General features: G+C 50.5%; 5 protein-coding genes across 10 annotated transcripts; 1 reads left to right on the top strand and 4 right to left on the bottom strand.

Annotated features, from left to right (window-relative positions):
* Positions 1 to 5262: 5262 nt before the first annotated feature.
* SOAT2 (sterol O-acyltransferase 2) lies at positions 5263 to 14626 on the bottom strand. The gene is made up of 15 exons (XM_045800771.2): positions 14541 to 14626; positions 14020 to 14075; positions 13384 to 13520; positions 12974 to 13033; positions 12540 to 12647; positions 10778 to 11054; positions 10287 to 10356; positions 9567 to 9651; positions 9054 to 9099; positions 8717 to 8846; positions 7708 to 7805; positions 7188 to 7286; positions 6537 to 6672; positions 5908 to 6053; positions 5263 to 5711 (listed from the first exon to the last, which is right to left on the bottom strand). The coding sequence occupies exons 1-15, from the start codon at positions 14614 to 14616 to the stop codon at positions 5661 to 5663; spliced, it is 1575 nt and encodes a 524-aa protein (XP_045656727.1). The 5' UTR covers positions 14617 to 14626; the 3' UTR covers positions 5263 to 5660.
* Positions 14627 to 15812: 1186 nt separating this feature from the next.
* On the bottom strand, positions 15813 to 19569 carry IGFBP6 (insulin like growth factor binding protein 6). Its single transcript, XM_045800966.2, has 4 exons — positions 19159 to 19569; positions 16993 to 17132; positions 16674 to 16793; positions 15813 to 16146 (listed from the first exon to the last, which is right to left on the bottom strand). Exons 1-4 carry the CDS (start codon positions 19490 to 19492, stop codon positions 16024 to 16026), a joined length of 717 nt encoding a protein of 238 aa, XP_045656922.1. The 5' UTR covers positions 19493 to 19569; the 3' UTR covers positions 15813 to 16023.
* A 13877-nt stretch (positions 19570 to 33446) lies between these two features.
* On the top strand, positions 33447 to 48949 carry SPRYD3 (SPRY domain containing 3). Of its 2 annotated transcripts, none has more exons than XM_045800971.2 (11): positions 33447 to 33673; positions 35739 to 35885; positions 36874 to 36949; positions 37671 to 37795; positions 38116 to 38251; positions 39332 to 39517; positions 45611 to 45760; positions 46212 to 46269; positions 46926 to 47045; positions 47132 to 47304; positions 47597 to 48949. In XM_045800971.2, exons 1-11 carry the CDS (start codon positions 33612 to 33614, stop codon positions 47729 to 47731), a joined length of 1368 nt encoding a protein of 455 aa, XP_045656927.1. In that variant the 5' UTR covers positions 33447 to 33611; the 3' UTR covers positions 47732 to 48949. The 2 variants fall into 2 exon arrangements, with proteins under 2 accessions (XP_045656927.1, XP_045656928.1); XM_045800972.2 differs by lacking the exon at positions 33447 to 33673 and adding an exon at positions 33924 to 34050.
* A 235-nt stretch (positions 48950 to 49184) lies between these two features.
* Positions 49185 to 65219, bottom strand: TNS2 (tensin 2). 2 transcript variants are annotated; one of them, XM_087855862.1, is made up of 30 exons: positions 65039 to 65219; positions 62251 to 62442; positions 60507 to 60615; positions 60037 to 60074; positions 59125 to 59163; positions 58781 to 58819; positions 58583 to 58632; positions 58223 to 58394; positions 57908 to 57958; positions 57493 to 57615; positions 57343 to 57407; positions 56419 to 56502; positions 55844 to 55956; positions 55690 to 55750; positions 55369 to 55444; positions 54992 to 55121; positions 54845 to 54910; positions 54658 to 54771; positions 53275 to 54483; positions 52987 to 53137; positions 52270 to 52859; positions 52064 to 52153; positions 51606 to 51731; positions 51315 to 51407; positions 51116 to 51193; positions 50867 to 50944; positions 50290 to 50458; positions 50130 to 50198; positions 49961 to 49990; positions 49185 to 49828 (listed from the first exon to the last, which is right to left on the bottom strand). In XM_087855862.1, the coding sequence occupies exons 1-30, from the start codon at positions 65111 to 65113 to the stop codon at positions 49690 to 49692; spliced, it is 4419 nt and encodes a 1472-aa protein (XP_087711988.1). In that variant the 5' UTR covers positions 65114 to 65219; the 3' UTR covers positions 49185 to 49689. The 2 variants fall into 2 exon arrangements, with proteins under 2 accessions (XP_087711988.1, XP_045656924.2); XM_045800968.2 differs by lacking the exon at positions 62251 to 62442 and having other exon boundaries at positions 65039 to 65216.
* A 4475-nt stretch (positions 65220 to 69694) lies between these two features.
* EIF4B (eukaryotic translation initiation factor 4B) lies at positions 69695 to 101437 on the bottom strand. Of its 4 annotated transcripts, none has more exons than XM_045800973.2 (15): positions 101281 to 101437; positions 92349 to 92486; positions 91112 to 91320; positions 86877 to 86993; positions 84966 to 85020; positions 84328 to 84462; positions 79959 to 80096; positions 79704 to 79877; positions 76321 to 76549; positions 75292 to 75404; positions 73839 to 74052; positions 73226 to 73281; positions 72565 to 72673; positions 72205 to 72277; positions 69695 to 71845 (listed from the first exon to the last, which is right to left on the bottom strand). In XM_045800973.2, the coding sequence occupies exons 1-15, from the start codon at positions 101291 to 101293 to the stop codon at positions 71765 to 71767; spliced, it is 1854 nt and encodes a 617-aa protein (XP_045656929.2). In that variant the 5' UTR covers positions 101294 to 101437; the 3' UTR covers positions 69695 to 71764. The 4 variants fall into 4 exon arrangements, with proteins under 4 accessions (XP_045656929.2, XP_045656930.2, XP_045656932.2 ...); XM_045800974.2 differs by having other exon boundaries at positions 72565 to 72670; XM_045800976.2 differs by having other exon boundaries at positions 75307 to 75404; positions 101281 to 101436.
* Between the last annotated feature and the right edge of the window lie 20459 nt (positions 101438 to 121896).

The raw sequence follows: 121896 nt of genomic DNA, 5'->3' as shown, positions 1-121896 counted from the left end.
GAGCAAATAATACAAAGAGATGGAAATAACAAGGAAAATATGAGACTTGGAGAATAGTTCCAGTAGTCCTAACATTCAAATGTATTAGCTCCAAGAGAACGAAAAGGCATAGATGGAAGAGAGGCAATAATTTAAAAATAGAAGAAGACTTCAGTGACTTGAAAGAAAGATCTCAGCTTGCAGACCGAAAGAGCACAGGAAGACACAAAAAAGGAAAGAAAAGAAAGAAAAGAAAAGACAGACATCTAAGCACGAAACTCCTGAATTCCAAGATTAAAGAAAAACATTTTCAAGTTTCTAGACAGAAAGAGCAATTTCTGTACAAAGGGAAACGCATCAACTTGACCCGGGATTCTTCATCTGCAGTACTCGAAGCTAAACGTGGGGACAGTGAGAGAAAAGGACCAGCTGCCCAGGGACTTCATCCCCAGCTGGGAAAGCTTCCACCTGTCAGAGCAAAAGAAAGATATTTAGAGCTAGAAAGAGTATATTAATCTCCTATCGCACCTGAGGAAAATACTCAAAAAACTCAGGGAACAGAGAAGTCAAATTAGAGGAAGACGAGGGGAGGAAAAACCTGCAGTGAGCAGGACACTTGGCCAAATATCATGCTGTTAAATGTTCATGGAGCTGGACAGACACCTAATTATATCTAGGACCCTAAGTACTGTGCTCTCTCAGCCACACCTAGGGATGGGAAGCAGAGTAAGAGAGATCAGACAAAGTATTCTGAAGGTCTCTCTTGATGGGGTAGAAGTGGCAGGAAAATAGAACATCTTAATGGAAGAAATAATTGGTATATTTAAAAATGATGTTTAAGAAGTAAGTATTGGGGGGCGCCTGGGTGGCACAGCGGTTAAGCGTCTGCCTTCGGCTCAGGGCGTGATCCCGGCGTTATGGGATCGAGCCCCACATCAGGCTCCTCCGCTATGAGCCTGCTTCTTCCTCTCCCACTCCCCTGCTTGTGTTCCCTCTCTCGCTGGCTGTTTCTATCTCTGTCGAATAAATAAATAAAATCTTTAAAAAAAAAAGAAGTAAGTATTGGATTGTCAGTGCGGGGAAGGCAGGTAAGTATCAAGGGACTGGAAAAGTATATTTGAACCTCCAAAACAAGAAGGGAGCAGAGGAAATGGAATGAACAGCAGCAACCTGCTATGGAATGAAGAAAGAACATACGATACAATGTAAGATACGATACAGAACACGAGGAAATCAAATGTGCCATTCATTCCATTTTGGGGGTCGTAATTAATTCAAAACAAGACATAAATCAGTGGATTTGTATATACAAAGATCAGTTGATTTCAGTATGCTAGCAATGAACAGTCAGAAATTGAAATTAAGAAAACAATAGCATTAGGGGCGCCTGGGTGGCACAGCGGTTAAGCATCTGCCTTCGGCTCAGGGCGTGATCCCGGCGTTATGGGATCGAGCCCCACATCAGGCTCCTCCGCTATGAGCCTGCTTCTTCCTCTCCCACTCCCCCTGCTTGTGTTTCCTCTCTCGCTGGCTGTCTCTATCTCTGTCAAATAAATAAATAAAATCTTAAAAAAAAAAGAAAACAATAGCATTAAAACATATGAAATACTGAGAGACAAATCTGACATAAGATGCACAAATTCTGTGTGCTTAAAACTGTGAAATGTTGCTGCGATAAACCAGAGACTAAGACTTGAATACGAGAGAGATATACAGTGCTATTGGGCACAGAGACTCCATTTTAAGGTGCCAGTCCTATACAAATCCATGTATAGATGCAATGTGCAATCCCCAATCAGAATCCCAGCAGACTTTTCTCTCTCTCTCTCTCTCTCTCTCTCTTTTTTGGGACATTCACAAGCTCGTTCTAAAATTTATATGGCAATTCAAAAGACCTCAAATAGGCAAAACAACTTCGAAAAAGATCAAGGTTGGAAGACTTACACTGCATGTTTTCAAGACTTATTAAAAAGCTGCTGTAATCAAGACAGTATGGCGTTGGCATAAAGAAAGACCAAGACAAAAAATCAGTGGGACAGAATAGAAAGTTCAGAAATAGATCTACAGTTGCAAAGACAATTCAGTGGAGGAAGGGTAGCCTTTTCAACAGATGGTACTAGAACCATTGGACACACACACACACACAGATGAAACTTAACATATAGTTCACATGATATACAAAACTTAGCTCAAAAGAAATCACACTGCTGAATGTAAAACCAAAATCTATGAAACTTCTAGAACAAAACGTAGAAGAACATCTTTGGGACTTCAAGTTGGGCAAAGATTTTTTAGATACCACACCCAAACTATGCTCTAGAAAACGAAAAACACAAACAAACCCTGATAAATTGGATTTCATTAAAATTAAAATCTTCTGCTCTGTGGAAGAAACTGTTAAGGATACAAAAAGACAAGGCACAGACTGGCAGAAAATATTTGCAGATCACCTATCCGTTCAAGGACTTGTATCCAGAATATATAAAGAACTCTCAAAAGTAATAATAAAAACCCAACACCCAATTTAAGAAGGAGCAAAAGGTTTGAACAGACACTTTGCCAAAGAATATATGCTGGTGATGAATGAGCACATGGAAAGATGCTTAGCCTCTGTGGTCATTGTAGAAACAGAAAGGAAAACCAAAGTGAGATACTCCTGCCGACCTGTTAGAATGGCTAAAATGAAAAAGACTGACCATACCAAGTGTTGACAAGAATGTGGAACAACTGGAACTTTCATAAACCTCTGGTAGGCATGTGTATTACGGTTCAACCACCTTGAAAGACAATTTGGCAGTTTCTTCAAAAGTTAAAGATACACCTACCTTGTGATTCAGACATTCTACCCCTAGGTACTTAGCCCCCCAAAATGAAAGTGTATATTCACACAGACTTACGTAAGTGTTCCAGCAGCTTCGTTTGTAATGGCTTTATTTGAAAACAACACAAATGTTCATGGATGGCTAAATGGATAAACCAATGATGTCACAATGGACTACTCCTCAGTAAGAAAAAACAACGAATGGAATAACGTGAATAAATCTAAAAATAATTATGCTCAATGAAAGAAGCTGGAGAGAAAAGAGTACATACTCTATATTCCGTTTATGTAAAATTCTAGAAAATGCAAACGAATCTGACATGACAGAAAGTAGATCAGTGATGGCCGGGGGATGGTGGGATGGAGGTGGGGACGGACAACCGGTAACTCGCAGCGATGAGAGGAATGCGTTCTACGGACCTAATGCACAGCATGGTGACTATACTTACTACTGTGTTATACACTTGAAAGTTATTAAGAGAGAAGATCTTAAATGTTATCACCACACACACGTAATTCTGTGAGAGGATGGAGGTGTGAACTAACATTTTCGTGGTAATCATTTTGCAACATATACATATATCCACTCATCACATGGTACGCCTTAAACTACATATTTTATTTTATTTTTTAAAAGATTTTATTTATTTATTTGTCAGAGAGAGAGAGAGAGAGCACAAGCAGGGGGAGCAGCAGGCAGAGGGAGAAGCAGGCTCCCCACTGAGTAAGGAGCCCAATGCGGGACTCGATCCCAGGACCCCGGGATCATGACCCGAGCTGAAGGCAGCTGCCTTACTGACTGAGCCACCCAGGCGCCCCTTCAACTACATACTTTAATAATACCTCGCTAAAGCTAGAAAAAATCAGAAAAATAAAAATGATGAGTTTGTCCAAATCCATAGACTGTTCCACACCAGGAGGGAGCCCTAAATTACGGCCCGTGGGTGAGAATGATGTGTCAGTGCGGGTTCATTCGCTGTAACAAGCGTAGCACTCCGGTGGCCGATGCTGCGAATGGGAGAGGCTGTGCATGTGTGGGGGCGGGAGGTATATGGGGCATCTCTGTGTCTTTGATCAGTTTTGCTGTGAACCTGAAACTGTTCTTAAAAATCAAGCAATCAATCAAATAGTGAATAAAAATTGTTGGTACATACAGGAAAATAGATTCAATTTTTAAGGCACTGACCATAATGCGAAATGAAGATAACAGACATAGTTTTCTGCTTATCAGATTGGCAAAAATAAGTAAGTTGACAAAACCCTGTATCGGCAAGGGGGCTGGGCAATGGGCGATATCATACAACCTAAATTCACTTAAACCTTCCAGAGGGAAGTTGGGCAATGCATACAAAATTTAGAGTAATACCGCCCAATGTTCCAGTAACTCTGCTTCTAGAAAATTCCCGTAGGACAACGCACAAAGACGTGTGTATATACACGAGGAAGTTCATCCTAGAATTGTTTATAAGAGCAAAATACTGGAAACAATTGAAATGTATGTAATTACTTAAATAAATTCTAGTATATACATGCAATGCAATGCCACACGGTAATTAAAAGTGATGAAAGAGATCCATATTACTGACATGGAAAGATATCCGTACGTGCTGTCCACACGTTCAAAAAAAAAAAAAAAAAAGAAGTACGGGCGCCTGCGTGGCTCCGTCGGTTAAGCTTCTGTCGTTGGCTCAGGTCATGATCCCAGGATCCAGGATCCCTGCTCCACCGGGAGCCTGCTTCTCCCTCTGCCCCTCCCCCTGCTTGTGCACCGTCTCTCCCTCCCTCTCTCTCTCTCTCTCGCACAAATAAATAATTTTTTAAAAGATTCTTATAAAAAAAAAAAAAGAAGTACCAATCCCTCTCTTAGAGGCCCTGGTTTGTTTGGTCCTCTGTCGCCCGGGGCTAAGTTCCCCCAAAGTTTGCTGATCTGGATGTCTTCCCAGCACCAGGTGCGGTGGGGACCATGTACGGAGGACAGAAACGATCCTCTCCTCAGAGTGACTGCACAGTCTGATTTCTGGAATGGTGCTGAACACGAATATTTTGACCTCCTGAACCCGTACAGTCAGGACACTCTTCATTTTAAGGTCTACTTTAGAGCAGTGGAAACTGGGGCTCAGGAAGTTAAAATAATTACTTCAGGTCTGTACAGACACTTCCTCTCCTGGGTCTGCGGGGAAGTGGAGGCCTGCTGTGGGCCCTCCCCAAAATATGCCAGAGGTTGCTGGGAGCAAAAGGATGAAGGGGCGTGGAAATGCGAGTTGAAGAAGGAGTAGAGGTGGAAGGGAAGGTGAGGTTGGGTTTTGGGGAGCAGTTGGCATCAACAAGGCAATGAATGGCATCCAAGACTCTCAGCCCCTCCCACCACACAGCCTCGCCTCTGCAGACACAGCTCTTCAGGCATGCCTGTCAAAAGTGGGTCTTCAACGAATAAGGAATGAAGGAATAAACGAATGAATGAATAAAAAGAGACACAGTTTATTATCGTAGTGGAAGCAGTACAAAAAGCGAGCCAACCCCTTCTCAGACCTTGGCGGCCCCGGCTTCTCTAGCTCACCCTGCATTCACCAAATCTGTAAGATCCTCACGTCTCCCCAAGTCTGGACAGTCATGAGGGAGGAGGGGGCTCTGTGGTGATCTAGGGGGCTGGCGGCTCAGAGCCACCACATTCTGAGTCTGTGCTCGGCTGCCCTCCAGTTCCACAGATCTCAGCCCCTGGAGTCCCTGGTGGGGTCATGCCTGCCAGGCCCCCTGACTCAGAGCTAGATCTGGGAATGCAGGGAGAGGCCCCCTGGGCCCGGGCTTTGCAGGCAGAGGAGAACTTGGTGGTATCAGCTGGGCAGTGAGGGTGCTCTGACCTCTAGGAATGGCAGGACCAAGATCGAGGTGTCACCAGCCCCCAGAAGGTTGTCTATGCCAGAGAGAGGTGAATCGTGCATGAGTTCCCTCCTGTGCCCACCCTACACATCCAAGGCACGGAAGCCCCCAAACCAGGCCCTGGGCCCTGATCACGGCTGTTGAATTGGGCAACAAAAGGGGGCTGGCTATTGGGGAGGGGAGGTGTGTCCTTCTGGATGGGGAGCTGAGTGAGGGTCGTGGTCCCTTACCTGGGGTAGGGGGCAGTGTCGCCGAGCGTACCATTCCTGGCAGTACAGGCTGACCTGGATGCCCTGGCCCAGAAAGAGCATGGTCCACATCAGCACGTTCCATGCGGGGCCGGTGTGCCGGTCATGCATCATGAAGTTCATCAGCCCTGATGCCGGAGGAAAGTTGTTGCTCCGAGTCCAGATCCCTCGTCTCCCTGGCTGCCCTCCCATCCCAGGGCACCGGGGAGAGAAGGAACAGGAAGGCACCGTTGGGCAGGATCTTGAACCCAGCTCCAGAAACCCATAGAGGTCTCAGTAGCTCGTGCGAAAGCTGGACCCTCGGTTTATACATCGGATCCTGGATCTTCTACTAAACCTTCCAGCCTCATGCCAGTTCTCCCCTTTGTCTCCCTCTGTGTGTGCCCCGCTCAGACGCTCCTCTCCAGCCAGGAATCTTCTCCCACATCCCCCCCGGAGACCCCCTGCTCCCTCCCTCCCTGTTCCCAAGTTCTTTCCCACCCCAACTTTCATGCCTCCCCCCAGAACGGTATGTGGCCTCCCCTGTCAGTCTGGAATCTCCAGGAGCAGGACCCCAGGCCTCCTCCCTCTGGATGGCTCCCCCTCCCGTGGCACACAGAGGCCCAGCTCACCTCCAATGACGAAGAAGAGGATCAGCATGACGGGGTAGAAGAATCCCAGGACAAAGCAGAAGATGTACTCATGGACCACGGCAGACACCAGGAACACACCCAGCATGGCGGCCCCTCGAGCCCGGCCACCGAGGAGCTGGCAGGGGTGGGGGGAGGAGGGTGGAATGAGTCTCCCCAAGACTCCTCCACAAAGAGCCCCCTCCTTTAGGAAGCCGAGAGAGGGTATGGTACAATGGAAAGAATATGGGATTTGGAGTCTGAAGTCTCTTAAATGTCTCATTTAAGAGCATTTTACTGGCTCTTCGGGCCTTACGTACAATCTTTAAAAGGGGATATAATAATAACTACTTCTGAGGGGTGATGTGCAGACTACGTATGCGGAAAGTCTTGGTAACTGAGAGTCGCTATATTCATGTTCCTTAGAAGGCCAAGGAGGGGAGACATGCTCCATGGCGGGGTGGAGTTGAGGATAAGGAAGGAAGTTAGATTCTAGGAGGATTTTCTGCCCACTGGGTTGGGTAGAAGGGGGTAGATGGAAGTCAAGGGGACCCCTAGGTCTGGAAAAGGTGGATGGTGCAGACAGAGGGAAGGAGAATGTCCTGGAGAGGCCCCATTAACTGTGGGAGCTGAGGGGGTCTGCCAAGCCCATACCCAGAGCCCGTCTTGATAGACGTAGCTATACAGCCAGTCATGGACCACCACGTTCCACGTCCGGTAGTAGTTGGAGAAGGACGTCGAGTTCCACCAGTCCTGGGGAAGAGTGGGGTCAGGGTTGGGGGAAGGAGGTGAGCATCACGGTCCTGACTCTTCCCAGGCCCCAGCTGCTCCCCCTTGCTTCCTGCCCCCTGTCCCAGTGTTCCACGGGGGGCTGGCCCCGGCAGAAGAGAGACAGCAGGCACTCTCCCAGCTGCCTCTTCAGGACCAGCGACCCTGCACTCCCTCCTTTACCCCGTCTCAGGAGAGGATGATTCCAAAGTACCACGCACACGAAAGCAGTTAGCCCTGGCTGGTCAGGAGGCGGAGGGGTGGCATTGGAACCACAACCAGGAGCACTTTCTCATGTGGGAGATTGACAGCACCGCGGAGGTGACACCCCATGGAGCCACCCCCCCCAGATCACTCCCCAGCCCTCCCTGCATCCAGCGCCCAAGTGGCCAGGTCCAGGCCCCACCCGGTAGAACATTCTGTCTCCGAATCGTAGCATCTCTGCGAAGGCGTTGAGCCAGCAGTGGAGGAAGGCAAAGAAGATGAGTAGCAGCATGAAGATGCCTGGTGCGGGGGGACAAGGGCTGTAGGTCAGACGGGCCCACCCGGATCCCCTGGGAAGCTCTGAGGGGCCCTCCTCAGCAACCAGGGCCCCAACTCCTGCCAACCATTTATGAGTCACTCACTAATTCATGCATTCATTAATCCATCCAGCTGCTCATGAGCCTCGCCAGATGTTGGGGAGGCACAGATAAATCTCAGAGCCCCTGAGCATCAGGAGTTCACAGAGTGGTTGGAGAGAGAGACAGACAGACAGAGATAGGGACAGTGACATGTCCAACCACGCATCAAGGTCAAACGTGCCGGGAGTTAGGCATGATGGCCATTGATGTGCCCGGGAGTGCAGAGCAAGGGATGGGTCATGGGGATTGATGGATAAAACTGAAAGGCTTCCCGGAGGAGGAAGAATTGCAGTCATAGGGCTCCAAAAAGGGACTGGATTTCATGGCTGGAAAATGGGGAAAGGGTAGTCTAAGCTGAGGGACCAGTATGAGCAAAGGCCAGGAGTCACGAAAGTGCACGTCTTTCAAGGAACTTGCGGGGCTTGTGGCAGGATGAGAAGATAGGAGGGGCTGCCTGGGAAGGGACCTTGAATGCCAGGCCAAGGGGTCAAATCTTATCTGGAGAGGCCAGCAACGGGGAATCGCTGGAGTTTTTGAAGCAGGGTGGGGAAAGATTGACCTGGAGGAGGGACGTTCATTTGGGCAGCAGCTTCAGGGGCAGGCGGGAGAGGAAAGATTGAAGGGGTGAGGAGACAGATGAGGAGGCCAATGTGGAAAGAGAGAGTGGAGCGGTCATCTGAAGTGAGCAATGATGGGAGGGGCCACATGAGGGAGGGGAGGACGGGAGTCCCCTACTAGGAAGCCTTCCCCCCCGAGCGCAGCCCTCCCTGGCCCTGTCTTCGCTGGTTATACCTGGCAACGTGGCATGCATGATAGAAAGCACCAGAGCTCGGGTACTGAAGGGCTCCCGGCTCATGTTGGCAAAGACGGGAACGCAGAGGCGGCTCAGGATGAAACAGGCATACAGCACGCAGCCCAGCGCCTGGGGTGTGCGGGGGGGGGGGGGTCACATCACTTTGAGAGGGTCACGAGCAGCTGCCCCCTCGCTCTGGAATTGGATTCTGGCCCAGCACCTGCCTCCTCTTACCTTAGCACCACCCTCGGACCCCCTCCCCAGGCTCCCCCTTCCCCACTCCCAGAAATGCCCCCTCAGCCACCACGAGTCCACCCTTCTGCCCCATCTTCTGACCTGGGCAAAGTTCTTGGCCACATAATTCCACCTGACGCTGGGTGTCCTGCAGCAGCAATGGGGATAATATGTTTTGTTTTGTTCCCTGCCCGCTGGGGCACAGGCCCTCTCTCCGAAGCTCCCTCGGTTGCTCAGGCCTGGGAGGATTATCTGGGGAGGTAAGGGTCTCGAACACTTTGGACCTTCCATAATAGACATGGCAAATGAGTTTTTAGCTCGAATGTCAACTAAAGTGACTGACCATCAGGAGTTTGCTCCAGACTGATGTGCTTCCCAGGGTGGAGGATTGTCAGTACTAAAACTGGGGCAGTCCTTGGTCACTCTCGTGTCACCATGGCTGTGCAAAGGAGAAGGGGGAAGCTACCTGCCACTTATTTCCCATTTTAATTATGGGATGCTTCCTGAGAAAGTGGCCAGTGTCTGGGGTGCGGCTAAAGACCTCAGAGAAAGGAAAATAGAAGGGCAAGGTCCCTGATGGGCGTGGGCATTTGAGAAAGAGGTGCAGGGTCTTACCTGGGGTAAGTCTTCCTGTAGATTAGCGTGGGGCAGAAGAGGAAGTAGAGGTAACTGGAGAAACTGGGGGCCTGCGTGCCCTCACCTGGGGAGGAGTGAGAGGGCTCCATCAGTGAAGGGGGAAGGGAGCGGGGGTGAGGGGTGGGGGTTGGGGGTGGAGGGCCGGATAGGACAGGGGTTCAGGGGAGCCTGGGGAGGGGCTGGGACTAGGGGGTGGAGGGCCGGATAGGACAGGGGTTCAGGGGATGGGTGAGGGGCTGGATACTGGGTCTGGAGGTGTGGTGGGGAAAGTGAAACTAGGCAGGAGTGGAAACTGCTCTTTGACACCCTTCTTTTGCTCTCATTCCAGGCACCCTACTTTCTGGTACAGGACCTGCTTGGTCAGCGTTCCATTTGGCACGCACAAGTTCCACCACACATTCTTTCTCTCCTTCTGTTCTGACTTCCCAATATAAGGCTCTCATATCCTGGGTCTTTCCAGGCTAGGCCTGGAAATTGGAAAGTGTCAGAAGTCCTGGGTAACAGAGGTGCCATATCTCAGAGGCGGACCTGAGAATCCTAATGACTAAGGCCTGCAGAGTCCAGTTGGAGGCCAGAGTTCTGCCCTGGGGGCAACACAGGCTTAGGAAGCCACAGCTTTTATGAGAATCCTGCAACCGCTGACTTCACTCAACCGGCCAAAGGGACTGAATTCACAGCAGGGCCAGCCCAAGGCCTCACCTACTCTGGCACAAAGGGTTCCAGGCACAGCCTCTCTCAGGAAGGAGTAGCTCTTCATCAGGAACCTGACCTGAGATGGAAGGGAAGGGAGGTTACGTTGCTGTGTGGCTTTGAGCGAATCACTTAACATCTCTGTGGGCTCGGTTACGGAAGAGAGGCAGGCGGACTGCAAAATCTGCAAGGTCAAAGCCCATACTTTATCTTTCTGTCGGACAGTCTTACAGCCTAACAGGTAGCTGCTGGGATGAGTCAAGGGTAAAGGGGTACAGGAATGGGCAGGGCGGAGCCTCCAGCCAGCCAACCAGCCCCCGTGACTCCTTGCGAAGTCCGATGATATTTGCGAAGCCACAAATTTCCTCGGAGCCAGCTGGTGCGCTTAAATCCTTGGCGCCGGACTCCGCCCCTAGGAACTAGCTCCGCCCCTACCAGTGCCTTAGCCTCAAGCGCCCTCCCCCACAGGAGCCCCGCCCCAGCCTCGGCTCGCCCATCACCTGCTCGAAGACTAGGACACAGCGCGAGGCGGGCGGGAGCTGATACTTCAGGGCCACGTGGACCGGCAGGACGCAGAGCACGGCGGTGTGGGCGGCCAGCAGCGCGCAACCTAGGCCCACCCCCAGCGTCCAGGCCCCTGCAGCCCGGGGCCTCGCCCACAGCCGCAGGGCCTGGTAGGGCACCAGCAGAGTGGACAGGAACATGGGGACCCACGTCATCAGCGCCAAGGGCAGCTGTCCAAAGCTGAAGATCAGTAGGTCAAACTCCAGCATCAGCCTTGGAGTGGAGAGGGAAAAACAAAGGAGACACGTGTGTGGCCCATCTTTGTCCCCTCCCTCTGCAGTCAGAGCTCTTGGAATAAAATAGCTCAAACTGAGGTATTTTGTGGAAGTTACCAGGGCCTCATATGTGAGGGTGTTCCAGATGGCACCTCTGGGGTCCTGAACTCCTAGCACAGGATGTTGCAGGAAAAGACTCCATCAGGGGGTGGGTTTGCTTACAAATGACCTTTAGAACCCTCTGAATCCTACGGTGTTGCAGGAGGGCTCAGAACATTGTAGCCACAGGTTCTTAGAGTACGAGGTACTCAGAGCTTAGCCTTGATTTCCGTTAGCTGGTCCTTTTGGAGTGTGTGTCGCTGTGAGGGTAGTTAGTAGAAAGCAGGTCGCTGGGTGTTTTATTTGCTTATGTTTGGAGTGTATGCTTTGTAACGGGGAAAAACTGGAAACCACCTAAATGTCCAGGAGTAAAGGACCAAAAGCTGGGACCTCTAGGCTGCAGTTGTTAGGAACAGTGGGCTGACCTGGAAACATCTCTGAGCTAGGAAGATAAGTTGCTAAGGAGTAAAAACAGAGCAGTAAGTACCAGAAGTTTAAGTACGTGACGCCTCACAACAGATACCTTCTTGGTTCTTCCGTACTTGTGGAGGCGAACACATGGAGAATGTTCTGGAGGGAAACTCTCGAAACTGTGGAAAATGTTAGCTCTGACAGCGGTCTGGGGTTGGCGGAGTGGTCAGCAAGGACCGTCACTTTTACGTGTATTTGAACTTTTTCCTGAGATTTGATCCTTCTACTACTCATACGATTAACAACAATTTTACCAGAAGGAAATACAGTTGCTGAACCCACGGATCCTGGGTCCTCTTCTTTTCACTGCTTCCTAAACCGTACTTAGGGTGCGGTGGGGGCTGTGAAAATACAGAACCCCGCCCCCCGGGCTCTGCAGCCCTCTGGACTCATCCCCAGCGTGGGGGTGCTCTGTGGGGGGGATGCCTGTGGGCATATCTGGGCTCCCCACAAGGCTGGGAGTGCCTCACAGACAGGGACGGGGTCTGGCCCCCAGGGCGGGTACTTGGGAGGAGCTCAACGAAGGGTACTTGGATTGAACAGTGCTGACTTCGGAGGGAGTGTGGGCGAGCCGTGCGGTGTGACCGGTGCGGTGTGACGTGGGCCTGCGTGCTCACGTGCGTCTGCCTCAGGGCAAGGCTCCTACTGAGAAGTATTTGAGCGGGACACAGAATGTCCCCAGAGTGGCTGACCCGGGAGGTCAGACCAAGGGCCATCCAAGACTGTGGAAGGAAGAAGTCCGAGAGTGTGTTTTCGGTGGGAAGATTGTTGGAGGCAAAGTTCATGTGTGTCCAAGAATCAAAGGATCAAAGTGTGGGGGATGGAGGCTGTGCGCGCTCAGGCCAACGGCAAGTGGAACACTGGGGACCCAGGGGGTCTGATCTGTGGGCCTGCCCCAGGTGGGGGGACCTACCTGCCCTCGTCAATGAGGTCGATGGCCAGGGTGCTGATGATGAAGACGCACAGGCCGGCGATGAACATGTGGTAGATGGTGCGGAAATGCGGCACCTCCATCAGCTCGCTGCGGGGACAGGGCCGGTGTCGGGCTGGGGGGTCCGCAGGGTCGCGGGGCCAGCTCAGGCACAATACCCATGTGGGGTGGGGACTGGCGATTGGGAACTTGCAACTAAGGGCTGGGACGTGGCTGGGACGTGGCTGGGACTTCTCATCCTGGTGGCCTCGCTTCCACAATCACGCCCAGGGCAAAGGGGGAAAATGAACTTGAGAAACCCTCTCCAGGTCTTCCCTCCAAACACCTAGAACCCGAGGGTTAAAATTGAGGGGTCCTGGGCCCCCAGCCAAAGCTCTTTCTTTTCCTCCCGTCCCCCGTCCTTGCTGTGGGCTTACTCAAGCAGGGACTTTCGGATGACGAACATTTTCCGTTTCCCCAGGGATGGCTCCCGGGCCCTGAATGAAGATAGTTGTTCTGGGTCAGGACCCAATTAAGAAGGCCCTGAGCCGAGGGCAGAGCCTTGCAGAAAGATGAATACTTGGCAGCCAAGGGCAGGAGCAGAGGAAGGTCAGGGTGAGGGCCAGAGGGCAGGACCAGGTGGAAGGTCAGGGCCAGGGCAGAACAAGGCCTGGAGGTGGAGGTCAGGGTCAGGCAGGCAGAAGCAATAAGGGGAAAAGAGAGAAGGCTGAAGTTGGGGTCATGCCCGTGCTGGCAAAGAATGGGTGACACGATATTTAGGGCTCATAATCCTCCCAGTGGAGGAGGCCGCTACAGGAGCCCAGCCCCTGGATCCGCGGACGCGCACTTGCTTGAGGAGTCTGGAGGAACGGAGGGCAGAGGTCCCCCCTGTGGTGGGTAGGATTGCACGGCCTCCCACATGGCCCGGTCCAGCAGCTCCAGCAGCGGTCCCTGAGCTTGCTCCAAGAGCTGTGTCTTCACAGCCTGCAGGACAAAGCAGGGCAGGGCCGGCTGGCTCTCCGTCCAGTCAGCCATGTGTCATTCACCGTGGATTTCCTGAGCTCCTCTGTGTGTCAGGGACCTCGCTAAGTGCCAGGAACAGGCACGCCTCCGGCCCAGGGGTTCCCCCCAGATTTATTTCTCTCTGGCTGCCCAGAGCAGCAGTGAGGACCAAGGAAAGCCACTTCCAGTGCCAGGCTCTGGATGCCGACCACCTGGTCATCTGCGACCCTACTCTCTTCTTCCTCTCCCCCAGCCTTCCTCTCCTGACCCTTAGTCCCACCAATAGAAGACTGTTCACTGGCTGACTTTTGGCCCCTGCCTTGCTGACCTGTACTTCAAACCCCTCCATCTTATCCCTTAGCTCTCACCTGATCTGAGGGGTTTGAGCCCAAGAACAAACTGTCTTTATCACCAAGCTGGTCCTTGTCCCTGCTGCCCTCCACTCCAAGACCTGTCCATCTTGACCTCTAACCTCCCTCACCTCCATATGCCGGGTCCATTGCACCAAGTCCACGCCTCTGTCCTTCTCAGCGTTTCCTAGGAGGAAGGGTCAAAGGGCATACCCAAGGGGGAGAATTTAGGGTTCTGCCAACTCGGACAGACCCAGAAACATCCTCTGTTCAGGAAATGCTTTCTGTCTGCTCAGCAGCCTCCCCGCCCCCAACCAGTGGAGTATCTAAGATCATTGTGGGGCGATCAGAAGGGGAAGTTATTTTTGCAGGGGGTGAGGAGGCCACTGGGAGCCTAATGACATTACCTGGGAAAAAGGAAGCCACTCCATTCACCCTGGGGGGGTGGGGGGTGGTGGTGGTGAAAGAGTCCACGAGATAGGACAAGGCCCCAGCTCTGATCTCTTTTCACTTCCCTCTCTCGGCTGGGCAGTGAGGGGCAGAGGCAGCGGCTGCCTTCCCTAGCCTCCCAAGACAGCAGGAGCCCCCTCTCAACAGTGCATCCCCACCTCCAGCCCCGCTGAGCTCTCTGCACCCCCAGAGGGTAGTTCACCTTCTCCTGAGCGTCGGTCCTCTTGCTCTCCTCTCGGCCCTTCTCCCCGCCGCAATCGGGCCGCCTTTGGCTCCATGATGGGAGTCTGGACTGGGCAGCGGGTGGCTGTGAAGTGTTCCCTCCCTCCCTCCCCTGCAGCCTGCCGAGCTCTTATCTCACTCAGCTTCTCGGACAGCTCCAAAGACTAAAGTCCTTTCAGGGGGAGGGAACCTCCAGGAGCCCTGCAGGTTATCTGGTCCAGAGGGTAACGCTTCTCAGCTCCAGGCTCGGCTCTGCTGGCTGTCCCAGGGATGGTCGCCACCCCCCAAACGGCCCAACCCGCCACCCAGATGTCCAGCTGAGTGAGCCACCCCTCCCACAGGAAGAGTGGCTTGGCACCTGTGCACCTGCGTGTGTCGTGGGGAGGGGGACTTTGCTTCTCTGAGGCTTATCGCCTAGCGTGACTCGCCTGGCGATCTCCTTCCCAGCAGCCTGAAGGACCTCTGGGTATCGGAGCGCTTAGCTCCCTTAGATAAGGTGTGTCGTATGCATGTGATTCATGTCGCGATGAGGTTGGCACCTGTGACAAAGGTGGTGCTGCGGCCCCTCCAGGCAGTGCTGGGTGCCAGGGCCCCTGAACGCCAGCTCTTCCCTACACATGCTTGGGTTAGCGTGTGGGCAGAAAGAGGCAAAACGAACACTTATTCCTGGGATGGAAGAACAAGATTTAAATCCTCATTTACCAGCTCTGTAACTTCAGGCAAGTGACCCAAATGTTTTAAGCCACAGTTTCCTCCCCTGAAAAACAGGGGCAAAAGTCCCTACCTCACGAGGTTATTGTAAGCACAGAACGAGGTGGTCCACGGAGAAGCACCTGCTCCAGGGTCTGGCCCGTGGGAGGGGCTCAGTAAGTGAGAATTTCCTTCCCTTTTTAGTAGGATGTAACAGAAAGGTAAGTGCTTTGAGAGTTCCTCTTTATTGGGTTCCTGCTGGGGATTAACTATTAATCCTTCCTGTCCCCTCTCCTGTTGAATCTAAATATTAGTGTTAGAAACAAGGTCACAAACGGAGACAAAGGCCATGGCCTCCATGTCTCCCCTGCTCCCACTCCCTGGTGGGTAGTTGGGCGAGGCTGGAAACTTCTGCCAGTGGCTGTCTCCTGTGATCCCAGTGCAGGAAAGGAGAGTGGTGGGGTGGTGGGGGGTGGGGTGGGGTGGGGCGAGAGCTGAAGGTGCCAGAGAGAAGGGCCGGGGGCTCCATGAATGTGAGAGGTAGAGACACAGAGACGTAGGCCAGAGACCCCCAACATAGCTTTATTCACACCCCAAGCCCACACTAACAATCTTTCCATGTGTGGGGTTCCCAGGGGTGAGGGGGACAGTGGGGTAGGGCCTGAAGGTGGAGTGTGGGGCTCAGGGCTCCTGAGTTACTCATCACTCAACAAATGACCCAAGATGACAGCCCCATGCTCCTCTCAGTGGCCCTGAAGCACCCCCCACCAGCCTTAGCCACTGTTCCCAGGGGGGCAGGAGGAGCTTCCATCACCATCCGGGGACCCCGACAGGGGCTGGCCCATCCGATCCACACACCAGCAGGGACCTCGGCGCTGCCCCTGGGAGGAGCGGCACTGGGGAGAGAGGCACAAGGATCAGAGGTCCTGCCCGTGGGTGGGGGTGGGCTATGGGGTCTGCGTCTGAGTATGCAGGAACATGGAAGAGCTCTCAGGACTCGGAGGCTCTCTGGGCTCCCTCCTCTTGCTCCCCTCTTCCCCACCCACTAAATTGGGCTTGTTGTTCCGGGCTGGAACCATAGTTCTCAAAGTGTGGTTCCCAATCCAGCCGTGGCAGCGGCACTAGGGACTGCGTTAGAAATGCAAATTCTCAGACTCTGGGGCCAGGGCTCAGCCACCTGTGTGTTCACAGCCCCTAGGCGCCCCTGAGCCACCTCGCAAAGGTGAACCCCGGAGTTAGGCAGTCTGGCTCCCCTACTACAGCGTGCGGCTGTCCTCTGTGTTTGTGTGGGCCCTGAAACGGGGAGATCTGAAAGGCAGGGGCAGTGTCTTCTTTATGCCCTTTGTAAGCTCCCCTCACCCCATCCCTGGTAGGGGCTTTGTGCTGCTGGGCCAAGGGGAAGAGAGGAGAGGAGGGGCCTCACCTGCCGCTTCCGGTAGAAGCCCCGATGGTCACAATTAGGCACGTAGAGGGTGTGAACCCCGCGATAGACCTCGGTCTGCAGTTGCTGCAGCACTGAGTCCAGATGTCTGCGGCAGGGGCCCTGGGAGAAGGGAGAGCAGGCCGCTCAGGACTGTCCCAGCCTAGCTCCACTGTATAGCACCGCCCCCCCCCCCCCCCCCGGCCCAGCTAGGCTCCCAGGACACGCACGTGGGAGACCTCTCCAAGCCCAAGGGGACAGCCTCAGATGGGAGTTTCCAGGGCTCCCCACCCCTCCTGTCCTTTGCCAGTCGCAAACGCACCATCTCAGTGTCTTGGACACCCCCAGGACTGGGCCGGCCTGGAGTGGTAGAGGCCCCTGGATTCTTCTGTTGGTCTCTGCGGTTCGCGTCCTGTGGGCGAGTGGTCCCTGCTTGGGGTTTGCTCTCCTTAGGATTCTCTCCTACGGCCACAAGAGGAATGGGGGAGGAAGAGTCCAGAAATCAGAAGTCAAAGACCAGAACCAAATGGAAGAGAGCCTTGCTCACTCTGACTCCCCGGAGTGGGAGGAAGAGAAGAGCTTTCCAAGTAGTGGAAATGAGGGCGGTTAGAACTTGCCTCCAACCTTACCTTCTTCTGGTCTCAGTTTCTCTCTCTCTCTGACAAAGAGTGATACTACCTTTCCTGACAATATCTCCAGACTAGTCTTAAGTCTTACAAGGGAGAAGCACTTTGGAAAGCAAACATCGAGGACAAGTACAAATATATAGGGAGGCCTTGGGCTTGGGGTGAAAAGACCTGGCTGTTCCCCCCAGAAGCCAGCAGGGGGCGCACCAAGCCAGGAGGATGAGGCAGAAGAGCAAGGGATGTGGGAGGGGGTTAGCAGGGACCCAAGTGGAATGCGTGTCCCCGGTGTGACCCTGCTGTGACTCAGCCCATCCCTCCCAGGCTTTAGACATGGTTACTTTTGGGGCACTGCAGTGGGGGCCTCTCCCTTCTGGTCCCCCATAGCTCAGCCCAGCTCAACCCCAGTGGTCCCAGGAGCAGGTACGATTCAGCCCTTAACCGGGACAGGCAGAGGGCAGGTTGCAAAGATACAGGGCAGGAGGGGTTTCGAACCTGCAGGCTGTTCTTGGCTCTGGAGAAAGTGTCATACATGGTGTCTGGGGGGCCTGGGGAAAGCTCAGGATGGGAGGAGGTGAGGAAATAAATCAGGACCAGGATGTCAGGGTGAGGAAAATGCAGGGAGGGGAGTATGCACTGCTTGGAATTTGCCCCAGCTGTAAAATTAGATATTATGGCCCCAGAGGGATCGTCTCTTCCTTTTCATGCCCAAAGACAAGCTCTTCTCAAGTCCCCAATCCTCAAGCCTAGACAGGGGCTCTCAGCTGCCTACTACCCGCTACCCAAGAGCCATTCCCTCTGCGGTCCTGACTCTGATCCTTCCTCCACCCTTCTCAGACCTTGCCCCTCGTTCCCCGCATTTAGCACCCTACCACGACCATGCTCCCATTACCTTGTCTGACCCACCTACACAGCCCCTTCTACGAGGACCCCTAGCAGCGTGGACCCAGGCATTTGGACTGGAAAAAACAAAAAAACAAACCAAAAACCGTCCAAGCTAACTTCTCATCCCTTCCCAAGGAAGAAACCAGGAGCTCAGATGCCCCTGGGGTGGGGGGACTGCTTTCAGTTTCCTACCCTCCCTATGTCCTTGCTGCCCCCCATCTTTTGGATTCTGACTCACTTCTGTCCCTCCCACCTAATGACTCAGCCTTCTATTTCCCTCCCTGGGGTAGGGTGGGGTAGGGTGGGTGGAGGGTTCTGAGCAGCTTTAAATCATAACCCTGGTTTGACAGATTCCTTCCTTTCCCACCTCTATCCCCTTGTCTTGAGGCCCCCAGAGCCTGCCCTCTGACCCTAGTCTAGTCTGAAACCGTTCTGGGTTTGGGGCATCTTCTGTTCTAGACCCCATGTTCAGGTGCTTTGGATACCCTGATATTAAGGGGAGAAGAGGGGGGCTATTTCTCAGTGTGTGCAGGATTTGGGAGTCTGGGTTCCCTTCCCTCCTTCTCCCAATGGCAGCTGGGAACAACATCTGGGTCCTTTCTCCAGCTCCCGGTGGGTGGGTGGAGGGAAGGAGCTGGGATGCTGTGGTGTATGGCATGGCCCTAAACCCCTGCATGCTCACCTTTCCCTTCAAGAGAAAGTAAACAGAGGGGGGAGAAAAGGTTGAGAGCTCAGGCATTTCCCTGCTTTGTCCCCAGGGCCTGTAGCCGCACCCCAGCCTTCTAGCTGCTTCCCGCCCTTGCCCCTTCACCCCCAAAACGTGCCCTCCCCCCGGAGTTAGGAAGAAGAAGCATCACTGACAGAACCCAGAGGCTTGCAGGGCTGCCCGCGCCCTGCTGTCCAGGACCCTTCTGTCCGGGACCCTGCCCGCGGCTTTGCGGGGCTCACGTGGGCGGGGCGGGGGCGGGGCGCCGACTCACCCGGGGGCCCGCGCGCCCGGCGGCAGCGGCCGCGGCCCAGCAGCAGCGCCCGCAGGGGCGCCTCGTCTTCCTCGGGCGGGTGGCACTGCAGTCCTGGGACGCAGTTTGGGGTGTAGACCCCGCACGGCTGCCCCTCCCTCCTGAGACAGCCCCCGGCTTCCGTACAGCCCTCCGCCGCCGGCGGGCCCCCATCCTCCTCCTCCACGCAGGCCCCTGGGCAACCCGCCTGCACCCCCTGCCCGCAGCCTGGGCACCGTGCCAAGGCGGCTCCTGAGCGGGCAGCGAGCAGCAGAGTTAGCAGCAGCAGGGGCGGCAGCAGCCTGGGGGGGGTCATGGTCAGGATTTTTTGTCCCGTCCACTCCTCCCAGAGCAGTCGTAGCGCAGCTGCTGCCCGCCGCCGCCGCCCCTCTGCCTTAAGTAGCCGGCGGTCAGGGGCCGGGCCCTTTAAGAGCCAGGTGAAGGGGGGTGGGGGAGAAGGCAGGGGCATCCCCTAAACTGGGTGGGACTGGAGAGGCCCCCCCCCACCTGGGTCCTCCCCACTTTTCTCTCCCCCCTCCCTTCCCAGTTTCTGTTTACTTCCCAAATTACTCTGATTTTTCTTGCTTTGTTCCCGGGACTCTCGGCCGGAATTTGGGAGCCGGACAGCTGGCTGGAGGCACTAGAGGGTGGGGAGGGGTGAAGAAGGGGAGGACGGGAATGGGATGAAGCGAAAAACCTGGACTCCAGTTCATGTGTATGTGTGGGGGATGAAGGGGAGCAGGGACTCTGGCGGGGCGTGAGGGGCCTGCTGTCTGAAAGGGAGGGGGAAGGGATGGTGTGTGGGAGTCACAGGAGAGAAGTGAGCAACGGGAAAGAGAAACAGCCGGAGTTGATGGATAATGCGGGCTTGGGAAAACCCACTGCTGATGGGAGAAAGTAGCCCAAGGCAGAGGAGAGGAAGAGCTACGTTTGAGATGTTGCTGTGGGAAAACGGGGATCAGGGGGTCAAATGGGTGAAGGTGGTAGAAGGGATTGGGGGGAGCAAGGAGAGAGGTGGGGAGAGGGTGGGGAGGCAGACCGTGAATGTACAGGCTTTAACCCTGTTATTGTGGTGGGGCCCCCGGAGTACCCCAGAGGGCCCCGTGTGCAAGGGTGAGAATAGCTGAACACCTGGGTAGTGGTGAGGGATTGGCCCGTTGAAATTATGGAGGTGGAGGAGGGTGGGGCAAAAGTTAGAAGAACCCATACTCCGGGTGCTCTTGGGAACAGTGGACAGAGAACAGACATCCCCCCCCACACACCCAGTTCTGTCATTCATCCAGGTTAGCCTCCATTCCTTTCTTTTCTTAGAATCTGTCCCTTCGCCCCCAGTATCACCCATTGGGTTGTCTGGATTCATCAGGTTTTGCTTTGCCCAGAGGGCCCTGGACCAGGACCAGTCTGGGTATTTCTGCCTGCTGGGCAGCCTTCACTGCACTGGTCCGTCCGCCCTCCCCACCCCCTCTCCTCTCCAGGGCAGTGCCCCACCCATCCCCAGCCCTCCTAGCTGAGCCTGCCTTCCTAGAGGCAAGAAGCAGGAAGAAGGACCGCTTCTCCTGCCCCCCCCCCACGCCCGTGTCCTGCTCAGGATTACGCAACAAGAGCCATCTCATTCTTTCCTAAAACAAGGCTCTGGGCAGTGACTAAGTTTAAATTCTGGGCCCCCAAGCAATAATGTCAGCAAGGGCTTCCTGAACTTTTAGGTAAATACAAAACAAGAAATTCACTCCCAGCGCCACTCCACCCCCTGTCCTGGCTACCCTGGGACCCTAGAACATGAATTTGGGGAGCACTGTCTTGCTGTAAGTAGCTCTGACGCACAGAGGCAGATTGGACCGGCTGGGAGGAAGGGAGTTGGGGGACTGGGAGAGGGCAACGCTCCTCTACTCTCTGGAGACTCTGTGAGCTCCTGCCCCAAGCTCTGGCCCTAAGGTGAAGAGCTCTGGCCTGTCTGAAAAGCCGCACCACTACTTCTTTTTTTTTTTTTTTTTTTTTAAAGATTTTTTTTTTATTTATTTATGTGACAGAGAGACAGCCAGCGAGAGAGGGAACACAGGCAGGGGGAGTGGGAGAGGAAGAAGCAGGCTCATAGCGGAGGAGCCTGATGTGGGACTCGATCCCGGAACTCCGGGATCATGCCCTGAGCCGAAGGCAGACGCTTAACGACTGCGCTACCCAGGCGCCCCGTACCACTACTTCTTTTACCCTGTGCGTGGGCTTCAGCTCGTTGCCCCTGCATCAAACAGGAAGGCCTTGGGAAGTCTGGGATGAGGAAGGGATGGACACGCTCCCTGCACGGTCCCCGTGTGGCTTTTTAAATGTTCATGCCTCTTCTTTGTGGGTTATGTTGTAGAAAAGCCCAGTACTTGGGTGGCCTCTCACATCCACCACTGCTTCTCAGTACTCCCTTCTCAAACTCCCCGTCCCCCCTCCCGCACCACCCCCCCCTTACAACAGATTTGCCCTGTTTACTGCTCCCACCTGCCCAGCTTCTCCCTCCCTGAAGCGTGAGCTGGGCCGCCCCGTCCAGTACCACCAGCACCCCGGTGCCACGCTGCCCTTTCCCCCACCCCTCCAGCGGGGGTGTCCAGAGCTGTGCTCTGTGGGTGTTGGAGTGGGACCAGTCTCTTCCTCGCAGACGGAGACTCTTGAGCTCCGCTTTTCCTCCCTTTGGGATGCCCTTTACCACAGCCCCGGAAACAGCGGGAACAGCCACACGCGGAGTGCTCGGCTGGAGTGCGGCCAAGGTGCGGAGCTTGGGGACTCTGGGCTCCTTGTGAGAGAAGAGTTCACTGAAAGCTTTGCCGGGGCTGTGAAAACAGGCTTTTCCAGAAGGAAACTCTGCTGGGCCTCCTCCTTCTCTTGCATGGGACGCTCTCTTCTCTGGAGCCCTTATGCTGTCTGTGTCTCTCACACGCACAGCCTGTCTGTCCAAATCCCTGACCCCCCAGGTACCGACTTCCTTTTGAGAACAAGGGGTGAAGGAAAGGGCCTGCCTAGACCCTTTGAGCTTTGAGTCTGAGGAAAGACAAGTACCGGCCCATTTCACAGACAGACCCGGGGCTGTGGATCAGTGACCACGTCACGACATGGCCGAAGTCTGGTGTGGGCTGGATGGGAACTGTTGGGATAACCTCAGCTGGCCTCTGGCCCTTGGTCCCTGCAGTCTGTCTCCCACACAGCTTTCCAGTTGGTCCTGTGGCTCACAGTCCTGCTCATGTGACTCTCTCCTCAAAACGCCTCCACTGGTATGCCGTGTCCCCTCCCTCCCACCCGCATAAGACCTGTGCTCCCATCTACCATCCATGGCCCTGTGGACAGTGAACCCGAAAGCACAGGCTGGTTCAGCAAGCTGGTTGGATCACCTTCCCCAAAAGCCCCTGGCGCTCTCCCATCTCTGGCCTGAAGGAGATGAGGGGAAGTAGAGGTGTGGCCTAATTGTTGCTCGGAGATGATTTCTTCCTCTGGACTCCAAGCTTTCCGCTCAGAGGGATAGAACCCTCATTCCCTTCAATACACACTAAATTCCATCACCCCTTCCTCCGCTGCGCTGCTCGGCCAACTCTCTGCCTTCCTTTGAATTCATCCACATTGTCATGTTGCTGTCTTAAATTTTTGTTTATCTTTTCGTGGGTCTTACTTTTCCGGTTAGATTGGGAGTACTTTGAGAACAGGGGCCCCACACCCTCTTCATCTCTGGGCCCCCAGCTCCCATATAAGGAGTTTGGAATCAATACAAGTAAAGGTTGGTGGTTTTGGTGGGAGCAAAGGGCATGGAGAGGTGAAGGGGGCACATTGTACCTCTTCCGGACGGTCCACCATTGCTTCTGGACTTCCGGGCTAGCCCAGCCCACCCCAGGCGGTCTCCTGGCCCTCCCACGCCTTCAGCCCTCCTCTCTCTTTTCTTCTTCTTCCCCTTCCTCTTAGAGTAAAGGCCAAAGGGTGTAAAAGGCCCAGAGGGTGGTCAGGGCCCAATAGGAGAGGGAAACCTAGCCCCAGAATAAATTAAAGAGGCTTCCTAGAGAATATGACTTTATACTAGAGTTTGGAAGAAGAGATAGGAAGACAGCAGGGCATTTTTCTAGACTGGGCTGGAGTCAGCCAGACAGTTCGGGAACTAGGAATCATTCGTAGACAAAAAATAAAGTTATGTAAGTCCGCACCTTTTTGGCCCTCACCCTCTTCCGCGTGTTTACGTCACAGATCAACACAGTTAGATTCGTTTGTGACAGTATACGTTCTATGCTGGAATACCGTAGCTTCCTTGTTGTGTTTTTAAGTGTTTATGAAGGGTGTGTGCGTGGACAGATATAAAGTCTAAGCTCTCTTGAGAGCACAATTTCTCCCCATTTATATCCACGTAATCTATTTACACCCACATAAATAGATGCTCTATGAATCTATTGAACATATTTTTATTCATTTAATCACAAAGAAGCAAATCTCAGATCCCCAGTTGGTGCCCCCCCAAGTAACTTTAGAAAACCAGTGTTTTGGGGACCCCTGGGTGGCTCAGTCGGTTAAGTGTCTGACTTCAGCTCAGTTCATGAGCTTGGGGTCCTGGGAACAGGACCTGCTCCCTGCTCCCTGTCGGGCTCCCTGCTCAGCTCGGAGTCTGCTTCACTCTCTCCTCCATCTGTGCTCTCTCTCTCACTCTTGTGCTCTCTCTCAAGTAAATACATAAAATCTCAAAAAAAAAGTGTTTTTTTAAAAAAAGATTTTATTTATTTATTCGACAGAGAGAGAGACAGCCAACGAGAGAGACAACACAAGCAGGGGGAGTGGGAGAGGAAGAAGCAGGCTCCCAGCGGAGGAGCCCGATGTGGGGCTCGATCCCAGGACTCTGGGGTCATGCCCCGAGCCGAAGGCAGATGCTTAACGACTGCACCACCCAGGCACCCCAGAAAACAGTGTTTTGACTGGAAACTCTAAGGCTAAAGGTAAAAGGCATGGCATAATCTACATAAACACTGTGCTCTGGCTGATAAATTTTCTCATGGGCTTATAGGTTACACCTTTTTGAAATTGCTTTACATGTATACTGGGGTTGAACAAGTAGGTTATGGATATTGGGAGCCAGGTTCCTCATTGTTGGTGGGAAAAGTCACAGATACGTAAGGGGGAAAGGCTAGAATGTATTCTGTGGTGCTTGGTTAGGAATCAAGAGACCTCAGTATGGACTCATGTTTATCCTAGTCTACATACAGATGGGTAAACACAGAAACAACTCCGGATACATGTATATACATGGGTTAGCATACCTCTTAGCTAACTCTGTTCACTGAGAGGGCCTGGGAGCAAGGGCACCCCGAGAGCAGTGAGGACGGTTAGCACCCAGATCTTGGTTTCTAAGTACCATTCTCCAATAGAAGGTAGCACAACTCCTTCCAGAAATAGCTGATTCTAGGCCTGGTGCAGGAAATACAAGATGAGCTAGAAGACCTTGTAATACCAGGAAGTAAGGAAGTGCTCAAAAACCAAAAGGATGGGAGCATATCAAAGAGACATAAGAATCTACCTGAAGGGACTCTCAAAGGTCAAAGCTGAAAAAATTTTGGGCAACAAATAAATAATATAATTTTGGATTAAATTATGTAGAGGGGCACCTGGGTGGCTCAGTTGTTAAGCGTCTGCCTTCGGCTCAGGTCATGATCCCAGGGTCCTGGGATCGAGCCCTGCATTGGGCTCCCTGCTCGGCGGGAAACCTGCTTCTTCCCCCCCCCCCCACCCGCTTGTGTTCCCTCTCTCGCTGTCTCTCTCTGTCAAATAAATAAATAAAATCTTAAAAAGTAATAATACAAATAATGTAGAAAATTAATATACAAGTGCGTACTGGTTATATTCATTTGCTAGGGCTGCTGTAGCAAAGCGCTTAGACTGGGTGATTCAGAACAACAGGAATCTATTGGTTCATGGTTCTGGATGCTAGAAGTTCAAAGTCAAAGTGCTGGCAGGGCCATGCTCTTTCTGAGACTCTTGGTAGAACCCTTTCTTGCCTTCTCCTAGCTTCTAGTGGTAACCGTCAATCCTTGGCATCCCTTGGCTTGCAGATGCTTCCGGCTAATCTCTGCTTCTGTAATCACATGGCCATCTTCACGTTGGCTTTGCTCTGTATGTACCTGTCCACATTTCCCCTTTTTATAAAAATACCTGTCATATTGGATTGGGATCCACCCGAATGATCTTAACTTGGTTAAATCTGCAAAGGCCTTATTTCCAAATAAGGTCACACTCTGAAGTACTGGGGGTTAGGACTTGAACATTTCTTCTTCTAAGGGACACAAATCAGTCCGTAACACTGATATAAATAAGTGGTTGAATGAATTAATGGATGAATGAATGAATGAATGAATGAATAAATAAATAAATAAATAAATAAATAAATAAATAAAGAAGGAAGGAAGAGGAGACAAATCTTCCTTCCAGGAGACATCCAATGTATGTAGATAGTCTGCCCTATGGAAGGCAGAGCTAATACTTCTCCCGCCTTGGCTAGACTTGGTGACCATGCTTCTAAAGAATAGAGTACAGGATGTAGTTTTTCCAAGAGAAGGGGGTGGGGAAGAATACAATACAGGAAGGAAAAATAGTAACTTCATAGGGAAGACATCTGACAAACACTACCTTAACCATGTGATCAAGGTTAACCTCACCAGAGATGTCGAGTGGGTATTCATGTGCCCCCTGATATGATGACACAGGAAGCACTTCCCCTCCAGCAGTTTCTTTCCACAAATCCATAACCCAATCCAACCATGAGAAAAACATCAGACAAATCCAGATTGCAGGACAGTTTACAGGATACCTGGCCTGTTTTCCTCAAGACTGTCAAGGTTATGAAAAACAAAGAAAGACTGAGAAACTGCCTCAGACCAGGGGACACTGGGGAGAGATGACAACGAAAGCAGTGTGGTACCCTGGATCGAACCTCAGAACAGAAAGAGGACATCAGTGGAAAAATGATCAAATCCAAATAAGCTTTTTAAAAGGGGGGAGGGGTTGCCTGGCTGGCTCAGTTGGTAGATCATGCAACTCTTGATCTTGGAGTCGTGAGTTCAAGCCCCATGTTGAGGGTAGAGATTACTTAAAAATAGAGAATTTTTTTATTATTTATTTATTTATTTATTTATTTATTTTTTAAAGATTTTATTTATTTATTTGACAGAGATAGAGACAGCCAGCGAGAGAGGGAACACAAGCAGGGGGAGTGGGAGAGGAAGAAGCAGGCTCATAGCAGAGGAGCCTGATGTGGGACTCGATCCCAGAACGCCGGGATCACGCCCTGAGCCGAAGGCAGACGCTTAACCGCTGTGCCACCCAGGCGCCCCTAAAAATCCAAATAAAGTCTGAAATTTAGTTAATAGTGATATACCAACGTTGGTTTCTTAGTTTTGGCAAATATACTATAGACATGTAAAATATTATCGGTGGGAGGAACTGGGTAAGAGGTATTGGGGAACTCTCCGTATTATTTTTGTGACTGTGTTATAAATCTAAAATAATTGCAAAATAAAGGGGTTATTAAAAATATATATCATGGGGTGCCTGGGTGGCTCAGTTGTTAAGCGTCTGCCTTTGGCTCAGGGCGTGATCCCAGAGTCCTGGGATCGAGCCCCACATCGGGCTCCTCCGCTGGGAGCCTGCTTCTTCCTCTCCCACTCGCCCTGCTTGTGTTCCCTCTCTCGCTGGCTATCTCTCTCTCTGTCAAATAAATAAATAAAATCTTAAAAAAAAAAAGCATATTTGTCAAAGAGAGGGAAGGAGAGAGAGCATGAGTAGGGGGGAGGGTCAGAGGGAGAAGCAGACTCCCCGCTAAGCAGGGAGCCCGATGTGGGGCTCCATTCCAGGACCCTGGGACCATGACCTGAGCTGAAGGCAGACGCTTAACTGACTGAGCCACACAGGCACCCCTAATCTCAGTTTCTAAACAAATAAACAAAAATTTTGTATGTCCCACTCCCTGAGCTGAGGATACAGAAATAAGTAAGATGGCCGCTGCTTCCAAGGAGATCACAGTCCACAGAGGATGGCCACATGAACTACCGACAATGACAATGATAATGATTAATAATAATATTATGTGCTAATGATAGCTTATGTTACCCAATACCTTCTATATGCTTAGAACAGTGCTAGCAGTGTTACGTTTAATGCTTACTGTAGGTTTATAAGGTGGGCGATGTTATTATTCCCATTGCTCTTCCTATAGGAAAACACCGAATCTTCAAAGGGAGAAGTGATGGAGTGTGGTTTGAATCCAGATCTCGCTCAAGCCCTCTGTGACCTGCCTCATTGTTGCCAGGCTCCTACTTACCTTCAACAGTGTTGCTGGAGGTCTTTGCTTAGGACCATCTCCTGGGCAGATCCATCTCCAAAAGGCCTCTTTAAACATGGTTCCTTGGACTGGGAAAAGGGCCATTCCCCAGAGCATCTGTGGTTAAATTCTGAGCCTTTAATATGTTTCCATGGTCAACACGGCTATCAGGACATCAGGCATCAGAAGAAGGAACGTGGGAAATAAACCAGAACACATTACCTAGGATCCTAGTAGAATTTTCCACCTGTCCCTGTTTCAAGCCCCACATCTAAAGCCACATGTATTCTCTCCTCCCCTGAACCATTCCTCAGCTTTCCTATTTTACCAGTGGTCTCCTCACTCTCCCAATTTCCCAGTCATCCTCCACTCTTTTTTCTTCTGAAATTACCTATTCCTGTTGGTTCTCCTATCTGGTCTTTTTTTCCCCCCCACATTTTTTTTTTTTAAGTAGGCTTCATGGAGCTCAATGTTGGGCTTGGACTCATGACCCTGAGATCAAGACCTGAGCTGAGGTCAAGAGTCAGATGCTTAACTGATTGAGCCACCCAGGTACCACCCCCTTCCCCAACCTGGTCTTAAAGTGTTTTCATTTCTATGGGCATCCTGATGGTTTGGGGTTCTCATTGTCTTTCACCTGGACCATGCCAGTATTTTCCCATGGACCACCCTGTTTTCAGACACTACCTACTCTGTACCCAGACTATTCTTTCTGAAATGAAAATAAAGCGTATAATCCCTCTGCTCAGAAACCTTCAATGAATCCCTAATAACTCCAGGATTAAGTCCAAATCCTTGGTTCTTAATCCACTGTTCTATAACCCCTATTATTACCTTACAAGAACCACCTACCTCCTTGACCAAATACAGTCTTTAAATTCATACCTCTGAGCATTTTGGTTTTTTTTTAAAGATTTTATTTATTTATTTATTTGACACAGAGAGAGAGAGAGAGAGAGAGAGAGAGCGAGCGCACAAGCAGGGGAAGTGGCAGGCAGCGGGAGAAGCAGGCTCCCAGGTGAGCACGGAGCCCGATGCAGGACTGGATCCTAGGACTCTGGGATCATGACCTGAGCTGAAGGCAGACGCTTAACCAGCTGAGCCACCCAGGCGTCCCATACTTCTGAGCTTTTATTCATAATCACACCCTAACTTTTCCCTTCTTCTCTAACCTTGTGTTCTCTAATTTTTCTTATCAAGTTCTGGATGAATTTAAGTTCACCCGGAAGCTCGTGGTCTCTGCGGAAAACAGAAAAGCAAAGCAACAATGACGCTGTGTAAGGATAGGAGGGACCAAGGACTAAGCGACACAGAGGGAGAAGAACTTAAGTTTGCCTGGGAGGATCAGAGAAGGCTTCACAGGGGAGGTGATGCTTTGGTTGATTCTCGAAGGAGTAGAAATTTCTCAGGGAAGGACTGGGGGAAGGCTTCTAGGCAGTGGGAGCAGCACCTGTCTTTACCAATCGCTGGCTGTTCATCAGTGTCTTCTCTTCACATCTCTTATAGTTTGTCTTGTATTTCTAGCAGCTTTTCATATACCGTATCTTATCTTCCTCTCACTGGCTTATGAATGCCTTTAGGATAGGGGCCGCATCCTCTATTTTCCCTCTGCAAAATGTGGGTTGCAACACCTACTTCACAGAATTGGTGTGAGTGTGTTAGGGGAAATTCATGTGAAGTACTTGGTAGGTACTCGGTGTTTTTGTTTTTGTTTTCCTGTAATGAATAAAGTGTCTGAGTTCCCGGCCCACGCTAACGTACTCAGCATGGAATGAATGAATGAGCCTCCCCTGGTTCAAAATCACATGCCCATCTGAACTCTGTGCTTTGGGAGGCCTCGTTGGATGGGAAAAGATCCAGATCTTTCAGCAGTATTTCAGCAGGGCGAGAATACTAGCCTTCAAGGGCTAACGAAACAGGAGGGCCGCTCAATCTGGGGAGGGGGCAGAGATATTCAGATGCAACTCAAGTTCTCTGAATGCTTATTTATATTTGACATAATTCTCACAGCGTTCCATTACCATCTCCACTTTGCAAATTATTTAGAAGACATATTTAGAGATCTTAAATACCTCACCAAAGGCCACACAGCTAGATGATGGGATCCACTGGATTCCAAGTTCAATGCTCTTTTCACTTCAACATAAAAACTTTCATGATGTAGAAAAACATTAAGACTTTGGATAACTTAAATACAGACTTCTTTGCTAAATTACCTAAATAGTCAAACCACATGTAATTTCTAGAGCTAGAGAGAGGTTGTTTTAAGGCAAATAAAAGGAAGGGTAGCCTTGTGTTGGGGGTAGGGTGGGAATAAACGCAAGAAATGTATTATTATGATAAACAGCACAGACTGAAAAAGGAAAGAAATTAGAAAAGAATTAATAAGATCATAGGTAAAAGATCCCTGACAAGTCATGAAAGACTAGACCTCTTCTTTTTCTTTTTCTTGAGCTATGAGAATACCCCCAGCCTAAGTCTGGGCTCTTTCCAAAGGCGACCTGGGGCTGTTTGAGGTCTGGTTGTTTGGGCAGGCCAGCTGTGCCCTCTTTATAACCTGTCTCTGGCAAAGCTGTTGAAGAAAGTATCCTAGGCTGTAACAAAACTTTGGTCATAGTAAAGATTTCTTTTTTCTTCCCTAAAATTTTGGCCTGAGAGACTAGAATTTGATATTAAACAACCAGAGTAATTTTAGGGAGATAGCAATGAGGTCTTATACATCACAATCAAATACAATTGACCCTGGAGCAACGCAGGTTTGAACTGCACTGGCCCACTTATAAGTGGATTTTTTCGATAAATACAATAGAGCACTGTAAATGTATTTTCTCTTCCTTGTGATTTTCTTAGTAGCATTCTTTCCTTTAGCTTACTTTGCTGTAAGAATCCAGTGTATAATATATATAACATACAAAATATGTGTTAATTGACTGTTTATGTCATTGGTAAGCCTTCTGGTCAACAGTGGGTTATTAGCAGTTAAGTTTTGGGAGAGTCAAAAGTTCTATGCAGATGTACTCTACTTATCAGGTTAAAACCCACGTATAAGTGGGTCTGCACAGTGCCAACCTGTGCTGTGTTGTTCACGGGTCAGCTGTACTCTTTAGGAAAGACTGAATAACTGTCTCAGATTGAGGAGACTAAGGAGACACGACAAGTGAATGTAACGTGGGACCCTGGACTGGATCTCGTACAAGGAAAAGGACATTAGTGGAACAATAGGCGATGTCTGGATGAGGTCTGCAATCACTTCACAGTAGTATACCAATGTTAATATCCTGGTCTCAGTGATTATACTACGGTTCTGTAAGACGGTAACATTAGGAGAAGCTGGGCGAAAGGCATATGGAATTCCACGCACTAGTTGTGCAAGTTTAAATTATTTCAAAATTTAAAAAACTATAAAACTTCTAGAAAAAAACACAGGAGAACATCTTTGTGACCTCGGGTTAGACAGAAATTCCTTTCTTTCTTTCTTTCTTTCTTTCTTTCTTTCTTTCTTTCTTTCTTTCTTTCTTTCTGTCTTTCTTTCAAGATTTTATTTATTTATTTGAGAGAGAGAGACAGAGATAGTGAGAGAGCACGGGAGCTGGGAGGAGAGGGAGAAGCAGGCTCCACACCGAGCAGGGAGTCAGACATAGGGCTCCATCCCAGGACCCTAAGATCATGACCTGAGCTGAAGGCAGATGCTTAACTGACTGAACCACCCAGGTGTCCCAGGCAAAAATTTCTTAAACAGAACACCAAAAGTATGATTCATAAATTAAAAACTTGATAAATTGTACATCTTCATGGTTAAGAACTTCTGCTCCTTGAAGGACACTGTTAAATGATGAGAAGACAAGACACAGACTAGAAGAAATGTGAATCACATATCTGCTGAAGGATTTGAATTCAGAATATATAAAGAGCTCTCAAAATGCAATATTAAGTGAAGCCACTCAATTTTTAAAACTGAGCAAATGACTGGCACAGACATGTTCACTCTCTTGATTGTGGCCCTATTAGGATTAGTGATGGAGGCCAGACTCAGGATCTTCACCTATAAAAAGGAGATATTATGATAATAAGATTTGCCAAGGAAGATATATGGATGACAAATAGACATGTGAAAAGATTTTCAGTATCATTAGTCATTATGGAAACGCGAATCAAAACCACAATGAAATACCACTACATACGTATTAGAATGGCTACAGTTAAAAAGAATGAGAACACCAGTGTTAGAGAGGACGTGGAACAACTGGAACATTCATACGCTGCTGATAGGAATTTAAAATGATACAACCATTCTGGAAAACAGTTTGGCAATTTCTCAAAAAGTTAAGCATATATCCACCATGTGGCCCAGCCATTCACTCCTAGGGGTTTACCCAAGAGAAGATGAAATGTATGTCCATACAAAGATTTGGCACGAATGTTCACAGCAGCTTCATTTGTAACAGCCAAAAATCGGAAACCATCCAATGTCCATCCATCAACAGGTGGATCGTAAACAAATTGTGGTCTATCCACACAGAAGCATGCTACTCAGCAATAAAACAGAATGACCTACTGATACGTGACACAACATGGGTGAACCTCAAAGTAATTAGGCTAAATGAAAGAAGCCAGATACTCCTCCCCCACAAAGGCGTACACTCTGTGATTTCATTTATGTAAACTTTTAGAAAATGCAAACTACACTCGTGACAAAAAGCAGATTAGTTGTGTCCCGGGGATGAGAGGGTAAGAGGGAGGGATTACAAAAAGAGCACAAAGATGCTTCTGGAAGTGATGGTGTGTTCACTATTTTGACCGTGGTGATACTTTTCGTAAGTGTTTACGTGACTTAGAAAATCGTACACCTTAAATATGTTGGGTTTATTGTATGTCCATTCTATCTCAATAAAGTTCTTTAATCAAATATATTTAGATATCAAGCACAAATTACCACTTGAATCCTGAGAATGCCAACAGATTGAGGATTCACCAAAAGGGCCAGCCCCACGCCTGGGACCTGAAGATGAGGAAATCTTGAGTGGAATCACCAGTCATCGGTAACACTTTGGAAACACCCTCTTCTGCCATCTCTCCATTTTAGGCCCCAACTAGCTAGCTAGTTCCTGGAAGGAGCCAGGAGACCCTGTGTGGGATGGCTGTAACTCTGGGAGCCGCCCTGGTCTGTTGCTTTTTGGCTGCCTTTGGGAAGAGCTGAGCTGAGGCTTGGGGTATTTTTACAGCTCAGGAAGAGGAGGTCAAAGACAAGCAGGAAAAGGAAACCAGAGCTGGAGATGAGTTGGGGAGAGTAACTCGATTTATGCAATCCGGGGGTTGGAAGGGAGCTAAGAGACCACATGCTTCAAAATTTTTGTTTATGGGTAAGAACACCAAGACCTGACCTCAGGCACAGACAGAACTGAGGCTCTAATCCAGATTTCCCAATTTCCCATCTACGGTCCTTCCGTCCTCTATTTCCATCATGCCAAGTGGCTGCTCTTTGGTATACAAGATGATGGCTTCCATTCCATCTAACCTTTGTAACAATAACTATTTTAAGAACGGGATAAAGCCCAGGGTCTGAAGGATATCACAGTCTAGCAGAGACAGATCTATATACAGAGGTGACTTTTAAATAACAAAAGGTTGTAGGAGGTGCTAGCGATGAGGCGCAGAGGACATGGTATGAGTATGCAGAGGAGGGAAAACCCTCCAATCTGGAGGAGAGATCTGGTGATGAGAGGCGATCTGGGCAGCCCTAAACACCCTTGAGTAGGTGCTCAATAAATGTGCATATCCTTCTTCCCTTCACATAATGACTCCGGCCTAACTTTCCTTAGGTCACACCCGGAGCCTTCGTTCCGGAACAGCGTGATGTTTCACGCCCCTGCGCTTTCTGCAACCGGAGTTCTCTCCTCCTGGAATGGACTGTCCTTCCCAGAATGAGCGGAAGACGACATGACTCGGAGCTCTGGGGAATAGAGTGCAGATGGGAACAGCATAGCTCCGGAGAATATAAAGCAGGTGGGAACAGTGAGGCGCACGAGCTATGGAGGCCAGCCTCAGGATCTTCATCTGCAAGCAGGAGATAATAACAAGATTCATTTCAGAAGGTTGCTGAGCGGATTAAAAGGACATTCCTATGAAGCTTTCTTTCAGCCTCACGTCGGGCACCGGAGCGCTCACGCAAGATTGGCAGTCGCGGTAGGTGCGCCGCGCCCTTCTCCCCGCCCCGCGCAGGAGCCGCCCCCTGACTGCCCAGTCAGCGCCCAGGGCGCCCAGCGCGGCGTCCGCGCCGCCACGTCGCCACCTCCCACCCTCCGACAGTCGGGTTTACCAGCCCCTACCCTGCGCTAGGTACCCAGTTCACCGGGCCGCGCCCGGCCCTGCCTGCGTCCTCCGGTTGGCTGCTGCAGGTGCCTGTCGTCCTGGGCCGCTGCAGATTGGCCGGCGTGGGTGGGGAGGGGCGGGCCTCCGGGAGCGTAGGAAGGGCGGGGACCCGGATGTGTGTGGTGGCTGCGGCCGAAAAGCTAGTGTGCGGAGCTGAGAGGCCTATGGATGAGGAGGACGCGGCGGCCCCGGTAGGCGGGGATCGGGGGCGGGGTCCCGGAGGCCTCGGGTCTCCCCGGAGCTTGCGGCGGGAGGCGGGGGTCCTGGGCGGAGGCTTCGGGGTCAGGGGCGGGGCCTGCGCCCCGGTTACGGGGCTTCCTGCCTCGGGACCCTCCTCGGCCCTGGTGCCGGGCCTGGGCAGACTGAGCATAGTCGCGGTGACGAGCCGGATCCCCGGGCCCCCGGGTCTCGTCTGAGCGACCGGGCTGGAGGCGGGACCCGGTGCGGCTGCCACTCGCGGGTGCCAAGGCTGTGCGCTTCTGGGCGGGCAGACGTGCCCAGGTCTGGGGGCCAGTGTCTGTCTGGGGTGGAGCCCTGGCCGCGTGCGAGGAGGGCAGCCCCCTGGTGCCTACCCTTCTGGGCCACGTGGTGGCTTGCAGCTGCTGCAGGAGGGTGTAACAGGCGCTTTAGGATTCAGTTCAGCCCCGCTGAGGCTTATTGAAGCACCTACTGTATGCAAGGCACTGTCAGGCCTGGATGGAACCCCTGTGTTGGGTGATGGCAACAGAAAATTACCTCCCGTTTTTCTCACTTTTGGCTTCCAGGAAAAATCCTTCGGTCCATCCATCCATGCATCCATCCATTAGCATTGCTGGTGGTTTAAATACCCAGGTCATTCTACTCTCCGTCTTCACTGCTACCATCCTAATGGATGCCATGTCTCATTGGAGCTGCTGCGGCAACCTCCTACTTAATTGTTTGTCTCTTCAGCTCTTGCTTCTGTTATGATCAGTTCTCCAGTCAACAGCCTGAATGATCTTTAAGATCTGATAAACCTTAAAATCCTATCATTTTCTTGCTTAAAACCCTCCAGAGGTTTCCTGTCCCACTTGGAATAAAATAACATGGTCTGTAGGGCCTTGTAGGGTTTCTCTTTGGCCTCTGCCTTCTTCCCGTCCTCTTTTTGAACATTTTTTTTTTTTTTAAGATTTATTTATTTATTTATTTGACAGAGATAGAGACAGCCAGTGAGAGAGGGAACACAAGCAGGGGGAGTGGGAGAGGAAGAAGCAGGCTCATAGCGGAGGAGCCTGACGTGGGGCTCGAACCCGGAACGCCGGGATCACGCCCTGAGCCGAAGGCAGACGCTTTAACCGCTGTGCCACCCAGGCGCCCCTGAACATTCTTCTGAACATTCCCTACACACCAGCCACCCCGGCCTTTCTATTCCTCTACCATGCCTGCTCCCTTTCACCCTAGGACCTTTGTCCTGGCTGTTCCCTCTGCCTGAAGTACTCTTTTTTGGGCTTATCACGTGCCTGGCCTGTTCTCAACTCAAATGTCACCTCAGAGAGGCCTCCTCTGTCCACTGTATCCAAAGTGGTTTTTAGACTTTACCGCATTATTCTGTGTCACGCCACTCTGCTGTTTCTTCCATGTCCCACATTGTCGGGTCTTTGTCTCATCTGTCATGTCTCCTGACTAGGATGGCAGCGCTGTGAGAACAGGAATCCCACCCATCTTGTTCACAACTCTATCCCTAGCACCAAGAACGATGCACACAGTAGGAGCTCAGTGCATGTTTGCCGAATGAAAGGACGCGGATGGGGATTGTTGCCTGGCTTCGAGTCCGGTGCCCCGTCCACATTCTGGGTCGAGCAGGCTGAGATGCTTTGCTCAGGGCCCTGCTTCCTTCTCAGTCCCCTTCTCCCCATGGCAGGTTTGTTCTCATGAACAAGATGGATGACCTCAACCTGCACTACCGGTTTCTGAATTGGCGCCGGAGGATCCGGGAGATTCGGGAGGTCCGGGCTTTCCGATACCAGGAGAGGTTCAAGCACATTCTTGTAGATGGAGACACTTTGAGGTGAGTGTAGGGGGGTGCTTTCACATTTTCCTTGCTCTGCCAGATCTTAGAGACGAAAAAGGGCTTTTTCGGAGAAAGAGGAAGGCCTTCGACTGGGAGGGCCTTTGACCCTGGAGGCCTGTCGGAACTTAGTGTGTGCTGCTCCAGCCCGCGCTCCCTTCTGCCTGTGCCTCTGGGTCGCTCTGTCCTTGTCCATGTGGGAAGCAGTCATGTCAGAGGCAGGAAGCTGCTGGTGTCTTGAGTTGCCCCAGTGCCTTGTTGAGAGGACTCCAGTGGGGCTGTGGCGTGTCTGTCTCCTCAGCCTGAGTGTCAGGGGTTGGGTTGGTGGAGACCATTTTGGAGGCAGTGGATTTCCTGTGATGGGAAGGACAGTTCTGTGGTGCACCCTGCCCACCACCTTCCAGCCCTTCAGTGTGTGTGTTTGTGTTTGTTTTCTCTCTCTTCTCTGGCTGGAGCCCCTTCCTTGACTCCTTCTGAGCCGAATTCTCTCACAAAGTTGTCCTTGATGAAGGGGGGAAGGAAGTAGTGCTATTTAGCCTGGAGACAAGAAAGGAGTGGGGACTGAATAACCGGCTTCCAGTCTACGAAGGGCTTTGGTACAGAGAATAGAGACCAGCCGTTCTTCAGCTCCCCTGAGGACAGAGCCAGAGGAAAAGGGCCGAAGCTGCAGCATGAGGGACTGAGGTTAGACAGGGTTGTGAGACCCCTACTAGGCAACTAAGGGAGGCTCTGCATTCTTTTCCCCCTGGAAATGAAGGAGCCAGGCTTGTGTTGGTCTGATGTGGGTTGGACCCTGGCTGGAGGCAGCAGGAGGGGTGGGTGACCTCAAGGATCTTGTTATGGTGTCTGTGCAGACGTCCTGAAGTGTGGCCTGATGGATTCTCCTCTGTGTTGGGCTTCACAGGGTGGGGCGGGGGGATGCTGAGGCCCTCCCCCCAACTCCTGGGCTAGGCTGCTAATGGAACTCCCCCCCTCATTCCTCCGTCAGTTACCATGGAAACTCCGGTGAAGTTGGCTGCTACGTGGCTTCTCGACCTCTGACCAAGGACAGCAATTATTTTGAGGTGATCAAGGCAGTGGGTGGGCAGAGTAGGGGGTGAGCTTGTTAAGCTCCAGAGAACTCTTTTACTAGATTCTTTTTTTTTTTTTTTTAAAGATTTTATTTGTTTATTCGACAGAGATAGAGACAGCCAGAGAGAGAGAGGGAACACAGTCAGGGGGAGTGGGAGAGGAAGAAGCAGGCTCACAGCGGAGCCTGATGTGGGGCTCGATACCATAACGCCGGGATCACGCCCTGAGCCGAAGGCAGACGCTTAACCGCTGTGCCACCCAGGCGCCCCCTAGATTCTTGATCTGATCCTTTGAATTTTCCATCAGGGCCGTCTACTTGGCTGAGAAAAGGGCCCAGGATAGCATGGTGCCTCAGCTGAGAGATAGGTGCCCTAGTCCCGTCACCCTGTCCCTTCTGCTTGCCTGCTCCTCAGCCAGGTTGACTTTGACACATATCCCAGACTCTGACTCATGGCCTTTCCCACCCGCTAACCCAAGCCCATCTCCTATCTTTTTCCATGACTTGGAAATGATTTTCTGCGTAATCAGTCTCCCAGTTCCCCGTCTCCCCAGTCTCCCCAGTTCTCCCGTCAGTGCCCTGTCTTTTCTCTGATTCTCATGTCTTTTGTCTCTTTGGGCCTCTTTGAGTCTTTGATGTCTGACTGCCCCTCCCCAGGGCCCAGCAATTCGTCCCATTTCTCGTGCCTGCTAACTGCCCTGCTCTCCTCCCGCCAGGTGTCGATTGTGGACAGCGGGGTCCGGGGCACCATTGCTGTGGGGCTGGTCCCTCAGTACTACAGCTTGGATCACCAGCCGGGCTGGCTGCCTGACTCCGTAGCCTACCATGCTGATGACGGCAAGTGAGTTGCCTGCCGTGGAGCCTGACCCCTTTCCTATGGGTGCGGGGACCTTAGATACAAAGGACTGCCTTGGGTGGCTTTTGCCATTCTTTCACGTACGTTGGGGTTTTTCATGGACTTTTCTGATCAGGACGGGAAGGTGGCCTGATAGCGAGCCTTGGAGGTTCGCGGACTTAGAGGGGAGGGTGGAGCTCATGCGTGGACACAGGTAGATGCATCACAGAGTGACTGGGAGCAGCAAGACGGGCCCCAGGGGCCAGTACCCTGGAGAAGTTGGGAGGCCAGGCTCAGGTCCTGTGTCTGTGCCGCTCCATCCACAGGCTGTACAATGGCCGAGCCAAAGGCCGCCAGTTCGGGTCAAAGTGCAACTCCGGGGACCGGATTGGCTGCGGCATTGAGCCTGTGTCCTTTGATGTGCAGACTGCCCAGATCTTCTTCACCAAAAATGGGAAACGGGTGAGTGGGAAATCCTGGGTGGGATTTGAGTGGCTTGAAGCCATCCAAGGACTTGTGAGAATGAAAATATTCTACTGGCTGGGGCTTGCCCAGGGACCCCCTAGGCTTAGTTCCCACCTCCTTCAGGCCATCCTCAGCTTCTCCCGAAGCCTGCATGTAGGAGAAGCCACTTCCCCTGCCCAGGGAGGCCGGGATGCTAGCCTTGATGGTAGATGCAGAGGGACAGGTTGGTGCAGTGAGGGGTGAGCAGAGATTGCGGGGGACAGGATCAGGGGATGTGGGGAAAGGTTTTGAGCAGCAAAAGAGAGGGAGAGGTTATGGCCTGGATGCCTAAGCTGGAGGTCCTCTTCGGAGCTTTGACTTGAATGCTTTTGAGGATATGTCCTTTCTATGTGTGATTTTCTTGTTTCACTTCTTTCCTTCCTTCTTCAGAGAGAGGCTAGTAGTGGTGAAGGGATGGAGAAGAGCAAATAGAAGAGAGGGACCCCCAGCTGTCTTTCTTCTCCTACCCAGCTCGCTCTCCCACCCTGGGAGGATCACTTTCTCAGGCCTCGGCCTCGACCACGACGTCCTTCCTTGGCGTCGGCGCCTCTGCGCTTTCCTGCCCCAGAACTCAGGTGCCGAAAGCATTCGGCAGCAAGTCAGGAGACTTATGTTTGCCTTCTACCTCTGTGCACACCTTGCTCGGCCAGGGGTCCTCAGCAACGTTTTAGACTTTTCTGTACCTCTGGGTTTTTAAAAATTTTTTATTTTTTAAAGATTTTATTTATTTGAGAGAGAGAGAATGAGACAGAGAGAGCACGAGATGGGGGAGGGTCAGAAGGAGAAGCAGACTCCCTGCCGAGCAGGGAGCCCAATGCGGGACTCAATCCCAGGACTCCAGGGGCATGACCTGAGCCGAAGGCAGTTGCTTAACCAACTGAGCCACCAGGCGCCCTGTACCTGTTTTTCTGTCTTCAGTGTGCGTGACAATTATTTGTCGCATCATCTCGAAAGTACCCTAGTGAGAAGTAGGTGAGCTCTGGAAGAGGGAGCCAGGCGGCAGCTCCCTCCCTCCAACGCTCCCTCCCCCCGCTGCAGGTGGGCTCCACCATCATGCCCATGTCCCCAGACGGACTGTTCCCGGCAGTGGGCATGCACTCTCTGGGGGAGGAGGTGCGGCTGCACCTCAACGCCGAGCTGGGCCGCGAGGATGACAGTGTCATGATGGTGGACAGTTACGAGGACGAGTGGGGCCGGCTGCACGATGTCCGAGTCTGCGGAACCGTGAGTGAGACGCGGTGGGGCGGCGGGCGGGCGAGTGGACGGGGAGGGCTGGGCGGAACACCCGTGGGCCACATAAGCGGGTCTGAGTTGCTTAGAATGGGGAGTGAAGACGGTGTCTTTTCTGAGGTTTTGGGAAATGGGGATTTGGGGCCTTGACATGATTCTCTGATTCCAGATCTGTGTTCTCCTTAGCGCCGATTGTGTTCCTTCCCTTCCCCGTCCCTGAGAACTCAGGTTATTTGCTTCACTCTCAGAACAGCACTAGGCTCTCCTTTGCCTTCTTTGGTTCCTTCTGTACCTGGTACCCTCTGCTGCCGTGCACATGTGCCTTTGAGAGGCTGGGGCTCATTTGGAGGCGGGATGCCTGGATCCCCTTTGGGCCTGATCCCAGTTCGGCGGGCCCAAGTTTTCCATTCACTGTGCTGTGGCTCCCATGTGGTCGCAGGTCCCACTCCTGTGGGGGAAGGTTCAGAGATCTTTTTGTAGTAAGCGTGAATGTCCGCGTCTCCTGTCTCCCCGCTGCATTTTTTTTTCTTTTATTTTTTTTTCCGCTGCATTTTAATAGAGAACGAGAACCAAAGCAGATGAGGGTTCTGTGAGAATCCTTGACTCTCCAAAGCTCGCCTTTTTATACATCTTCCCGTTGTACCTGTTTTGGTCTCTCCCTGGATTTGAAACTTTCTTGGGGAGTACATGGACCTTGGGAGAGGGAAATTCTTCCTCTCTCCCTCTGTGCCTCTTGCTGGGTTGGGAGTGAATGGCTGCTGAGTCAGGGGTCTGGCCCTGACCTCCAGTGGGCTGCTCGGGCCTCCCACTTCGAATTGTCCCTCTGCTGCTCTCTTGCTCCCGGCTCAACCTTTTTCTCCACCCGCTGGCCTTCTCACCCCAACCCAGGCTGTTTTCAACTCAGGCTTTGATAGCAAAACAGAAACAGTGGGAGGTGGGAGTGGATTATGAGCAAGGCTGCCCCCATTCTGGAGTTCAAGGTGAGTCTAACCCAAGGAAAATGGCAGAATGGGTGCCCTTCTGTTGCTTCTGACACTCTGCACCCCCTCTGGCACGGGGGTCTGAGGACTGGTGGCTGCAAGCCAGGGCCTTCACATGCCCACTCCTTGACCCTCTCTCTTTCCTTTCTTTTCCCCCTTCCACCATGATTGTGACAACATCTACAGAGTTGAACTTGGGACTGAGCCAGGGCGATGTTCCAGCTCTCATCCCTGACCTCTCCTTAAGAGTGTTTTCCTGGCATCCTTTCCCTGCCTGGACCTGTCCCCACTCTGCCCCCAGCTCCTCCCAGGCAATCTTTTCTAATTGATGTAGAATCCTGTAGACGTTTATAAATAGCCTTCCTTCCTCTCTGCCCTCCCCCAATGGCCTCAGGTCACATGTTGGAGAATTTTTTCTTTCTTAGACATAAGCTGTGAAGTTGGGCCCATCTCTCAGACCCTCACCCCAGCTTGGGATTGCTGGCAGGGTGGGCACACTGTTCCCTGAGCACCTGCCCCTCTGGGGTAGGCTGGGGCATGAGCCTCTGGATGGATATTTGCCTCTCTTCTCCTCTTGCCCACTACCCTATCTTCCAAATGAGGGTGACTTACCCAGTTTCTTCCATCCCCACTTGTCTCTTGTCCTGCTCCCTCTTGTCCCTTTTGACCTTCCAGTGTATTTCTGATCCAGCCCTCAGAGTTGTGTTTCCTGGAGGAGCCTGGGAGAGGTCATTTGGGCCATGCCTGTGCCTCCCGTTCTAAAGATGTCTGGCTCAGCTCTTTCTCCTCTTTGCTCTTCCCGTGTTCCGTCCCCTCTGCAGGGGGCCTTTCCCTGGGGCCTCAGACCTCTTGTTGTTGGTTGGAGCCTGTTTCTCCTGCCTTGGGTGATGTTTCCAGTAGAGTGCCCTTTAGAACCATAAAGGTTTGGGAGAGGCTCTGACGCCATCCGGTCCCGGGCTTCCAAGCACAGAGCCGGAGACCGTTAGCTGGCGTGCAGGACCTGTAGCGTCCTTGGCGCCGAGACCCAGGATGCCTGGGGCCCCCTCCCGTAGTCCTAGTCATCGTGACACCCCCCGTGTTCCCAGAGCTCTTTTTGTTGTGTGGCTGGTGAAGAGACAGCCCCAGACAGAAGTGAAGAGACTTGTTCAAATGTCACACGGTGAATTAGCCATGAAACGAAGCCCAGATATTCATTCTTTGATCCCTTGCCCCCACCCTGTCCAGTGCCAGAGACATGCTGTGGCCTTCTCCCCAGCCCCTCTCCTGTAGCCTTATCTCTCCTCCTGGCCCCTCTCGTAAGATGAGTCCGGAGTTCCTGGGCTTAAGTTCCTACTTGCCTTGCGGGTCTCCTGACTAGCCCCCTCAGCCCGGCCCTTCTAGGGGAGCTTATGCCACGGGAGCCTTTGGCTCCTAGGCCTCTCTCTCAGTTCGGAGTCTCAGTTATCCTCTCTCTCCGCTTCTCACTAGTTCTTCCCACAAAGAAGGGCAAATTACTGACCCCCCTTTTTTGGCTCTAATATTACATTATGAACAATTTCCAACATACAGAAAAGTTGAAAAAATGGAACAGTAAGCACCCGTCTATCCACTACCTAGCTCCAACAGTTGTTTGTATATAGACAGACCTGACTCTTTCTTGAGTGGAATTCTTCCCCCTGCGTCCTGTGGCCTCAGTTTCCCCTCCCGAAGAGTCCCCCCTTTGCAGAGCTCTGAGGGTGTTGAAGAGGTGCTGCTGTGTTTGCTCCGGGATGGGGGTGTTGCCCCTCACCTCATCTCTGCCCCCGGGCCTGCAAAGTGAAGTCCCGTGTGGAGGGTGGGGGGCAGTAGGTAGAGCTGGGGGATTAGACTCCTCTGTCTTTGTTTCCTGCTCCTAGCTCCTCTGACAACTCCTTAGTGACGGGGCAACAGCTCTGGTACACAGAGAGGGGTGAATGAGGCCCCACCCTCCAGGGGTCCTCCCCCAACCCAACCCAGGAGGAGACCGTGTTGGGGCCTGAGCTGGCCGGTGGGGAGCACGTTCTGGGCTCCTGTCTCAGCTGCTTCTAGGCCCTCAGGGCACTGAGCCCGCCTGTGTTCCTGTCAAGAGGGATTAGGGTCTCTGCTGGCAAGAGGAGGAGGGCGGATACCAGCAGGAGAGAAGAGGCTGGGAAGGCGCTGCTGGTACGCGGTGGGGGTTGGAGTGCGAGGCTCTCTGCACCTGGTTCTGCAGCCTCAGCTCCGTGCCCTCGAGTCCACCTGTTTGGCCTCCCAAGGCTTTGTGGGTGTGGGAAGGGAGGCACAGGAGTCAAGGGGGCTTGAAAGTCCCAAGGAAAGGGTGCCCCTACCCCCACCGAAGATGTAGGGGAGCATTCCCATTGATTGGGCGTTGTTGGAGGAGAAGCACTGAGAGGGGACGGCTGGTGGGTTGGGGTAGAGTAACCTGGGGCGTGCTCATCTCTCCTGGGGGGGTGACCAATTCTGGGAGCCTAAGGGGCCGTTGTAGTTGGAGGTAAGGGCTGAGATGAAGGACTCTTTCCTTCTGTGATTGGCCCGTCTAGTCTGTTGTAGCTTTGGGGTGACTGTTACTGTGTTGGTGTGTTCTGGTCTAGCCCCTATTTCCTGACTTAGGGAGAGGAGAACATGTGCCGACGAGCTGCTGGGCCCATACTCATGCTGAGCACCTCACTTCATTTAGTCTTTTCGCAAATGTGGGCGGTAGTATCCCTGTTTTACTGGTGAAGAAACTGAGGCCTAAAGCAGGGAAAGTCAGTTCCTCAAAGTTAGTGGCTAGTAAGTAACAGGAGTTAGGAGTGGAACGCAGGTCTGTGTGGTTCTCTTTCAAACTGAGAGGCACAGATTGAGGGACTGGCATTGAGAGTCTGGCAACTCAGGGGCTGACCCTCCCATCTGCTCTAGGTCGCCAGCAGCCCTGGTGTCAGGAGGGGGGCAGTGAACTCAAGCTAGGATCCGTCGGGGAGGCCACAGTGCCCACCTGCCCCTGTAAGTGCGGAGAACGCTCCGGAGGACCCGCTCTCAGGACTCGGGGGGACTTCACTGGACAAGAGCAGGGGAGCCGATGGTTGAGGAGCAGATGAATGGGGGCAGCTTATGCCCTGAGGGGCGGGTGTTCCTCTCTTGGGGAGGGCAGCATTTGCAGGGACCTAGCCTCCCAGCTGTCCGCCGTCTGTCTGAGCGATGTGCCGGCCGGGGAGTGGGTTTCAGAGTCCCACCGTCGTGTGCCTCGTCCTCCTGACCTGTCAGCTGGAGGAAGCGTCCCCACCCTCTCCACAGACGAGACTGCAGTGGCTGCCCTCCTCAGGGCTGAGGCCGAGCGAATGGTTGGGCGGGTTTTTCCCAAGGATCGGGATCTGGAGCGTCTGTCTCTTGGCTCTGGAAGTGGAGAACACTGTGTTTCCTACGCCGAGGCCAGTTGGATGGCGTGGTCGAGGGCAGCTGCGGGGTCCCCCACCCAGTTCTGCAGTGCTGGCCGGAGAGGGTGGGCTGGGGGCTGCTCCGCTGGGTGGAGTGTCAGCCAGTGAATGCGCCCCAGGCGCCACCCCTCCCGCTCTCAGGGAGCCACGGGGGAGGAAGGCAGGCTGAGCAGAGAACGCAGAGGACCGTGAGGGGAATTCCAGCGGTGTGGGCCGCAGTAGATCAGAAGATGGCCTGCCGGGGACCCGTTGTGAGGAAAGCAAGCAGTGTGAGCTAACAGAGAAGACCCGGGCTAGGCCTGTGAATATCAAAGAGCCAGCGTAACCCGAAACACGTGGGGTCCCCGAAACACGTGGGGTCCCCGAAACACATGGGGTCGTGGCTGGAGGAAATGGAAAGAGCCTGGGTGTGGATCCCATGCAGCTCTGGCTTTTCCCCTGGTCGCCTCCCCCTGCCGCCAGGTCTCTTTTGGTGGGGGTGGGGGCAGGATGGACTTGAGGTGCCAGGGCTTCGGGGATCCAAGGCTGAGAAGGGGACCCGGTCCCTCCGGTTCCTCTCTGAAGAAGGCGGTGAGGATGCGGGCCCTCCCTCTGCCGGAGACACACACAGGCTTCCGCGCCGGTGCAGGCGAGCCTCATTCCTTGCCTGTTCAGGCAGGAGTTCTCTGGGGGTGAGAGGCCAGCGTCCAAGTCTTGCCAGGGATAAGTGGAGGAGGTCCCCAGGCAGTGTTTTCTTTGGGGCTGGAGGGGCAGGAGGGTAGAATGAAGTCTTGAGGGGCAGTTTGGCTAATTACAAAGGGATTAAGGACTCCCAGGTGATGCTGAGGGTGGGGGAAGAGGGGATGGGGTTGAGTCATAAGCCCACCATTACCATGACAACTGATAAATAAATCCGCCCAGCTTGGGGGTTGCCGCCCCATCATGCCCAGGCAGGACCATTGTGGAACTGAAGAGCCCCAAGAGTCCATCAGTCACCCCCCTCCCCCCCTCCACACGCCCCTGCGCAATGAAAGCCGTGAGGGGCTGTGAACAGGAAGGCTTGCCTTCATGTGTCTGGCTCACCCGTTCCCCGCCCTCAAGTAAAGGCACAGAGCTGGTCGTTCTGGGTTCCCTGGCTCTCCTCAGCACCTCCCTGACCCAGCCGTGTCCGAAGCCAAGTGAAACAGGCCTTGAGGAATTATGGTGGTCCCATCCCAGGCAGAACTGGTTTCTGAGCTCGTCTCCCCTCCCTCAGACATCTGGAGCTGGCACCCCCCCCCCCCGCACCCTCCCTGTCCCCTCCATTAGGCCCCTCCAGCGGTGCGCTCAGCCTAGTCTTGACGGCTCCTCCTCTGCGCCCAAGGCCCCTGGGGAGGCCTCGACCAGCAGGGCGATTCAGGGAGGTGTGCCACAGCCTCGAGACCCCCGTGTGCTGCCTGGTGCTCAGCCGTCTGGGTTGCCGCGCTGCTGTCCGCTTCTCCCCCAGAGCAAGGAGAGTCTGGCTCGGGGGCAGGTGTGTGCTACCCGCCAGTCCGCCCCGTTCTCTCAGGCCTGCCTAGAACAGTGGGGCCCACGGTGCGCCTCTAGGAGCCTTTCCCTTTCAGCCAGAGGTTTTGTCAGACCAGGAAACTGGTCTCGAATATCTTGGGACCAGGTTTCTAGGGCAGGTGTCCGTCTGCCCTTCGCACCACCCACTGCCCTTGGCTCTTCCCCCACAGCTGCTGGAGTACTTGGGCAAGGGCAAGAGCATCGTCGACGTGGGGCTGGCCCAGGCCCGGCACCCACTGAGCACCCGCAGCCACTACTTTGAGGTGGAGATCGTGGACCCTGGAGAGAAATGCTACATTGCCTTGGGGCTGGCCCGGAAGGTGGGCACTCGTGCTGGCTTTTTACCTGTAGAGCTGCTCAGCTCTGGGGCTGTTGGGATGGGGCCCGGAAACTCTTGGGGAAATCAGAGAGAGGTGGGCAGGCTGTGGTGGGAGGGTCTTAACCCAGGACAGAATATGGTTGTATGTGTTCGCTGTGGGAGGGTACAGACCGCCCCCCCCTCCGCCCCGACCTAGGACCTGGTAGAGGATCGTGACTGCACCACGCACACTGAGCCCGAAGGTGGGGTGGGGGCAGCCTGCAGCCCCGGCCGTGAAAGCCAGGTGCCCTGGTCACCTGCCCTGCTTGCCCTGCTTCCCCAGGGCCTGAAGGGTGTGGGAGGCCGCAGGGGTGTGAGCAGCCATCTGTCTGAGAAGACTGAAGGTTCAGATGCCCTCTCCTGTCCTCTTCCATGCATGCTACCGTAGGTTTTCTTTTTCCTTCTTGGTGCAGGATTATCCCAAAAACAGACACCCTGGCTGGAGCAGAGGCTCTGTGGCTTATCATGCCGGTGAGTTGGGCAGTGTGTTGGGGCTGCCCGAGGGCCGCCGGGGAATGTACAGACGCAGGGACATCCATTTTCCTGACCCCCCGCAGATGGTCTCCCCTCCAGCGTCTGGCCGGAGAGCCTTTCCCCTGCTGCTGTCTCATCCCCCCTTCCCAGGCCGGTAGTGCTGTCTCCTCGTCTGTATTTTTCCTCCCAGCCTGAAAAGCGAGGGGAGCCGAACAGGGGCGGGGGATCTGGGCCCAAACTGGACATTCCAGACCTCTGAGTTGGCTCCCTTTGCGCCTTTCTTGCAGATTCTGCACTTTCTTTTTTTGGTCGGCTTCACTTCCTTTAGGGCTTTCTTCAGAGAGGATTTGCCATGAGCCCTGGTGTCACCTCCATCCCCTTCTTGGCCCCTCTCCCCTCTCCCACTAGCTCCCTGATGGAGTCTGCCCCTCAGCTCCCTGAGTGAACAGACATTGTGTCTCTTTTTTAAAAATCTAGGGCCTCTTTCTACTTCTGTCTCTCCATTTTTGTTTCACCATGCCCCCCTTCCCTTCCTCAGGGCCAGGGGAGGTGGGCAAGCATTCTGCTTGAAGCAGGGGCCTCTCTGGGGGGTGGGGTAGAGTGTCAGCCCCTCCTTCGAGTGTGTGTCTTCTCTTCTCCCCTCCCCCGGACAGACGATGGGAAGATCTTCCATGGCAGTGGCGTGGGGGACCCCTTCGGGCCCCGCTGTTATAAAGGGGACATCATGGGCTGTGGAATCATGTTCCCCCGGGACTACATTCTGGACAGTGAGGGTGAGTGGGGTGGGGGTGGCCAGCCAGGCTGGTCGGGTGGATGGTGGGGGCAGCACCGCGGGAGCTCAGGTTTCCTGGCGTCCTAGGTGACAGTGATGACAGTTGTGACACAGTGATCCTGTCCCCAACTGCCCGAGCTGTCCGAAACGTCCGGAATGTCATGTACCTGCACCAGGAGGGAGAAGAGGAAGAGGAGGAAGAGGAAGAGGAAGAAGATGGGGAAGAGATTGAGCAAGAGCATGAGGGCAAGAAGGTGGTGGTGAGTGGGGAGGGTGTGGGGTTGGACTAGGGTTCCTGGGCCTGGCGGGCAGGAGCCCGGAAGAGGGGAAAGCCTGGTGGGCGTGTTCTGAGGTGCTGGATGCTGCCCCGACTGCGGTAGGGAGCTGGTTTCCGGACGCCCCCTTGTGGTCACTTTCCGCATCACCCCGAGTCTCTCCCCTCTGGCGGCTCTGGGAGTTGGGAGTGCTTGGGGTTCAGGCCTGTGTGGCTCTAGCATCGTCAGAGGAGGCCAGAGCCAGCCTGCTCCACTCCCGTCGTGTCCCCACCCCCAGGTTTTCTTCACCCGGAATGGCAAGATCATCGGGAAGAAGGATGCTGTTGTACCTTCCGGGGGCTTCTTCCCCACCATTGGAATGCTGAGCTGTGGGGAGAAAGTCAAAGTGGATCTGCATCCCTTGAGTGGCTAGGGGCTTCTGCCCTAGACCTGCCCCGTCTCCTTTTCCTCGCCCTTTGCGGAACCAGGTGCCCAGTTCCTGCCTTCCAGGATTTGCTTACCCAGCAGGCCCCAGGGAGTGCGTAGTCCCTCTGCCTCTCCCAGATCAGGCCCCTGCCAAGCCCCTCTGTGCCCACGTTCCTGACCTGGTGCATCCCAATCATCAGTCAGTGCTGGGCCTAAGTCCCTGGTTGGAAAGGAACAGGCCCAAAGAATGGTGTTGCTAGCTTGGTGGGTCCCACTTGCTTTGGCTGGTGGACACTCGCACCCCCCTTTCTCCACTGGCCGAGTGGAGAGGAGTGGGCACCCGTCTCAGCTGCTTTTCGGGCACGAGGCTTTGCAGAGGGTGGAGTAGAGAGCGCCCCCTCCCCTATTTACCACAGTATTTCTCGTGGCATCTTCTCTTTTTTGTTCCCTGTCCTCATTGTGTGGACCAGTTGCTGCTGTCATCCCCCCTGGCTGGGCTAGGGGGGCTCTCTTGGGCCTTCTTTCTCCTTCCACTGACTGCTGGCCCAGGAATACTATTCCACGGTCTCTGTTCTTTCCCCTGAGAGCCCGCGTTCTCCCTCACTGCCTGCTCAGGCAGCGTATAGTCCCACAGAGAATCTGAGTCTCTGTTCCCCCCGTAGCCCTACGCACCTACGTGGGTGTCCGTTATATGTTTAGTGGAGTGAGAGAGGGGCTGCTCGGTGAGGGGGGCTGGGGCCTTGGCTCCTGTTCCCTCCTTGCCAACTTGGGATACCCGTGGCACCCTCGTCCCCAGTCCCCTGGGTTATAGGCAGAGACTCCAGAGCAGGTCTCTCCTGCCGTGGTCATGAGCCCAGAGGGCAGCTTGGCCCCTCACTCCCCTTCCTTGCCTACTCCCCGGGCCCCAGCTTGCTGCCTGTGCCAGTTGCCTGTTTCACTTCAGTGTTTGATTCTAGCACTTACATGTGTCCTCCCCCGCCAAGCCCTCCTGTCTCCTACTGCCTTGACCCCTGACCCCCTTCCCATGCAGTGACTTCTCCTGGGAGGAGGAGGGAGCAGGAGCTGTTGGCCTTGGTTTGCACAGAGTGGGTGGGCCTTGGGGAAAGGGGGTGAGCTGCTGTGTTGCTGGGGTCCCCCCTTCGGCCCTCCACTACGATGTATGAAATGTATGTACAGCCCAGAGATGTTTATACAGCCAATAAAGATGGAGTTTCTGTATTTATCAGTACGGCCTGGACAGGGGCATCCTTTCCAGTCCTTGGGGCAGGGACAGAGCTAGAGGTGGGAGCAGCCGAGGCAGCTTGCTCACTGGACACTTGGACCAGTAGGAGGCCAAGGAGGGGGATTGTGTGTGTGCCGTGGACCTGGCTGTGGGCCTGGAATGCCCCCAAGAAGCACAGGTATGCTCCTGGGAGACACGAGGCTTCGACCTTCCCGTGAACAAGGTTCCAACTCCGAGGTAATGTTATAGAAATTCTTTATTATTAGACAAAAATAGACTCTTTTTTCCCCCCTATTCATATGATCCCACTCTGATCTCTCTGCTCAGAGGGGGAGGCAGAGGAGGGAGTGCCTTGCTCCCCACACCTCTTCCCCCTCTCCCTGCCAGGCTGGGACCTGCAGCTGGGTCGAGCTGGCAGGCCGATTCCCCTCCAGGGCTGATGTTCTCCTGCAGGTGGGGCTGTCCACATCCCCTCCAGGGTTCGACTGCCGATGCCTCCTCACCCTTCACACGCCCGTCTCTGCCGTCTGCTCACATGCAAGGTCATCTCACAGGCCCGTCCACTTGGCTTAGCAGGCTGGGGGCAGGGAAGGAGAGCAGTGTCCCAGGCTGATGCCCACTCCCCATTCCTAAGGGAGGGGGCTGGCTCCTGGGTCTCCTGGGCCCAGGCCAGGGGAAGTGAGGACTGTGGGGTGCTGAGAGGTGTGCGGTGTTGACGTGGGCTCTGAGCTTGTGGCCTTCCTTCACTTTCTCTGGCCCAGTAGGACTTTGGTGATGAAGGTGACAATGGCGCCTGCAGGCTGATCTGGGTCAAGCTCTGCAAAGAGGTGACACACGTTCTCCCAGGGGCTTCCCGGCTTCTTGGCCACGAAACCAAAGATCCTAGGGGTACAAAGCAGGATGGGGAAGGGGCTCAACATCGCCTCCACAAAAGACTGCAGAGCCAGGGTTGGGGAGGAAGGCAGTGCCTCAGTCCCATGGGGGGAAGGGGTGGTACTCGTGGGGGAGGCTTACTTGGATGTGGTCCCGTCGGGGTTGGCCCATCTGCAGAAAGAGAAGAACCGTGAAGAAATGCACCTGGGGTCTAGCTACTGAGGGAGGGCTGGGGCAGGGGGCGACCTGGTCTGCAGGGTCTGATGGGAGTGTGGGGCTGTGGGAGCCAAGGGTCGGGAGGGAGGCTCACCTCCGGTCCTGAGGATCAGTGCTGGAGAAGGTGATGCTGTTCACTGGGTAATGACGGCGAAAGAAGAGCCTTCGAGGAGGATCATGGGGAACATCACAGCCAGAAACGGGGGGGGGGGGTGTCCCCAGGGTCCCCCAGGGGCTTCGGCACACATACTCACTTCCTTTGATTGTCTGTCAGTGTAATGCCCTGGGCCGAGACCTTGAAGTGGACGATGGCTGGGGTGGGCCGGGGGCTGCAGCTCAGAGCTGCCGAGCTGGCCCGGGCCACCGCCTGGGGGCCCGTCAGTGACTCTGTCTCCACTGAGGTCAGGTAGAGCACACTGCAGGCTAGGGGGCAGGAGAGGGCTGGAGGGGGGCACCGGCTTTGCCAGCACCCAGATTACCTTCCCCTATCCCTCCACACCCCCAGCTCTTGCCCTTTCCCCAGCCAGCGTTGCTCCGAAGTCGTGAGAATCACAGGTCACCCGTTACAAGGCAGGTTCTACAACTCCCCCAGATCTAGTCCGAAATGCTGGAAAGAAGCCCAAGAATCTGCATGCTAACAAGGCTGTCCCCCGCCTGCACCAAGGATTTCATATTCATGACTTTGGGGTCCTAGACTGAAGGCCCCCTTTCCCACTCCCACTACAAATAGAGGGGCCCACCCACCTCCAGGCCTTTCAGTGCCTCATGCCTGCACCTGTAGTGCCCTACTGGTGCCCAAGGAGAGGGAAGAAGGGAGGCGGAGGTCCCTACCGGCACCCTGACGGAGGAGGTCTGCTGCTGTGCTCATGTTGGCGGGCACTGGGGCCTCTGGGGTCTCCTCTAAAGGGTCTGAGGGAAATAGGGGCCAACAAGGAAGGTTAGCAGGGAGCCCCATTCCCTAGGAGGTGGAGAACTCTTTGTTGCCCCAGGGGAAGGCAGGCTGGGAGCCAGGCCCTGGGGCTGCTGCCTGGGGCTGCAGTGGGTGAGGAGAAGTGGGCGGACAGATCCCAAGACACCCACCTTTGCTGGGAATGCGCAGGCAGCAGGGCAGGGACAGTGGGGAGATGGAGTGCTGGGAGACCAGGGCGGACAGGCTGCCTGCAGGGAGAGGTGAGAGAAGCCGTGAGGTGCCCCCAGATATCCCCAGCTCTCCCTCCACCCTCCCGAAACCCTTTGGCCCCCCTAGACCAACCCACTGTAACCTTCCCCTGCTGCTCACCAAAGTAGGGCTCACTGGGACAGCCCTTGATCTTCACCCCTTTGGGCCCAGTTTCAATGAGAAAATGGCGGACAAGCTGTTCCAAGGGGTCCCCTGAGGGGAGGGGAGAGGAAGCCTTTATCAGATTCTAGGTCCCTGCTTTCTCCCCTGCTGGGATTCTTTCCAGAGCTGGAGCGGGTCACTTCCTGCCTCTCTCCACCAAGAAGTGCCATGGCCCACCCCGCCTCGTGTTGCCTCTGGAACCTCCCCCCACTCCACTCCCCTTCTCCCTCAGGTTTGGGCATTCTGTACCTTTCCAGGGCTGGGCGCTGGGTGGAGGTGTGGCCACCTTGAGGGCCAGCCCATAGGCTCCTTGGAATGAATGACTGTCCCTGATCAGGAAGGCCCCAGGATCCTTGTCCTTCAGCAGGGCGATGGCTGGGAGGAGGTGGGAGAAGTTCTCACGCAGTGGCTGATTGAGCCCCACGCAGCCCCTCTCCACCTCCGCTACTCACTACTCGAGCTCTCTAGGCCTCTCACCCTAATGGCTGTGGTGTTTGGGGCACCCGGGGATGGAACTTTAGAGTTAAAAGGGCAACGGACAGTGTTGATTCTAAACTTCCTTGGGCCCAAAGCCCAGAACCACCTGCTAGTGAGAGACTCAGCCCAGGTAAACCTGCTGAGACAGGGAGGAGGCACTGGAATGATGGGTTGTCAAGCCAAGACGGAGCCCGGGAGGGTGGGAAGGGAGGGGCAGGCTGGCTTCTCACCTTGGTCACGGGACAGGTGCGGTTTGTACCAGAACTTGGACGTATCCTGGACGAACTTGACATTGCTCTGGCTCTCTTGCACAGGGGGCTCTAGGACAGGGAGGGACCGAGCTTGGCCCCAGTACTTCCCAGCACCCATGCCATGCCCCTCCTTGGGAGACAGGTTCTCACACAGGGGGTCCCACCCCCCTCAAGGCCTTTTATACCTGGGGGCTGGGGGACATTATCCGGGAGCAGAGGTGCAAAGGTGACATGGTGACTGGTGCCTCTGGCTGGTGGTGATGCCTGCTCTGAGCCCCAGGGTCCTGGCTGTTGCCCAGGTCCCAGCAAGTGGCGTTTCTCGGGAAGTGGGGGCTGGGTGGGGCCACTGATGTCATAGGAGGCAGCCAGGGGGAAGGCAGGCGTGGGTGAGCTCTGAGGCGGCTCTGAGCTGGCCACAAGCCAGGGCATCTGGGTAGGCACAGGAGTGAGGGGGGACCCATCCGGACTCTCTGGGGGGTCTCGAAGGCCCTGCCAGGGGGCATGGCGGAGGCCAGGCAGCGTGGTGGGCACGGGGCCCCTCGGACTGGCACTGTCCGAGCGGCTCCCCGGGCTCTTCTCCTGAGGCCAGTCATTGGGTGAGCTGGGGGGGGAGGTGGGGGAGAAGGGGCTAGCGGCCGGAAGCTCAAGCCCGCTTCTTGCTGGCAGCTCGGGAGCCTTTTCAGCGCCTCCCTGGGGAATAGATGGCAAGACCTCGCCAGGACTTAGTCTCTGAGTGGGCACCAAGGTGGGGGACGTGCTGTCCTGCCGTCGGGTGCTGCAGTTTGGGAGGGCGGGCAGTGGTCAGTAGGTCAGCAGGGCTGCAGAGCCCCTGTGTGAGCCGCCCCCACCCCCAGCTTTCCAGGCTGCCTCGGTGCCTGGACACCCCCGGCCCCTCCGCATACCTTTCCTTGCCCTGGACTGGGCTGCTGGTGTGCAGGGGTGTGGAGGGCCCAGACAGCTCAGAAGAGGCACTGCACGGAGCATCACGGGGAGACCGAGGCAGGGTACTCTGCCCGCTCGGGCCCTCCCTCCAGGACGCTGGCTCAGGTGACTCTGTGGGGAAGGTGAGAAAAGGGGCTGTGAGCCAGAGTTCCCTTCTGTCTGGCGTAGCTCTCTCTCACTCTGCACCTTTCCCACCATCTTCCAGAACCCTCCTCTTCCCTAGGCACTCCGCAGCCCAGCGCCCTCACCTGCAGATGCCACTCCTGCTGGGGCCAGGTGCCCAGGCATCGGGTACCTGTCCCCTCCCTCCTCCGCAGGGATCTCGTAGCTCAGCTTCCTGGACTGCGGGTAGGGTGGGCTGCCTGGGGACACGGAGCCAGCCCGTGGGGAGTGGGCGCCAGAACCGGAGTATGCTCTGGCCTCAGCTGGAGAGCCACAGCTATGAGGCGCGCGGCCATAGGCCGGGCAGTAACTGGGAACTGCTCCTCCATAGCCGTAGGTCACCAGGGCGGGGTACCCTGGATGCCCATACCTGCCTTCGGGGCACACGGCATAGGGGCAGCCCTCATGCCCATCGTCGCCCACCTTGGGTGGCTTCAGGCAGCTGTAGTCGGGCATCGGGGCATGGTGATGCCCGCAGGCCGGCACGAGCAGGGGCAGTGGGTGCCCTGGCCGCACAGGGTGCAGGAGGGGCTTGCCCGCCTCGCCCGCCCAGCCCTCTCCGGCCTCCCTCTCCAGCCGCAGCCCATATAGGGCCGCAGTGGGCAGCGCCAGCTTCTCCTCACAGGCGGGGCACGAGCAGAGGGCAGGCAACCCCGCATCCTCCAGGATCACCACCTCCCGGTAGCCTGGGGCCCGGTAGCCGAAGTCCGCATTGGCTGGTTTCCCCAGCTCAGGTGGGTAGGGATACGGGCCCTCGGACAGTGATCGGCAGAGACGCCTCTTCTCCACAGAGGCCTCGGCGTAGCCCTGGGGGTGCCCCTCGTAGCCCCCATAGGCCAGCCGCCGCCTCTCCAGGGTTCCCTCCGGCCGGTAGTAGCCCCCATTGGGGACCCCGCAGGGCTCCCGGTAGCCCTGGCGGCAGGAGCAGTGGCGGCTGAGGCCAGGTCTGTGGCCCGAGTACATTCCGAGGTGCGGGCCTCTGCCCGCGGGGGGCTGCTCTTCGTCATCGAGGATGGCCGTCTCACGCCCAGCTCCCCGGCCCCCGCCGGCCACTCCACAGCCTCCCAGGAGGCGATCGAGCTCCTGCCGCTCGGCAGCCGTCGGGGGCGGCCGGCCAGGGGACTCGGCAGCGGGCTCTGTGGTCAGCGTGGACGAATGGCCCGAGTCGCTGCTGACAGACAGCATAGGGGGTGGAGGTGGCTCTGGAGAGGGCGCTGGGGGGGTCTGGCGGGGGGCCCGCTGCACCTGGGCGTAAGGACTGCCGTCCAGAGGTCCCCGGGTGTGGGTCGGGGAGCCTGAGTCGGGAGAGGACCAGGGAGGGGGGGCAAGCAGGGAGAAGGGGGAGAGAGAAAGTTAATGAGAGGGCACAGTGCAGGAGACTGTGGCTCAGGGGTGTCTCTTGAGAGGGGGAATCTGTCTGGGAGGAAGGACACCTACACCTCCCACCGCCCCTGGGCCTGTCCACGCACCGTCCACACTGTCCTCATGGTGCTGATTGAAGTTCTCGTAGGAGTCCCAGCGCACGGCGGGCTCTGCGGTGTTGTAGTCAACAGAGACCGAAGGCTCATTCCGTGGGGTGTTGCCTGCGGAAGGGCCAGCCAGGTGTTGGGGAGCAGGGACACAACCTTTAGCTCCGCCCCCAGGTTTGGCTCTTACCTTTGATCTTTTCAGGGCCAGAGGAGAAGACGAACTCCACTGAGGCTTGGAAGGGGAACCTCTCATCTGCGGAGAATGGACGGTGAGGAGCCAGGCCCCTGCCCGCCCTCACCTGGGCTCCGACCCCCGCATCTGTCTCCAACTCACCAGCCCAGGCCTCGTCCAGCTGGTCCTTGGGGAAAGTGAGCCGTGGCCCGTGGATGGTGCACGTGTGGAACTGGACTCGGAACACCAGGGTCCGGTCTGTCCCCCGGCCACCCTTGTGATAGCAGGTCACCTGGAGGAGGGAAGGGAGACCGGGGGTCAGGCCCTCCTGTCCACTTACGTCTCCTCTGTGCTTCCATCCTGGGGACTGTCTGGCCACAGCTCAGCCCGGTCTCAACTCGAGGTGACGCACCTCCCCCACCATGGGGACTAAGTTTCCGCCCTCCCATCTGCCTTGAACCAATAACTCACCAGAGACAGTGCCGCTGGCGGGATACACCAGCACCCCTTGCACCCCCCTTCCCAGGATGGCCCCTCACCATGACATCGCCTTTGAGGAGGAGGGCTGGCTCTAGGCTGATGCACAGCTGCTGGGGCCCAGGGCCTGCAATGTGACTGAGGAAGAGAGGACAAGGCTGAGGCTGAATCGGAGGCTGGGCTGGCGGTGGGGGTAGGAGGGGTCAGGAGGGAGTTGGGAGACTGGAGTCTGAGCCCTGAGTGAGAACCTCTCGGTCTGTAAAATGGACTCCTTGACGGCATATGTTTCCGGGTGCAGTGGTAGGAGCGGGCAGCCCGGGTGTCTGGGGAGGCTGGAGGAACAGGAAGGCGGGGGGCAAGGGGCCTGGGAACAGAGCGCTCACTAGATTCCAGATGTGTAGACCAGCTGCATGGACTGGTAGATCTTGAGGAAGGGCTGGAAGCCTGGAGGCACGAGGAGGAGAAGGCACGTGAGGGGTATGAATGGAGGGGGTGGGGGACAGCCCTCCCTGTGGAGCACATCCCAGGAAGACTCACCGGTGCCAGGTTCAAAGGCTGGCAGCACGGGCACGAGCACATAGTGCAGGAAGAGAGGGCTGCTGTTCATTCTGATGGAGCCAGACAGGAGGCCGCTGAAGTAGCTGATGTATCTGGTAGGGAGTGTGTCAGTGAGAACATAAGCCCCTTGCTCTGGGGGTCCCTCTGTATCATTTCTACTATAAACACACGCACCCCCACCCTTGGAAGGCCTGCCTTTCTTAGCACTTCCCTCCTATCTTCCAGCTCACCGGGAAGTTCTTCCTCACATCTAACCTCAATCCCTCTCGCTGTCTCCGTGGTTTGTACTTGCTGGCCCCTCTGCCTAGAATGCTCTTCCCTCCAGATCTCTGCTTCCCATGATAGAGAAGGGCTCTGACTATCCTGCAAGTCTCTCTTTATCACAAGCTCCGTGAGAGCAGGGACCTGGTTTGTTCTGAATTCTCAGCCCCTGGCACCGTGCCTGGCACACAGAAGATGCTCCATGAAGGTGTGCTGTACGAACGAGAGAATCTGGGCCTTGGCGGCCCTGGAGGGAGCCGCTCCTGTGGCCCATCCCCACCCAGGCTGCTCACCGGTGCTGGGAGGGCTGCAGCTCCGCGGCCACCTTGTCCTCGCAGAACTTCCTCATGGTTAGCGTGGCCAGTGCCTGGTCTGCCCTGGGGACCGCAGGGCCAGTGTGGGGGATCAGGGGCTTGTATCCATCCAGGCCTCCCAACCCTAAGCCCCCGGGGAGGGAGGAGACATGTGATCTCCCGAGTCTAGAGGAAGCCCAGAGTGGTGGTGAAGAGGACCAGGAACCCCACAGACAGTCACTTTACTAGTTGTTGGACCTCAGGCAAATGTTCCCTGAGTTTTTAGTTTCCTCCTCTGTAAAATGGGGCAATAAGACCATGTTATGGGTTGAATTGTGTCTCCCAAAAAGATATGTACCTCAGAATGTGACCTTATTTGGAAATAGGGTCGTTGCAGAATTAGTTAAGATGTTATACTGGAGTAGGGATGAGCCCTTAATCCAATATGACTGGTGTCCTTAGAAGAAGAGAAGAGACAGACAGACACACACACAGGAAGAGAGCCACGTGACGACCAAGGCAGAGCTGGAGTGACGCAGCGGCAAGCCGAGGGACACAAGGATATCTGCTCACCACCAGAAGCTAGAGAGAGGCAAGGTAGGGTTCTACCCAGAGTCTCAGTGGGAGTGCACCCCTGCCGACACCTCGTTTTAGACTCCTAGCCTCCAGAACCGAGGCAACGAACTTCTGTGGTCTTAAGCCATTTAGTTCGTGGCACTTTGTTAGGCAGCCCTAGGAATCTGATGCAGATCCTCTGCTGGGAACCGTGGCAAGTACAAGTGAGGAAAAGGAGGTGGAAAGGCTGAGTTGATGGTACATGGCTCTCTGAACACAGAGGTGGGCTTCGAGGGAGGTGGGCTCATCAAAGCCACCCGGAGGCAGGGTCCCTGGGGAAGGGGCCAGTCGGGGGCCCGGGAGCCTCACCCTGCAGAGATCTTGCTGTAGTGCATGTACGCGGAGACGATGACCCCGAGCTTGCCCTTGCTCCCCTGAGGAGAGAGAGAGGAATGGAGGGCCGGCTGGGGCCCCAGGCTGAGGGCACCCCAGCCCGCTGAACCCGAGGTCCCAGCCCACCTTGCAGTACAGCACGACCACGTGCTGTGGGTCCGCACTGAGCCACGTCTCCATGGCTTTGCAGATGGAACACAGCTTGTCCAGGGGCGGTGCGTGCAGCTCGGGCCAGCCGAAGTCCTGGACCTGGACGTGTGGGGGTACAACTGAGGGTGGGGGCCACAAGCGAGGAGAGAGGGGTGGGGATGGAGAAGGGACCAGATGTAGGGGTCGGTGGGGGCCAAGGTCAAGGGACGGTTGGTTGTTCAAGGCAGCCTCAGCACTTTCCTCACCGGTACAACGGGTTGATGCCTGCTGCACCGTGTCGCAAGTAGGAAGTCATCTGGGAAAGTGCTTAAGAGCGAAGTCGATGCCAATCGCTCCTATTAATGAGGAGGCTGGGGGCTTCTAGGGATTAATGGCTTTAATCCCCTCCTACCTTAGGGTTTAGGCGGGACAGGTCATGTCTTTTCTCTGAAAGGTTGAAGAGCTGCAAGGAAAGGGGGGCTTTAGAAGGAAGTGACCACAAGGCGTGAGGTGCGGTCCCCTGCTGTGACCCTAAGCAAAGTCTTTCTCCCAAAGGAGGAGGTCGCTACAGCCCAGAGGGGGCACTCCGGCTCGGCTCCCGCGGCCCCGCCCCCGGGCCCCGCCCCCTGGGACCGCGCCTCCGCGAGATTGGCGTCTGGGAGCAGCTCCGCCCATCCGGATCTCCCAGCCCTTTAATTGGCTGACTGCGGCAGGCCCCGCCCCTCACCAGGTACTTGTCGCGGTGCTTGGATTGCAGCACGTGAGCCAGCTCGCGCAGGTGGCCCCGGTGTCGCTGCTCGTCGGGCCGCGCGGGGAAGGCGGCGGCCAGGATCCGCTCCGTCACGTAAGTGAGGTCCAAGTCCCAGCGGCGCTCCATAAGCGGGTCCAGGCTGAAGCTCCTGGGAGGGGGCGAAGCCTGCGTCAGGCACGGGGGCGGGGCTCCCGGGGGCGGGTGGGAGCGGAGCGCGAGGCCTCGGGGTCCCCAGGGTAGGTGGGGCCGCTCGCGGGCGGGGGGCTGCCCGGAGGGCTTTGCTGGGAGGCGCTGCGCTAGGCTGAGGTGGGGGACCGCCCCGGCGCCCTCACTTACCTGGGCAGCGTGCTGCGCTGCTTTGAGTGGTTCAGAGACTTGGTGGATCCCTGGTGGATGAGGAGACGGTGCCCATGTTGGGTGCCCCCCAGTCTAGGCTCCCCGCTCCAGAGTGCCCTGAACTTTGGTCCTCAGACGAAACCTAGGTCCGTACCCCCACAGCTACCTGCGTCCGCCCCCTCGTGCAGCATCCCTTACCAGGTGCTCTATGCGCCTCACAGGGGCCGTGTTTCTCCGCTAGAGGGAGACGGAGAAGGAAAAGGGAGGGGTTAGGGCGGGGGCAGGGACCAGTGTGCGCCTGGCCATGGTGGAGAGGGCCCGCCAGTGTCCCTGTGGGGGCAGTACTGGGCGAGGGGAGAGGAGTCCTAACCCCCAGCAGGCCCAAGGGCAAGAAGAGCAGAGGGCTCGTTTTCCCCCTCTCCCTCGGGATGCCCAACGCCCACAGCAGTCCACCCAAGGCAGCCTCCTGGGGGCCCTGCCTGCGGCCACCAGACCTGTGGACACCTCCTTGCCTCCCCCGCTCCATCTCAGAGCACACTCACCAGCTCCGCAGGAGGCAAGGCCTGACAGGACGAAGTGACCTGGAAGGGGACCGAGCGAGGGACTGAGCTCCTGGGGCAAGGGGCTCTCCTGGGCTTGAGGATGGGGTACCTCTCAGCTTCAGCAAGGTGGAGGGGCTTTCAGCAGATGGGCGCACACTCCAGCTGAGGTTCCTCTATTTAAGGGAGCCTCCCCTCTGGCCTCTCGGTCCCCCACCCCCGGGTCCCCCACTTGTTGCTTTTGGCTCCCAGCCCCCTGCCCACACAGACCCCCATTCATCCAGCTGCGGGGCACGAGTTATATATAGAGCCATGCAGGCAGGCCATGGCCAGGAACGGACACTGGCCTCTTTCACCGGGAGACCCCGCCCCTGGGCACACAGCTCCCCCAGGCCAACTCCAAGCCCTGGGACCCCCCGCACTGCAGGAGGACGACCAGGGAACCTCCTCAGAGATGGGGCTGTCTCAGGTCCCCAGTGGACCGTGGTGCTATCTTGTACCTTCTGCCCAGCCTTTTCCAGGGCCCAGGACAAGTCCCACCCAGGCATCCTGAGGACCCTTCCCCAGAGGGAAGGCACAGCCCATCCGGCTGCCCAGTCTTTGAAATCCTGCTCCCCCCGCACCCACCCCACCCTTCCTCCTCCTCATTCTCCTCCTCTTCCCCACCCCCATCCTCTCGCCAGCTGCAGCCTGGGCACAGCACCAAGACAAACGCTGTCTCCTGTCCACCAGCCTGGGCCAGCCCTCCAGGGGGTGGAGTAGGGTGGTTCTTAAAGGGCCCAGTACAGCACCCACTCCCACCCCAGCAGGGGATTCCCCAATGATGAGAGGGGTGGAGGGTTGATGCCAGTGTGACTGGAGAAGCCTGTTTCAGAGCAAGGGACTCTAGTCCCCCTCCCCCAATCAAGCACCCACCTTTGCTTCACATTTTCTGTGTGTTGCCACCTTGCAAACTAGAGGATGGTGGGGAGAAGAGAGAGGTTAGCAAGGGCCTGTTGGGGCAGTGGAGGGGGTAGCCCTCCCCCCACCTCCCCAGGCCCTGAGACCAGATCTTGGGACTTCCAAGAGTGTGTTGAGATGGAATGGGGAGGGGGCAAGGGCGGTTCAAAGGAAGCATATGGCGGTGGGGTAGTACCGCCCAGGCCAGGGAGGGAGGGAGCCAGGGCTAAAGTCCTCGGGTGGGGGTGGGTGGGGGTGAGGAGAGAGGTCCCCATTACAGGTCAGAGTGGGGAAGGGTGGAGAGTGGTGGGTCTCCTGGGTTGCAGGGGTGGGGAGTGTCTGTCATGGGGAGCATGCTCGTTTGGATTTCCGTGAGTCTGCCCCCTGGAGTTGTGCACACAGTGGTGCTGGGTGGAGGCTCTCAGTCACAGGACGGGGCACCTCACCTCTGCATGAGACGCCAGTCCCATCGATGGTCACCTTACACACTGCGCAGACTGGTGGCTTCTTCCGGAAGACCTTCTCCCGGAAGCTGTGTGGCTCAGCTTTCCTAGGCTGGGGTGGAGGGACACGCAGGCAGAGGCGTCAGTCCTCAGCGGGCCCGTCTCTGGGACTGGGCCGGGGTCTTAGCACTGCCTGGTTTCTTTCTCCCTCCGTCCTGATAAAGCCCCCACACTCCTAAGACGCACTTGGCCACACCTGTTTCTGGGCCGTTGTGGGGCCTGTCCTTGATGGTGTGTGGAATCGGTCCCCTGGCCTCACCCCAGCTGGATCACCTTGTCTCTGAGGAATCACTCAGGCCCCTCATATGGCCCTGGTGTGTGAAACCCTCGTGGTCACTGCGTCCCCAAGCCCTAGAGCTTTCCTCCTGGTTGGGGGGTGCTCTCTGACTTTCCTCTATAACGGCTCCCCGTTTCTCCTCCCATATGCCCTCCGCAGATGAAGGGCCCTGTGGAGAGTGAGCAGGAGGGGGTCCAGACATGAATGTAGGATGTCAGTCACGCAACACCCAGACTGACCTGGCACGAGTGGCCTCAGCCAGTCCTACTCCCCTGGCTCCTGCTGTCCCCACGCTCCAGACAGCTGACATGCCCCCCTCCCCCTTCTGTCAGAACAACATGTTTACTCATTGTGCATTGAGGCGGCAGGCAGCAATTGTGTAAGGAGGGGGCAGGACCGCTGGAGGGACAGGCAGACAGAGGCAGGACACTGAGGGAACATTTAGCTGCCCTGCTACTTCTGGATGTCCTGAGCACCCTGGCACTTGAGGAGGTTCGAGTGGGGTTCCAGCATGGAATGGGAGAAGGGGTGGACTAGATGCCCTGTTGGGCCCCTCCCTACCCAGAGTGCAGTGAGGCAGGGATGCCCCATCATGGCCCTCAGTCCCTCCCTCCCACTGTGAGTTCACCTCACTCGTCCTCTCTCTGGGGACTATTGCGTCCTCTCCCTTTTACCCATGTTTCTCCTCCCTCAGTTCAAGTTCCTGCCCTCCCCCCACCAATAATACTGTCTCACGTTGCCCTGAGCTGCTGCTTTTTGGGGGTAAGGCTGAGAAAATATGGGGAAATGGAGTGATAGGCCTCCAGGCCCCCCATCCTGGGGACCCAGGCAGCACTTTTGGTCTCTTGGCTGTCCCGAAGCAGCTGGATTAAACCCCACCTGAGGTCTCTGGTCCAACCTTGCCGGACCCATTAGGAGAGCCCGGTGCATTTTGGCATTAACAGCATGCACAGATGATGTCAAGGGAAAGCAAAGCCCTAGTGTCTAAAGCACTTCTGAGACCTGGCCGCCGCCCCCCTCCCTTTGCCACTTCCACCCCATTTTCCCCAAACTTCTTAGCTCAGGGAAGGGGCCTGATCTCCTAGTCCTGCTCCGGGGCTCCAGGGTAGTACCTGGAAAAGTGCTGCCATGAAGTATACCTGAGTGCAGGTTGAGGGGCGAGGACCCCCAGGGTTGGGCTGAGCTAGGGCAGGGAGGTTGGAGGAGCCAAAGTAGACACCAGGTTCTGCTCTAATCCAAACTTCTGCTGCTCACGCCACAGCCCTGGCCACTCCAAAGAGGCAGAGTAGTGAGGGCATGCGGGGCATGCGGGGCAGTGGGGAAAGGGTCTGGCCTGAGTCCTGGTCCCCTCCCCCACTGCCCACACCTCCTCCCCTGCCCCTCCTCTGCCCAGCCAGCGGGCACTCCTACCCTGCTGCTGGCCCGGCTGCTGTCCCTCCTCCCCAGGGCTCTGAGCAGCCTCTCCACGGGGCCGCTGGACTTCATGATGTCCGGCGGGCTGGGGTGCCGACCGCGGGCTGGGGTGCCGACCGCGGGCCTGAACAATGCTGGGGCCCGGCCCGGGGCTTCCTGGAAGCGGCCTGGCGGAGGCAGCTGCTTCCCCTGGGTGGAGGGTAGGCTGTCTGGCTGGTGTGAGGAGAAGCCCAGCCCTGGAAGTGGAGGGAGTGCAGGCGGGAAAGGGGCAGGTCGCTGCTCCAGGAAGTGGGGGGGGGGAGAGGATGTGGGGGAGGCCAGGAGATCAGATTCCCAGGATCTACCCTGCTGGGAGTGTCAGCCCAGGATCTTTTGCCCCCCAGCCCCCTGGCTCTGGAGCTGCCCCATGCCCAAGGATCCAGCCTATGCAGGGATCTGCAAGGATCCTGAGATCCAGCCCTCCGTGGGGCGGGGTGGGGGCGGGGGGAGGATTTAGGTCTCAGGGCAGGGCTCAAGGGCCAGTGGGGAACACTCTGTCCCCGGCCAGGCCAGCCTCCCAGCCTGAACGCTCAGGCTCTCAGGGGACCTCTGGTGGGGAGGAAGAGGGAGCTGGGAATCACTCACTACTCCAGCCAGCCCTGAATTAGGAGTGCATCCTGAGGGACAGGGAAGATAAACCGAGGGCCGGCTCCTTCCCCAGTTTCACTGGTTATGAAGTAGAAAAGGAGAGCACGCACAGTCCCCCCGCCCCCGTCCCTCCCAGACACACTGGAAGGCCTAATTCCAGCCACAAGATTGTTCTGCCCACAGGAGTGGTCCATTCTCCTGCTCCAGCCCAAGGCGCTTGAGGCCTTTCTCCTGAGAGCACCCCAGCAGCTCTGCTCCTGACAGTCCGTCATCCACCCCCCCTCCCTCGCACCCCCATTCCTTGGCTTCTTCCAGCCAGACCTCCCAGATCCCTAGCCCCTCTTCCCAGCCCAGCTATGTAGGCCCTCCACCCAGGCCCTAGGGTTGGACCCTATCTCCCCCTCCCCCCAACCCTGCCCCAGGCTGAGTACTACCTTCATGGCTCTCCTAGCTCTGCTCTCCTTCCTCAGCAGCTGTCCCAGGGCCTAAGGACTGGACAGGAGGCCCCCCTCCCAACACATACTCCACCCCCCTCTGTGGGCCTCCTGCTTCCCTCCTGGGAACATGGCCAACTTCCTGTCCCAGGAGTCAAGGGAAGGAGGTGGATTGGGGCCTTGGAAGTGGTGGGGGGGGAGTAATCTTCCAAAAATATATGGGGTTAAGGGCCAGGGGGTCCTCAGCCCCAAGCCTTGGACAGCAGCCCTTTGACTGGCTGGAGCTGTCACTTGAAAGAATGTGGAAATGTGCCTCCCCTCATTTGCATGGTATTTACTGAATGTACCAGAGCTCAGGCTTCTCCCACCAGGTCCTTAGATTTGCCTCTCCCTCCTTCACGCCAAAGGCACTGATCTAATCCTGCCTTCTCTGAGATGAGCCCCCTTATGCAAGCCCACTTGGGACACTTCTTTGGACCTGCTTGGCACGGGCCTGGGCTGAGGCTTTGCCTTTGAAGCTCTAAGCCTCCTTGCAGGTCAGGAAGTCTGTCCCCAGAGTACCTTGGCCAGGGAGGTATCTCTGTGGCCAGGCTTAGGACCCCAGCATGTAACTGGAGAGGGGCACTGGCTCTGCAACCCACTCCCATTCCATCAACCCTGGCCGGGTCCCAAGACATTCCAGGCCCCTGGCCAGTGTGGGCAACTGGGCCTGGCCTGGTCCAGTTCATAGCAGAGCTGCGGGGAGGAGGAGTGCTGTGGTGGGTGGGTAGGTTGGGGTGGACTTTCTCTGCTCCTTTTGCACATACCTTGACCAGGACCCCTTGAGCATTCTTCTTTCTACACCTGCTGCCCCCAGAGGGGTTGAAAGGCCCCCTCACCTGGTAGTTACCTCTTGGGGGACTCACTAAGCCCTGTGTTGGGTGGCCAGGGAAGCATGGCTTGGAGTCTCTCCCCACTCCCTGGGCCGCCTCCTGAAGTGAGATGGAGATGGGAGGGCCAGAATTGAGAGGGAAAGGAGCTCATGGGGCAGGCCTGGAAGACATGGCCAGACCCCCTAGGATCCTTGCCCTTCTCCTGCCTGGAACATTCTGGAGCCTGTCAGTCTCTCCCCCAGCCTGGCCCCCTCTCACTCCGAAGCCTTGGGTTTGTTTGGAGAAACCCCTCCACCCACACTCCCCCTTCCTGGAAATAGCTGTGGTTGGATGAGAGGCTGGGAGCCCAGCCGCGGAGGAGGGGTGAGGCCCGGGGAAGGAGAGGGAGGAGAGGCGGGATATATGAGTGCGCCCGCCCGGAGGGATCTGGAGAATTGAGGGGAGAAGCAGAAGGGGGGCCGAGGAGTGCGGCTGGAAAATCGAACCTGCCTCCGTCTCCCCAGAAGTGAAGTAGAAAAGGAAAACCCTCGCACACTCCCGCGCCAGGCCGGAGCGCGGCCGCCAGTTCCCGCCCAGGTCCCCGGCCCGCGTGTGGGGGCAACGTGCGCCCCGTGGCGGCCAGTGCGCCCAGGACGCGCGAGGGCGGGACGGCAGTGTGACCGCGGGCCGCGCCCCGCCCCCGGTCCCCTTCCCGGCTTCCCGCGGCCCGCCGGCTCCCCGGCCCCAGCCTCCCGAGCCGCAGCCCCGCGCCCCCGCGCCGCCCCGCGCCCCCTGGCGACGGGCCCCGGCCCCGCCCGGCCGCCGTGACGCACCGGCCGCCGCCCTCCCGCCCCGCGCCGCGCGGCCACTCACCTGCGGGGGGCGCCCGGCGGAGCGGGGGCGCGCCGGGGCGGGGCAGCAGCAGGGGGAGCCCCCGGGCCAGCCCATCCTGCCGGGCCCGCGCCGTGCGGACGCCGAGGCGGAGGAGGCGGGAGCGGGCTCCCTCCCGCGCCCGCCGCGCCCCGCGCCCGCCCTCGCTCCCTCCCGCGCTGCTCTCCTCCCTCCTGCCGGCTCCAATCCCCACGTTCCCCCGCTCCCCGCCCCTCGGCCTCCTCCTCTCCCTCCCGTCCTCCCCACCTTCTCCTGCGGGCCCACGCTCCTGGGGCTCTGGGCGAGGAGGGACGCGGAGACTGGCAGAGGGGCGCTCGGACGCAGGAAGAGACCGGGATGGACAGAGCGTGAGGAGGTGGACACGGAGGACACGGACGCGACAGTCTCCGAGCCCGGGAGAGACTGCCCGGCAGGACACAGCAAAAAGCAAAACAGAACACAGGAGCCGGACAGACGCAGAAGGAAAAGTGGCCATAGGTCCCGAAGGCATTAGAAACGCTACGGAGAGCTGCCGCGGCCTCTCTCAGGCGCCCCCTCCACAGGACAGTATTTGAGATTGAGCCTGACCCCAGAGTCAGGACCCACCCGCGGCCTGGCCTGGTGGGACTGGCGCCACCTACCCATGGGGCGCCAGATTCAGAGGAAGATGCCTGCTGTCCCTGGTGTCCCTAGCCCTCTGCCACAGAGGAGAAGTCCTGGCCACCTCTTCTCCCCAAAGGACTCACAGCCGAGGACCTCCACGTCAAGTTCAAGCTCCCACCCCCCAAGCAGCTCCAGGCAGCCCATCTGTCACTCTGCAAGTCCCAGGTTTTCCAGTGGAGATGGAAGTTCAGTCTGTGGTCTTATATTTCCCTCCTATGCAGTGTTGGGATCTGGTACTGGCTAGAAACAAATGGGCCCCGGGGCGACTTGAGTTGTGTCACCCTGGAGGGGAAGGTAGAGGGAAAGGATGTCTTTCTAGAAACCTTGAATCTATTCCCATTCTCAGATTTACCAGTGTTCTCTAGTATTGAGCACTTCCTGACACTCCCTCCTGCCCTCCCTCACCCTCCCCACTGGATTTTCCATGATGAAAACTGGTGTGTGTGGGGGGTGGATTCTGAGAAGCCCGTGCCTGGGGCTCAGTGTCCAGTGCCTGCTGAAGGCAGCCAGTACCACCAGCTCCAAGGCCCTCGGTCCCTCCCTGTCTCAGCTCTCAACTGGGTCATCTCTGCGCTCCTCTTGCCTTTGGCAAAGGCTGGGAAATCTGGTTCTGATTCCAATCTGGCGGCTGGGGAGAGACATGGTGACAATGTGGGTCCCTCAGAGACTGGCATTGGGAAGGGGTGGGTGTGGCTGGGACTGGGGAGCCTAGATCTTACTGCTCTTGGCTGGGTTGGTGTCTAGTAGGCAGTCTCTGTCTCAGAGGTTACAGCAGCGGGAACCGCTGGAGGGAGGGCTGGGGGAGGGCTGAGGGGTGGTGGAAATGGGGTTGGGGAGGGAAGAGGTGGGGAGGCACTGGGAGGAGGGGAGAGGCTGGAGTTTGGGGAAACCCCAAGGAGAGCGACAGGGATCAGAGGCTAGTGGGGAGTGGGCAGAGCTGAGGGTCATTCTGTATTTTGGGAAGATTTGATTATGTAATCAAGATACATAGGATATGAAAATTTGCTCATTTCTTTGGAGTCTATAGCTCGCTCTTTTATTTTTAAATTAAAAAAAAATTATTTTTTTTAAGTAGACTCCATGCCCAGTGGGGCTTGGAATCACAACCCTGAGATCAAGACCTGAGCTGAGATCAGGAGTCAGACGCCTAACCGACTGAACCACCCAGGGGTCCCCCTTTATAGCTAGCTCTTTTGAAATCTTGTCCTTCCCAGAGTTCATTGGGGTCTTTGGCTAGGTGCCTGGGATGCCTGCTGAAGGGGGTACATTCTAAGCTTTATTTATTTTTTTAAGCTTATTTATTTATTTAAGTGATCTCTACACCCAATGTGGGTCTTGAGTTCAAGAGTCCTATGCTCTTCAGACTGAGCTGGCCAGGCACCCACGGTTCTAATCATTAAAGCTACCAAGGGAGAGATGGGGACTCGGGGAAGAGGCACTTGATTGGATCCCAGAGCCATGGGCAGGGTTACAGCCTCTCACTCATATTGGTGGTGTTGCCCCTGAGAGGAACTTTTGAGGTTCCAAGGAATTGGGAGTCATAAGATGGGTAGCCGAACTTCCGGCTCACACTTGAGGGATCTGGGGACCAGGTGGTTAGGCAGCTGCTGGAGGGAAGGTGATTAGGAAGGTTGAGAGTGAAAAATCATATATAGGAGGTAGCTTGGTGGGAGTGGAATTAAAATAGGTGGCATACGGAGCCAGCCAGACACCCTGACTACCAGTTCAGAGCGGCGGGAGCTTCAGAAGGGAGAGGAAAGGGAGCAGAAAGACAGGATGGTGTTAGTAAAGGTGGAGCAGAATTTCAGGAACACCCTCTGACCCCACCCTCCATGTAGGTTTTCTTACCTTGACGATGCAGAGGGCGGCCCACCTTGGGACCGAAGGCTGAACCCCCTCTTCCAAGGTCTGGGGTGATCCCATGCCTGTGACCGAGTGTGCTCAGATCCCGGGGGTGGGGGACTGTCGGAGGGCTTCGAGGGGCACGGGCTGTGCTGGCTGGAAGAGCACTGGGTCAGGGGGCCTTCGGTGGAGGGTTTGGGTGCTGGGAACCAGGAAGAGCGGGGGCAGGGGCAGAGCTCGGTCCAGAGGCGGATCTGCCGGCCGAGGACAGAGGGCGTATTGTCCAACCCGGAGCTTGCTGCAGCTGGGCGTGGGGCGGCACGGCTCGCCCTTCCAAGCTCCTTTTTGGCGAGGCGGGAGGGTGAGTGAGGGAAGTCGAGTCCCCCCTTCACTTGTGGCCCTGGGGGCTGTGACGGTTGCCAAGAAACAAGGTTTTATTTGAGAAATAATGCTTCCCAGGAGCAGATGTGTAGCTCTCCCACTTCCTGAGAAACCAGATGCCGTGAGCTTGCTTAGCGCTTTCGGGGACGCCTTCGGCGCTGATGGGGACCTCGCTGCCTTGGGACCCGAGCCCAGCGCTTGATTCTGTCACGAGCATCGACGCTACGTGCACTTGTTACAGGGGATCCAGGCAGCTTGGAAGTGACCCTTGTCAAGTAGAATGCCATACCTGAACCCTTCTGGTCCCTCAAGGTCCATCGCGGGTTGACAGGGCGCACAATCCTGGGATCCGTGTCTGCAGTTGGGCCTCTGGGAGCATCCACACGTCCTTCTGAAGCTGGGGCCAGAGCAGCACCTACCCTTCCCTTGGATTCCGAGTGCCCTCTTGGGACACAGTGTAGGGAGCTCCTTCTCTACCCTTCCTGTGCCCAACCCCTGTGAAGCTCTAAGCTGGCTTTGCCCACTTTTCTTCTCTCCATCATTGACCCCGGCCTCCGGGGCGTAGCTCGAGATGAAGGCTGGGAGGAAGAGGCAGGCTGGTGCCAGCGGTGGAGGTGGGTTCCCCAGGCAGCCTGGGCATTTGCTTCTCACCTAAACCCACGTGAAGGCCCCGAGCCTCTCATCCCTCCGCGTTTGGAGAGATCAGTGCACGGGCAAGAACCCCAAGCGCAGCTACTGCAAGAGCCACTTGTGTCACTGGGCTCCCATCTGTCTGCACCCCCTTCCATCTTCCTCCAAATTGTTGACTGAGGTTTCCGGGGTTCTTTGCTCCACTCCGTTGTGACCTCGAGGATTCTCGGCCACCGTCCTCTTTCCTGCCTTGCTACCAAACAGTCTCTCTCTAGCCATTTGGAAAATTCCCAAGTCTGAGCTGTGACTGAGAGAAAAGGGGAAAGGGAGCGCCTGGTGGCTCAGTCAATTAAGCATCTGACTCTTGATTTCAGCTCAGGTCAGGATCTCAGGGTTGTGAGATTGAGCCCCAAATCGGGCTCTGCGCTGGGCAGAGTCTGCTTAAGATTTTCTCCTCCCCCTCCCCTTCCCCCACTTCTCACTCTCCCTCTTAAAAAAGAAACAACAGGCCATCTTGCTGTGAACAGTAACCACCTCAGATTAAAAAAAAAAAATGAAGAGGAAAGGGGTCTCAGTTACAACCCAGACCAGCTTGTGAGGGAACCGCTGGTCTGTGCTGTGCAGGCCGGGAGCACAGGGGCAGCGCCTGTCCAGACTGCTGAAGGGCAGGGGTTGGCGGCAATGCCGGAGACCAGACCGGGAAGTGGGGAACGGACAGATTAGTTCAAATACTATTAAAGGTTAACACCCGGCAGAGATGCTGGAGGGGAGTGGGTGCCAATTCCCAGTTCTTGGGCCTCAATAAAGACAGCTTCCGCCGGCAACTCCCCCTCCGCACCTGCCCAGAACAGCCTCTGCTGCCGAGACTACAGAGATGGGGGTGGGGAGCCAACAGGAAGGCACAGGTTTATGGTCAAAAGAATTTCAGGGGCGCCTGGGTGGCACAGCGGTTAAGCGTCTGCCTTCAGCTCAGGGCGTGATCCCGGCGATCTGGGTTCGAGCCCCACATCAGGCTCTTCCGCTATGAGCCTGCTTCTTCCTCTCCCACTCCCCCTGCTTGTGTTCCCTCTCTCGCTGGCTGTCTCTATCTCTGTCAAATAAATAAAATCTTTAAAAAAAAAAAAAAGAATTTCAGCATTAAGGTGAACTTTAAAGATCAGATTTATTTGGAGAAAACAAAAAACCCCCCCACAACCCAAAGGATGGGATTTTACATCTCAAGACATCTCCCAGGTATTAAGTCTACAGATTACAAATCATTTTCATAGAAGATATTTTGTACAAATTTTACATGTATTAAGGAGTGGGGCAGAACCCCCGTTTCTGTGGTAACGGAGGCAGGAGGGGAGTGGGGAAAAAACAGCTTTTTTTGGATACAACCATTTGGAAGTAGACCCGAAGAGGGCAAAACTTACTTTCAATGGTATTAAAAAAAACAAAAAACCCACCAAGAAAACCCCAAACCAAACCAAAAAACAAAACAAAAAAACCCCCAAACCCCACCATCCCCTTTCAGCCTCGGGTATCTGTCTAAAAGTCACTTCCTGGCTACTGGCCAATCCAGGCCAATTATTTAAAGTTACTTCACTTGGTAAGTCTTTTCTGTCCACGGGTAGACGATTCATTAGCTCACTGCTGCAGCACCCCACCGACACGTCTGCTGGCTGGGCAGGGTCTAACCTAGGACTGCCGGGAGAAGGGCTTGCAAACAGGAGACCAAGGTGTCGTTTCTCTGCGGGTCCCAGTCACCCACAAGGACACCATCTCCTCGGCTGACAATACAAAGGTGCACATAAAAGCAGGCAAATTAAGCTACTGTGTTGCAGCAGAAACCAAGAGCTTGTTCAACAGTTCTCTCCATTATCATTGTCTCTCAAGGGAAGCTAAAAAAACAAAACCAACCCCCCCCAACCACCAAAAAAACCACACATTGGTCGAGGCCACCTTATAAATCCAAACACTGGTGTGCGATTTCAGTGGAGAGAAGGAAACTTTTAAGAACAAAACCAAAAAGCCCCCATCAAGGTCGTAAGAACAACTCACAACTTGTTCCTATTTATCCACCCTCACTCACCACCTAAGACCATTAATTCTAGAGTTTTCCGAGGTGTAAAAGGGATCAAAGCAGTGGAAGCAGGAATGGAGGGAAGGAGTGGGAGTCTAAAGACATGAAGGAGCCGAGCTGCGCTGGAGAAAAGCAGTGACTCCTCCGCTTCTGCCCCTGGGGCCGCAGAGAAAGCCAAGATCAGGTGCGGGGTTCAAGCACAGGCTGCTTCGGGGGATGAACAGCAAGGAGCAGTGCGAGGAACAGAGGACCAGGACAAGAGTGTGCATTTTTAAAGCTTCAAGATTTCGACAGAATGTGGATATATGGGAACTTTCAGAAAGGACAGTTGTTTAAGAAAGGACAAAACCAGGACATAGAAAAAGACTTGGGAATTCCCACGACCCCGAAGTGCTTTCCGCTCCAGTGTTCACTGGAGGTCATGCCATTTCCCCTGCTCACCGGTGCAAAATAATTCATCCCTTCCCCACAGCCTCTTTTCAATCCGTAATTTCCCCACTTATTTTAGTCACCAAGCAGTCCTGTTCTTTAGTGGCCCAAGACTCACTCCCAACTACCCCCCTGGGGGGTAGAAATGAATTCCCCCAGACTGGCCCCAGGAACTCAGAATTAAATAACAGGAGGGGCAGGCAGCCTCCTGGAGACTAAAACAACTTCAGAGACTAAACCTACCTCTCCAAGGATGGAAAATTTATTCAGATAATGTTTGAGAATTCATATATGCCACAATGGGATAAGAATTAAAAGGTAGAAATCTCACACTCTTCCTTAAGCCTGCCTTACTGCCCAACCGGATTCCAGACACCGCATGGCTGTTACTACCATTTTGCTAAATGGAGGCCCCCGGCACTAATCACACAGGCAACTGCGCATGTCGTAGAAATGCACAACTTTTCCATGAAAAGCCGTACGTCTCTTTCTCTCTGGCTACGTTGGCGATTCTCCAGTTAGTTCAATACTTTAAAGGCTGCAGCAGCATGCAAAACAATTTCGTCTCATTTTGTTGTTTGTTTTTTGTTTTTTTAAAAAAAAGTTAAGAAAGGTCTCCAGGAGATGGTGAGTTTTATTGTCTTGTCTGGATAGAGGTTTGATTTGCTCTCGAATGTTCCAGGGTGGAGAGACTAGGAGAAAGCACAGGATGCAGAGGTCTATTCAGTGTAATCTTCTCCCTCGTTCTCATCTTCGCCATCAACAGAGAGAGCAGCGTACTTGCTTGCAGAACTGAACTTCTGGAACAGACAAGAGTGAGAAAATCACCAAGGCCTTGAATTCTCACATCAAAACCCAAGAAACAGGGTACTGCTACTTGGGCAAAACAGAAGGACAGCCCAGGCCACACCCACTTGCTCAGCATTTTCCACTGGAGAGCAGCTAGGGTGAGCGGCTCAGAGGCCCACGCGCTCTTACCGGAGTTCCTCCACCACCTTTCATCTCGGAGAGGGGATGAGAGACGTGAAAGGGAGAAAACAGGAACATTCATGTTTGCTATCTCGAACAAGCAGCGGTGCCTGACTCCCCACTACTCTGGCTTGTAGCCCCAAAGGTAAAAGAGTTCAAGGTCAAACAGGAGCAAGCACCCAACACTTACGGAAGCTGGATTTTCTTCAGGTTTCTTTGGCTCAGGTGCAGATCGGGAGTCTTGATCCTTTTTGCCATCTTTCCTGCAGAGGTGTTAAGTGTAAAACCACATCTTTAGGAGAGAGGACTAGCCCAACACCCACAAGCAGTCGGGAGGCACCGACTAGGTACCTCCAGTCAGCAGTCCTTGCTACCTGGATTGCTGTTTCCAGATTCTGAGAAGAACTGTAACTGCCCATATTGGTTGACTTCCCTTTGTTTACAGTAAGAGATCTGGCAATGCTCGGAGGACCAAGACCTTCTTAACTATAAAGACGCACGCACCCAGCATCAGATAAAGACTATGAACGACGAGAGAGAACATGCATACCTATCTGACTCCTTCCAGTGGTCTTTGTTCCCTCCGTCTCCTGGACCACGGCTGGAGTTCCCACTTTGGCCTTTTGGGACACTCACCCCATCTACTTTGTTTTCATCTGCTTGAGTAGAGACGCAAAAATAAATGAAAAGCAAGTAAAGTAACCACCCTCCTTCCCCTGGGTCTCCCTTCAGCTGCAGTAAAGCGTGCCCATGTGTACTGAGGGAAATTCAGCCTCATCCCAACCCAGACTTCCTTCCCGAACCCTTCTTCCCATGATCCCCCTGCCCCCAACTAAGACCCACTAAAAAGTTCCACGGTAGGGTTATGCCATCATGAAGAGCAAACTGGAAATGAAGGACTGTGACACTATGTAGTGACCTTGGCCTTACAGACGGTGACATTTCTAATCTGGACTGAACATGTTAATTTCCTTCCGATTCTTTTTTTCCCCTTTCAAAGAAATGTTCTACCAGGAAAGGGCAGAGCTCCATGCTTTCTCCAAAGAGACCACTCCTGCCCTCTACTGGCAAGAAAAGGCAGATAATCTAAGAATCTTATAACACAAAAACAGGTGCAAAAATACACTGGAGCTCTGTATTTCATGAGTCCTCTCCAGGCTTTTTACTGAGGCCTCTAGCTACGTGAAACACCGACTTCCTTTTGGTCTTACCTCTCCTTGCTGGTCCTTCCTCGGGTGGCTGAGCTGGAAGTACTTTCCCCCCACCACTACAAGGAAAACACGTAATCATATTCATCAGTCTTAGGGAACTAGTAAGAAACAGGTAAGAAACGTGTAATTGTTCTCCAAACAGTAAACTGTACAGAGAACCAAAAATACATACTTAGTGCTGTGGAACATTAACCTGTAGAAAAGACAATGATGAAAGCAGCTATCTGAACACTTACTAAGTGCCATGTCCGGGAGGGTCATCGTGATCACGCAAGGTGAATATTATTCTGTTTTACAAATGAGGGTCCTAAGACTTGTGGAAGTAAAGGGACCCCAGGGCTGTGCCGCCGAATGTGGCAGCAGCACGTTCTGATGACCAAGTTGCAGATTTCAAGTGGTCAAGGTGATGCCAACCAGTTATCAAAACTCTAAAAAACTGAACAGTGGCTTAAACGAGCCACCGCCAGCACACCACTGAATGTGAACTGAGCACAAAGACAGCGTAACTTCCAAGCTGCTGCGTAAGGCCGACAGCTGGGGCGCCTTCCGTCACGGCGTCACAGTGTTTAAGACCCCACGGCTGAGCAGCTGTTCTGCTTCCAAGCTGACTCACCTTGTAGGGGACTGCTGCTCTGTGTCTGAGCTCTGAGATCGAGCAGGAGGGTTAGAACTTCGCTTCACCCAAGCATTCTCCTTTGGTGGAGGGGCCGGCATTACCTTCAGCGGCTGTTCAGATTTGGGAGGCTTAGAAGTTGGAGAGTGACAGTCCTCCTCCTTACTGGGTGCTTCATTTTCGAGAGACTTCTCACTCTCTCTCCTTCGTGCATCTGTGAAGTCAGAGTAGGAAGGGTACATTATCAGGAAAAGCTATTATACAACCATCAATTAAGGATCTCAAGAGAATGGAAAATGGTCTCCACCCAAGCTGACCTCTTTTCATCATTATTCTTAAATACAGACCTGTATCTGGCTCCCAGTAGGTGAAATTATCCCCAAACCAGTGGTTACCAAATGTCGCTTTTAAGCGACACTTTTTACTGATTCAAGAAAAATAGGAAAAATAATAACTCTCTAAGGATAGCCACCTGACCTTTCCTAGAAACGAGCACTCTTATTTCAGGGTCATACGGCCGTACTACCTTTTCAGTGCAGTGTTAAAATGTCTGTACTCGGAGAGTATGTACGTTGTGTGAAGAGGACCTCTGATGAACCTCAAGCCCCAGGGACCACTGATCAAACTTCAATCTGGAGGCTCGACATACACACATACACACACACACACACACACACACACACCATGATATCCACTTACAAAAACAGAACATACTTTTTTAAGGGCACCAAATGTCTCCTCAAAACTAAAAGTTTATTTTGTCAGACTCTAAGTTTTCAGTGCAGCCCCCGAGGAGGTACCCCATCGACCCGTCACACTCCCACCCGCTACAAAGGCATTACCATCCTGTTACTAAAAGGCTACTCCAGTAGGAGTAATTTCCAGAAAACTTCAACAACACTTGGATGAATTTTCAAATCATCTCACCCTAGAGCCAGTGCTCAGTTACACATCAGTTTAGAGGTGGGAGGAAAAATTTAAAAAACACTGGTTTGCAATAAGAGAAGGGAAGTGTTATGATTTAGTCATTTGGTTTCCAAAACACTAAACATGTTTGTAACCAACTGATAAATTCAAGGAAGGAAGGAAGGATCAAGAGCAAAAGACCATTACCCGAGACACTGCCCTGGTCATACGTAACATCCAAAAAGACTGGCGAGAGAGCTGTAGGACTGTGACTGCTCTAAATAGAAGAAAATTCTGGAATGTCAAGACATAAAAGGAAGGGACAAGTCTAACAGTCAAGTATACTCTTTAGTGGAAGATTATTAAACAGATCGCTTAAGTCTCTTCTGGCGCCCATCTGTCAGATTTTTCAGACCAGGAGATGTGACATTCTGATCCATCTATGCTAATCCAAATAAAGCTTCCATGACTCAATTTAACACCCCAAAGTCTCTGCATCATTTGGTTATGGCTGGCTGATGGAAAGGGGCAGTAACATGATACCCACCCTGGTCTGACTTACTTCTGCCAGATGTGGCCGAGGTCCCAGTCTGTGATGACTCACTTCCTGTCCTGGACCGTTCCCGTTCCTGAGTCTCTTCACTTCGCCAGCTTGGGTGTCTATACAGAGATTAAAAAAAAAAAGAAAACAACTTATGTCCAGCTCAACGAAGGCCACTCTGGACGCATGCTAACCCCTCAGTAACTATCACTTATTAATGTTCTATCACGTTCACTGTGTTGTGGGTGGGCGTGCACTTCTGGTCTCTTTTTCAAACCATGTGAAAGCTGCGGACAATAAGACACTTCGGCTATAGACACTTCAAGCACCAACTAGGGTTAAGAATATTCTCCTACATAACCTACCGCCCCCCTTACTGGTAACGCAACTCTACAAGCCACTCAGGCCTCGGGCATTTTTCAGAAGGTTACTGCCCTCTTAGATCCGATTCCACCTTCTAATAATAAACACTTCAGTAACGACGCCTTTCACACACACAGGTGAGAGTAATTTACAGGCGATGTTTGATGTCAGTGAAAACATCCCCAGTACCTGGGAAAGAGGTACATCCACTCACCTCACCACGGTGGCGTTTTACTGCACGTACGAAAGCCGGGTTCGACCCATTTTTCCTTAATGGGTCAGATAAACTTCATATATATACACACACACACACACACACGCACACACACGCACACACACGCACACACACACACGCACACACACACACACACATATGTAAGGAACAGGCTATAATTTGCCCACTCCTGTATTAAATCACCACCAATTTATATTTGTCAGAGGTTAAGCCCTTTTAAAGATCATGAGGGCAGGCGCCTCTGTCTCCATCCGCTGCGACTGTCCCACATACTGCGGCACCCCAGCCGCCCTCGCCCATGCACACTAAACGCTAGTAAGTGGCCACCAGGAACGGCGACACGGAGGTCCCAAGGGCGCCCTAGGGATGTCCCGCCCCCACCCCCCAGGAGCCACTACACTCCCAGACGGGAACCCTATAATCGAAGACAGCCTCACCTCTCCCGGGGCCGTCGTTCTAGTTTCGGCTCGTCCAGCTGGCGCTGCAGCTTCTCCTGCTCCTTCTGCAGCCGCTCTTCTACTTCTCGCTCTCTAGCCGCCGTGTCGACAGGCTTTGCCCCTCCAAAGATGGAGGCCGCTCGACTGGACTGGGAGGTGCTGGCAGAGGAATCATCTTCCTTAGGAGTACTCCGAGGCTTTAGATTCAGTTTGGGTCTTTGGGGGGGACCTAAGTTAAATAAAACTCTAAGTAACAGTTTTCCACAATCACCAGAAGCTGATGGCTGAAAGCCAGACAGCCAGACGGCCAGACACGGCTCTGAGAAAACGCCACCCGGGACGCGCGGTGGTGGCTGAGCCCGTCCAGGAGAGAGGGGAGGGCATTGGAAGATGGGGGCTTCAACAACCTAGGACAATCCATCTTCCCACTACCACATCCACGAGGCAGTGCCACACTGAAGGGAAGACCGAGAAAGGTAAACACTTACATGACGAATCATCACAACCACTATTACCTGCAAGAAACGTCCAATTATGATAAACTACTGGACGAAAGCATCTTGGTCAAAAATGTGGTCTGGAAGATGGACTACTTCAGGAGGCTAAGAAGAGCTTGTGACAATATGATGGGAGAGACTCTAGTTCCTACACTCCTGCCTCTGTGTAGAATGTAAACGTGACAGCACGCGGAGCAAAGCATACAGCACTGAACAGCTGACGTTAACTCTAAAGGAATTTAATTTCTTCTTGGATCCAAGCTGTCAGAATATTTCAAGATAAAGCTTAATGTTTCAAAGGAATTATAGTTCTCAAAATTAGTGTTTATCCTAAATATTTCAGACATACAAAAGATAAGATAAAACCTATGTGTCCCAACCACCCACCTGGCTTAAGTGAGAAAACACTCTCAAATCCACACGGAAGGCTCCTATTTTTCCCCCGATGACATGATGGCTGTGTTCCGTCCTTTCATAACCACGACACTCAAACTGGGGGCTTACCATTCCCATGTAGGTCTTTCTACCTTTACTACAGAACTTATACTTACGTAATGTACCTGCAAAGAGGGGATAGTTTAGCAAGATTTGAATTTTCTTTTTTTCTAAACATATATTTTTTAAAGGTTTTATTGACTTGACAGAGAGAGAGAGCTCAAGAGCACAGGGGGAGTAACAGAGGGTGAGGGAGAAGCAGACTCCCTACTGAGCAGGGAGCCCGACACGGGGCTTGATCCCAGGATCCCAAGATCATGACCTGAGCCGAAGGCAGACGCTTAACCAACTGAACCACCCAGGAGCCCCAAGATTTAAATTTTCTGTAAGGGTTTTAAACTGGCAATTTATATAAACTTCTGAAATACAGTTTTTTTAAAAAAAGATTTTCTACTTAAGTGATCTCTATATCCAACGAGGGGCTCGAACCACAACCCTGCGATCAAGAGTCGCATGCTCCATCCACTGAGCCCGCCAGGACTCCCCCCAATATGTGTAACTTTGCGAAGGGCCCATTAACTTCCCTTTTATAGGGTAAAACTGGGCGTCAGAAAGAGTAACTCATTTAAGCCATACACCTAATACTCGGGAGGACCAAAGGATACAATTCTGTATTATCGAACCAACTCTATGTTCCCCCCCACCATAGTACATACGTCCTTTTCTTCCTCCTCTGAGAATTTCCATTAATTTTAGCTACTCAACAAATGACGAACACCTGTATCTCAAATACCGTGCTCAGGCCAGGAATACGACAGTTGGGTAGTTTTTAGTTCCCGCCCGTGAGGAGCCCAATCCAATGGGAGGATCAGGAATGAAAAAAGGACACAGTACGCTAAGCTCTACAAACTGCAAACGTACATGGGAGTTCGTGGACTGGGACTGTGTTTGGGGAAGCCTGTGAAGCCTTCAAAGTGGGAACTCCCGAAAGTCCACGACACTGGGCAAGCACCTAATGGCACCCAGCACTGAGGAGGTAAACTACAGGCCGAACAGTGAAGACTCGTGTGTGTCGGGGGTACAGACAAAGGGCTATCTTTCAGGCCATGGAGAGACTCGGAGCAGAATAACCTAGTCAGCTCTTGTTCCAGAAAGACAATCTGGGCTAGTGTGAAGACAGAACGAGGCAGGGAAATCTGTTAGTAATGTGGGTATAGCAAAGTCTGAACAAAACCAGTGGCAGCGATTCTGGAGATAAGGGGGCAGATCTTAGAGGGAGCGCAGGGCAAGATCTCCGGAAAAAAAAAAGATGAGGTGTGCAGTTACTGAGGGAGGGAAGAATGGTGAGAGAGACGAAAAGGCCATGAGTCAAGAAGACCCCAAGCCCACACCCAAGCCTCCAATCTTCTCTCTAGTAAAGCGGAAATGAGAAACATCATCTATACCAGACACAATTCTTAAGACTGCATAATACCTATAGGGCGCCTGGGTGGCTCAGTCGGTTAAGCATCTGCCTTCAGCTTAAGTCATGATCCCAGGGTCCTGGGATCAAGCCCCAAATTGGGCTCTCTGCTCAGTGGGGAGCCTGCTTCTCCCTCTTCCTTTGTCCCTCCCCCTGCTTGTGCTTTCTCCCTCTGTCAAATAAATAAATAAAATCTTAAAAAAAAAAAAAAAGACTGTCTAATAGCTGTGAGAGCACTCAGCTCACTGCTGGTGCAGAGCAAACGCTCAGTAAGTGTTAGTGTTTCTAGGCTGCGTGTACGGGAGAGGAAACCGCTATGGCACTGACAGCAATGCTTTAAGAATGAATTCAAAGTTTTGTTTAAAGAAAAAAAGCACTTGGCACACAGGGCTAACATCAGGATGTTAAAAGGCGAGGCAAGCTGCTAAAAATAATTGAAAAGAAAAACTCTGGGTCAGACATCTTACTTTTTGGATGATATTAATCAAGTCAGAACACAAATGTTGGCCACTTATTGATACTTTTTGAGAGGCCAGACTTGTAACATAATTGGTTTTATATAAATGTTATGAAACAAGGGGTCTAATTTTAGAAGAGGTCTGCTGACACCTCACCATTAATTAACAGGTATCGACGACTGTGGTGTAATGGCACTGAAATCCCCAACACTTGGTTTTTTTAACCCTGCCGCGCCAATCACTGGCTAGGAGACTTTGTGACAAATGTTTTCCTTTTCTCGTTTGTATAGTCCATCAATTTTAACTGAAAAATCTCTATGCTAAGGCAATTTAGAAGAACTAGACTTTGCTCTGTTTCCATTATGTCACTCTCGTCCCATGCTCTTTCTGCTGTGTTCTGCCGCACTTTTTACAACGTATAAATTCTATCCTGTTTCAAAACCCACTTAAGGGGTTTGAGACATAACTGATAATTTTCTAACTGGTTTCTCCAGCGGTCTGCTCTATTAGTAAGCAAAAGAAAATGATTACCTCTATCATCACGCCGATAGTCATCCCGAGAGTAATCATCCCTGGAGCTCCATGACCGGTCGTCTCGTCTGTCGTATCTGTCTTCGTAGCGGTCCCCGCCTCCTCTGTAGTCGTCATCCCTGCGGTACCCACTACCAAATGCTCTTCTGCCACTGCCTAGCCTGGAATCGTAGCCTGTAAATATATCCCAAATTACGGTCATCGCACGGAGGGAAGGAAAGAAAGCAATTTCACTTAGCTGTGTTTTGTAATGACCTCTGTCGTAGTCTCTGCTGCCTCGGTCATCATAGCGATCCCGGCCCCCATATCGATCCATGTCTCGGCGTGGGCCATCACGATACCCGTCCCGATACCCATCACGGTAGCGGTCTGAATCGTAACGATCTCGATACTCTAGAGAGAAAACAGACAAGGTAATGTCATTCCCTTTGACACCATTAATGATAGAAAGAAGCTCAATAGCCCATGAAGTCAATCTGAATTCATGAGTTCACAGTCACTGCTATGTTTGTTTTTATAAAAGTAAATCACTTTATGGGATGCCTGGGTGACCCAGTCCATTAAGTGTCTGCTTTCGGCTCAGGTCCCAGGGTCCTGGGATCGAGTCCCAAATCAGGCTTCCTTGCCTGCTTCTTCCTCTGCCTACCACTCCCCCTGCTTGTGCTCTCTCTGGACACAAAAACAAATAAAATCTAAAAAAATAAAAATTAAAAAAAATCACTTTAAATCCAAATGGAAAAATGTGAACTGAATTAAGTTTTCTTGTATTTGTTTAAAAAATTTTCTGTAATGATTCAATAAATGTTGCCAAGATAATAATTTAAGAGAAAAGTCTCTATATATCTCAATGAATTTCCAGCACTGAAGACTTAAATATACCAGAATATAAATGGAATCTATATTTTTGGTTCTAAAGAACCAAAGACCACTTAAAAAGTTTAGCATGGGGGGCACCTGGGTGGCTCAGTTGATTAAGCCTCTACCTTTGGCTTGGGTCATGATCCCGGGGTCCTGGGATCAAGCCCTGTATCGGCTTCTCCCTATCCTGTTCCCCTGCTTGTGCTCGTGCTCTGTCAAATAAATAAATAAAATCTTTACGAAGTTTAGCATGGGAAACCACACAAACCCCAAATCTGAGAGGCAAACAAAATAAGAAAGATATGACATAGGACAGTGAATTAATTGGCTATCACTTAAGGAACAGAAACTATAATTAACAGGATGTTTCCCACCACCAAAATGGCAAAGACTAAAATAAGAGATACCTCTCGTTTTGGCAAAGTTTAGGGGAATACATCAATCCCTTTGTGGCTGCTGAGTCTAAAACAGCACAACCACTCGGAAATTTGTTTCAAACTATACACTAAGAGCTTTAAAATCACGTATACTCTGGGCCAACAATTCACTTTCTAGGAATTCATCCTGAGAAAATAACCGGACATGTTATAAAGACACATGTACCAGGACGCTCACTGCAATGTTGTTTATTTTTTTAAAGATTTTATTTATTTATTTGAGAGAGACAGAAAGAGTGCGCACCAGTGGAGGGCAGAGGGAGAGGGAGCAGCAGACTCCCTGATGAGCAGGGAGCCCAACATGGGGCTTGATCCCAGGACCCCAAGATCGTTACCTGAGCTGAAGGCAGATGCTTAACTGACTGAGCCCCCCAGGCGCCCCTGCAATGTTTTTGTAATATTAAAACTGTTGAGTGAGCCAGCTACGGGTTAAATAGATCAGGGGGCATCCATACAAAGCAACCATTAAAAATGGAACAAGAAAAGTACTGATTGTATGTGTTCCTGACACTTGAAAACTGTATTTTACACACATACGTGAATATTGGCATCACAGGTGCCCAACCAAATGCCAGAAATTTGTATAAAAGAATGTTGTAGAGCTCAGGTGGCAAACTACATGATGTAATAAGACATTTTTAAAAGGAGGTGGGGGCTACGTAGCTTTGGCTAACTTGCTAGATCTTCTAACTTTCCAAGAAAGCTGGGAATCCCAATTTTTACATGAAAAACCTCAATTTCCAAACATGAATCAAGCAATTAAAACAAAAAACAAACTTAACATTTTGAGTTTAATAATTCATGCACGCAGACCAAACAAGGACTGTATTTTTACAACGACTTCCTTTTAAACAATAATTTAATTTGGAAATGATACCACTTTTATCTACACTCCCTGGTAGCTTACATCTGTAAGTTAAAGGACATGCTAACGCTGGTAAAACAATTATACACAGGAGAGAAGCTAAGACAGAATTCAAAAACCAAAAATCAGCTTTGTGTTTATTTCGAAATACGTATCTGATTTCTAGAGAGGCAGACGAGCTACATGCTTAATTTTACTCAAATAATAAAATGTTAGTTAGCTTGCCCTCACCAAAACAGCTGGCCAGGACACATACAAATGCTTGCTGAGATTTTACAGTAACATTCAGTATAACTGCCCCACCCCCCAAGTCTTGTATGGGCCCAGTGCCTGGACAGGAGTTTCTACTGACTTGGCAGAGCTGACATCAGGCCATCACCTGTCTTACAAACTCCGCAGCTTTGTAATTCACATTCACTCTTTTTTGTTACCCATCCTGCTTGCTCAAAGTTCAAGGTTTCTTTTTTAAAAAGATTTTATTTACTGATTTGACAGAGAGCGAGAGAGCACAAGCAGGGGAGTGACAGAGGGAAGAGAGGGAGAAGCAGGCTCCCCACTGAGCAGGGAGCCCCACATGGGTCTTGATCCCAGAACCCTGGGATCATGACTTGAGCAGAAGGCAGACTCCCGGGGCGCCTGGGTGGCACAGTGGTTAAGCGTCTTCCTTCGGCTCAGGGCGTGATCCCGGAGTTCTGGGATCAGGCCCCACATCAGGCTCCTCCGCTATGAGCCTGCTTCTTCCTCTCCCACTCCCCCTGCTTGTGTTCCCTCTCTCGCTGGCTGTCTCTATCTCTGTCGAATAAATGAATAAAATCTTTAAAAAAAAAAAAAAGAAGGCAGACTCCCAACGGACTGAGCCACTCAGGCGCCCCCCTAAGTTCAAGGTTTCAAGTGAGAAAATAGTCATGTGTCCCTTGATTCAAAACAGGACCCTTGGTCTGACTGCTTTTCTTTCGAGACACATTTTCTTCCCGTTAACAAAAGAACCTCTTGCATAAATGCTGACTTGAAAGGTAGTTCTCCCCAAGGCTTTGCCCCGTCACAAAGTCTTGAATGAAAAGTCAGATATAAACTTGATTCCTTCTTCCTTCTCTGACATCTTGGTAGGTTAGGGAAGACCCTTTTCAAAAACAGGAATTCTGTATCTCGTGCTTCCTCAGTTTTATTTGGTACAGAACTCACAAGGTGTCTCACAAACAACCGCTTATCAACCGAGGTGGTTCTATTTCTTTTTACTTATAAAATACTTCAAACACACAGGAAAGTACAGAAGCAATTTTAACATTCTTCTGTACTTGTATTTAGGTTTCCGGGATGCCAACAGTTTGCCATGTTTACTTCAGTTTTGCAATTTAAAAGTAATAGGTTACAAATGTAGCAAAGGGCTCCCTCTACCCTCCCCCGAGACATTACCACATTACCGTGCATACGTTTCTGTAACTTACGTATTAATACCGTACGATAGTTTTCAAAGTTTTACACCATTTTGCCTTTCCCTCAACGTTATACGTTTTGAATTTCATCCGGATCATCATGTGTACTTTATACTACACAGGAAAAGCACTATTTTGTCGTTGCTTTCTGAATTAGCGTTCCTTCTGCACGTACCTCTAGAGCTGCCTGATTCTCCCCACAAAGCTCTGCCTGTCTTTTGCTGGACTTAGGTGGTGCATGTGGAAGTTACTGATTCACCCCAACTCTGACTCCATGACATTCTCTACTTCCTTCCTCTAAATTACAGTTGATTTATTCGAGCACTGTTTCTCTCCCCCATCAAGAACGTGCAATGGGGATACAACGTTTGTCTGTTTTGTTCACTGCTATATCCGGAGCTTAAAACACTGTCAGCACATGATAGACATTTACTATTCTTGAAGTGAATGAATTTTCTATTTTAAAAAGTAAACTTAAAAAATTCCATTTTGACTATTGGCCGCTAGTAATGCAACCAATTTTTGTATAACGTTTTTAACCCAGCAATCTTGCTGAACTTTTGTTAGTTCCTTACTTTATAAGACCCATTGGGTTTCTTTATAAACAACTGTTTCTATTTTCTTTATTTTTTTGGGGGGGGGAGATAGAGGGAGACAATCTTAAGCAGTCTCCATGCCCAGTATGGAGCCTGGCAGGAGCCTGGCAAGAGGCTGGATCTCACGACCCTGAGATCATGACCTGAGCTGAAACCAAGAGTCGATGGTTAACCGACTGAGCCGCCCAGGTGCCCCCAGACAACTGTTTCTCAAAAGAGAGAGAAATCTCCCGTCTATTCTTTGTCTGGAAATGTTGTTTTTTTAAATTATAAGTTTATCACATTCTTCTGCATCTATCAATTCTTTCAGATTTTATAAAACGTTTTCTGTGTCTACTGCTCCCTCCCTTGCTGTCTGCTCATCTACATTCACACACTGTCCTCTTACGTAACAGTCCCCGAACACAGAAATTCGCTTGATAAAAATGAACTTACTGTCTCCAAAGCTGTCATCACCTCTCCTCGGCGGGTAGTCATCAAAGCTGTCTGTGGCAGGACGTGCCCTCCAGTCTGTATCTGTTTTGTCAGAATCCCGATTTCTATCTCGGCCAAAAGAACGATCATCCCTGTCTATAGATATATAAATTAAAAAAACCGCAAGTTAGCACACAAAAACTTCTGCCCGGTATTTCTCACACACCCATACCCCTCCCCCGATATACTGGATAAACGAATCAGGCCCTTCTTGTGCTGCTAGGTACACCTCTTCCATTTATTACGTATTTAGTGTTTATCTAGATCAATCAGGGTTTCTCCAATTCAATACTACTGATGTCTTGGGGTGGGTTTAATTCTTTGCTGTGGGGAGCTGTCCTATGTATGTCCTCTGGTCAACCGCAAGACTCCACCCAGTAGGGGTCAGCAGCACTCCCCACTCCTGACAACTCGAGATGTCTCCACACATGGACAAACACCCCCTGTGGGGCAAAATCATCCTTAGTTGAGAACTAGTGCTCCAGGTTCAGGCAGGCCTACTGCTCTCCACCTCTATTAAAATTTTTTGGTAAAGGGCATCTCTGCTTTGTCATCCGAGGACCAAAACAAAACAGGAATAATTCTATCAGCTTTCTTACCTTTATCCTGTGCTTGATCAGCAACGTCCACTCGAATTCTCCTGTTACCTAGAGACTGAGAGCATAGGACCACATTAACCAACCTTTTGCCCCATTATGCACAAATCCCATGAGTGACCTTGAACGTCTGGGCATAGCAGAAGCACTGGGGGAAGGAAGATAAAGGAAAAACACTGTAATCTAGCCAACACTCCGATCTGTTGGCTAAAGAATCCTTTATAAAGACTTGAAAACTGAAATTACCCCTTAGAATTAACAATTTTAAGTTGGGCTTATATCAACATCACACCTATTATCTTACTGTTTTTATAAAACTATTTCACAAAATAAGCCTTTAACTATCAAAGGCGATTTGTCAAGTGTAATAAATTCCCAGGCAACCAGCTAAAGGCATATTTGGGTCCAGAGCAGTTATCCATTCAGACATTTGCAGAGCCCCTACTATGCACAGCAAAGGTGCAGCAAGCATGGTCTCTACTATCTCAAGTTCTTTCACTCAATATTACCTTTGGGTAAATCAGTTCCTCCAGGATACCCTCTGACTTCCCTTTCCCACATCATTACTTATACACTTTGAACCCAATTAATTCTACTGCTGCTTTTTCCTCATTTCACAGTAGAATCTACAGTTGAAGAAGGGTAACAGTGAATTGTAGTTGAAAACACCAGAATTGTATTAAATACCACTCTGATGAAATCTCTAGAAACAAAGTAACTCCTAAGTCTGGACCATGACAGCAGTTTACATAATAATTTGGCAAACTTCAGATAATAAAACTGTATGGTATTCTTTCCCTTATCCAGACTGAGAAGTTAAAAATTAGTAAAGTTAATAAAACCTAAAAATGATCTGAGAAAAACTCTGGAACAACTTTAAGCTTTTCATATATTTAATTTTTGACATTTACTTCAGATTATCACAGCTGTACTCAATTATGGGAAAGAAGAAATATTTTAAGAGGTATACTGATTTCAATCATGTCAAATGGCAGATTTGGACCATAGAATTATGGCACAAATGGTACTGGAAATTGCTTTCTCAAGAAACAGTAAGGGCTTTCTGGAATTAAGAGAGAAAAAAAGAGCCCCTTTTCTTCCCAGATATAATTAGTTTGATTTTTAGTCATTTGGGGGAAGCAAAAGCAGGTCCTGTACTAGAAACTTCCATCACTAACAGGTACTAAATGCTTCAAATATCCTGCTTGGGCTAGCTTAGGGATCACTGCATGGCACAAATCACTCAAATAATTAATTAAAGTTAGATTTAATCCCAATACCCCCCTCATGTATTAACAGCTCAATCTCCTTTCCCTACTAAATCTCTAGTGTGTCTGGATAGAAAAACATCCATGGGCAATGTTAAAAAGCAGAAACACTGAATGTTTATTGCCATTTTCCTGTAAGAGATTCCTAGGAACATGTATTACAAATGATATCCAACTAAGAAATGTTTCCAAACTCTCTTAAAATTATCATTCCAAACTCTCTTAAAATTATCAAAAACACCATTAACTTCCCTGAAAACCAGATAATGCCTTTAACACTAAACTGAGTAACATCATTTTTCCATCTGCTTTGACCTGGTCAGATTATTTTAAAAAGCAAAGCCACGAGAGCTGAGACAAAGCTGTGAATAAACAAGCGCTTCTATTAAAGACTTGGTGTGGTGGGTTTCTTCCATTATTTTCCACCTAAGTACCTCCCTGGGTTACTGGAGCCTGCTGAATCTGTTCAAGCAAAATGCTGCGTTGCTAGATGTTGAATGTTAAATGTTACACTGTGCTTTTCTTTGTAGATATTATGACCATCTTTGAAACAGCTAGTGACCCAACCAAAAATATATTGATAAACGTAAGATCAGTTAGCTCCCACCCGTCAAACTCCCCACCTTCTTTTCTTTTCTTTACCTACCTCTTCGTTGAGGCTCAGGGCACTGAGCAAAGAATCCAGGTCCTCAAACTCAGCGTAACCAAAGCCTTTCAACCTCTCTGGATTGCTGGGTTCACGTGGTAAACGCACTGCACTGATCTGAAGGAGTAAAGAAACGTATTTCCCAATTGACTGTTCTTGTTCATTTGTCCTTTTTCTTTTCCCCCCAAACACTGCACATGCAGTGAATTTCTCTGAAGAATACACAGGAACTGGGGGCGTCTGGGTGGCTCAGCTAGTAAAGTGTCTGACTCCTGATCTCAGGGTCGTGAATTTATTTTTATTTTTTAAAAGACTTTATTTATTTATTTGACACAGAGAGAGAGAGAGAGGAAGAGACAGCCAGCGAGAGAGGGAACATAAGCAGGGGGAGCGGGAGAGGGAAGAGCAGGCTCCCAGCGGAGCAAGGAGCCTCATGGAGGACTTGATCCCAGGACCCGAGCCGAAGGCAGACGCTTAACGACTGAGCCACCCAAGCGCCCCTCAGGGTCGTGAGTTTAAGCCCTGCAATGGGCTCCACGCTGGGCCTAAAGCCTACTTAAAAAAAACCCAAAACACAAAAAAACAAAACCAGAAGAACCTGGTTATCTCCAGAAGGAAAACTAATGCAAAGGGATAGAAGAGAGACTTGACTGTATGCCATTAAACCTTTCCAATGTGAACAATATGACTTTAACCCTTAAAAAGACCCAAAAAACATACAAATGAAAAAATGAACATGAGTTCAGGGTAGTCCTTGCATCCCTGACTTTTGCCTCATTCTACAAGTCTAGTTTTTAGTTGTTTTTCAATAAAGAGCAACTGTCCATTCCACAGTTTTAGTCATCTCTTTATGCCTATATTGTAGTCGGTTTTAATATGTATTTCCAATTCTATTTCAGAAATTCAACTCAGTTTTTGCCAGTTTTCTAGGCAGTGTACTTTTTGGAGACCTTTCCTGAGAAATGTTTTGGTCTTCATACATTAACAGCAGCTTGGCTGAATCAAACACTGGACTGTAAACCCTACCAGCCTACCTGCTCTACTGAATTCTAAGATGGCAACCGCTGGATTTTTACTCTTAAAATACAGAAAAAATGTACATAACATGGTTTTGAGGTTACCTTGTGTTTTCTAATTGTAGGGTTACAAGATTGCTTCCTTTCAAGTTTCATAAAAAACTTGCCCTGGCACTAATTTGTATTTATTATTTACAACAAGGTATGTACTCTTCATTTTCTTTTTTTTTCTCTCTTTTTAAAGGTTTTATTTATTTCTTTGACACATAGAGACAGCGAGAGAGGGAACACAAGCAGGGGAGTGGGAGAGGGAGAAGCAGGCCTCCCGCTGAGCAGGGAGCCCGACGCCGGACTCGATCCCAGAACCCTGGGATCATGACCCGAGCCGAAGGCAGACGCTTAACGACTGAGCCACCCAGGCGCCCCTGTACTCTTCAATTTTAGAACCATTTCCAAATACTTTTAACTATTTTCTGGGCAGCTTTTTGATGGCTTCCGTGTGTTTTCCTACCCTTTTACCTTCATTTCTTCAGTATTTTGCATGTATTCAAGTTCTATTCTTCTGCAGCACTGATCTGATACTTTACTCTGGCTCCGTGATACAGATTGTATTATACCCTCTTTCAAATTCTAGTTTAACTCACCTCTTGAATATACCAGGAGAAGGAAGAAATAGGAAAGGGAGAAGTAGCCCTAGAGCACTGACAGTGAAAAGCCTGAACGGGCCAAAGGTTATTCAACACTCTACAGAGGAAGCCGAGAAAGCGAAATAAACACCAGGTCAGCCTTCTAGTTGTGCTACGTATTTGTACAGGGAAGAGATTTCTAGGTGGCAGTCAAAAAATAATCACATCGTGGGGTGCCTGGCTCACTCACTCAGTAGAGCATGTGACTTTTTTTTTTTTTTTTAAAGATTTTATTTATTTGAGAGAGAACAAGCACTTGAGCCAGCGCAGAGGCAGAGAATCTTCAAGCGGACTTCCTGCTGAGCATGGAGCCCGATGCAAGGCTCAACCCCTCAACCCATGAAATCATGACCTGAGCCCAAACCAAGAGTCAGATGCTTAACTGACTGAACCACCCAGGCGCCACAGGCATGTAACTCTTGATCTCAGGGTTGTGAGTTCGAGCCCCACGATGGGTGCAGAGATACTTTAAAAAAAAAAAAAAAAAAGAACAAAAAACACCCCCCCCCCACCACCACCACCAGAAAAACCACCCATAGAAGCTGGTGGCCAGTGCAGAGACGAGGATCTAGGAAGGGAGTCAAAAAACAAAGTAAGAGTTGGGGCGTCTGGGTGGCTCAGTTGTTGGGCGTCTGCCTTCCGCTCAGGGCGTGATCCTGGAGTTCTGGGATCAAGCCCCACGTTGGGCTCTTCCACTGGGAGCCTGCTTCTTCCTCTCCCACCCCCCCTGCTTGTGTTCCCTCTCTCGCTGGCTGTCTCTCTGTCAAATAAATAAATAAAATCTTTAAAAAACAAAAACGAAAAAAACAAAACAAAACAAAAACAAAGTAAGAGTGAAGGAGACAGATCTTTAAAGGAAACGCACTTTTTAAAAAAGAGAGCTGGGGGAAAAAGAAAGTAAACTCTACCCCCAACATGGGGCTCAAACTCACCACCCTGAGTTCCAGAGTCACATGCTCTACTGACTGAGCGCGCCAGGCGCCCCAATGAATGTACTTTTTAATGTGTTCACATTGGCAAAGACTCTGGAGAAAAAACCAATAGAACTGGAAGTTGTGACTCACTCTGATTTAAGTCCTAAGTATCTTTCTTTCTTTCAAGATTTTGTTTTTTAAATAATTTCTACCCCCAATGCGGGGCTCAAACTCACAATTCTGAGATCAAGAGTCGCATGCTCTACTGACCGAGCCAGCCAGGCGTCCTGAGTATTTTTATCCTTCTTTTATTTTAAAAGATTTTATTTATTTATTTGACAGAGAGCAAGCACAAGTAGGGGGAGCAGCAGGCGGAAGGAGAGGGAGAAGCAGGCTCCTCGCTGAGCTGGGAGCCCTATGCGGGACTTGATTCCAGGACCCTGGGATTGTGACCCAAGCTAAAGGCAGACGCTTAACGGACTCAGCCACCCAGGTGCCCCATGTTCTAAGTATTTTTAAATCAATGTTTGGAAAAAGGTCTTGCCCGAACACCTGTATACTCACTTTTCCATCTTCCTGGAATCTTCTAGATCAGCATTCCAAACACCCTCCCTTAAGCTTTTCAAGCATGCACATAAACACTGTGAATTCCACTATATGTGGCACCAAGCTTACAGAATCTTTAATGAATTTTAGCACACTCTTGTTAATATAAATTACACATGTTCGAGTTAAAGATATTCATAAACAAAACTAGAAAGTGATTTTGACATAAGCCTGAGTGTCCTTAACAGAATGAGTTCAGAGAAGCTTTCCACATTACAACATAACTGGATTTATTTTTATTTTTATTTGAGTAATCTATATGCCCAATGTAGGGCTCAAATTCATGACCTCCGAGATCAAGAGTCGCATGCTCCACCGACTGAGCCAGGCAGGTGCTCCTGGGTATATCTCTTTTAAGATTCTTTTTCTTTTTTTAGATTTTATTTATTTATTTGACAGAGACAGCCAGCAAGAGAGGGAATGCAAGCAGGGGGAGTGGGAGAGGAAGCAGGCTCCTAGCGGAGGAGCCTGATGTGGGACTCGATTCCAGAACACCGGAATCACGCCCTGGGCTGAAGGCAGATGCTTAACGACTGTGCCACCCAGGCGCCCCCTCTTTTAAGATTCTTAATGAGAAGAGGCATAGGTTTTTGAGAGATTCTTTCTGCATCAGTAAGGTGTTAAGACTATCTGATTGGTGGGATGCCTGGGTGGCTCAATTGGTTAAGTGTCCAACTTCAGCTCAGGTCGTGATCAGAAGGTCCGGGGACTGAGTTCCGAGTTGGGCCCCCTGCTCAGTGGGGAGCCTGTTTCTCCCTCTGCCTGCCATTCCCCCTGCCTGTGTGCTCTCTGACAAATAAATAAAATCTTTAAAAAAAAAAAAAAGAAAGAAAGACTGATTGGTGTGGGACAAGAACATTCTCAGTCAAAGGGCCTCAAACACCACTTAATCAATTATATACCCATTTCTTCCAAGTCTAGAAACAATCTCAGAATCCTCCCCAGCTCAGAAATTCAGGGATAGCCACAACCAATATGCTACTCTCCATATCTAGTTAAACCTTTACACTTACATTTAATCCTCTAAAGAATTCCTTAATGGATTCTTCTGTCACATCATAGGGCAGGTTCCCTAGAAAAGCAGTATAGGGTGGCGATTTTGGAAGACGGCTCCGGTCGATATTGGGTTCCCGAGCAGCCCGTGGAGCAGTGGGCAGGATGGAACGGTCAATTGGAGGTGCCCTATACACGTCGTCATCATTACTGTGCCAAGTGGTTGAAACTAGGATAGGAATGTGAACAGAAGAAATTAGAGCAAACTTCCCTTACTGCTGTTGCAGAAGACGACCCATGCTAAGTGCCAAGGATTAAATAAGCTACAGCAGGAGACAGAGAAAAAGGCACTTTACGAGGAGAAAGTGTTTCCAAATGTCAGAATCAGGTTAGCAATGCAAAAAGACTCAGTACTCATTGCCTCTTGGTTTCTAAGTATTTTGAGGCCTTTAAAGGCCCAGGCTTTTGTTAACAGAATCACTGTAACTCTTAGTCCTTATGCAGCAAAGAAAAAGAAAGTATCAACTATTCATGGAATGTTAGGATGAGCCAGGAATTTTATATTCATTATATCCCATCTTCTCTTTCTAATAACCCCGTGAGGTTGTTTCCATTCTACAGAAACGGAAACTCAGATTTCAGCAGGATTTGATAACTTGCCCAAGATCACAAAGACGGCAGAGCAGTAGATGATAACCCGAGTAGAGGCAGGACTCAAGCCCTCTCAGTCCAAGTGTAGTTAAACACTGTTGACAACTCTCATAGTCCTAACTTTCTGGGAGGACAAACTGCTTTCTTCCTGGTTTGTCCTCCTCTTAAAAATGAAACAAAACAAACACAACTCAATTCTGTCCCATTCCTCACACCATTTTTGTTTATCCATGACTTCATAAAAATAGCTCCCTAACAAATTATTCCTTGATTCTGAATATAAACAGCTTATAAATTACACTGTAATATCAGGACGTCACAGAATTTCAGTAATCCAGTCCTCAACTTTTGAAATGAAAACGAGGGTTAAATTAATACCTCGAGAAAAGTCTGTTAACAAAAGACCCAGAACTAGTACTAAGCTCTCCTGAATCATAAACTTAGCCTAAACCTAAAATTCTATGAAATACACAAATGTAAGACTTAGGGTTCTATAAAAGGAGTAAGTTCCTTTCAGATTACAAGTGTGAACCATTACTATGGAATGGGTTTGGTCTTGAAGAGAAGGAAAACTCCAAGCATGATGGGAAATTAAAAAAAAATTACCATCTCCTTCCAGGTCATCTGTTTCATCAGCCCAGCTGACTGGTTTGGGGACATAGGTGCTTCCTCCCCCAGTCCCTCCATCCTCAGCCAGAAAGTCTGTTAGGGAGATAGTTTTCCCCTTCTTATTCTTCTTTTTTGCTGTTTTAAAAAGGCAAAAGAAAGATTATTTACCATTCTTTCGGTATTGAAGAGCTGTACAGTGCACTACTGTTAAAGGAAACAACAAAGGGCCACCAAAGAATACGATGGTATACTACGCAGATACAATAAGGACAAAGCACACTATACTGGCACAGCAAGAAAACCCAATGAAAACTGACAAAATAAATTGCTTATGTATGGGAAAGGGCCTAGAAAGAGTTTCAACGCTAAGACTGGTGGGGTCTTCCTTTTATTTTCTACTATATTCGCTCATATATCACTGGAGATTTTTTTAATTTAGTAACTACTTGTGTTTAAGACACCTGACTATATCCATTGCTCCTGGTATACAAAGAACTAAAACAAAACTCCTACCCATAATAACATATTCTTGGCATTTATGAGGATTGTTCGGTACTTGTAAAATGACCACATGAGGTAGGAATCATTACTATCAATTTACAGAAAAGAAACCTAAGTCTCAGAGAGGTTAAATAACTATCCTACAGTCACAGAGATATTAGATAGCAGAGCTAGAATTAAACCCAGGGTTTGGATACCAAATCTAGGGCTCTTCCCACAGGAGTCCCAGGCTCTAAGAAGCTTGTTATTAGTTCTATGGGAGAAGGGGGGTATCATAACCACAGCAAACTGTGTTACTGTCATTTGAAAGTGTTCACACAGTAAGACTACACGGAGCTGGCTCTCCCTGCCCTCTAGGAAAAAAAATTCTCTCCTTCCCTATCCTAACACTACATATGAAGACGAGATAGGGTACTGAAGGGAAAACGTAAGAAACCCTCAAGAACCAAAACATTCAAACGTTTTCCATGGTTATGAAATCTTCATGAATTTCCCAATGGCTCTGTTTAGTGGACGGACCTCGGTTCTTGAACTATCTAGTTCTCAGGACTTTTTCTGAGACGGCACCAGTCAGCAGCTACTGCAGGAGAGCTTCTGAAAGGACTAGAAATTCTAAAACTGGCTCCTGAGAGCAGCCCCTACGTGATGATAAGACAAAAGCAAGCAGCTTTGTTGTAACAAAGACCAGTTTTGTGGCTTTTATAATCATGAATTCCTCCTCCATGTTCCAATTCTCATCTAATTTTCAACCCAGGAAGACTAAGAATTTGTAACATGATGCAACCATTTATTTAACTGAAGGCTGCTCTCTCACCGGGACCCTTTCTTTGAAAATCCAACTTTCAGGAGGAGCCTGGGTGGCTCAGTCCGGTAAGTGGCCGACTCCTATTTCTGCTCAGGTCATGATCTCAGGGTGGTGGGACGGAGCCCCCCCATCTTTGGGATCCGCACTCGGCAGGTATTCTTTCTTTCCCTCTGACTCCCCCTCCCCCGCCACCTTAAACGAACAACAAAACACGCAACTTTCAGGAAATAAAGATGACCTGCTTGCTATGAATGTTATGCAGCCTTCTGTATACACTAAGAACCTGAAGCATTATGGTCTCAAAGAGCCAACCAGATGAACCTGGCTGCAAAAATACGGAGAAAAGATGGTGTTGACTGTGGTTTCCATGATTCTTTCAAGTGACTTTATCACCAGTCCTGCTATTAAAAGCATCACTTCTGACTAACCAGATTATATTTTGGATCTGTGCTATGCTTTGAAAGAAAGCAGTTATGCAGAGGTTGGGTTCTGTAACATTGGTATTGCCCCTAGCTTATATGCAAAGGCCTTGGAGCAACATAATAAGCAAATGTGAACAAGACATAAAGCCAGCCTCTGAAGTGGAATGCTCGCAGTGTACAGGCTTATTTTCATCTTTTCCACATCCTCTAATTCAAAGTGTTGGGGACTAATACGATGCTAGGTGGAGATCCTTACCCTCATGGGACTTAAACCTAGTATCATCAGCTAATACCCAATATTGGTCTGCCTAGTCACCGGGGAAATAAAAATAGAACTGATGGCCAGTCCATACAATGAGGTCAAGTTCAACATAAAAATAATAATTTGATGAAAGCATTCCTGCCCCCTTCATCCTATATACATATCTAATACCGGAAGAGCAGAATCTGGAATTAACCTGTCTTTGGTCTGATTTTGGCTTACACCAACTTTCTAGATGAGGGTTTCTCAACTTTTACCCCCCCTTTTTATCCACCCCCCAACTCTTGACCAACAAATCTTCCTCTCCTTTAATGTTACTGGAAATTTCAAAATAATAAACGAAACATGATAACTAAAAAACAAAACAAAAAACAAAACAAAAACCAAAAAAACTAAAGCACTGTTTGGTTCAGAATGTCTTTGAATCACCTATTTTCCCTTCTCCTGATTCTGTTGCCGTCCCCTCCAAAAACTTCTGGCTGAGAAAACACTGGAAGATGGATGGTCTTCATTTAAAGGCAGGCTAAAATTCTTTCACAAGATCTGTAACTTACGTTTCTTTAAATCAGGCAGCATCAGCGACTTAGTACAAATATAAACAGATTTAGAGGAACTAACTAGCCCTTAGAAAGTAAAAGCACGAAAGTGGGTGCCAGTGTTCCACTCTGTTTTACTCGAACAACTGAGAAACGATGTTATCGAAATCCTCCATGCCCTTTGCCACTCTAGTATCTAGGCTCATTACATGTTTAGGATTTCAACAGTCTTCTCTGGATTAAGTAAAGCACTGTTTAATGTTCAAGGTTTATCAATCCCTTGGCACATGATCACTGGTCCAACTCTTAATTTTCTTTAAATCTGATGTGAATTGGTTAAAAAGTTAAATCAACCACTTCATGTAACAAACAGTAAGTGTCTCAATTATTTAAGGCCAAACCCACATGGACTAAGGGAAAACACACACACATCCCAGATATTTTATTTATTTTATATATTTAATATATATTTTATTTTTAAAAGATTTTACTCATTTATTTGAAAAAGAACAGAGATCAAGCACAAGTGGGGTGAGGGGCGGAGAGAAGCAGACTCCCCACCAAGCAGGGAGCCCAATGTGGGGCTCGATCCCAAGACTCCAGGATCATGACCTGAGCCAAAGGCAGACACTTAACCAACTGAGCCACCCAGGCACCCCCCTCATCCCAGAAATTTTAAATCCTCTGTCTGACTTAATTACTACTGCAATTTACTGAACAAGTACCAGGTGTGAAGTTCTTTATATACTTGTATAGGTTAAATAAAAGAGCTTAAAAGATAGCATTTTCAAGAACTTTTAAGCTGCAAGTCCTTAAATGAGACAAAACACCTGTGTCCTCAATAAGCAGGGTTACTTCCAACCAATACCAGCTTGACTATTTAGAGTTTCTCAACTGCAGCACCACTGACATTTTAGCCTGGGCCATTCTTTCTTGGGGGGGGGGGGCTGTCCTGTGCACTGTAGGATGTTCAACAGCATCTCCAGCCAGTACCAAAACCCTCACGCTGCTGTGACAACCAAAAATGCCTTCGGACACTATAAAGGACTCCTCCGTGCATGAGACAAAATTGTCTCCTGGTTGAGAACCAATGGTTTAAGTGCCGGTTTCACATCAATCAATAAAAGGACAAACAAAAGGGGATGTTAGCCCCGTATAAAGCACACTATTGGAAGTGGCTGTAATAAACCGAGTCCTCAGGATTACCAGGCTGCAGTATATAAAAAACAGGATTCCTTTAGTTTTCTCAGAACGTTTTCCTGTTATCACTGCATTGTATTAGCAATAAAAGCACCAACTATCAGATACTGAAGTGACAAAAATCTATAGACTGACTACTAGATCATAATTTCAAAAGGACACTTTAAAAAAAAAAGATTTTATTTATTTATTTGAGAGAGCGAGAGAGCGAGCGCACAAGAGGTGGGAAGGTCAGAGGGAGAAGCAGAGTCCCTGCTGAGCGGTGAACGCGATGGGCTCAATCCCACGTGGGGCTCAATCCTGGGACTCCCGGATTGTGACCTGAGCCCAAGGCAGACCCTTAATCGACTGAGCAACCCAGGTGCCCCTCAAAAGGACACCTTAAAGCACTATAAGCAATAAATCTTATTTGTACAATGCAGTCCTACTTCTGCATCTTTATTATTTACTTAGGAAGGAGAATTCACAAAGTTCTTAACATTAGATAAGGCTCTGTCAAAACTTAAGTTTCTTAATTTTGGATCTTGCCAAACTAAGTCCTACTTATTTTATAGGGTTATCAATTCTTCTGAACGTTAGTACCTACATGCTAAGAACTCAGAAAGTATCATAAAAACCTGTACAAGATGGCAGCAGCATTATTCGTAATAGGCAAAAACTGGACACAACCCAAATTTCCATCAAACAATGAATGGAAAATAAAATGTAGATGTCCATACAACAGATTCTGCAATAAAAATGAACTGAGTACCCATACATCCCACAATATGGATGAACCCTAAAAAAATGCTAAATGAAAGAAGCTAGTAACAAAAATCCACATATTGTATGGTTTCATTTATATGAAATGTTCAGAATAGGTAAATACAAAGAAACTGATGGGAAGGGTGGCAGAAGAAATGACTTTTTTAAAAAAAGATTTTATTATTTGATAGAGACAGCGAGAGAGGGAACACAAGCAGGGGGAGTGGGAGAGGAAGAAGCAGGCCTCCTGCTGAGCAGGGAGCCTGATGAGGGGCTTGATCCCCGAGCTGAAGGCAGACGCTTAACGACTGAGCCACCCAGGGGCCCCCAGAAGAAATAACTTCTAATGGGGCAAGGCATTTCTTTCTGGGAAGTGAATCCTGCCAAATCCTCCAGAATTAAAAATGAATTAATGATCAACAACTGTTTCCTTAGATAAACAATACTGGACAAATGCAATGAGTCCACCTACACCACAGTGCTTAGAACTAGACTAATTACACTGCTCTTTAGAGCCAAGCCGTGAAGTTTCATACGATGCAATATCATGGCATCGACGGGCCCACCTTTACTGTACTACAGCTAAGCACAGTAGAGAATAAAAACCAAGTCAGAATATGCTCCACCACTTCGACCCATCAGTTCAGTTCCATGACCCAACTTCTTCAAACTCACACAACGGGAGGAAAAGGCCATACTGCCTTCCCCTTACCTTTCCACACTCAATTTGGTCATTTACATAAAAAATATAAAGCAAGCGCCCAATATACACCAGGCTAACCACTACACAAAGTACTTGGAGCTTCTTTCTAAAAGAGCTATAAAAATTCAAACCGACTCTGGTGTGTGTACTTGTAAGTGTACATACACATAATTAGAAATATGCACTTGGGGGGGGGTCCCTGGGTGGCTCAGTCGGTTAAATGTCTGTCTTCCACGCTCGGGTGACGATCCCAGGCCCCATGGTGGGCTCCCTGCTCAGTGGGGAGCCTGCTTCTCCCTCTCCCTCCTGCTTCCCCTGTTTGGGCTCTGTCAAATAAATGAATAAAATCTTTAAAAAAATTAAGAAAGAAAGAAATATGCACTTGGTTTTTAAAAACAATACTCTTGAGATTAATTCTTTCCCCCACCCTCACAAAGTGAATCCATTCTAGGATGTTTTCACACTAATACAAAGTGGTAGGGTATATTGTCAAGCAATACACAAATGGTATGTGAACTAGACCTTAAAGCTGTTTAAAAGTATATATACACGAAGATTTTATTTTTATTTTAGAGAGTGTGTGTGCCCATGTGAGCGAGCAGGGGGAGGGATCGGGGAATCTCAAGCAGACTCCGTGCTCTCATGACCCTGAGATCAAGACCTGAGCCGAAACCAAGAGTCAGGTGCTTAACTGAGCCACCCAGGTGCCCCTAAAAGTATATATATTTTAACAATCACATTACTTAGAAACACTATGTTTTACTTTGACACTCTCCTTGTATCTGTATTTAAATTTCCATGCAGAGTTTTAGTCCTGGCCTTCTGAATTGGGGTACCCTACTCCCAGAATAACAAACATATGCTAGAGTATGGAATTTATGAAAGACTTACATTATTACTTGTTTTCCCTAACCAAAAGAAATCCAGAATCTTTGCTCTTACCAAAAAAAAAAAAGAAAGAAAGAAAAGAAAAGGAAAGAAGAAGTGATAGCTGTGTTAGGCGTGTTTTGCAGTGAGCCATTACAGAGGCAGACACACTTCCAGCCGAGTAGCACATCCAAGCTCGTTCCCCCAGAACTATACTCAGCATCAGCCACCATAGCTTTGAACCATGTCTCTAGGCATCTGTACTTTATCTTGATTTGTTAGCAACATATGCCCTAAGGTATCATAAAAGCCCAAAAGGTTATTTTTTTGGGTCTGGGAATGCTCCAAAAAATTTCCCTATAAGCTAATGGTCATTGCTTCTTTGCTTTATGCCATTTCAGCTTACAAAATATTCTACTTCTGGATAGCAGGGGAAACCTGTATGTGAACAGCATGAAACTATTGAAGAACCAGCACTGTATGAAAACAACTATTGGATACCGTCCTCTCCCCACGAAAATAATCAAACAAGATGCCACATGACATTCTGAAGTGCTATGCAAATGAAAGGCCTTCTGTGCATACAAGCACTATTTCCAATTTGAAAGCATTTGTCTCAAAAAAAAAAATGTTAACCTACATAAAACATATTTGATTCCCTATAAGTAAGGAAAACAGTACAATAGTCTGCTCTGGGACACTTTCAGTTCTTGAAAATCGATAATGGGTCTACTGGATACTGGTACTGCTGCAAAGAATTTTTCGGTCTCATTTACAAGAGGCCTGTTATGTTCTATCATGCATTTTCACTGAGAAAATATAACATCTACTTTCATCAAGAAGTATACTGAAAATATACCAAGAATTTTAGAGTCTCATTAACACAGCTATATCTGGGAATATTGGCCACTCAACAAAATCAATGAGATTGGAAAAGATTTAAAATGGGAAAAGAAGTTTGATAAATCCCAAATTCCTCAAGGGCAGACTGTCAGACGTAACCTTGTACTCCAGTACTATCAGTGTCCCTTACATATACTACAAAGCTGAAAAGATTTATGGAACTAAATTAAAGAAAAGAGATGAGGGGATCAAAGGGGGTACAGTAAAAGTGGAAGGAGGAGAAGGGGACATCAAGCAAATCCCTTTAACCAGTTCAGATTTCACTCAATTCTTTAAAATGAAGGGCACAGACTGCCAAAGTGTCTTCCATCCTTAAAAATGACATAAGTTATAGTGAAAAGGGAACACAGGCTTTTCACTAAATTATGGCACTAAGCCGTCAAGATGGTAAATCCAGGCCAAATAAGTACTCTAATTCAGATAAGTTTCTGGGTAGATCCCCAACATATGATAACATGGAAGCCAACCTTGTTATTTCTAAGTTGATAAAGGAGAGCAGTCAGGAGTCTCAAAGATTTCGACCTTGCTCTGCTACCTGCAGCTATGTGACCTTGAACAAATTATTTCATCTTTCTCATCTGCGAGATACCACCATCTGCCTACATTATCTCACGGAGGGTCAAATGAGACAACATACACACAAGAGCCCGGTCAACTGTCAAGTGTTACATCAATGAAACGTACTATGTTCAAATGCACCTCAATTCCTTCAACGTTTTCCAAAAACATACATTATTCTTAGTCTCCTATGTAACAGAAGAAATAAATTCTTGGTGAGAAATGAGTGTCCAGAGATAGCAAGGGTTCAAGCACTGTTTTGTAGAGAAACTATCATTCCCCAAACTAAAATAAATGAATGCTGAAAGTGTTCCAAAGCCCGCCACCAAGTCCTTGAGAAATGCAAGCTGACTTGTAGGACACTGATATTTCCTACGCCAAAGCCGTCTAAAAAAACCCCAACTCTATTCACTAGTATTATTTTAAAAGCATTCCCCAATAGTTGTGTAGTTATCTTAAAAAAAAAAAAAAAGGAAAAAGAGCTAACTCTACTATCAGAGCTATCAAAATAAACCAAAATGGAAGCTGTCAAGGGCTCTGATCTTGTTCACCATTTTATCCATCCCCGACACCTAGAACCATGCCTAGCTTAGTTTGCGGTCAGTAAAGAAGTACTGATTGATTAAGAAAAAAAAGCCTAGAAGAAATCTAGGTCTCCATCCTTGCTTTCTCTCCTCTAACACGTGGGCGCACCACACTGGGTTCCCCACCCCCACCTAACTCCAGTAGCTTCAACCTCCAAACCTAAGACATCTAGCCTTGCAAGAATATAGGGGCCGGGCCACACTCTTAAAACGGGAAGAGCAGAAAGTGGAAGGACATAAGGGAAAGCAACACATGCGCGTAAAACCTTCCCATCTGGGCCCTCGCGCGTGCTTTCAAGGCGCGCCGGTCTCCGCTACCCTCGTCTCTCCTACCGCGCAGGCGCGTCGTCGCCTTCCCCCGCCCCTCCACCGACTCGCGCTCGTGTTCTAACTGCCCCCCCTCTTTATTCCCCAGCCCCCACTCCCGTCCGCAACGGCCTCGCGCCTCGGAGACGTAGTCTACTGTGCACCCGTCCGCGCGCCAACCGCCTCCTTCCTTCCTCCACGCGGGCACAGTGCTTCACGTCTGTAAGAAGGCCTCACGCCTCCCACAGATCTTTCTGCGCCTCATCACTCCAACTCAAGCCAGAGTCCATCATTACTCCCCGCTCCAACCTCGCGCTGACGGGGTGAAAAGGGTGTGAGGGGGAGGGGAAGGACACCTTCCCCTCCCCCCAAACATCCCGAGGCGATAACCTAACATGGCCAAGCCGCCAGCCTGCCGCAGCCCCAAAGTCCGAAGGAAAGCGGTGCCGCCCGCTCCCCGACTCCAGGGAATCAGTGGATCAGGCTCGGAGAGTGGCCAATGAGCCTGGTCCTTGGCCGCGCTCGGCCGCTCACTCACCTGAGGCCGCCATGTTGGGAGAGGGAGAGAGAACGCAAAGGACCCGGATGAGGCAATCACGTGATTATAGCGGGAGCGTCGGGCTAGGAGATGCGAAACTGGGAGGGGGCGGGGAGGTGAGGAGGGAGACAGGAGGCGGGGCGGCGCTGCTCTAGGTTCGTAAAGCAGCGCGAGGCGGTGGCGCGGCGTCCGACGGGAAGACCTGCGCGACATGTGGCCAAAGGGGTGGGGCCTGGGCTGTCGCGAAATCCCTCACGCTTTACGAAGGGCGACGCGCGGACGAGGGGGCGGGTTTCACGATCGGCCGACTTCCTGCCAGTGGGGCAAGCGGAAGGGGCGGGGCCAGGCATGTTGGTTCTAGTTGTCTGGGACGGAATGGAGGTGGGCTGGAACCCGGAGTAGGAGTGCCACAATTGACTTTATGAAAGGGAAGATTCTAAGTTTTTTTCTTTTGGTTTTCCACGTGTGAAAACATATGTGGCTAATTTACTGAGCTTTTTTTTTTTTTTAAGTCGCATTTTGTTGAAGCAAAACAAGCCCAGTATCTTGCCTAGGGATGGTTTTAATTAGGCGTGTTTAGAGGGAATAAGAAAGTAACAAATCCCGAACACTTAATTGCCGGGGACTTTTACCTCAATTAGTCCTTCATTTTATCGACTCCCTTCAGTCAAATCCAGGCCCTTATGATTTCACAGCCAAGTGTTATTCATGCTTCCACTACCTGATGCTACATTTTATTATGTATTATTTATCACATACTGTATTAGTATGTTATTTAACGAAAATTTTCATTGAGTGCCTACCATGTGTCAGGCATTGTTATTGGCATTTTTTGATACAGAGGAAACAAAACTCCAAAGGAGGTTATAGTCTAGTGAGGGAAAGACAGGCAATACCCTGTGAATGAATATTGGAAGTGATATGCACTCTGAAGATAATTAAGGTGCTTTGATTAAAAGATGATTGGGTGTGGGGCGCCTGGATGGCTCAGTTGGTTAAGCATCTGCCTTCAGCTTGGGTCATGATCCCAGGGTCCTGGGATGAGCCCCATAGCGGGCTTCCTGCTCAGCAGGGAGTCTGCTTCTCCCTCTCCAACCCCTGGTTCGTGTTCTTTCTCACTCACTGTCTCTTTCAAGTAAATAAATAAGATCTTAAAAAAAAAAAAAAGATGATTGGGTGCAACTTTAGACTGCCTGGTCAGGGAAGGCCTCTGAGGAAGCGACATTTAAACACGTCTGGAGGGGCACCTGGGTGGCTCAGTCTGTTAAGCATCTGCCTTTGGCTCAGGTCATGATTTCAGGGTCCTGGGATGGAGCCTGGCATCAGACTCCCTTCTCAGCAGGGAGTCTGCTTCTCCCTCTCCCTCTGCCTGCAACTCCCCCTACTTGTCCGAGCTGCCCCCCCTCCCCCCTTTCTCTGTCAAATTAATAAATAAATAAATAAATAAATAAATAAATAAATAAATAAATAAATAAATACAGTCTTTAAAGAAAGAACAACAGATCTGGATTACAAATAGCCAGTCCTGTGAACATCTGTAGGAAGAGCTTTAGGAGAAGGCAGAGGATGCCCAGCTGGGTCATAAGCTCCAGGACAGGACCAGGACCGCCTTGACAAGTTGAGGAATTTAAAGGCTGGTAACTGGGGTATGGTGAGGGAGGAGGAAGAGTGGTACATGATGAAGTTTGAGAGATAGTTAGGAGTTAGATCACGTAAGGCTTTGTAAACCGGGTTTAGGAGTTTGGATTTTATTCCAAGTGGGTTGGGAAAGCATGGAAGGATTTTATGCAATTAAATTATACAATTTTAGGTCAAAACTTGAAGTAAAATTTTGAAAAGGATTACTTGGTGTCTTGATGGAGGTGGTGGTTACATCATGTGTATTTATGTAAATATTCATCAGAATTAATTATAAAATTGTACTTTATGGCTGCTGGCCAACATGTTAATATTATACATTAAAACGTTTTTTGACCTTAACATTTGTTTTTTATTATAATTTTAAACTAAAATGATTTTGAGGACCCTCCAATTATGGTGGGGCCCAGCCACGGCACCTTCTTATACCTACTGGACAAGGTGGCCTGGCTGCTGTCATCCTGGTGAGAGAAGATGGTGGCTTAGGTGTGAGTGTAGGGATGGAAAGAGACAGATGCAGATATATTTTGGAATTAGACATGGTGATTGGTTAGATGTGAAGGGCAAGGGGAGGGAATTATCAAAGATGACCCCATGTTTTTGGCATAGACACCTGGATGATACCATTTACTTAGATGGCCAAGCCTGAGGTGGGGCAGGTTTGGAGAAGTGTAGGCTCTGTTTTGGCCATATTGGGTTTGGGATATGTACTAGTCCAGTACTTGTTATGTTTTGATCAATTTGCTTATCACCTGGGGAATTTGTTAGAAGTTAGATTCCAGTTCAGTAGGACTGGAGTAAGGCCTGAGATTCTGTACTTCTTCTGGTTCGGATCATTAAAAGGGAATGTTATATGAAAATTAAGAAAAAAGCCATTGGCCATTGGGAACAGATTTGGGGATGGATTTCAGAAAGTTCACAGAAAAGCTAGAGGGGGTAGGGACATGTGGGGTAGGAAGAGGCTTAGTTATCAAGCACCAAATATATCCCACGGTTATATCAAGCACTTAAAAAGCTATCTTATTTAGTCCTCACAATAGCCCTCTAAGGTAAATATACTTTTTTCTTAAAGATTTTATTTATTTATTTGATAGAGAGCACAAGCAGGGGGAGCATCAGGCAGAGGGAGAAGCCAGCTCCTCGCTGAGCAAGGAGCCTGATGTGGGACTCGATCCCAGGTCCCTGAGATCATGACCTGAGCCGAAGGCAGACGCTTGACTGACGGAACCACCCGGCGCCCCTTCTAAGGTAAATGTTAATCCTATTTTAGGTAATGATTCTGAAGCTCCGAAACAGTGAGTACGTAACCCAAGTGCACGGAGCTGGCGAAGCTGCAGACCGGAGCTCTCAAGTTGACGTTCTGTCAGTTTCCCAAAGACTCCTTAAAAAATAAAGAAAACTGTTAAGATCACAAAATAGGTCTATGTCAACCACTTTGTGGCATTTGCTCTGAAGAAATCCAGAAGGAATAAACTGTTAATTACCTGTTGCTATGTAACGAATTACTCTAAAACTTACTGGCATAAAGCAATAAACATTTATTATCTCAGTTTTTGTGGGTCAGAAATTGGTTATAAGAAATCATGTGCCGGGGGCAACTGTCTGCCTTCAGCTCAGGTCATGATCCCAGGGTCCTGGGATTGAGTCCTGCATTGGGCTCCTTGCTCAGTGGGGAGCCTGCTTCTCTCTCTCCCCACCCTTGCTTGTGCTGTCTCTGGCTATTTCTTTCTCTCTCTCTCTCTCTCTCAAATAAATAAATGAAATCTTTAAAAAAAAAAAAGAGAGAGAAGTACTTAAAAAAAAATCACTTGCCAAGTCCTGACATTTGCAGTGTCTCGTATTTGTATCCTCTTGTCCGTGTTCCTATTATTTCCCTTGTCATTTCTCACCCTGACCACTATACTAGTTCCTAATGAGTCTTCCTGCCTATAGACTTTCCCTGCCTCAATCCATGTAATACGCAGCTACCAGATTTATTATCCTAAAGCATAGGTCTGAATGCATTCCCCTGCTGATTACCTTCCATGACTCTTCGCGGCCTAGGCAGACTTTGAAGGTTGTGTTTACTCCAGCCACAAATGACTGGTCCACATTTATTTCCTACTGCCCTCCCTTGTCTACTGTTACATTCCAGCCTTGGATCCCCTGTGCGTTCCTAATGTTGCGTCTTTTTTTGCTCTTTGCTCTTCCCTTTGCCTGGAATACTCTTTCCTCTTTCGCTACCGAATGGGTCAACAATAAAATCTATCTTTCTGGGGCTCTTCAAATGTTGTTACTTTTTCTAGGAAGGTTTTTCTGAGCTCTTTCTTTGAACCCCCCCAGGACTGTGCAATTACCTTCCTTTCGACACTTGTCACCTTCCTCCTCGACTGCCCTCCATCTGGTCTACCAACTGCTCTGGGGTGGCGTCCGTGTGATTATCTTTGTGCTTTGAGTGCGTCAGCATGTGGAACACTGTTGGAGCTCAATACGTATTTTCTGGTGCTAAGTCAGATTTTCAAGGACTTTATATTCACTGAGGAGGTTTTCAAGAAGTTATCATAATACATATTGACTTATATGCCTGGATTCATTTATTTTTCCTTGAACGAGAAAACATAGCCCTTAAAAGCAGTGGCTTCTTTCACAGGAATCAAGCAAAAAAGATTTCTTCCATTAGACTAGTCAGAACTAGAAAGATGTTTGGAAACTAAGTTAAAAACAAAGCAAACAAGGGGCCCCTGGGTGTTTCAGTCAGTTAAGCGTCTGCCTTTGGCTTAGGTCCTGATCCCAGAGTCCTGGGATCGAGCCCCACATAGAGCCCCGAGTTGTTGGGCTTCCTGCTCAGTGGGGGAGTCTGCTTCTCCCTCTGCCCTCCCCACGCTGCACGCTCTCTCTGTCTCTGTCTCTCTCTCAAATAAATAAATAAAATCTTAAAAAAAAACCCAAAGCAAACAAGCAAATGCATGTAAGTTTATATTTGTTTTCTGGAGACTGAATTTACTAAGCTAATTGGTTTAATTTAGTATTTGAGGTTCTTACGATAATTTAGTTGAAATTGTCCAAATTTTCTTTTGAAAACTACACTTTTTCTAAAATATATAAATAATTATATATGGAAGCTTGACATTCTTCTTTTTTTAAAAGATTTACTTCTTTATATTAGAGCGTGAGTGGGGGGAGGGGCAGAGGGAAAGGGAGAGAGAGACTCCTCAAGCCAACTCCCGGCTGGGCTGAGCGAAGAGCTGGATGCAGGACTCGATTCCAGGACCCTGACATCATGACCTGAGCTGAAATCAAGAGTCAGATGCTTAACTGACTGAGCCACCCAGGTACCCCTGGAAGCTTAAAATTTTAAAAATCTCACCTACACTAATTAATAAATTTTAGCTGAAACATTCCCTTTGTCTTCTCTGAGCATTAGTAGCCTAATCTGTAAAGTGAGGGCATTAAACTAGATGATTTCAGAAATCTTTTTTTTTTTTTAAGATTTTATTTATTTATTTGAGAGAGAGAGCACGAGTGGAGGGAGGGGCAGAGGAAGAGGAAGAAGCGGACTCCTGACTGAGCAGGGAGCCTGACGCAGGGCTCGATCCCAGGACCCCAGGATCATGACTTGAGCCGAAGGCAGCTGCTTAACCAACTGAGCCACCCAGGTGTCCTAAAAGAATCTTTTTTCTTTTGGTCATTTTATGAATCTGTGATGCTAACTGTGGATATTATGATCTTCCTTCTGGTGAAGTGGCCAAAGACATTTCTCAGATAATCAGGACTAAGCTAATCCAGTAATAATGGAATACGGTTCATTTACCAGTTACTTCTATGTTGTTAAGCTTGAATAGCTGAAATGATCGAATTATCCTTGTTTGCTGTTTTATGTCCTCACAACCCAAGCAAAATATAGCAGCGCTTTAAAGATGTGTATTTCTTCGAAATAAAAGTCTTTTTATCACTGAGTTTTGACTGTCTAAAATTAATTTTAAATCCATATCAAGATTATATAGGGGTTCTGTTTCTGGTTTGGTAATAGGTTCCCAGAGGATTAACTCTCTTGAAGGTAAAAATAAACCCTGGACAAAAATTAAAACAACAACAACCACCACCACCCACAACTATCTGAAAGCTGTGGAACGAAGACAAGCAGATTTTGGAGTGGAGCTAAAACTTGGAAAAAAGTACCAATGTGGGGTGTTACAGCCTGGTGTGGTCCAGGGCCAGACAGTCTCTTCTGCTCCCACGAAGCGAGAGAGTTCTGGTGTTGATTCTGCTGAAGTCTCTGGCTGGTCCTTGGACCATGAATGCATAAAGCAGGCTGTAGACAGCTCAGCTGAGGAAAGAAAAAAAAGAAAAAGAGAGAGAGAGAGAATTGCAGTAAGATCTGAGCTGCTTGTCTATTTCAAGTGAGAGAGAGTTTGCAGTTTAGGTCTAACCATTTTCATTGCTTGCTAAAAGAAAAACAACATTTTTGAAGGATACATTAGTTTCTTGTTCCCACTGCAAGAAATTACCACAAATTTAGTGGCTTAAAACAACACAGATTTATTCTCTTATGGCTCTGGGTCAGAAGTCTGAAATGGGCTGGGGCGCCTGGGTGGCTCAGTCGTTAAGCATCTGCCTTCAGCTCAGGTCATGATCCCAGGGGCCAGCTCAGCGGGAAGCCTGCTTGTCCCTCTCACTGTGCCACTGCATGTGTTCCCTCTCTTGCTGTCTCTCTCTCTCTGTCAAATAAATAAATAAAATCTTAAAAAAAAAAAAAAAGCCTGAAATGGGCTAACCTGGGCTAAAATAAAGCGTCGGCAGGATTGCATTCTTTCTTTCTTTTTTTTTTAAATATTTTATTTATTTATTTGACAGAGAAAGACAGCCAGCAAGAGAGGGAACACAAGCAGGGGGAGTGGGAGAGGAAGAAGCAGGCTCTTAGTGGAGGAGCCTGATGTGGGGCTCGATCCCAGAACACTGGGATCACGCCCTGAGCCGAAGGCAGATGCTTAACCACTGCACTACCCAGGCGCCCCAGGATTGCATTCTTTCTGGAAGCTCTCCGGGAGAATCTGTTTCCTTGCTTTTTCTAGCTTCCATCTAATGCCTTGACTCATGGTCCCCTTCTTCCATTTTCAAAGCCAGAAACACCAGGTTGAATCCTTATATTGATCACTCTCATTTGATTTATCTTCTGCCTTCCTCTTTCACGTAAAACATTTTTTTAAATTTTTAAATTCTTTTAAAAAAAGATTTCATTTATTTATTTGAAAGAGATTGAGGAAGTGCATGAGAGTGAGAGAGTGAGCATGAGAAGGGGGGAGGGGCAGAGGGAGAGGGAGAAGCAGGCTCCCCGCTGAGCAGGACCCTGGGCTCGGGACCTGGGCCAAAGGCAGACACTTAATCAACTGAGCCACCCAGGCACCATCTTTCACTTTTTTTTTTTTTTAAGCAATCTCTACTTCCAACATGGGACTTGAACTCATGGCCCCAAGGTCAAGAGTCACAAGCTTTACCAACTGAACCAGCCAGGCACCTCCTCCCTCTTTCACTTTTAAGGACCCCTGTGATACATTGGGCCCACTTGGATAATCCAGTAATATTTTAAGATCATCCAGTTAGCAAACTTAATTCCATCTGTAGCCTTAATTCTCCTTTGCCTTGTGACATAACACGTTCCCAGGTTCCCGGGATTCAGATGTGAACATCTCTGAGGGGCCGTTATTCTGCCTACCACAGAGGGGTAAGACAGAACCTAGTCTCCATAACATGATATTTACAATGCACAGGATACAATCAAAATTATTCAACACATAAAGAGCATGGAAAATGTGACCCGTTCCGGAGGGAGAAGACAATCAACAGGGGCTAGCCCTAAGATGACCCAGATGTTGAAATGATCAGAGGAGGACTTTAATGCAGCTGTTATAACTGTGCTCACTGAGATAAAATAAGACATATGTGTAATGAAGGAAAAGGTAGGAAATCTCAGCAGAGAAATATAAAATATAAAAAGAACCAAATGGAAATGTTAGAATTGAAAAATGCAGTGTTTGAAATAAATTTCATGAGATGAGATTAACAGCAGAATAGAGATGATAGGAGTCTCTATATTTGCAGGTAGATCAATAGAAATGATCAAATCTGAAAAAGAGAGGGGAAAAAGGTGGAGAAAAAAGTGAACTGAGCCTCAGGGACCTGTGGACTGTATGAAAAGATAGATTATTGAAGTCTCAGCAGGAGAGGAGAGAGAAATGGAGCCAAAGAATATTTGAAGACATTTCCCACATTTGTTTAAGATTCAAGAAGTTGAGCAAACCCCAAACAGCATAAATACAAAGAAAACTGCATTGGCTTATCATGGTTGACCTGATAAAAGCCACTGATAACAAGAAAATCTTGGAAGCATTCAGAATAAAGTAACCCATCACATATAGGGGAACAATTTGAATGGCTGTGGGCTTATCAAAAACGCTGGAGGCCAGAAGACAAATGAGATTTTTGAAGTGCCAGATGAAGAAAATGGGTGACTCTGGAATTCTATACTTCAGAATGAAGTGCTGATATACGCTACCCAACACGGATGAAACATACCCAGTGAAAGAAGCCAGTCACAAAACACAACATATTGCATAATTTCATTTCTATGAAGTGATCAGCATAGGCAAATCTGTAGAGACAGAAAGTGGTTAGTAGCTGCCTAAGGCCTGGGGGATGAGAGGTACGGGGGATGCCCACTGAAGGATATGGGGTTTCCCTTGGTGGGATGAAAATGTTCTGAAATTGATTGTGATGATGCTTAACTCTTAGGAACTTTAAATTCCACTGAGTTTACTGAGAGCTCTCAAATCCACCGAACTGGGGCGCCTGGGTGGCTCAGTTGTTAAGCGTCTGCCTTCGGCTCAGGGTGTGATCCCAGGGTCCTGGGATCGAGCCCCCAATCGAGCCCCCAATCGGGCTCCCTGCTCCGGTGGGAGCCTGCTTCTTCTTCTCCCACTCCCCCTGCTTGTGTTCTCTCTCTCACTGGCTGTCTCGCTGTCTGTCAAATAAATAAATAAAATCTTTAATATAAATAAATAAAATAAAAATAAAAAATAAAATAATAAAATCCACTGAATTGTATACTTTATTATTATTTTGTTAAGATTTCATTCATTCAGGGATGCCTGGGTGGCTCAGTCGGTTAAGGGTCTGCCTTTGGCTCAGGTCATGATCCCAGGGTCCTGGGATCAAGTCCTGCATCGGGCTCCCTGCTCAGTGGGGAGCCTGCTCCCTCTCCCTCTGCCACTCCCCCTGCTTGTGCTGGCTTGTTCTCTCTCTGTCAAACCAATAAATAAAATCTTAAAAAAAAAAAAGATCTCATTCATTCATTTGAGAGAGAGAGCACATGAGCAGGGGGAGGGGCAGAGGGGGAAGGAGAAGCCTACTCCCTATGGAGGAGGGGAGCCTGATGTGGGGCTGGATCCCAGGACCTCGAGATCATGACCTGATCTGAAGCCAAATGCTCAACCGACTGAGTGACCCAGGTGCCCCTGAATTGTACACTTTAAATGAGTGAATTGTTTGGTATATACATTATATCTCAAAGCTGTTAAAAAAATGAAGGCCAAATAAATGCATTTTCAGATACAAGAAAACTAAAAGTTCATTGTTGGGAGACCTACATTACAATGAAAGCCAAGGGAAGTTCTTCAAGCTGAGGGGAAATGATACCAGAGGGAAATTCAGATCTTCAGGAAAGAATGCAGAGTATCTGAAATAGTAAATTGCTATGTGAATACAAAAGGCTTCCCCCCCCTTAATTCCTTTAAAATACTTTTGACCGTTGAAAGCAAATGTTAGACACTTGCGGGATTTATAATGTATATAGACACAATGTGTATATTACAACTGTAGCATAAAGGTGATGGTTCTTCTAGCTGAGGAGATAACAATATTAACTCTAAGTAGGCTCTGAAAGGTGAAGGATATATATTCTAAGCCTTAGGGCAAGCATTAAAAACAATACAGAGAAGCATGGGGCGCCTGGGTGGCTCAGTCATTAAGCGTCTGCCTTTGGCTCGGGGCGTGATCCCGGCGTTCTGGGATCGAGCCCCGCATGGGGCTCCTCCGCTGGGAGCCTGCTTCTTTCTCTCCCACTCCCCCTGCTTGTGTTCCCTCTCTCGCTGGCTGTCTCTCTCTGTCAAATAAATAAATAAATAATCTTAAAAAAATAAATAAAAACACAGAGAAGCATAGCTACAAATACAATAAGTTAATGTGGGGTTAAAAAAATAATTAATCCAAAAGAAGGCAGGAAAGGAGGAACAGATGAATTTTGACAGCCAGAGGGAAAAACCGAGATGCATAAAACAAGCACTTTTTAAAAAAAAAGATTTTATTTATTTATTTGAGAGAGAGTGAGAGAGAGAGCATGACAGCAGGGTGGGGGGCAGGGGGAGGAGCAGACTCCCTGCTCAGCAGGGAGCCCTATATGGGACTGGATCCCGGACCTCTGGGATCATGACCTGAGCCAAAGGCAGACGCTCACCCGACTGAGCCCCCAGGCGCCCTAAAAGAAGCTCTTTCAAGGGACAACACATAAACTGAGTCTCCCTGAAAAATCTTTCTCACTGGGATTCGTACCGTCCAGAGCCTGGTAAGGCAGATTATCGCAGCTGTGTTCCTAGTCAGCTCTGCAGAACAAGGGTTAACAGAAGAAGCACAATTCAGGGGCAAAATAAATGGACAGAATACAGAAGGGTCTTCTTGACTGCGAAGACTTTGATATCTGCAGAAGGCTGCAACACAAGGAAGTTTTGAATCTCCACCTCTGGGGAAGAAGCAGACATCCCCTCAGGGGTGTACCCAGGAGGGTGGGGAGGATATGGCCGGGTCACTCCCCAGGTTCCGTCCAGAGCAGCTACCTCGGGGAGGAGAGGAAAGGCAGGGAGACACCTGCCAGTGTCAGGTTCACTTATCAGCTACTCCCTGGTAGCATTCCACAAGGTGCTCTCCCTAGCCCTCCTCTCTTTTTTTTGCACCCAAAGCTGCAAATGCAGATGCCTCCAGGAGCCAGGAAGATAAAGTGAATGACGTAAGGCAGTCGGGCAGGCAGTGTGGCAAACTGCACGCAGAGCAGGGCTCCCCTCGGCAGAGACATTTACTGCTTACCCGATACCTGCGAGCTCCCCATTTCTCAGCCCCCTGCTGGAGGGCATGTGACTAGATGAGACAGAGGGACTGTCAGTGGAAGTAATGTATGTCACATCAGGCGGGAGGCACGGAGAGGCTGCGGAGGAGTCTGATCTGAAGAGCCCCTGCTCGCTGCTGATCAGGAAGAACACGAGGTGGAATAGAGCCATGAGGTGTGAGCAGCCTGGACCCTGAGTCATCGCTAGGAGGGAAGCCGCCCTGGAGACTGGCCCAGTTCACCCTGGACTTTGCTTGAACAAAAAGCAAATCTTCATTCTGTTAAGGCCCTTCTATTTTGGTATCGCAGCCTAGCCTACCCTGTACACTGCCTTTAAAGGCGGCAGGTGCAACTCAGCCCAGACTCTTACTATCAAGTGAAATGTGGGCATTCGCTAGATCTTTCAGTTTTTACAAGGTAAACCAGAAATAAGCATTTTTTTTTGTGAAAATTCCAACATTTTAAAGTGGACTTGGGAGTGCCTGGGGGGTTCAGTCGGTGAAGCGTCTGCCTTCGGCTCAGGTCATGATCCCAGGGTCCTCTCCTTGCTTAGCGGGGAGTCTGCGTCTCCCTCTCCCTCTGGCCCCTGCTCATGGTCTCTCTCTTTCTCAAATAAATAAATAAAATCTTAAAAAAAAAAGTGGACTTAATTTGAACAATTAAAACACCGTGTAGCCCAAATAAAACACATCTGGGGGGCAATTTAGCTCCCAGGGGCACTAGCTGCTACTTGTGGTGAACGTTTTCTTCCTAGTGACTCATCAATTCCCGAAGCTTCTGTTGTCGCTTCTGTTCAGATGGGGCAAAGACCATATCTTTGTATCAGAGAGCTTGATGAACTCAGTTGATGGCTCCAACTCTGGGTTTCTCACCTCGATCTAAATTCTGGGGGACAGCTCTTATGTGCTCTTTAAGCAATCCATCCTATCTGGCCCCCTATAGCTAGCACCCCATACATGCAACCTTGTGAAAGGCCTAATAGTTCTCTCTTGTGGTCTTGACCCCATCTCCTTTTCCTGACATGTTTCATATTCAACCTAATCATTTCTTTGTTATTTCTGACCTAGTGATTTACTTTCCCATTCGTGTACCTGACACTTCTGCTTCTCCATTAAACTTTTTTTTCTCTTAGGTTTTTTTTTTTTTCCAACTCTTTGGAAATTTGGATTCTGCCTTCCTCTGCCCTGTGACTAGTCCTGGATTTTCAATGATCTCTTAGACATCTTAAATTCAAACTGCCCCAAGTTGAGCGCCCTCGTTTTTCTATCCCAACTTCCCTATCTCTGTTAATGGGACTACTATCTTCCAAGTCACAGTCTCAAACCCTTGGTATCATATTAACCTCCCCATCCCAAACCAACCCAAATATTCACTGAGTATTCATACTGTGTGCCTTTTTCTGGGCAATGGGGACACAACGGTGAACTTAAAGAATGGACAGGCAATAAACAAATATATATTAGGTCAGATAGTGATAAGTACCATGGAGAAAAAGAAGGCAAGATCAAAGGGCTTGGGGGGGCCACGGTGGGGAAGGGTGCTATTTTATGTTTGGTAGTCATGGGGATTTGAGTAGAGATGAAGGAGACGAGGAAGGCAGATGACAGGTGTCTGGAAAGAGTGCTGCGGAGCCGCAGAGCCCGAGGTGGAGATGTGCCTGGCGTGTTTGGGGTCCAACAAGGAGACCACTGTGGCTGGATGTGGGTGGGCAAGGGAGAGGGTGGTAGTAGTTGTTGTCCACCTATCCCAGCCTTCCCTTCTGATCCTTCCTCACTGCCTCTGCTCTCACATGGTGCCTGGAGCAATTTCCTTAAACTGAGCTCTATGGCTAATCTTATTGTCTCCCCTTGACTGGGCTACGGGATGCCCAGATAGCTGGTAAAACATAATTTCTGGGTGCCTCTGTGAGGGTATCTCTGGAAGAGATTGGCGTTTGGATTGGTAGAGTGAGTAGAGATCACATCATTGGATGATGCTGGTGGGCGTCGTTCAATCCACTGAGGGCTTAGATAGAGCAAAAATGCAGCTGCAAGGACAAATTTGCTCTCTCTGCTGGTGCTAAGTCGTCCAGCTGCTCCTGAACTCCGATGTCCATGCTTCCAGTCCTCAGCCTTTGGACTCAACCGAATTACACCACCAGCTTTCCTGGTTCCCTAGCTTACACATGGCAAATCATGGGACTTCTCGGCGTCTGGAATCATGTGAGCCAGTTCCTAAATAGATCTCCTCTCTCTCTCCCTCTCCTCGCTCCCCTCTCCTATTGGTTCTGTTTTCTCTGGAGAAATCTAATACGCATCTAGCTCTTTCCAAGGCACTAGTCTCTAGCTTTGAAAACACTTAGTAATCTGCTTTCGTCTTGCTTCTCTAACCTGATCTGTCACTCCCAACTTCTGCCTTGCCCTGAGATTTCTCAGTGTTACTCACGGTTCTCTTCACTTAGAATAGCCTGTACCTTCTCAGTCTTGCCACATCGTTTGCAGGAGAAGCCTGCCTACTCTGATCAGTGTCCCAAGACATCATCTTGGCCTGGTCTCCTATTTAGTTGTGTATTTGGTTTGTTTCATCCTGCTAATTAAACTCCAGGAGGCATTTTATACATGTTTGTGTTTCCTCTCTTCCAAGACCAGGTGCCCTGTAATCTTTTTGATGAGAATTTCTGCTTGAGGAGTATAGGTGGTCTTTTTTTTTCTTTTCCTCCAAATCCAACCTGCACTGTGAAAGATGGTATATTTCCCACTCCCTGGGTTGGTGATTGTTAGTCAAAGGAGAGACAGGTGAGGACTTTGGCTAAAGATTTGCCATGCAATGTTTCAAACCGAAACCCATCTGTGGGGCCAGGCAGGAGGGCAGTCTGGGGTTGTTTGTTAGGATAGTGTTGTTTGACAGTAGCAGGCTCAAGTTCTCGTCCTTTCCTTGTCACTTACCAGGTCAAACTTAAAAAAATATATATTTATTTAGGGGTGCCTGGGTGGCTCAGTCATTAAGCATCTGCCTTCGGCTCAGGGCGTGATCCCAGGGTCCTGCTCCACTAGGAGCCTGCTTCTTCCTCTCCCACTCCCCCTGCTTGTGTTCCCTCTCTCGCTGGCTGTCTCTCTCTCTCTGTCAAATAAATAAATAAAATCTTTAAAAAATTATTTATTTATTTGAGAGACAGAGAGAGAGTGTGTGCATGGGGGTGGGGTGGGAAGAGGCAGAGGGGGAGGGAGAGAGTGTCTTATGCAGTTTCCACGATAAGCTGGGAACCTGACGTAGGGCTCGATCTCATGACCTGAGATTACAACCTGAGCCAAAATCAAGAGTCAGACACTTAACTGACTGTGCCACCCAGTCACCCCCAGGTCAAACTTTTTAATGCTGAAGTGTGTTTAAGAAACACCTAAAGGCCAGACCCCTGCCCCTCAAGAGTTTACAAATCTATGGTTAATTGTGTGCTCTTGGTAGGTACTGATAAAGAAATAATTCACCTGATTAATGTTTTTATTGTAGGTCTGTAGATAAATGAGAAATGACTCTTGAAGTACTCTCTAATAGACAGATCAAAGGTAATGGTAAGGGGGACCTGGGTGCTCAGTTAAGCATCTGACTCTTGATTTCTACTCAGGTCATGATGTCAGGCTGGTGAGATTGAGCCCCACATTGCGGGCTTCACTCTGGGCGTGGAGCCTGCTTAAGATTCTCTCTCTCCTCTGCCCCATCTCCCCTCTTAAAATAAAAGGTAAAGATAAATGCAATAAGGGAAGGATCTGGGGATGAACTCATCAAGAGCCTGGTCAAGTTATACTCTTCCCACCTTGACCTTGCCTCGCCTGGTTTGGTCTCCTCCCCCTTCTCTTTCCTTCTGCAAATCCTGCCCATCCTTCGAGGACCAGCTAAGACCACTCCTCCTCTGGGAAGCCTTCCTGGATTACTCCGGACTCCAATAACCTGTTTTAAATACCAGAATTAATAACCTTTGATGCACAGTGCAGAGCTTAATGATGTACTGGAACTCTTCGCTTCTGTGTAGTGTGATTTCCCAACTAAAGTCTAAGTCTTTTAGGAGCGTCTGGGTGGCTCAGTCGAACGTCTGCGTTTGGCTCAGCTCGCGATCACAGGGTCCTGGGATAGAGCCCTGCACTGAGCCCTGCATCGGGCTCCCTGCTTAGAGGGGAGTTTGCTTGTCCGTCTTCCTCTGCTTCTCCCTGTGCCCCCCTTGCTCATGCTCTCTCTCAAAGAAATAAATTTAAAAACTCTTTAAACTCTAAGTCCTTTGAGTAATAAAAACAGCAATAAAGCAGCTGATATTTATTAAGCATTTATTATGAGGTTTGTACTGTGATAATACATCCATATGTTTTATCTAATTTAATCCCGTCAACAATCCTATGGGGAGGTATGGTTATTATTGCCATTGTATAGATGAGGAAACTGTTGTAGGATAATTTTCAAAAAGGTAAAATAATGACTTTCACACAAATGTAAAGTGAGCACCCACTGAAGATTTTATTTACCTCGCTAATTAAAGGGGAAACCTGCGATTTGTTCAAAGCGATGGCAAGAAGACTCTGAAGAGCGAACATTTATAGGCAGCCAGGGATGCCAGACTAATTCTGCCGAGCACAAAACTGGTTAGGATCCTGTAGGTACTAAAATGTAATAGTTGGAATCATCTTCTCTACTGGATAGAAACCATTTTTGTCTTGCTGGACAAAGTTCATTTGCATTTCTAGGGACAAACATTTATTTTTGGTTTTTCCAATTTGCAGAGCTATAAATTAATCTAGTCGGAAATGGTCAAAGGTTATGCTGAACACATGGATTATCCTCTTGGTATATCTGAAAATAAGATGTTGAAAGTCTATGAAAAATCTTGAAAATAAAGTATTTAAAAAATTTTTTTAAATTTTTTTATTTATTTGAGAGGGAGAGAGAGAGAGCGGGGAGCAGGGGGAGGAACAGAGGGAGAGGGACAAGCTGAGCCTGGAGCCCGATGCGGGGCTCGATCCCACAATGCTGAGATCATGACCTGAGCTGAAATCAAGAGTCCAACGCTTAAACAACTGAGCCACCCAGGTGTCTCTAAAATAAACTATTTTTATAAACTTAAAAGAAAGGCACAGACCCCTATAGAATCAAACAACGCTGAAGGGTTCCGGTTCCGAGACAAAGCCCAGCGTTCCACGAAAGGCACTCAGTAAAGTTCCGCTGGTTTCGAACTCTCCAGAACTCTGCGAGTTCTTTCATCCTTCAGCGTCTAGCACAGCACTAGGGCGTGTCAGGTGTTCAGTAAGCACAGCTGGTACCTGATAAGGGTTGTTGAACGATGGAGTATTGTGGTAGGTTGGAAAGCATGACCAAAACGTTAGCTCCTTTATCAAGAGGTAGAGTCTAGGGACGCCAGGGTGGCTCAGCCAGGTAAGTGTCTGCCTTCCGCTCAGGTCATGATCCCGGGGTCCTGGGATCGAGTCCCAAGTTAGGCTCCCTCCTCAGCGGGGAGTCTGTGTTTCCCTCTCCCTCTGTCGCCCTGCCCCGCTCATGCTGTTTCTCGCTCTTTCTCTCTTTCTCTCTCAAAATAAATAACTAAAATCTTAAAAAAAAAAAAAAGAGAGAGAGAGAGAGAGAGGTAGAGTCTGCTTTCCTACTCTTTGATTCTGAAATTGCCTTGTGACTCGCTTTGGCCAACAAGTATGTAAGAAATGACAGTGTTGGGGGCCCCTGGCTGGTGCGGTCGGTTAAGCATCCAACTCTTGGTTTTGGCTCAGGTGATGACCTCAGGGTCATGAGGTTGAGCCCTATATCTGGCTCCATTCTCTCTCCCTCTTCCTCTGCCCCTCGCTCTGCTTGTTCTTTTTCTCTCTCTCAGATAAATAAATAAAATCTTAAAAATAAAAGAGAAAGAAATGACGATGTATGACTTCTGGAGTCCAGACTTCCAGAGACCTCGCAGCTGCCACTTTCACTCTCCTGGGACTTGCTGCTATTATGTAAGAAACCCGGGGTATGCCGGCTGGAGAGCTGTATGGAGGAGAACCGAGGCACCTGGCTGACAGCCCCAGCTAACCGCCTCCAACGTGAGTGAGGCTATCTTGGAGCATCCCGGTCCCGGTGACTGCAGACACAACGAGCATCTCCAGGTAAGACCAGCAGAAGAACTGCGCAGCTGAGCCCAGTTAAAATGGCAAAGTTGTGAGCTAATAAATGGGTATTGTTTTAAGCCTCGTAAGTCTTGGGGTGTTTTGTTATGCAGCGATGGCTAGACTGGCCCAGTGCTGTCTGTGTAGTCAGAGCATGTCAGCCAGGGGCAGGGGACAAGGGTTTCTTCTTTGGGGATGTGCGTTGCTCACCATGGTTGAATTTCCTGGCTCAGCTCTCCAGTCCCCAAGCTGGTTGGGACCCCCGTGCTGCTCCTGGAAGGAAGTGTCACTACCTGGGTATATGGTTTGGCCCCAAACCTTCTAGGTGCCCACGCAGCCCCTTTGACAGGCTCATTCTCTGCACTGGGCTGAGGCTCAAAGAGTCAACCCTCTTCACAAGAAGAGAGGCAGGGGCGCCTGGGTGGCTCAGATGGTTAAGCCTTCGGCTCAGGTCATGATCTCCAGGTCCTGGGATCGAGCCTCATGTCGGGCTTCCAGCTCAGGGGGGAGTCTGCTTCTCCCTCTCCCTCTGCCTCTCCTCTGGCTTGTGCTCTGTCTCAGATAAATAAATAAATAAATAAATAAATAAATAAATAAATAAATAAATAAATCTTTTAAAAAAAGAGAGAGAGAGAGAGGCAGCAAACAACCCTCTTCTAGGAACTTAACATCTGAACAAGGACAGGTATGTCCAAATTGAAGTACGAAGTTACCCCCATCTTCAACGCCCGCCCCTCCTTTCCTTGAATCTGTATGGCCCTTTTACTTCCCAAACCCCTTTCTACTTAGCTTGTTCAGTCCCAACGTAGCCCAGTGAATGAGAGGGCCGGGTGAGGAAATCCGGAGACTTGCCCAGCGCCACGCAGCAGCTTAATCATGGGACGAGTCCAGGCCTCCTGCTGGAGTTTCCAGGGACCCAGGGCTGGGTACTTCGAGCAGCTTCCATGGGCAGACCCTCTCTCTTCGAGGGTCTTCAATCCAGGATGCTGCCTGAGGACACAGAGCAGAGCACGGGATGATGCCCCGGTGGCCGTGTGGCGTGAGGGAGAAGCACGAGCATCAGTTCTGTAAGCTCCGTCAGCTGTGGGATCTCAGGCAGCCACGCAACCTCTCTGAGTCTCAGTTTCCTGATTTGTAAAATGGGGTTAAAATTATATCTACCTATACATAAAAAACCACCAGTAACATTTGCATCTGGGGTGAGGTGTGGGGCGGGGCATCTGGGACACGAGGAGGACTCAATTTCTCCTTGTCTATCTTTTGGACTCTGCAACTTTGTCATTGTGATGATTCATTTTATGTGAACTTGACTGGGCTAAGAGATGCCCAGATCTGGGGTGAGACATTATTTCTGGGGGTGTCAGTGAGGGTGTTTTTGGGAGAGATTAGCATTTGATTCAGGATACTGAATGAAGAAGAGCGCCCTCACCAGGACAGGTGGCCTTCTTCTAATCTCTGGAGGGCCTGAGAAGAACAAAAAGGTGGAGGAAGGGTAAATGGGCTCTGTTTGAACTGAGGCGTCCATCTTATCCTGCCCTTGGACATAGGGGCTCCTGATTCTTGGGATTTCAGGTTCAGATGAGGACTTCCACCACTGGGTACCAATTCCCAGGCTTTTGGACTTGGGCTGAATCACACCTGCGGCCTTCCTGCTTCTCCAGCATGCGGACAGCTGACTGAGGGGTTTCCTGGCCTCCACAATGGTGGGAGCCAATTCCTATTATAAATCTCCTCTTGTGTATATCTCTATCCTATTGAATCTGTTCCTCTGGAAGACTCTGGCTGATCAGGTAATTGCAGAATAAATATTATCAATTCAATAACAATATGGATTAACCAAGGAATAAATCATCAGTTCATAATAATTCTAATTAGCCAATGTGTAAATATCATATCTAAAAAAAATCGGTCTCTCCAGTGGCATACCTAGAGTATTTGACAGTCTAAAGGACAAAACTACAAAGATTCATTATTTTCTTGATTCACTTTTCAGCTTTAGCACAACGAACAATTTAAATGTCTTATTAAAAAAGATTCGAAACTGTTACAAACTTCTCTCAAAACGCACGGGTATAGTGGAAAATGCTGGGTGTTCACCTAATTAACTTCCACGTAGAATACTGTTTGTTAAAAAATAATGAAAGTGTGTTAATTTGACGCTTACACATTTATTATCAAGACGCAACAGTAATCGTAACCATTCGTTTAGAACTTCTAGAATTTAGACCCACAAAGGATTTTCCCACGAGTATTTTGTCACGGACCTTGTTTAGAATTGCCCACGTATGAAGATAATAAAAAGTTAGACTTTCAGCCCATTATACTGTTGTTTTTAAATTCCCTGCTAGACGATGCACCCCCTTGTTGCTTAACTCAGGGCGGACAGGTCCCCTAGCTCTGCCCTCTTTACAAGGTCCTTGTTAGAGATCGCATGGGATGGTACTTTCAGGGGCCTCAAGTTCAAAAGCCTTCGGCGTTCGGAGAGGAGTTAGGAGAAGCGAGAAGTGGGGTAAGTCACGGGGTGCATATCCTACCCGGAGGCGGTCACAGCTGATTTTCCTGACAGCCGGTGACACCCACAACCAATAAACAATCCAAACTCAGGTCAGGGCTGGCTTCAAAGCTCTCTCCACTATGCCCTTTGGCCTCGCCCTAAGCCCGTTTCCCTCCGGTAACAAAGGGCCACTAATACTCACCTATCAAGGGGAGCCTGGGGAAAATTTCTGTCAAATTCGAAGCCCAGGCCCTGGCACACAGCGAGCACTCAAAGAGCTGTAGCTCTGTATAAAATAGCTGATGAGCTGCAAAGCCTGGCACAAGAAGTAGGTATTATTCTGAGGGACATAAACAGCAGGGTGAGAACCCCACCTGACTTTGGGGTGGATTCATAGATGGTGCTGATTTATGCCCTAGGTGAGAAGAGGGTAAGCAACATGGGAGCCCTGGAGGAGGTGAGAGCTGAGGTGGGTGGGTTCAGATGAGAAATGAGTCTGGTGGCCCCTGTGCTGGCGGGAGGAGAGAAGGGGTCAGGCCGTAGTGACAACAGTGTGGCTCTGCTTGAGGGAAAGAGGTGTGGCTCAGCTCCCTCTGTGGGGTCCTGACAGTTTAACAGGGTAAACAGGCCACCCGAGGAAACACCTACAATGCAAAATGACATTTAAAATAGGCGGAGGGCACCTGGGTGGTGCAATCAGTTAATTGCCTTGGGCTCAGATCATGATCTTAGGGTCCTGGGATCGAGCCCCACATCAGGCTCCCCACTCAGCTTCTCACTCTCCCTCTGCCCCTCCCTCTGCTCTTCCTGTCTGTCTCTCAATAAATAAAATGTTAAAAAAAAGAGCCAGAGGGATGTTTACCGCAGCTCAGTTTATGGTGGCAGTCAACTAAAAGTAGTGTAAGTATCTAAAGCTAGAGGGGAACTGGTTGAATCAATCATGCTACGTCCATTCCCTGCGAGAATACTATTCAATCCCCAAAACTGATATTTTTAGAATCTATGTAGATGAATATTAATTGACAAGGACAGAAATGCCCTTTATACATGTTGTGTGTAAAGAGGAAATAAAACAGTGGGTACAATGCAATCTCAGTTTTGTTGAAATGAAAGCAAGTGTCGGTTAAGATATCCTGAAGGATACGCATCAAGGTATTAACAATGGTTATCTCTAGGTGGTATTTGGGGGGGTTTAAAATTTTTTTTATTTCTGCTCATCTGTGTTTTCTGATTTTCCACAG

This window comes from Ursus americanus, chromosome 25, assembly GCF_024610735.1.
Source record: "Ursus americanus isolate L20-20 chromosome 25, mUrsAme1.1.p, whole genome shotgun sequence".
Taxonomy (NCBI): Eukaryota; Metazoa; Chordata; class Mammalia; order Carnivora; family Ursidae; genus Ursus; species Ursus americanus.
Note: the sequence above shows the minus strand (reverse complement) of the source record. Positions and strands in the feature narration are given on the sequence as shown.

Coding starts and splice junctions, on each gene's coding strand:
- SOAT2 (XM_045800771.2), bottom strand. CDS start 14,616: ATGGAGCCAAAGGCGGCCCGATTGCGGCGGGGAGAAGGGCCGAGAGGA. Junction 12,648..12,973: donor ATCCGAAAGTCCCTGCTTGA/GTAAGCCCACAG, acceptor CTGTCCCCGCAG/CGAGCTGATGGAGGTGCCGC. Junction 6,054..6,536: donor CCTCTTCTTCGTCATTGGAG/GTGAGCTGGGCC, acceptor CTCCGGCATCAG/GGCTGATGAACTTCATGATG.
- IGFBP6 (XM_045800966.2), bottom strand. CDS start 19,492: ATGACCCCCCCCAGGCTGCTGCCGCCCCTGCTGCTGCTAACTCTGCTG. Junction 17,133..19,158: donor CCGGGCGCGCGGGCCCCCGG/GTGAGTCGGCGC, acceptor TTGTGGCCGTAG/GAGAGAATCCTAAGGAGAGC. Junction 16,147..16,673: donor GCTTCTACCGGAAGCGGCAG/GTGAGGCCCCTC, acceptor CTCTCTCCCCAG/TGCCGCTCCTCCCAGGGGCA.
- SPRYD3 (XM_045800971.2), top strand. CDS start 33,612: ATGAAGCTTTCTTTCAGCCTCACGTCGGGCACCGGAGCGCTCACGCAA. Junction 36,950..37,670: donor AGGACAGCAATTATTTTGAG/GTGATCAAGGCA, acceptor TCCTCCCGCCAG/GTGTCGATTGTGGACAGCGG. Junction 45,761..46,211: donor CCTTGGGGCTGGCCCGGAAG/GTGGGCACTCGT, acceptor TTCTTGGTGCAG/GATTATCCCAAAAACAGACA.
- TNS2 (XM_087855862.1), bottom strand. CDS start 65,113: ATGGGCTGGCCCGGGGGCTCCCCCTGCTGCTGCCCCGCCCCGGCGCGC. Junction 60,616..62,250: donor GCAGCCGGGCCAGCAGCAGG/GTAGGAGTGCCC, acceptor CCTCCACCCCAG/CCTAGGAAAGCTGAGCCACA. Junction 55,957..56,418: donor CTGCAGCCCTCCCAGCACCG/GTGAGCAGCCTG, acceptor ACTCCCTACCAG/ATACATCAGCTACTTCAGCG.
- EIF4B (XM_045800973.2), bottom strand. Junction 84,463..84,965: donor TGATCAAGCACAGGATAAAG/GTAAGAAAGCTG, acceptor ATATATCTATAG/ACAGGGATGATCGTTCTTTT. Junction 73,282..73,838: donor GAGCAGCAGTCCCCTACAAG/GTGAGTCAGCTT, acceptor TTTTCCTTGTAG/TGGTGGGGGGAAAGTACTTC.